The sequence below is a fragment of the Indicator indicator genome, chromosome 20 (assembly GCF_027791375.1).
Source record: "Indicator indicator isolate 239-I01 chromosome 20, UM_Iind_1.1, whole genome shotgun sequence".
Lineage (NCBI taxonomy): Eukaryota > Metazoa > Chordata > Aves > Piciformes > Indicatoridae > Indicator > Indicator indicator.
This window is the reverse complement of record NC_072029.1, coordinates 14829176-14973354: the sequence shown is the minus strand read 5'-3', so window position 1 is coordinate 14973354 and position 144179 is coordinate 14829176. Positions and strand designations below refer to the sequence as shown.

Here is a 144179-nt window from a genome sequence, read left to right as displayed (position 1 = left end):
ACAAGCAGAATGAGTCTCATCCCTGCAAGGGCCATCATGGTGAGCAGCCCTGGGAAGGACCATCAAACTGCTGTGTCAAGCTGTGCAGCTGAATGCAGGAGAGGAGTCTTAGCAGCACTAGTGAGGTGCCACCTAGCAGCTCATGGAAGAGCTAATACTCTTTGAAAAACAGATAAAAGATTCATCGGCACAGATGAAGATATGAGGACTTGGGTTTAGACAGCCTGTAGCTCCTGCCAAAAAAAATTGTGTGGAAGGTAGAAATGAATTTAAAAGATTGAGTGAGGGCCAGCAAGTCAATAAGTGAATAATCCCACCCAGATAGGAAACCAAAGCATAAACAAGAGTCTCCACATGCTGACGAGTTAGCACTGGTTGCACTCTGGAAAGGATCCTAAAATAACAGAGATTCCTGGAGACAGAATAAACACATCTCTCAGTTGTCATCCTGAGCAGAGGGTAATTGCCTAGATGTCTGATTGACTCCCTGCTAGAACTAAATATGTAGTTCTCTGACATGCTGTCACCTCCTTCACTGTACATTTGAGATTTTTCAGTAAAGCACATCAGGAATCAAAGCAAATGTCCACAAGGAACGATGCATCTCAACCTTGAACTTTAATCACTGGCAAAGGGCTGGAAACATATTTAAAAGAAGTGAAGCTACTGCATTCCTGAGAGCAACATTTAATCTCAGAATTCCCCAGGGGGTTGTGCACATGCGATCCAACTACCCCAGCAGAGGAACAGAGAGTTGCAGCCCCTGTCTGAGGGCTGGGGAGCAGGTGAGTGGCTTTCTGAGCTCCTCACTCAGACCACAACATCATCCTCAGTTTTGCATTTGATCCCCATTGCTTTTCCGAGGATTTCCTTTGCAGTTTCTTTCACCACATCTCTTCCCACCATCCCTCTTCTGGAGGAGAGAGAGGAGCAAAGTTCCAGAGTTGGTCTTCTAGTTTAGCAGCATTTTTACCCTGAAGCTGAGTGCTTGACACCTCCTCAAAGCCACCAGAAGGCTCTTGGGCAGCAATTTCTACTGAGCACTGAGCAGTCCTGTACACCCTGATCATGTTTTGCTTCCTTCCCACCTCAGATCCACTCTCACCTTCAGCTACTTTAAACTTTTCTTTACATAAATGTAAGAGAACCTACCCAGAAGCCTTAGCATTGTAACATTAATATGAATTTTCAGTGTCTTGAAGGGGGGTGGATGATTGTCAAAATAATATTGATTTTCAAACTGACTTGGCAAAATCTTAGGCTGGTCTATCTCCTGGGAAGGATGATATTCTGGTTCAGAGTTGAATTCATAGTAGATATACTGTAATATACTATATGCAATGCAGTGTGAGTTCAGAAAGATAACTTTGTTAACTTGATATTATACACCAATGTGCAACAGACTCCTAGAAAGTAATTTACTGTACTCTGTGAGAGCTTAGGAAGTGAATTCAAACCAAAGTGAACCTGGCATATCATAGGTGAAGGGAAAATGTTTAAACAAGTGGACTTTAAAGGGAACTATTAAGGAAGAGTGTCAGTAGACCAAAGTAATTCTAAAAGAGTCCTGGTTTTGCATCCTTGGTCTTTCATATTATGTATTTGAGGGAAAAAAGATCATCAGAAGGAACAGATGTTGGACATGTGATTAATAGTGAGAGGATAAATCATGGATGTGGGGTGATCTGCATCACCCAGTGAGGGCAATGTGGGCAACCAGTGCCGTCAGACACAAAGCAATTCCTCAGCAAACGAGGAACTCTTGGTGAGCTTCCAGGCAGGCCACACTGGGACCAACCAAAAGACAATGTGCAAAACAGCTAATGCAAACCTGGGGAAAATTGGGATGGCAGACTGGAAAAGGGAAGTCACATCACCTCCCACCATGGGTGTGCTATGGTCCTGCTGTGAAACTGCCTACAGGATGGTGGTCCAGCCCTACCATTGGGTAACAGAGCAGAAGAGGGCTCTGAGCAGTTCCACAGAGGCCAGAAATCACAGCATGGGGTACATGGAGGGGCAATTTCTTCCTTCTCTCTCCCCCCCAAAAAAGGACACTTGGAAGCACAAGAGGGCTCAGGCATGTTGTGAAGCAATGGAAATTACACACCTTAAATCCAGGTTGGTGAATCAAGGACAACACCATCTTCTCTGTCTCTCTGTGTTTGAGAAATCACCTTGGAGTGACCTGAATTCCAGGTCAGAGCAAGCTTTTGAGTCTGGTTTACAAACCTGTCCCCTCCCCTCCAGCCATTTTCTAACATGCTGTGAGCACTGCAGATACATACAAACACAAAGCAACTTGTTGAATATACATTCAAAATAGAAGTTTGAGATGTCAGAGAATTTTATCTGAAAAAAAAAACAAAACCGAGCATTTATGCAGAAGAGGATAACTTCAAGTTTATCTACCTATCTATTTGCCTCTGAGCTCTAAGTCGATAGAGAAATCAAGCAGAAGCTAAAGCAGACAGACACATGTAAAATGATTTCTGCAGGCAGAGAACAGGACACCCCTATGAGTACTGCTAAACCACATTTTGGAGAGAAAAGTAGCAATTACTCAGCCTGTGCCTCCTGCCCTCACAGAGCCCTACCTCAGGAGTGAAGCGCTCAGCTGAGACAGTCAAACATGTCCCAGGGGAGTGGGATGGCATGTGTCTCCCCAGCAGCCAGCTCTTCTACCCAGGATGACCTACTCATGTTTCTCTTTTCCTTTACTGTAGGAAGAATATTACAACAACTCAGGGAAAAATGAGGTAGGAAGGCATGCAGCATGGATAGGAGGAATCCAGCCCAAGCAGAAGACCCAGTGCTCCCTTGGTCTGATTCCATACTAGTGATGATCAGAAATAATTCCAGTGATTTAAAACCAGTATAAATAACTCCTAACCTGGGCTCACCACACAGAGAAATCTTTTTTTTAACCAAAATCCTGTTTGTCATCAAGAGTCTTCATTTGCAGACATGCAATGCCAGAAGGCCCTCTCCATTCATTTACATATTAAAACTCAACAGATGAGGAAGGAGAAGCAATTACTGGAGGCAGGAATAGTTATGTTAGATATGTTTATTAATTTTCTTTTTGCTCTCCACTCAATAGAAAAAAACATTGCTTCAGATAACTTTTTAAGCCATGCTTTACACCATCATGCACTAGTATGCAGTACATTGCCTTGAAGTGATTAGGCACAGTCCAAAGAAATGAGATAATGTAATGCAAAGGAAATGTGTGACAACATCTTTTGTTCACAGAGCCAAGAGCTGAGGAACACCTTGAGGCAGTGCTCAAGTGAAGAGTGCTGCTCCCCTGCCCTGGGCAAACAGAAGTTCACCTCTCTTCCAGCAGCAAAGTTGGCCGTTGCTGCATTACCTTCATGATCACTACTGGCATGGTTGCTTTCTCTCACCCAAAGCCCTCTGTGGAATATAGATACTCAAGAAGACAGATACTCATGATGAAATTTTTAACTTCCATTTTCCCTTCAAGAGCCATTTGGATGTATTTTTTCTCTCTCTCACGTTGTTTCATATTAACTGTATTCAACTACAGGGAGTATCAGAAAATATTACCTCAGCTTGAGAAATAGATTTGCTCTCAGGTGACATCTTCCAATACTACTGATTTATACCCTTTTCCTGCATTGATCTGTTGGGAGCTTTCATCAGCTATAACTGACATAAACACTGTATTATTCTGTATTGCATTATACCCTAGAAATCCATTCAAATCCCTTTGCTCCTCAAATTAAAGCAATATGCATTACAGTGTCCTGATTTCCTTCTATTCTTGCATTTGCATTTTTGTATCATGCTCTAGATTACTCATGTATATTTTGGCATAAGCATCTCCCTGTTCATTTAAGAATATTGCCTTTAATCTTTGTTATACCTTGAAGCACTCAAAATCTTGGCCCCCAGAGGACCCGTGGAGACATTTAGTTCCCAGAGTGGCTGAATTTCTGTGGAAGTTATTTAAAGCAAATGTCATGTTGTTCAGAAGCCCAAGCCTTGTTGCAGGGCGATCCCATGGACACCCAGGACACGTCTCTGGTCTCACTGCTCCGCACACAGTGAGGTTTGTCTGCTGCACTGCGGATCTCTGTGCTTTTGGGAAGGGACTTCTCTTCTCCTCCTGCAACAGCAGCATGAGCCATGCTGGGATGCCTGAGCTTCCCAATAGTTTATTCACTCAGTTTGTTTGCCTGCATGCAGTTTTTTGCTGGCAGAAACAAGAGTGGCAGAGTGGTTGTACTTTTGCTGCAAGAGGTCAGATGGATTCAGAACATTGTTTCTACTCCAAGCATCTTCTGACACCAGAATGATTCACTATTGTATGTCTTACAAAACACAATCCTGCAAGAGTACCTAATAATAAGTCTCACAGTTTGGCAGTTTAGGTGGGGTTGGGATTTTTCTTGGAGGCCTACATTACTTACCAGATTTGTCCTGTGTGTAACCTCTCAGATTTGTCCTGTGGTAGGACTCCGTGTAGGTCAGATATTGGAGATGCGTTCAGTCAGCCAGAGCTACATGACATAAATGATAGGGCAGGATCTGCCTTGAACAAGGAGCTTTAAGCTTTCATGGGGTAGTATATAGAGATGTTGGTTCAGAGTTTCTTCCTTTGAAAGATAGTCTAACCTGACATATTCTTTATTCTAGACTTTCCTGGATTACTACAATCCCCAGATGTGGTCTAAAGTAACGTTGGTAGGAAAGACTTTTGTATGTTAGGGACAAATAAGTCTTCCATGGGTGGGAGGGAAGAGAGAAGACCCAAACTTTATTCCAGTTAAGACAGAAACCCTGTTATTGTTCTACTTTTACTTTCAAACATCCACCATAAGGTATCTGAGGTCTGGCTGGGCAATCAGAACAGAAGGTGCACAGACACTAAAAATGTCAGTTTGGCTGGGATCAGGACAGGCTTTTAAGAAATGTCTTGAAAGCTGCAGTCCCTTAGGAAGAGTAGCAGGCAACCTCAATGCCAAGGAAGATCCTGCAGCATGTACAAGCTATGACCCACTGCACTGAACAGATGCAGCATGGCTTTTGGGTCCAGTGTCAGAAAAAAAATGGAAAAATTGATCATGGCTATTGGAAGGGAGGAGCCTTTATATAAAGCAGAGCAGAAGATGAAGATGGTTTGACAAGAAAACCACTGTCACCCAGAGTCACAGGGAAAGTGTGTCTGTAGCTCCCACATCAGAATGGGAAAGCTTTTTCTCCACACATATTTAGGCAATGTCCTTATGCAGAGCCACTTCATCAGTCCAGCATAACTTCAGTCACAGACAGTGACACGAAGCTTTCCTTGGAGGACAGTCCAATGTCATAGATGCATACATGAGGACAGCATCTCCTAAAATCTCCCACAAAATGCCCCTCCCTGTCCTGCTCACATACAGGAGCAAAAGATGTTATTACTGCTAAAAACAAAGAGAATTTCATACCCAGCTGAAGCAGAAGAGACCATTCTCTGCTAACATCCAGTGGGTGAGAAGAGAAAAGGACAGACAAAAAGACAGAGGGGTAACAAACCAGCTATGTTGTGCCTATCAGAGCAAGCAAAATACCATTGCATATTCATTATGATTTATTCAAAAGCTCAGAAAATTCCCTCCAGTAATATAATGGGTAATAATTCAATTTATTTATGTTTTTAAGGCATGAAAACTAGCTTTAATTTCCTTCAACTGTGCCTCTATTATTATTAATCTACTTATCTTCTTAAAAGATCATCTAAACTACACTTCTATAGGGAATGTGATCTTTGACCATGTAGGGCTTTGCAATTATCCAGTTCTGAATGAACTTGTTGTTAAAACATTTTTTAAGTCTAATGAAAACATTAGATCAATTCCTTGCAGTGATAGTTGTCATTAAATCAATAGTGTGTGTAAGTCCATTATACTGATATTTGACATGAACTGCCAAAGGTCTGCTAACAATGAAACCATACTGAAGCCTGTCCTCTGCTATGCATATTTCATATGAGATTAAAATCTGTTAAGTCTACAGTAACTGAAACTTTTCTTCTTTTACTAAAATAAACAGCTATCTGAAATGTTGCTGTAACTCACACTAGGACCACCATGGTCACACAGGATTTGCAGCCAGTCCTTTTATCACACCTTTATCACAGCTGTGCTCTCAAATCAGTTAGAAAAGCTTTTCTTTTTGATTGTTTATCTGTATGGCTTACAAGGCACAGGCAGAGATTTTGTAATGAAGTTCTGCTAAGCACAGAGGACCTGATCCTAGCTCCTCTGAAAGCAATGTCACTGTCACCGACTTTGGTGGAAGGCAGACCCTCCCTTAAGCCCCTGAGAAGGGAAAGGTGCTGCCAGAGCAGCTTGCAAGGGTAAGAAACACAACCAGATCCTTTCCCTTGTGGAGAAGAGCAGTTTCTTTGTATAGACCATTATCATGCAAATAGAAAAATTATTGAAAGACCTCTGCCTCTGTGTTCTTGATACATTTTTCCAACAGCCTGCAAACAGTTTTCATTCCTACTACGGGTGGTTCAGAAAACAGCATCGCTAACAATGCAATCCTGTGAGAGTGTGGTGTCTGATGTGCATAATATATTATGAGAGAAACATAAAACTTGAGAAGATGGCTAGCTGATGGAAAGACTGAAGACCAGAGAAGAACCATTCAGGGTTCCATTTCTTATAACTTAAAAACCGAACATATTTTTTCAGTAGTAGTATGTAACTTCTGCTCGCAGGCAAAGGCACTATGAGCACACAATTGTAAAGGGAGTGATCAATGGCAGACATTGACTATTTTCTGGCTGGAAAGACTACTTTAAACTGAAAATGCAAACTAATTTATCTCAAAGATTTACTATGGGAGTGGGCAGAGGACCGGTGAAACTCTTTAGCAAGCAGTTTTGGGAAATTTCTGCTCCTCAGAAACGTCACGTTTTCACAAACAAGCGAACTAATCGATAGCTGAGACATTCCCCGGGACTTTGGCTTCTGCAAACGTTGCAGTAGAAAATTCCCATCAGCGCAGAAGTGGAGTGAGAACCCAAGCAGAGCGGGGTCCTGCCCTGCTCTGTGCTATGGCTCCCACTAATGGCAGCGAGGGAAAGCTCGGTCACTCCCAACAGAGCAGCGAGAGCAGAAGAAACTCTGCAAAATGTTCTTCACCCTGTTTTTGGTGTTTAGGTGATTAGGTTTTCCTGAACAGTTTCCATGGTCAGAATATGAGTTTAGCAGAAAACAGTCTGAATATTAGTCTTTTTAGATGGATTTTACCTCATCTTCAGACATCTGGAACACGGATTTCTAGAGCTACAATCAGGAGAGCAAGATCCAGAGTGTGATTCCCATTGATGGTTTGACCTATTTCAGGTATGGGATGAATCTTGATATCGATTTTGCTGCTGACTTCTGCCTTGCCTATACACAGAGCTGGGACAACTGGTTCAGAGATGTGGTGGAGATTTCTCCAGTGTGACTGCATGGAGACACTGCACAGAAAACAAAGCAATTGTGCTCAGCTGGTTAGGATGATTCTAGCTGAAATGAGGACATTAAATAGGACTCCCCTTTAGGGAGCCTGAATTTGGGAATCAGTGTTGTGGAATGGAAGTTCTTGTTCTTGGTTGAGAAGAGCATCACCCTCCTTCATGTAGGATCTTCAGATTTTGGTCAAGTTCAGTTCTCAGCTGATAACTGGTAACTGTGGAAGAAAGAAAATATGTTTGGTTTACATTTTGGTTCTGAGTATGATGGAGATTATCAAACCAGCTGAACAATTTTCTGATGGTAACATGGCAGAGATATCTCCCCACAATCAGACACAGAGACCAAGTGCAGGCTGTCCTTGGGTCCCACTTCTAAACCTCAGATACATTTTTACAAAGCCTTTGACTCAAGGAATAAACATGAGAGGATTACAGCTAATCAGATAAGTATTTCTTTACTTAACTGCAACATCAAAAATTAAGCTAGCAGTATGTTCTTAAGAGATAGAGTCTTCAATCTAATTCAAAGATTTTTTTTTGAAAGATCTTTTTCCATTTAATTAAATCATGTTGATTTTATTTGACATTTGATTTCAGGAGAACTGTCAGTGTTTCTCCTTCACTGTCTGTCTTGAACACGTGTAGCATGCCAGAGCTGAAAGGCTACCCAGCTCCTCCTGAGGCTGCTGTATTTTAGTTTCTCTGTGGGTCACACAGATCATCCCAGGCACAGATTGCCTACATTTCCCACCAAAGATCCAGATTTCTATACAGTGCAGCAGAGCACTGTGCAGGTAGCACAATATGCATTTTGCACATGTGTATGTGCAGGGAATGTAAAGCTGCAGACATGAGGTAAGCTTTTCTCTCACCAAGCAACATTAGGCTAGAAGAAGCAACACAGAAAATACCCTACAAACAACAGGGAAGAGGTTTTGGGCAACTTGTCTCCCTGCACTGGTCGATGGTGGTGCAAGACTAGCATCCTATGGATGCAGCCAACACTGGGAGGTTGAAGTGAAGTAATATTGCTCCTTTTAAGCCACCAGTCCATATGGCATTGTATTTTGTAGTTCAGCTCCATGGATGAAGTCTCAGTTTTAGCTTTTAGCCTGGGTCAGTCCTCTAGTTTGACCTCCTGTGTGACTGCAGAATGCATCTGTGCTGGTGGCACCACAGTAGAGGTGGGAAGGGCAGAGCTTCCCCTCTTGATGGCAATGCTCCTTGCAGAACTACAGCAGTGGCCTTTGGGGATCTTCTCTTGAAATTAGACACAAAACTGCAGAGCCCAAGAAGGAACTTATGGAGATTATTCCATATGTTAAAGCAGAGTGTAGGTTCTGAAGATGTACCAAACCACAAAAGAGCTAAACCAGGATGCTGTGCAATACAGAAGTAATTGCACACAAATATATAAAAGTTGTAAATCAGGATCTCAGAAGTCAGAGCCTTAGTGTTGGCTGGGAAAGAGCCTTGTGTCCACTGACTTCCCCTCTCATTTGTTGCTGAAACTGGAAGCTGCCCAGTAAATGAGGCAGGAAATTTGAGGAGGAGGAAGGAGACATGGTGAAGGCAGCTGAATAGTGTCCTGGGGAACTGGCTGCTGTCTCTGTCCCTGCTGAAGAGTTTCTCTGAGATACTGCCAAACCATACATTGAAAGCTTTGTCTTGGTATTTGTGGGGGGTTTGGTTTTTGAAGGCATAAATTAATGCCCTATGTTCTGATTCACAAAACTGCTGAGCACTCTTGACAGAGAAAGAAAACAAGGGCACTGTCCTTCCAGCACATAAAGTACTAGAGAACATGAAGTGTTCAGAAAAATCAGGTCATTAGGCATGCAAATTGGGTCATCAAAATTAGTGGATCTTTTTGACATTAATCTCCCTAGAATTCTTCCTGGGAAAACAGGGAGATCCCATACCCTACAGGAGAGTTGTGAACTAAATTAATTTAATGTTTGTTTCCCCACCAGCTCCCTCTCTATCTGATGCTGATGGTATTTGCATGTCAGGCAGGCTGTTTCCATCTTTTCTTCGCTCACTGCCAGTCACTGTGGACATGGTCAAGGCATGGATTTCTGCTCTATCAATATGGAGCATTCCCAGCTCTGGGCAGTCATGGAAGAGGAGCCCTGTTCTAGCCCCTACAGCCACACAAGGCACCTCTGTTGCTGACGGGTCTGCCTGGGCTGCTGAGCACTATGATTTCCAGCTCCCAAATTCTCAAATTTGGTGATATTTGAGCATTGCTTCACATGTCCAAAGTACTGCTGAAGGCGATGATGACCCCCCACTGCCCAGCCTCAGGGCAGTGCTCCACTACGTAGAGTTTTCCCAACAGCAAAAGCAACTTCTGAACACACTTGTTCCTCAAGGTGGTTCCGCTCTCCTTCCATTTAGACAAGACCAAGTTTGTTATCCCTAAAGCAAAACACTAGAACTTCTACTGCAGATGTTTAAAGTAAGCATTTCTCAGAACAAAGAGCTTATTCAGCTCGAAAAGACTTCGCTACCTATGGAGAAGCACTAATGCCTTAGCTCCCTGCTTCTCCAGTCCCCAGCATCTGGGGGCCGTCTCAGTCACTGCTCAGCCTGCCGCCCCAAATCCTGCTGCCAGTGGAGGCAGCAGGGTGGGACCCCTCAAAACTGCTATGCCTCCATCACCCACGGCTTTGTCAAGGGACTCGGGAGAGAGGTACGGCTGCGTCTGAAGCCCCGGTGTTCATCAGGGAGGACTTATTTCAATATGTTGTTGAACGTATCTGATGTCAGGTTATACGTCTCAGGGGGCTGAGCGTTTCGTGTAGTTTGTTATGCCATCTGTTCAGAAATGCAGCCACTCGTCTCTCCGCTGCACGGCCACAGATGGGGAGTTTTTCCCCCTGTGTGCATTACTGTCAATATATGCCAAAGCCTTCCTCGCTGGAGCCAGGTGGAATCACCACCACGACGAGCGCGCCTGGGAAGAAGGGTGCTGCATGGGTCTTCCTGAGCACCCTGGCTCACAGTGTGCAGGAGAGCTGAACAAACAAAGCCAGCTGCAACAGCGAAGTCAGGTCCTCAAAATACCCCCACCTTGCAGGTCACTGAGCCATGACTCCAGCAACAGAACTCAAGGAGGAAGTTGTGATCTTCGTGCAACGTGGCATGCGGCCCCGGATGCAGCTTTGACCCTCCTGTTGGCTGCTGTGGATGGTGCTTGCCCCAAATCACCATCTGGTGATGGCACCATGAATATCAGATGCAGAAAAAACCTCTGAAGCCTCAACTGTTGCCTCAGATGTTGCAGCTCTCAATGAATGCTTGGTCTGGGCTTAACTAAACACTTTGTCTCCAGCACTGTAAGTGTGAAGGGAACTGTGCTGTGCTGACTGACTGACTCAGTCCTGCAGGGGAAAAAGCAAACATGGAGTGAGAAGCAAGTCCCCCAATGGCTATAAACAGCTATTGACTTAAGCATCAATAATGTTTTTTTTTTTTTACCAGGGGTGATTATCACACCTTATGATATCGAGCTGACACTTTTCCAGTGTGTCTGGGTCCATTCCTGAGCCTGCAGGTAAGAAGTTTTAAAGGGAGCCTTCACAGAAAGGGGACTGTAACTGGATGTTTTATTGAAAACTGAAAGTTTTGCAGAAAGGGCACATGAGCTGGGAGGGCAAGTGTTGTAGCAAGGAGATTTCATTAGGAAAGGAATTTTTACAGAAAGGGGACTGCAAAGCCAGCCTGTTCTGATATTCCTCCACTCACTGGTCTCCCTTGGGCAGGTACTTCGCCCAAGCTGAACAGGAGGTGGTATCAGATCTGTTTCCACTGGAAAGCAAATGGTCACCTTGTTCTCACAGCACTACCCCCTCACATGGGCAGCAGCACCCAGTTGGCATTCTCCAGTGCAGTCAGCACTGTTGTCCTCTCGGAAGACCCAAGTCAGCAGCAGGAGCTGCAAAACAGCTCCCTGGGAATGAAAAAATACCTCTGAGGCTGGTCAGCTTACCAGAAAATGTTTGAAAACTGAACCAAAAATAAAAATGTAAGCTTTTCCAGCAATGTTAGAAGGATTTTCCACAACTGTCCCCTGCTTCCAGGCTCGGGTGATGCTCAGTCCTTCCACAAACCCAGCTCAGACTTGGGATGCTGCCTAGGGAGACAGCATTTTGGAGTATCAGCAGAAGTTTGCACCCATTGCTTCTTAAAAAACCCTGTTTGGCCTCAGAAAATGCACCCCCACAACCAAACCCCTCACTTCTGTAAAGCCCTGTGGGCTCCTGCTCCCCATGCACACTCTGGCTGGGCTCTGTGCACCAGTAGAGGCAGGTGAGGTGGTCCTGCTCCAGACGCGCCACACTGGGGACCAAGGTGGCAGCCCCAGGAAGCTTCAGGGATGGAGGGCAGCCCAGAAGTGCCACAGAGTGGTCCTGAAGCAAAAAACGACCAATACTTGTCCATCCTGGATTTTTAGAGCCAAATACAACGTTTAGTTGATGCTCAGCTTGTGCAGCTGAAGCTAGATGCTCTGAGTAAAGATGCTCTGTGGACTTCAGGTTCCATCCTCTTGCCTCACACTGCAGGACTGGGGCTCAGTTTACCAAATGATGTAATCGAATCAAAAAGTGAAAGCACTTTAACAGAATACTGTGACTAGGGAAAGGATACATTAATTTGCAGATATCTTCTCTAATTCTGCCAGTACTTTACCATATTTTAAGTTTGCTCACACCCATGGGAAAAATTCAAAACCTCATAAAACCCTTTTCAAACAAACAGGTACATTATACTGTGCACATACATCTTTGAGGCGTGTAAAGCCCTCTCCCTCTATCTAAAGCAACTTCCAGCACAGCTCTGTCTGCCGTGAACTCTCAGCAGGGACTGCCCATGTGCATTTATTTTGAGTGCACACATATTGCACCTGCGTCTCTGATGGCATGGCAAGGAGACAGCTGGCAGTATCCCTTGGTTTGCAGATGCTTCAGCCACGGACCAAGTTCATCAACACTTATGTGGATCCCCATGTAGCCAAAATTTTCCTCTGCGTCTCTTACAACTGGGAGGCTGCCAGTGCTACATCTGCCTCTACAAGTTATGAGTCCTGTAACAAATATTTGGACTCCAAAGAAAAAAAAAAAATTAGGGCCCAGGGAGAGGAAGGATTAGGCACAACCCTTAAAAAAAAGTGAAGCCTTTGTGTTTTAATATCCTCGTTCATATCTCAGCCTCCATCAAGCTTTTCACACAGTGCTTTGGGTGGGGGGCAGCCAAGAGTCATGGCACCTCAGAGGGAGCTGCCATTTGAGGGACCATGTCCTGAGACACTGGGAAGGACAGCAACGAAACAGATCTTCTAGAGGAGAAACACTTGCTCCTTTCTGCACCTATATAATTCCCCAGATGGACACCCACTAGGGTTGCCAGATTTAAAATCTGAAAATATGAGATGCAGCAGGCTCAGCAGCTGGAGGAAGCTGTGAGGAACTATTTTTCCATCTTATCACTGAAAAAAAAAAGAAAAAAGAAAAAAAAAGAAACAGAAAGATGGACTACAAATAGAAAAAGTATAGAAAAGTTAAAATTGTGAGGAGATCAGCACAAGAAGTAGAGGAATAGAAGGAAGAGAAAGTTTAGCAGGAAAAAGACACTTTCTTGCAATCCTGAAAATGAGCACATTTGGAGAAGCATAACAATTCTGCTCTTGTTTTAATTGTGAAACCAACAAAAATCCTTGAATGAGCAAAAATGCTGTCCCAAACAAAAACTTCTCCTCATTTTTTCTGGAAAATGACCAGCAATAAAGCAAATTCTGTGGAAACAGCACTCCCCCAGACTCCTGTCAAGAAGGCCAGGAGATTAGCTAAGGCACCAAGGAGCTGACATAGTTAAAACACTGCTGCTGGCAGATACGATCCAGTTTATGACTGAGGTCGTAAAAAACATTCATGAAAGCAAATTCATAAGAAAGATACTCTAATGAAGATGTATAGAAGGGCTGTAATGCCATGTAGCCTCTTGATAGCTAAGGCCCTGATCCTGCAAATTAAGCTAAGTGGCAAAGTTAATCAGATGCATAAGCGTTTGCAACATCAGTGGTTTTTTTTCTTCCCCAAATGAGCTAAATTCAAAAAGCCTTGGTTTAAATTACACAAAGATATTAGCAACATTGGTTCTTTATTAGAAGCAGTTTATTCATTCAGAGTGTACAGTATGGAGCAACACGCCTGGCATGGTTAGTGATGCATGAACCTGAAGGGGAAGAAATCCCTTCGCATTCCCTTCACTGCCAAGTTGCACAACAATTCAGGCTGCAGCCTCAGCAGCCAAATGGGCAATTTTCCAAGCCTAAAAGTCAGCAACGAACCCAAGTGTTAAGGCAGCTTTGTTCTGTCATAAAGCTGACCAGATACCCTTGGAAAGCTCCCTTGGATTATTCTTCTTCCTCCCCATCTTCTCCTTGACAGCCTTTTCTAGAAGAGTAAAACCATGATGCTGCATTTCCCAGCCCTATGCTCCAAAACAAGAGGTGAAAACCTCATGCAGCTTCACATGATCAAAGGCAAGACCTCAAGTTCATGGCAAAGCTATAAATTCCATGGTGAGGAAACCAAAATTAGAGCAGTGCATATAAGAGAGGAGAAGAAGAAAAAAACTCAAGCTTTCCAAGAGCTCATGTCCTATCTCAGATGTAAACTTAAAGCTGTGGCAATGTGTGTTAGCAGCAGGCACAGCAAGGTAACCCGCAGGAGCCATCCTGTTCTTGTCTTCATGGCAGAGAATGAAATACTAGCTCAAAGCAGCAAATCTCACTTATAATTTGCACACCTCAAAGACATCACTAAAATAATCTCTTTTGTATAATGCAAGATGTCTTGTTCAGTGAGACAGAAAAACTGTCAAAAGCTGAAGAGGCAAAGGAGAGCAAGAAGTTCTCTCCGTGAGCAGAGCATCTCTATGATCATCACATAACATGATCAAGGCTGGGAGGCCAGGGGACCTCGCTGTCCGCTCAGCGCACCCAGCAGCACCCCAGCAAGATTATTTGCACTGATCAGTTGACTGGCGACAGTTTCTTACTTCAGTAAATTTTTAGAGAGGATAACAAAGCACCCTGGAAGCATCCATCAGGTACACTCAGGAGGTATCGGTGTGAAGTGATCAGGGACAACTTTCTCTGCAGTGAAACATGGGAGATGTTGTGATGGGATGGTTAAGCCACATTGTAAAGTACATCAATGCTGTAGTAAAGGAGAAAATTGTGTAAAACCTCTTAAAAAGAAATTACTTTACTCAGGGAGAAACAGAACACTAAGAAGAAAGAGGAAGATGAAAAGAATAAATGAACAAATGGCTCTTGCTTCTCTCCACTATTTTTTGAGGGGCTAAGCGACAATTTCTAAACATAATTTTTGATTAATTTTCAAGTTTTTCTCTGTATGTACCCTAACCATTTTTACTGGCTCTGATAAGATTAATTTCTCGTAACAATATTCCAATAACCTACTTGACTAGCACTGCTTATAAAAAATATTTCATTCCCACACCCTGGTTGCACTAAGCTCTTTCATGACCAGTCTGAATGGCCACATTTAGAAACCAAGAACATCTATAAAGATTTCACTGTGCACAAACGGAAATTTCAGGGAACCCCCTCAAATTCAGTGGTCACATGTGGTCATTCATCACTTTTGCAGCAGGAGCAAAGGCTCTAACTCTGTATTTGAACCTTGGTTTCACACCAAGTGAAAGGGAAGCTGGTAATGACATGAGTGAAATGGTATTACACGCCAACGTATCATTTCTAGTCCCTAAACCACAAATATCTGGAAAATATTTTGAGTAAATATAACTGTTCCTGCTCCCTTTTTTAGCTTATGGGTCATTCTTGGAGATAAATATTGTACCAGATGGACTTTTGTTCTGACCTGATACACAACTTCTTATGTGGCTGTAGGATCAAGACCTAGCTTTTCTAAATTTCATACTTTTGGAAGTGTTTCAAAGGGGAAAATAGTAAAGAAAAAGAAATGTCATCAATCTAGTAACTTTTTAAATATTTTGGGGGATGGTTTTGGTTGTTGTTTTGGGTTTTTTTGTTTTTGTTTTGGTTTTGTTGTTGCAATGGGGGGGGGGGAGGGGGTTGTTGTTTGTTTTGTTTTGTTTTTAAACCATTCTTCCTTGCACCATTTGTAATAACCAGACAAGTACTAAATAGCTACAGAGTAGCATGAGGAAAAGCAGATGAAGAAGGGAAGAGAAAACCCCCTAATATTTCTTGTTATTTCCTACAAGGCAAAAAGAGATGAAATGAACATTAAAATTGTCTCGAGAAGCAAAAATAAATGCTAAGAACTAATAGAAAAATTAAACACTCTTTGATTTCAAATCTGCAAGAGAAAATATGCCTTTCATTTTTTTTTCACTTCACTGAAAAATGAATTTAATTAATTCAATTCATTTGTGAAGTAACCTCTTCATTTCAGCCTAACCCCTCCACATCAGAGAGCCGGATGAAGGGGACATGGAGGGAAAAGAAGAGGGGGCTTCCTGGAGTGCTTTGTACTGAGGCTATTTTGGGTTGCATAGCAGCTTGTGGGCAACTGTGGACAGCATCTATAGGCTATAGCAACGCTTGAGGTGATGGCTGGCAACTGTGCCAGCCCTTGGATCTGTCCCGAGGTCCAGAAATGCAAAGACATCTTGAGGCCACTTTCCTTCCTTGTCTTGTATCGAGCCTCCTGGGAGGCACAAGACAAAACTTGGCACTGACCTCCATCAGCCTGAGCTTCCACACCCAAACCTCAGAGATATTTACCCCATATGCATTTGCAGAACTGGACCAATGTGTTTCAGAGATCACTCCTTTCTTACAGTCAGAATGATGTAGTCAGACCCTGCATGCTCATCAACTCTTTGGAATAACTGCTGGAACAAGATCAAATTGGCAGGATCTTTAGTCCACAAAGCCCAGCTTTCAAAACAGAAACATTTGATAACAGTGTTCCCTTAGCTTGCTGCAGAAGATCCCCTTTGCTAAACTCAGGCACTAACCAGCACTGTTGACCCATTCTGTTACCAGGATACTCAGCATGGCCTGAAACCACTTCCAGAAATAATGTTTAATACAACTCCACAGCTGCTGTGCAAATTTAAGGATTGAGCACAAGTTAGTACTTGTGCAATCAGTAACTAAGGCACTTGCTCTTGAGGTGATCCATGTTGACAATGCAAAGATATAAGTGAGCAGGTAGCATTGGTTCATGGTGGCCAGCAAACATGCACTTTGGCATTGCTCCCACTGGAAGGAGAGGAATATTAACTGCCAGTCCCTGGCTTCTGAATAACTAAACACAAAATGCTTATCCGGAAAAAAAAAAATCAACAAAATTAATCTTTCCTTTAAGTGCCTGCCAAAAGGTGCTTCAGCTTTCCCTGAAAATGTCTAGCTGCAGAGAGCACTTGGACACTGCTCTCCCGCAGATTAGCAAGTAGCTCCCTTCAGAAAGCAGCCTTCTCACCACATCTGCAGCCTGACACCTATCAGCTTCATCAGCTGGAATTGAAACCTTCTCCAGACCTGTGGGCCCTGCCTGTGAGCAAGGCAACCTGATCCAAGCTCAGACTGGGCTCGTCAGAGCACAATGCTGATTGATAAGTGTCCTTCCTCCCACTGGCATCTGCAAGCTGGCACCTATGCCTGAAGGAAATAGCACTTGCTGGCATGTCACAGATCTGCTCCTAGGGCTCTCTTCCACTGCCACCACCCTGGGAGTGACACCAGGGACATAAATGAATGAACTGGGGAGTCTCAGCATCACAGCCTCCTGCCTTGCCTGCACAAAGATGCAGACAGGTAGCATCAGCGCGAGGCTGGAATTGGAGTTACCATGGCAAACCACTTGGCATCAAGTGACCTCACTGGAGATTTTTGGGGGTGCAGTAAAGCTGATTGCAATGATAATTTTCTTACAGGACTGAGGTGTTGTGCTTATGTCGGATGCTGAACATCACTGGTTACAGGAATGGTCCCCTCCCCCTCAAGGACTGGGAATTCTGCAATAAGTCATCAGTAAAAATAGGGTTTCATGAATCCCCAGATGGCTGCATCACAGGAGAATCACACACTTAAGGAAAGGTTTAATCTATTTCATTTACTAGACATAATGTAGTAGTCTTGTTCCTTGTACCAAGAACAGTAAGATGCATAAGACATACAAATATGTCAAAGGTCTTTTTACTTGAAAATAAATGACATCTGTGGGGAGGGTACATTAGTGCTCAGAAGGTGAGTCATGCTCCATTTCTACAGGCACACCAAGTTTGGAGAGAAACCCAACCAAATAAAGAAGCTAAAATGATGACAGAGGTATTACCTGAAAGATTTAAACAGCACAGCTTTGTTCATCCCAGACTATTAAAAGTTCAAATGAATATCTCTGCAACTCTGGCATGGTGTTTAAAATACCTGAAACCATTTGGTTTTGCTAGGGAGATGCTGGTGTAGTATCCAAGCAGGTGTGCAATGCTATCTATTCCAGGGGCTGTGGTAATGACTTACAACAGCTTTTGCAAGCACAGTTAATTTCACTTACTGAATTGTGTGTGTTGCACTAACCATAGCATTTATGTAATAAAGTTTAATCTAGCACAGTGACTTCCACTGGGAATATTATGCATTTTGGCTTCTAGAAAATCTTGAGTTCATGCAACTAGGTTGAGATGTCTGTTAACTTTGGGGTTTACATTTCCCACGTTTATATGACTGCTTATTAACAAGGACTATGTATTTAGATCCACACAGCAGACACTTAAAGTACTCTCATGGTGTCTTCAAACATGACTGTTCTATGCCTCTGTATGGCTTGCACATGGACATTTCTAGTCCTCTGGTGTCTCTCAACTCATTTCTTCTTGTTTAAGCAGGTGAGAAAATAGTGGGTTTTGTTGTTTTTCCTAGCAGGTAAAAATCAAGCTTGCTCTATATTATTAAATGAATGTAACTGTCTTGCAGCTGTTGAAAAGAAATTTCAAGGTATTCTGCAGCCTGAGGTTGAAAAATGTTCTTGTCTTGAATATTTTGTCTAAGTTTAGTTTCTTTGTCTAACTAAATCAGTAAACTGATGTGTGATCCAAACATAATGACTGCATTTCAAAACCAGTAAAAACTTCAAAGGAGCGTGTTCATTGCAAGCTACAAAACAGTCCTAGAGTTTTCGCTGAGCTACTCTACATCAGGAAACATATACATATTCATTAGCAGTTTATTTATATTCAAAACACTACAGTTCTGAAAGAGCAAATCACACAGAAGTCTAAAAAGCTGTTGTATTCAGCCAAGATTCTTCTCAGGAAATTATTAGCATTACAGCAGTTGTACTGACTAGACAGGATTATTAATTAAGATATTGGTTTACTCTAGTGTGCACTATACTCAACAGAAGAACTATCAAGTTATTGTGTCTTGTAGAAAAGTTTTCCCTGTGTACCATTTCCTGTGTTTTCCAAAATGAAAACTTGCTCAATATCTTCAGGCTTTCAAATTTCTCAGGGCTATATCCGCTGAAAATTGGCAAAATTCCTACCAACTACAACCTTAGCAGAGTCAATCTAGAAATATATTTGTTACAGATTTAAAAGCATCTTGCTGTCCCCCCAGCAGAAAACCACATAATTTATTTTATGGGGCTTCAAGTCTGGGAACAACTGTCAGCAGTTTGTGTTCTGTGGAACAACGTTCTTCAGGAGATTCATGTTTGATTTGCCACAGAAATGAAATCTAATCTCCTAAAGAGAGGAACAATGAGTCAATAGTCCTGCATAAGGCTGAGATTTAGAGGAGAGGGATTCAATTTTGCCACAAGGTTAAATTTCTTGTGTGATCTTGGACAGCACCCTTGTGAAGATCTACACTGCACTGTCTGGGAAGCAGCCTGACTGTGACAAAATGGTGTATCTGGAGCCTCATGTTCTTGTAGCTGGGCTATTTCTGGGTCCCAAGCCTGGTGGAAATGAGTTCATATTAGCATCTTTACCCCGATATGCATTGTAACTCTGAAAGTATTTCTGTAGTCATGGACCTGAGAAGAATGGAAAATTAGCCTACAATGAGTTTTGTGACACTAGACTTCTAGCAATAGCTGAAGCAACTCAAATATCTCTGTAATAAACCATTAGTCCTCTGGTATCATTTTATCTTCATTTCAAAATAAGCATGATGGTGCTGACTGCTAAGGGGAGGCTAGGCACTCTGTTTTGGGTGTAATGGAGTTCAGTGAGCTGGGCCAAACATCCCCAGGGCCAGAAGGTAATCTCAGATGTCTTCACTGATGCAGGTGTAGTCACTCTCTTCAATCAAGGACTCACTTGCTTTTTAAATAATGATCCTGTGATAAACAGTGTGAAGTTGTACTGACTGAATAAACCACCTGTGAATATATGACAATCTCAACACTTCCACTTAACAGAAGGAAATCTCTATTTTCCCTAAACACAACCTGGAGAAGAGGAAAAAAAAAAAAAAAAGGCAAATTTGATCCAGACATCCAGGCAGTGTCTTCAATTAAACTGTACCTGGGGCTGAACTATAGCAGTTATCTTTATTACCTGATGACCCCTCCCCAGCAGAGAAGAGGAGGCAGGAACAGGAGAGAAGACCCACAGGTGGAAATAAAACAGATTTAATGAAATATCCATATTGATACTAGTGTCAATGCAAGACATAAAAATTTGTATTTAGCCCTGTGAAGGTGCAGCAGTCACACTGAGCAGGAAGGCAGTCCTTGAGAGCAGAAGGAAGAAAAGCAGAGCAAGGAGAAACCCAAGCAGAAAGGTCTAACAGAAGACCTCCTTCTCAGCAAGCTTCCTCCTTTATCTTGTGATACTGATAGTCTGGGATATACCTGTGAGCCAGCTCCTGTCAACTGTCCTGGCTGACTCAGAAATGAAGTCCACGGCTGGCCTGGGATTCTGTCCCAACAAAACCAGGACAGGCAGTAAACAAGATATTTCTTGAGCTACTTTTTTCAGTAGCTGTTCAGAGTGGCACTGCATACCGATTCTTAATGGTCTTCAAACTTTGACCAAAGTAATGTTTTTAAAAGGTCTTTGTAGTTTCCTTATACCTAGAGACTCCTATTGAGAATGGGATGTGTCTTTTTCTAGCTTTTGTGACTGTTCCTACCCTGAAGACCTCACAAAGTAGACATACAAAGCAAGACAACCAATATACTTATAAAACATTTCTGAAGATCATAAAGGAACAGAGTGCTAGTCATGAGGAGTGAAATGACCACTGTCACGACATGCCAGCTCCACACAAAGTTGCACATTTCATGTCCTAAAGTAAGCACAGCCACTTCAGCATTGCATAAAGGTGTTCTTCTAAGTACAGGTTACAGCAACTCTTCTTCTTCCCATCACATACTTGTTGCTATTTAACACCAGCCAGCAACTAAACACCATGCAGCCTCCTTTCAGTAAGGAAACTCCAAGAAATGTTGGCAGGTGTCAAAAGATCTCTTCCCCAGAACACAGCACCAGCACACAGTTGTGACGTGCAACATCACAACATAATATCAGCGATACCTGGCTATGTCCTTTGAGAAAACCACCTGCATTAGATGGCACATTCAGATGTGCACAACTTCAAAAGCAATCATCACGAAAGTGACAGATGTAGAGTCACCCTTTATGGACTGACCATTTCCCACAGAGCTCTTTTACCTGCAGTCAGTGTTTCTTCTTCAATTCCTGTTTAAAGACTAGAGGATTTTCCCCTCATTATTTTCTCATATTATACAAGACATTCTAACAGCTGCTGGAAGCTGAATGCCATGTTAACAATACATAATTTAGTGAATATATGCCATACTGACAGTGAAAGAAGACCTGAGATTGCACAACCATACTGTGTGTTTTTATTATACTGTAAGTACAGTTTCAGACATAATAGGATTTATTCATAGCATATTTACTCCACTGAAGTGAGTATAAATATGTAAATGTCTAAGGCTTAGACTGGGAATTGCCTACTGCTGCTTTCAAGTCATGCAGCACTCTTCGCACTCTAAATGCAGGCTGACAGCAGAAAGGGCAGAACTGTACTTCCAAGGAAAGTATTACAGAAGGATCAAGCTTGCATATCATTACCTTCCCCCTGACTCCTAATACAGAATGACAGTGGACACACAATTGTAGCTTTCACATTGCTTTAATGGGACAACTACACTGAGAGAGCACCCATTGCTGACTGGGGCAGCTCCCACCACAGTGTGATTTGAAGGAAGAGAAATCCCTTCCCATTCAGATATACCAAGCGAAATGAAGTTGTGTTGAAACACATGTAAGCAAAGGGGGTTGAGTTTGTTTGGTTGTGGGAAGAAAAGGACAGCAGAGTGTCTGCTAGCAGCACTCTGGTAAAACCTTTTTCTGAGCGAAGTAAGTGTGAAGTACCTGGTGAAAAAGTTACTCTGCTGAAGGCAGTGGATGCAGCTCTGTTTGCTTCTCTAGAGTATGACCCATCAGAGACCTGTTTCAAAGGCTTGCAGTCACAAGAGGCTACATCAAGGTGTGGGAACTCTACATGGGGTATATTAAGGTGAGGGACTGTGCTTATAGCTTCCTCTGAGGCAGAAAGCTTGATCAGTTTTCAGCTGTAAATAAATAAGTAAGAAGACATAGCAGAGAAATTGCTTATGAAGCAACTACCACAGGGCACTCAGAGCAAGACAGAATAATACCAGCTTCACAGCTGGGATTTCAGGTCTAAGCAAATATCTGAGTAATCATCTTTAGCTGTGTACACATTTTAATTCACACCTTTCCAGTCACTTATTGCATCCCTGCCGGATACTTTTAAAAAAAGTGAATCAATTGTCCATAAGAGGTGTCAGATTATCAACAATGGAAATTAAATCCCCTGGTTACTGAACAAATAGGCTCGGAGCAGCATTACAAACTTCCTCTCACCACTGAGGCAATTTGCCTCTCGTGTAACCTGGAGGGTATCTCTCATTATAATTGCTACTCGGTCCTGGCTTGAATTGCTCCAAGCGCTTCTAATACAATCTGATCCCTTCAGACCCTGCTTTACTGCCCCTGTTCAAGCATGAAGAATTCAAGCTGGAACAGGTGCAGAGTGGGATGATTAATACAATCTGGGGAACAGGGAGCCTTTCACAAGCAGAGCTGCCAATGCTATCAATTTATGTGGTAGACAACTGCTTTGGGCAGTAACCTACTGGATTTCCAGTATCTGGCAGCTTAGGTTCTTGGATGACTGGAAATTCAGGAGAATTTCACAGAGCCCACACAAAGCAACTTGAAGTGGAACAAACAGCAAGACTGATATGTCCCTGGTCTCCAAAGGGGTACAGAGTCAATTCGTGGCTGTCACTTCTGGACCTGCCATGGCAAAAAAAGGTCCAAGGGGAGCTCAGTTTACATAATGTGGTAAATGTTGATTTCTGTCTGGGCTTATATGAGTATGGGAAGGGAAAACACTGGGAAGGAAGAAATGTCACTTATGCTAGAAGATAGTATCAGCACATAAAACCAAACAAGTATGGACTGGCCAGGGACACAATCACACCACAAATCGGCAGATTATTAGCACAAAGACACTGCACTACACCACTGCACTAAGAGAGGGGAGGCATCAGCCTATCCACTTCTGAAAAAAAAGTGAACCTTTATGAAAGGGTTCTATTTAATAAGTGCCTGTAACATTAAGTCTTAAATCTGCTAAATCTGAAGATCCCATTCTGCTTTCAACCACACAGTGGTTGTTATGTGTCTCCCCCACAAAAAAACATACTCTCTCCTTTCTCTGGAATTTATTCTGTGTTCACCTCCAGTGATCATCAGCAGTAATATTATTTTGTGGTTTCCAGTGTGTTCATCTTATTTAAAGTGCCAGTTCTTTGCATTAGCCTTAATTTCTTTATATAAATTTCTGCTTACCTTTATATCACACAGGTTTGGCATCATTTAGCTTAGCTGACAGTACAGTCATTAAAATAATCATTTTAGAATTATCTCTATTCCTTATATTCTTCTATTGTGTAATCCATTTTTTCCCCCTAAACTTTACAACGTAATCACAATTGTAGCCCTCCAAAATCAGCAGTGAATTAATTTCTTTTATGGCCATGGCATCATGGAGTTACTGGAAAATCTCCTGCAGACCGGAGGCTAAATTTTCAGCTAAGAGCTGGTGCATTGTAATTAAAAACTCTGTAAATCCTATTAATTTCACCCACTGAAGGCCACTGGTAACATTCTTTGCTGCTACAACCTCCCTGAATCCCTTTTAGTAAGCCATGAAGAAAAGACAACAACCTAGAACTTAAAAAATAAGGTCTTTTCAATTAACGATTTAAAAACAGGGGAAGGCACCTTATGTACCTTTTTCTTATCTTTCCAGATAAAGACCTCTTGGGTAAGCTTGGTAAATCCTTATCTGCTAGATAAAGGACCACTATGATGGGCCTTATCGCTTAATTAAATCCTAGTACTATGTACAATGAATTCAATAATTTGTTATACAAGATAGCACTTCAAACAGTGGCTGCATTGGATAACGCATCTCTATCGGTTCCCTCTACCACAGCACGCTGTGATGGGTCATGTTCCATAACCTGCTCCTGGGCTGCAAGGAACTCATTACAGAGAAGCTGCCCAGTTTGATGTGGACAGCATGTGAGAAATAAATTTGTTGTATCGATGAGATAAACTAAGGTTCCCGGATGAAACTGATTTGATACATAGGGCCTAATTCTGTCAGTCTTCCTTGTAAGAAAATAAGCTGAATGTGAGGGATTTGTGGATTTTGGCCCAAATAAATTACTGATGCCGCTGATCGCTGCCATGGAAAAATAGTATAACCAAAGTTAATGTTAGAAGATGCTGTGAAACCTGTGGGGCAAATGCAGCTATTGAAAAAAAACCACATGCTAAGGTCTAAATCCTGATTGTCCTTTCACACATTAAGGTTCAAATCACTCATTGCATTTACATCCACACATGTCAGGGTGAGAGAAGAAACTGATCAATAATAGATATAGCAACTATCACCAGATATACTGGACAGGTATTCCTGAATACTAAACCCAGTTAAAATAATTCTCATTTCCAAACAAACATATTTGTATAAAGAAGTCTTATACTTGCAATGCTTCATTTCACTAATTGGCTTATTGGTAATGTGCTAGAGTGATCTGTTCCTGATTTTATTTGGCAAAAACACTTTTGTACATATGGATAATCCATAAAATCAGGTGTATTGTATCCCTGAGTCTCTGAAGGACTTCATTACAGCCTAAACTCACTACCCATTAGGCCCAGCAAATGCAGAAATAGCTTCATCCTGAAACATTCACTGAAGCTCTACAAGTCGGGAGCCTTTTCCTGGTAGATGTGGAAAATTTTAGTCTTGAAGTCTGCTACTGGCTCTAATCTTGCTCACACTACCAAAACAGAGACTCTATGGTTGAGAATTATTTCACTTCTGTCAAGAAAAGTGTCCCACTTCTGAGAGCTGCCATTCAGTCCATCTCACATTAGTAGATGGAGGAGGTTCACACAATAAGTAGATTTTGGTCAGCTAGAACACATTTATCCTTCCCTCAGAAAGAATCCCCACGAGTGTCTGAGTACACAGCCACAGCAGGGCTATGATACAGATAGCTGTCCATGATGGATGGAGCATCAAAATTCTTGGGTCCTCAGTAAGACAAAAAGGTCTAAGTGTGGCTCTTGTTCATCTTGAAGATGCTGATTGCCTTGTGTTATCTTTGCTTATTTATGCCAGATATACCAAATATACTCTCAATGTTAAGCAGGGACAATTGCTGTCCACTGAGATAAACAGGAGCAAACATAAAATGGCTCTAGATTATGTCAACCAAAATGATCTCTGTCAGAGTTGTTCTGTAAATTTAGCATCTTCACACATTTACAGAGTTTGTAATAACCATACTTGAGCTTTCATAAAGCTGAGGGCACAGAAACTGCTTCCAGGAACCACCGTTATTGAGGCCAGGGTAAATACACTCTAAGTTGCTAGAGCTGTGTGCAAGAGTTCTTGGATTTCACAGCTGGGTACTTCTAGCAAATTGTACTCCTTTCTGTGCGTAGTCCCAAAGGATTTCCCCATAAATGCATAGGCCTAGTTCTTGCATGTCTGGCAAACTCTTCTTGTATGCTTGCCAAGTTTTAAAGGGCAAGAAATCAACAGCTGATAATTTATGCCAGGAACCTACAATGATCCAAATTCACCCCTCGTGTAATTCTGGTAAAGCCAGCAGAGTTCCAGGGGAGAAGTTGTTGGCTTAGCAAAGTAAATTTTCACTGACATTTGAGGAATACACAGTATCAATTAAAGCAGAGCTAATTATTGCTACTATTATTTGCATTGCAGTAGTTCCCAGAGGCTTTTAACAGGATTATAGCCTTCTGTTACAAGGAGTTCTTAGGAATGTAAGCTGTGATCTGGAAGTTCAGTACAATAGCTGACATTTGGTACCTGTGCACAATGTCTCTACGTTCAGTGAGGCTCTGTGGGGCACAGAGCTTTGCTCATGGGTATGGGCCACAAGCATCTAGGCCACAGAAGTTGCTTGTGATACTCTGAGGTTTCCCTAGAGCTATCATGTGTTCTTCTGCTCTTCACAGAGTGTAAGGGGCCAGCCTGGCCTGTGTCCAGAGAAAGCAAGCCTTTCCCCAAACTCAGCAGTTAGGTAAAGCAAACAGTGCCACACATTGGCTCTGTGTCAGGAAAACTTGGGAAAACACTTATTCTGATATGTTTATCATGGGGTACCACTCCCTTTACCTAAGAATGGGATATCTCAGACATTCTCTGCTATATGCTGAGTCTTTCTGGAAAGGAAGGACTGCCTTACGTTTGCCAGCTGCACCCTGATTCCCCTGCTGCACCTCACAACAGATGGGCTTCCTGGTGAAACAAAGTAATACTTAGTAAGTCTCCCAGCACTCAAATTAAACAAAACAAACAAACAAACAAAAAACCCACCCCAAAACAAAACCACATAAAGCCCCCATTAAAAATAAAACGTTGCAATAACACTTTGATTCCTTTGGTGTTTCTTGATTTCTTTTCTCTAGTCCAGGACAATACTCAGGCATCTGCATGCTGGTCTCCGTACAGAACCCAAAGCTACAGCCCATACCTCCCTGCAGCAAATTGGAGCTGATTGTAATGTCTACATTTTCCACTGTGCTTCAACAATACATGTGTTCTGTTGAGATTATGATCTTTGATGGGTGACCAGCTTTCTAGGGACACCACACATGATACATTAATAATACATTTGACAGACACATTGATTGTTTAGACCATTTCTCAGTACATAAACTCTCTTATTCCCTACTCCAGCTGCTGTTTCAGGGGTCTTTAGGTCACGTTGGTCTCAAGAAATTACAGCCAACATAAAATGCATCAAGCAGATTGCAGACAACAAGTCAGATAAGCTGCAACAAGTGGATATACAAGTAACAAGAATGGGAAAGAAACAGAAAGATTCCAGAGAACAGGAACACTGCCCTCAGCTTTGAAACTATAGTTAGTCTGGAGGCTATAACACAGTGTTTTCTGTTCAAAGTTTATCACATCAGTGTTTTTTCTATATTTTAATTGTTTTAATCCACATATTGTTTCCTTCCTTAAGTAAGATATTTATTAGTATTTAAAGTCTTTCCCATTTCCTATACTCCTGTTGTCCTTCTGGGAAATAGGCTCAAAGAAAAAATATCTTTCACCTGTGTTTATCTTTTAAGAGATACTGCTGCTACTGCCTATAAGTCATATATAGATCAGGCCTAGTAGCACTTAGAAGAGAGCAAATTTGCTTTTGCATTCCTCATTTGTACATTTTAAATCCAGAATTTCCTCTGAGGTGTGACAGGACATTTTCTGCAACATAGGACGCTGATGAAATAACCCAAGACCTGCTCAGTGTCTGATTTGCAGGAACCTGTCCAAAGACAGGCTTAACTTCAAACAGAAGATGGTGCCTCGGAGTTAGATGTCACTTTGAGAGGTTGATCACAAGAAGGTTAAGAGCTAAATCCATGACTGAACCAGACTGTAACGCTACAAAAACCCAGTCTGGTTTTACCAGACCAGAATGAAAGTTCACAAAGAGGTAACTAAGGTTAAAAAATAATCCAGAAGTACATTTTCTCTAAAGAATTAGGAGACATTTGTTGTGGATAACACTGATCTTAGTACTTATATTAAGTATTCAATGGAATTAAACTTGAGAGTCTGCTTTACTGGATTTCTGACTGATGATTTTTAACAGTTTGAGTACATGTGCAAAAATAAATAATAATTTAAATACCTAAAAAAAAACCCCAATGTTACTGCTCCAAAAACAAACTACTAATTATTTTAGACAAAAACGTTAATACCCAAAATCAGTGTAAATGAAAGTGATGACTACTGCAGTGGAAACAGCTTAGTGTAAAGATGTTAGGATGCAATGAATTTTACCAAAAGGTTTCAAATAATTAGGGAAAAAAAAAGTTTAGCATTATTCTCCCCAGCTCAGAGAGGGAAATGCCGGGCAGTAGACGCAGGGCAAGCTGCCCCAGCAATGCAGCTAGCAAGTGCAGCACCAGGATTACAGGTTTCTTGAGTTCTTGCTCAGTTATTTACTTAATCCCCTTGCAAGACAATGTGTTGCATTCTCAACTGCAGCTGGATTTGCTTTGGAAGGCACATGGGCAAATATATTACCTATGCAGAACTCCCAAAAGTATTTAAATAATTGATGGTTAGTTCACAAAAAATAATTTCATTTAATCAGTTCCAGAGGTAGCAAGTATGTTAATGTCTGTTTACAGAAAGACACAAGCACAGTTCAATTTATAGCATTTTTCTCATTTTATTGAGGAAAACTTGGAGGCTTTGTTACAGAATCCAGAGTAGCTATAGTTCCTTGAATTTGAAAATTCAGAAGCCTGGCTGAAGGTAAGCAGTCACCATACCTGTCTGTCACCATAGTTCAGGTCTCTGTTTCACAGCTGCTGAAGTTCAGACACATGGAAACAGCCACATTTTTGTACCAGAGCTGTGCAAAATGGCTGAAGGGTCTGTATAGTAACAGATTAATAGTGAACTACCCTGTTATTCCTCTTTATTATTGGATTGGTGTGCTAAGCCAACGGTAACTTGATTTGTGTTTGGATTGTCAGTCACGGAAATCGAACCATTAAAATGAGCAAAAATATAGAGTATAAAATACACATAAAAAACACTCTTCTACATATCTGAATGGCACAGAGATGCTCATTGTGAATACTGCTTATGTTTAACACTTCATTTTCCAGGCTCATACAGAAGAGAATAAGAGAATTATGACAAGACAGCTGTGAATTGTAACAGGCTGCTGCTAAGACTGGCTGAGTCTTATCCCACATACTTCTCTTCCACCCAGCCTTTAAAGAATCCAGAATACTCCTAGGAAGTATTCTTCCTAGGCCAGGAAATCCTTTTGTTTTCAAACCAGCTACACAGAGAGATCAATACCCAGGAGTGATGGCTGAAATTTTGGCCACACTGAAAGCATCATGGTTTTTACCATTGGTAGGAGTATTCACTTGACTTACCACCTCCACAGGCAATTAGAACTGGGCTGATGGACTATGTATTATCAGCAAGCATCACCTACCGATGCTCTGTTTCCTAAACTAAAGTCAGATTTTGGCTTGTTGTAGGAGTATGTAACGAATAAATCTCTAACTGTACAGTTGTGAAGAAAACCTAAAAAATGAGACCAAATGCAATGCAGAGATAAGTCTGCAGGGAGCCTTGAACAAAGTGACATGAGAACTTCCCTATTCTCATAGCGAGGCTTTAATCAGATAACGTTGATAATTTAAATACTAACATTGTTAATTATTTCCATGAGGACTTGTCCACCTGGGAAAGTTTTGCAGTTTATTTGAACCAGTCTTGTTATAGCAAGCTCCATTAAACTGTTTTAGATCAATTTGTCTCCTTTATAACCTAGAAGTTTGGTTTATATCGAGGCACAATTTCATACTGAGTTTAACCCAGTCTGTGCAGAATGCCTCAAGTCTTGATTCCATTAAAACTAGAGAAAGGTGGAAACTCAAAAGGGAAACTCACAGATACTTTTCTATGAAATCAGCAATTCAAACTCATTTACTCTGCAGCCACACCGTCACTACGTCCAGAGACAGAGGGTGGGGGTCAGGTGGGTGTACATGTAGCTAAGCAGCCAGGAAGTAAGGGCTTATGTAAAGGGCTAGAAGAAAAAGACTTTTAGCTTGCAAATGGCATTTAGCACGCAGTGACATTGAGTCTATGAAGTATGCAACCAGTGAGTGGAGAAGCACAGCCTCAACAGTCTTATTTTACTCATTAACTCCTCTGCACACTCAAGCCTCAGATGATGGAGCCACATAGACCTAACCTAGCCCAAACCATGCCTCTCAGTGTATTTTAATTCCATTAATTCATGGTGGGGTTTTTAAACACATGGAGCAGCTGAACTTGTGGATCCAAGCTGGACCTACAACCTAATCGATACAGGCTAGTCGTTAGGCGTTTCAGAGGTACTGCAAGCAGCCTCCTACAGTGGCAAGAAACGCATGTAGGCCGCGAAGAATACCATTCCCAGTCCACACTATTTGTCCCACTCAGGTACAGGCACGGCAGCAGACCCAGCCGCATCCACACGCAGTCAGGCCATAGACAGCAACGTCAGTCAGGGCCGGGGTCCTGCTCCCCTGTGATGGAGAGGCTAAACCCAGGCACCACGGCCCACCCGCAGAAATCTTGGACAGGATGCGAATCACTCGAACACAACTCCACACCCGCTCCTCGCCACGCACCCAACGGCAAACAGCACCGCTTTCCCGGCCGCGCGCCCATCTATCCCCGCCCCTCCGGAAGCTATGGCACATACGCAGTCCCGCCCAACGTCGCCGGGAGGAGTCCGGACTGCGCATGCGCCGACGGAATGACGTCACCCGGCGTGTGGCGTGCCTGGGCCCTAGCTGACCAACCAGCGGCGCCGTTGCCCGCCCTCTGTGCGAGGGAGGGCCCGGTCCTCCGCCATCCCATGATGCAGCGCGGGGATAGCGGCGACAGTGACGGTGGTGGCGGCGGCCGCCATGTTGTGGTAGTTTGTTGTTCTCCTGCGGCGAGTACGTGTGGAGGGGCGGCGGGAGGGGGAGCCGCCGCGCGTTGAATCCGAGCCCTTCCCCGTCCCTCCCGCTCTTCATCGCTCCTGAGGGCGGCACGGGGTCGCTGCCGGGGGCTGACCTCGCCTGGGCAAGGCGAAGAGCCATGGCTGCCGCTCTGGGAGGAGGCGCAGGTGTGTGTCGCGGCCCCCAAGGGCTTCTCCTGGAGGCGGGCGGGGGGCTTCGGGGTCTTGCCGTGGGGACGGAGGCCGGTTGTATCTGCAGCGCGGGCCTGGGTGGGGGCAGGGCGGATGCTGGAACTGAGGGGAGCCGTGGGCTGCGGGGCTTTCCTGTAGCGGTGGCGCCGCCGCCCCTCACCCCATTTCCGTCTACGGCCTGGGCGGGGGTGGTGGGACGCGTTGGGCCAGCAGGAGCTCCCGTAACACCGCAAGGTCTCAGGGGTACCTCCCTTGATAACAGGAGCCAGCATCGTGCGGTGACGGGAATGGCCTTTTCTTGACCGGGACAAGGCCAGAAGGGGCTGCAGCTTCATTGCTCACCGCAAGTGTGGGACCTCTGGGTGGGATAGATTAATTTATTTAGAGACATTAATTCCCGTAATTTTTCCACCTATAGTGTGTGACCTGTTTGAATAACTTACCTGTCATCTGGGGAGTAGCTATAATTTATTTTACAGACTGGCCAGAAGCAGATCGTTTCACTTTGAAAATGAAGTCAGTGCTTCACCGCAGCACTCTCAGGCATGGTACTGCTACTCTTGACTAAGGACACTTCTTACCACAGCATTTTAAATGACATCTCAAACCTTTCAGTGGTTCTGATTGGTGTATTAAGAAAATTTTAGAGTAAGAACATTTGGTTGAGTAAGTAAAAGACTTGCAGGAGCCACACTGCGGTGCGTTCAGGAGAGGTACAGTTAAAAGAACATGTCAGTTTCTGGTGCTTGTGGACCTTGCTTTCACTAGGAATAAAAGTTTTGAGAAAGACTGGTCAGAGTTGTCAGTTGACTCACTTATACTAAAGTTTGTGATGATTTTAGTCTGTTTTCTTCTGTTAGGTTTCATGAAGAAGTACGACTTTTATTCATAGCCATTCACCTGAGTAGTCTGACTGTTTGGCATCGGTAGCTTAATTGATAAAAAAATACGTAAACACAGCAAAGAAATTCCTGAATTTAGAAATTGAGCTCGGAAAGAATGCTAGGAAGGACAATCCTGAATATCTTGGATATTGTTTTAATGGTGTTAAATATATTGCAATATTTTAAATTAATTGATTAAAAAATAATAGTTCTAGTTTCTGTGGTTCAGATCAAATAGATGTTTTGTGGAAGTAAACTGTGCACGCATGTTTGGTCTGTAGAATTTTTTTGGTGGTATGAGGACAGAGTAATTTAGAAAAAGTATCACTTCTGAAGAATTCTTTTTTCGTTTAAAACTGCCACAAGTTGAATGAGCATGCTTTCAGGTACTAAGATGTAAGCAGCAGACAGCCTTCAGCTAAGTAGTGAAACTGCAGTTTGAAGCCTTTTTTTTTTTTTTTTTTTTGTGGAGTACCATTTGTATCTCAGTGTGAATTAGGGTCCCTTTGTACGAAGTGGACACAGTTGTTGAGCATTAACTGTGTCCTCATCAATAAATGGTGGCCAATTAAATATGATCTTTGGCCTATATAAGGTGTTTAGATGATCCCTGTGCTGCACTTGCCTCAATGAGGAAACCCAGAGGTGTCACACAGCTTGTATTCATATAACTAGGTGAGGAAAATTCTTGTTTGAAGTTGTTTAATACACTTTTAAAATTCAGTAAAAGAACCTAGAACTTAGAGGAATGTACATTCCTCTAGAGACAGAACATGTGTGCACAAAGTAGTCCCTTGTGGAAGGGACTACTATCCAAAATCAATAGTGTTAACAAGTGGGAAAGAAGCCCAGGACTAAGTGGTTATTTGGTGTAGATGATTTATCAGTTAAAGTTTTAGTAGTAGTAACTAATGTTTTGGATTTAGTTTTTGGATTTTTTTGGGTGGAGGGAAAGACTTTGAAATATTTAGATAACAGCACCCTAGTGTTTTCTTGGGGGAAAAAAAAGGTGAAAAAAGGCTCTAATGATTGGTAAAGTAGTACAAAATAATTACTGGAAAAATAAATGGAGTATTACTTTCATGACATTCGAGAGTAACAGTTGTCAAAGTGAAATAATTTTGGCTCTGAAGATGCAGATTAAAATTTTAAGTCTTCTCTAAGCATTTGTTGCAGGGCTGAAAATGAAATGTGGAATAGCTATGTTGGCTGAACATTTAAATGTATCTGATGGAAGGAAGGTATGAACTTACTGGTAATTTACAGTTTTTTAGGGAAATACTGTCTTGATTTATAAGAATAAAGTATTCATATGTACTTTTGTGACTGGATACTTGTGTTGATGAAGCTAAGCTTTCTAAGGATGAAGGTGCAGAATCTTGGTGACAGGTTTCACAAACACGAAGTGGAAAATTTTCTAGTGATGATCTGTGAGGTCTCTGGGAGTGATTCCACAGCTTTATATTACTTCACAAATTCCATTGTGATGCAGCCTGATTCAGTTTGCTTCTAGTTCTAGTATAACAGTATTGAAATGTAGAAGTTCAAGGTGGCTGTGCTAGTGATGATGAGGGACTGTGAAGCCTCATGGATGCTCATTAGTCTGTTGATATGGTTAAGACAATGGTACTCAAACTTTTGTATAAAGACAAAACCTGAGGATTCATGTTAAATTTTGAGTAAAATCACCTGACTTAAAGGGTAGCTATAAAGAGGACAGAGGCCCTCTCTTCATAAGGAGCCATATGGAGAAGACAAGGGGTGACAGCTACAAGTTGCACCAGGAGAGACTTCACTTAATATAAGAAGGACTTTTTAAAAATTTACACTGAGAACAATCAGTCATTGAAACGTCTTTCTCAGGGGTGTAGTTGAGTCCTCATCACTGAAGGTTTTCAAGATGTGAGTGGACCGGGTACTAGATCCTCATGTAGGTTCCTCTGCCTGTGAAAGGTTGGGCCAGATAGTTTTTTGAGGTTGCTTCCAACCTGGGCTGTTCTATGATTTAGTGAGCATCTGCTTACAGTGTAATGGAACAACCATGTCGTACAGATGATGACATTTTTTTCTAGATGTTTACAATCTAGCTATAAATTGATTGCAGTAGTCTCATTTAGGGAGAGATGGTTACAAGGCTCAGCAACCATTACTAAAACCATTACTGAAACAGAGGAAGGAGCATTTCTTTTCTTGATTGTCTGCCATACTGAAGTAAGGGGAAGCCATTGTAAGTTTTCTTTCTTTCAGACTAATTCATTTTTGATTATCTTCAGTGGCTGAGAAGACTTGGACCCTAAATATCTGTGGGATGCAAATCATGACAGGGGATGGGGCAGAGGAAGAGCTGAAGGGGGACCCATCTATACATGTCTACCCCGTGTTCCTGAAGTCCTGTACCAAAATTAGCTGAATGGCCCTGTGAGCTGTTACTGCTCCAGACTGAACTTCAGCTGTCATCACTTTTAACTAATCTCTGAGGGCTGCTGTTGTGCTCTCAGCAGTGTGTAGTAGAAACCTCTTGTGAAGATGTTGATAGAAATGGAGAAAAAAGCTTATCCAGCTAGTACAGCAAGCACCTGTGTCATGGGTCACTATCCAATTCAAAGATGTAGTAAAAATTCTCCAATTCAATTTGAATTTGTCATGCTTCAGGCTATTCAGCAGCAGCATGCAGGGACTGGGAATGGATTCTGCATTTGTACTTAGATGAAAATGGGTGGAGTGCTGGCTGTATTTTGGTCTTTGTGGGTATTGCATCCTACTTTATTAGGTGGGCTGATGCAACTAGTTGCTAACTTGGAGTTAGATAGGAATATGCACACGCTAGAACTCCTTTAAGTGTCAGAAGCCTATAGACTTCACAATTCATGAAGTACAAATACATGATCATGGGCTATTTTACCAGCTAAGAGCTGGTGCCAAAAAACATTACTACTTGAATGAGCTTGTGGCAGGCAGATTTGCTTTTAAACACAACAATTTTTAATCTATTTATGCTGCTTTGACAAGCTTTCACTGAAAGTCACATTGTTCTGAATGTTCTCTAACTTCAGATCGTCTAAATTAAACATGGCCTTAGTGTCACTTGTTTTTACTAATGCCAAACCATGCTTTATTTCATCACATACTAAACCTCAGATATTGAGTCACATAGAACTTGTTGTCCAGAAGAACATAAGATGGTGTTTGTCACCAGCTTGACCGAAAACCAAGTAATCAATGTGACTGGTCCTGTATCTGCCATATTCTGCTGTAATGTAGCCTAAGTTTTAAATATTAATTTTATTGTCTGGGAAAGATGCTGGAGAGTTTCTGGAGAGTTGCAGTTCCTGATTAGTGCTCGAAGCCATTTGGGAGCTGAGTTAATGTGGATTTCATTTAAAGTCTTGATTTTGTTCATTCTTAAATATTTGTGAGGCAAGGACTATGGCACTTTAAAATGTTTTTTCCAAGGCAAATAAATTTTCAAATCCAAGCAGGCTTTGGAAGTGCTTTTTTGTGGGTTAGTGGTTTTGGGTTTAGATGTACTTTTTATTTAAAAAAAAGTATTATTTCTTTTAAGCAATGGTTAGAACACTTCAATTCCAGGCAGCATATCATAATTACTTCTGTTCTTGCTTATTCCTAGTGACTTGCTTTGCATCATGACAAATGCACTGAAAAAAGTTGGGTTTAAGAAATTAAAAAGAACTAAAATCCTGAGAAATTAATTTTTCTAATTTATTTCTTTGAGGAAGCTAAACTCTGTCCTATAGGAGTAATTTGGAAAGAAAACATGAAATAACACTAGTTGAGAAACATATTATGCAATTGTTACTTAGCCACTGAATAGTTAAGGTTTCTATGAGTAATTGTTTATGAATATAAAGACTACCTTATGTCTCTTCCTGAATGGATCAACTAAACTGTACGTGTTTGAGTGATATGTCTGTGCACGTGTGTTCTCGTACATAACGTGGTGGTTGCATTGAATGTGATTTTTATGATGGGATAGGGAGTTTGATTATCTGTAATAAATGAGCCTGGATTCATAGTGTGCTTCATAACCTGTTAGACATAGACCACAGGCTTAGGAGCTCCAAAGAACCTTGTGTTTTTACTACTAGATACTGTTGTCTGTAAGTTACAGAAAATTTTATTTAGCTGGTGATAATAGTATCATTCTGTCACTACCCTGTATTTTAGACAGGACTGTTCTCATTAAACCTGTTCTTCTTCTATATCATGTAGCAAGAGATACTGAAAGTCAATTCACTATCAGGCAGAAACATAGCTCTGTTTTTAAATTGTATACTGTGCTCCCGAAAATCAAGGCTTGACAATACCCATGTGCTGTGTATGCTTTTGCAATAAAATATGAAGAAAAAATGTTTTTAATCTGAAGGCTGGTGCTTGAAATGCTGTCAAGTTGTACTTGACATGTACTTTAAATGTACCACAGAATGGAATAAAGATGGACTTGTTTTGGTGTTAAAGCATAGGGAACTGGCATTTTTTCATGTCTGAAATGACTAGTTTTTCTCTTTATTTTTCTTTAATTTATATTTTTCTGTACTCTAGAGCAATACAGCTTGGTTACTTTATTAAAAGACCTGTTGGCTAAACAGTGCATCATACTTTTTTTTTTTTAAAAAACATTAAAATATTGGATCATTGTGGCATCTCCATCTTGTTTTGGGTAAGGAGGAATCTTTGATGCTTTTTCAGTGCCTAAAATTAGTGGTGTTTTATGTTCATGATAGTTTGGTATTGAAGCCATCAAAATACAAGATTTTGAGCTGTTAAGATTTATGAGGCAACAGGTGGTTAGAGTTCCAGACTGCATGCAGGTGTATATCTAGGAAGATGAGCAGTGTACTCATGAAACGTTTTTCCTAGTCTAGAAGTCTTGGGTGTCTTATTGCAGTAAAATACTTCACCTTAGCAACAGTTGCTATGTAGGCTACCTTTTTAGGTGATGTTGATACCATTTTAAGACATTAAGAGCTCTGCAGTGTTTCTGCTGATTCACCTCCTACACTTGTGAGACTTGACTGTGTAGCTTAGGACTTCCATTTTACATAGAAAAATGATTAGCAAAGGTTTTATTGAAAGGATGTTCACAGGCTTAGAAACGATCATCAATATAGCCAAAGAGAAAATGAGGCTCATACTTCGTGATTTTTCTAGTGTGGATGATCAGTTCTTATTAAGCAGGAGAAAAAGATTACAGTTCTGGGCAGTTTACAGCTGCTGATGCTATACCAGGCTAAGTATAAAGCAAGTGGGAGCCTTTTAACATGGGGAGCCCAGTGTATTTGGCTGCCTTCGTGCTTATTCTGGTCCACAGCTGGCCAGGCTGGTCGAACAAAATGGCTAGCATTAGTCCCTGTAGCATCCTGCACTTCTCAGTCACTTTGAAAATGGCTGTTTTCTTCAGGCTGCAGTAGGAAGACCCAAGTGGTGCATTATTTCTTTTGTTTTCCTCTGTAACTGGCCTTTCCTGTTTCCTTATTTAATTAGGGCATTTTGGTATTTGATAGGTCTTGTTTGTTTTTTTTCCTTTTAGGGGAAGTTAGAGAGGAGGGGGCTTAGTGTGTTTAGTAATCACCTACCAGGATCTTCCAGTTGCTACACAGATAATGTGCATATCTTGGTGAGCTCTGCTGTGAGAGGCTTGAATTGAAATTAGGAGCTGAATTGAAATTAGTAACCATTGCATTGCATATCTGGGCAACAGTTGCTATGTACAACTGTCTTTCTAGGTAGCAGGGGTACTGCTGGAAGAAAGGCAACCCAAAACCTCTTCCAGCTTCTATAATGGACATTTTCCTGCTTAAAAAGCTCATGTTCATGGGTTCCCCCTGTGGTGGGTTGACCCTGGATAGACACCAGGTGCCTACCAAGGCCCTCTGTCACTCCCTCTTCTTAGCTGAAGCGGGGGGGAAAAAATACAGCAGAAGGTTCATGGGTTGAGATAAGGACAGGAAGATCTACCATCATGGGGAAAACCAGAGTTGACTTGGGACTTGCCACTCTTTTCTTCTTGAGGGGTAGACTCCTCACATGTGTGACAGTTCTCCACAAGCCTATCCAATATGAGTCCTTCCTACGGGCTGTAGTTCTTCACAGACTGCTCCAGTATGGGTGCCTTCCATGGGTCCTTTCACAAATGGACTGTGCCAGTGCTGGTGCCCTAGAGTTACAAGTCCTGCCAACAAACCTGGTTTTACATGGGTTCCTTACTCCGTGGGTCCCCAGGTCCTGCTAGAAGTCTTCTCCAGCGTGGGCTTCCCATGGGATCACAGCCTCCTTTGGGCATCCACTTGCTCCAGTGTGGGGTCCTCCTTAGGCTGCAGACGGATATTTGCATCATCATTAGCCTTCATTGGCTGCAGGGAGACAATCTGTCTTGCCATGAGTTGCAAGGAAATCTCTCTCTCGCACCTGGTGCGCCTCCTATCCCTCCTTCTTTACTGCCCTTGGTGTCTGCAGGGTTGTCTCTTTCACATATTCTCAGTTCTGTCCAGCTGATGTTCTGCAGCTGGTTTCCTCCCCCACCTTCTTAAATAAATTCTTCCAGAGGCATTGCCACTGTTGGTGGTGGGCTTGGCTTGGCCAGTGGCAGGTTCATCTTGGAGTTGGCTGTAATCTGATCTTTTGGACAAGGGGGAAGCTTCTAGCAGCTTCTAAGAAACCACCCTCTACCCTGTGCTACCAAAACCTTGCCACACACAGCCAATACAACTCCCTGCCTTTTTTCCTTCTCACCCCACAGAGCAGTACTGAGAATTATAAAAAGAGAAAAATCTTTGGCTGTTGCTCTCAGTGGTTTTGTGGTCTGCTGATGCTGAGCGTGTTATTCGTTCTGTATAAGTTAATGTTTTACAGGCACTTAGCCGCACTTGACAGAAACAGAATTTCTCAAGGAGAAACATCTGTAAATGTTATGCTGATTGTTGTTTACAAGCAGGCATATCTTACAAAGAAGTTACCGTCTTCCTGTTGGTGGTCATTCTCTTGAGCTTTGTTAGTCAATATGTGGACACTGATAATTTGGCTTGATGCAAAACCAATCACATTACTTAAAAAAAAAAAAAAAGTAGAGGTGGTTACAATCAATCAGTGGATTACTGCAATCCAGCTGTAAGAACAGTGGCAGCGCAGGATATTTGTGGCCTTAAAATGGAAATGCACGAAGATAATCACTGCAGCATGGTTTTGAATGACCATAAGGAGAGCAAGGTGGCATTTTTTGCAGGGCCTCCCAAAACTGGATAATTTAGTCTTCAAGAGGAAGAAAATAAATGATTGGATATTTGTCTGAGTTTCTCTTGTGAATGAAATAGGAATTGGGTAGAAGGAGGTTGCAATATGTAGACATTTGAGCAAAGAAATGTAAGACAACTGTTTCAGTGGTGTTTGCTCTTGTCAATTAGCTTAAATGTAGAAGATTAATTAAAATATGAAAGTATCTGTAGGAAGTAAGGGGCAAACTCAATTAAGAGGAATTGTTTTTACCTACTGTTAAAAACCAAAAGAGTTGCCGCACCTGACTTGCATTGTAACCCATGCTGAGCAGTCTTCTTTTCATAGCTATTTATGATTGATGTTTCTGACTTGAAACTCTTAATTTGGTGACATTGCAAGAACTGAATTTTCTTTTTAGTGTTCTACCTCCTTTTAAACTTCTGTCCGACACTTACACTTGTATTTTGATTATACAGATTAAGAATTGAATAGGTTTGTCCCTGTGTGGGGAATATTCACTAAAGGATCCTGGGTTTTGTTTAAGGAGCTGAGGACAGATTTGGTTTTGAAGGTTCATTAAAAAAGACGAACAAACAGTTGGTTGTTGTACTCGGTCAAAGAGCTGAGTGCTAATAGAACCAGGAGAATGACTGGATGTATGGCATCTTGGTGTTCATTTCAGACTGGAGGGGTCTGCATTGCTTAACCTCCTCTATTTTGCAGACCATGCCATGTGTTGGGCATAAGTTTTGTGTGCCCACTTGTTTGACTCTTAAAAAAGTCATTAAAATGACACAAATTCCAGTTGTGCATTCGCTGTTGGACTGTAACCAAATGATGAAAGAGAAGATCGAGTGATTCTGATGTGTGCTTCCAGTTTACAGAACACAAAACAGACATCTGAACAGAGCAGATGAACTTTGCGTTTCTTTTACAGATAAATGGAAGTATTTTAGGTAGTAAAACAGTCATTTGCAAACTAATAATTTGCAAACTGAGCTACATAATTTGTGATTTGATAGGCTAAAGTAAGGTTACTTGATATGGAGCACCAAAGTTTCATCTTAGAAGACATGTGCATGATGGTTAGGTACACAGCATAAACTGCTTCAATAACTTCTGTTTTCAGTGCCCCAGTTGAGAGAATTGAGAGCACATTACACTCGACTTTCCTCTTCTGTTTTGCATTGTTAGAACTGACCTGCCTTGTGCTGACATTGTGTAAACTTTGTAGAGTAGGGTTATCAGTTGGACTTGGTGATCCCAAGGTTCCTTTCCAACCTGAATATTTTCGTGATCTGTGGCATGAGGTTTACTCTTATTTTCAAAGTACCTTTGGAAGCTTTGTGTGGGTAGATGAGGTTGTGGCCTTCCAGGCAAGCATAGGTACGGCAGACATGGTTCTGCTCACTTTCATTGTACCTAAGCTTCATGAGTTTCTGAAGAGTTGTTGTCTCTGGAGTGACCTTTGTTAGCAACATTTTCCAGTGGCTTACATCTGATGCTTACCTTAATCATGAGAAGATTGAAAGCTTTATAGTACGTGATAGGATTTTATTACCGAATGTATATTTTCCTCATGTTAACATAGAAAGTATAAAAGATATTTTTGCATCTTCTGGAAAACAGCACCAACCCCTAAAAATCCCAAGTGCCTGCTTGCTTCAGAAACCTTTCATTTTGGTAAGAATTATTTAATGTAGTCACTTTCTTCACAGATGATGACTTTGATCAGTTTGACAAGCCTGGAGCAGAAAGGTCTTGGAGAAGAAGAGCTGGGGATGATGACTGGGACAGGTAGGTAGAGTATTTTTCTATGTGCTGAATTGCATTGCTCTGTTTTCTCTCACTGGCACTTTGCATTCCAACAGATAGACTTGGGCACATTCTGATACTAATGAAGATGTTGGTTGTTACCCATGTGTCAGCCAATGCCAGATTGTGCCAAATGTACTTGCCTTAAGGAATATAGAGTGTGCTATGCAGAGATAGGATTTAAAATTGGATAAATATAAAATATTTGTGTTGTGTAATCAACATTGCAGTTAATATACTGGTTTTCATTTTAAGTATTTAGTAGATCTCAATTGTTTATGTAGTTAGATTTTGTTAGTACTTGAATATGGCCAACTTCATTTAAACACACAGTTTAAAAATAAATCTTATCCTCAAAGTTCTACTTCAGCCCACAACAGTTTTACATTGGAAGAGAGCAATGGAGCTTATGCGTGGGCTTCTTTTGAAAAAATATGGCTGTTATAAAGATTTAGAAATATGTATGAAGTTGGTTATTTTGTGGGAGAATAAGAGCATGTTCCTTCACACCAGGACACCCTAGCTGGGAAAGACTTGAATCAAGCTGCTGGCTAGGCTTGTCTGTCTGTTCTTGGAGAAAAATTTACTTCTTTTGGCATGTTTTTTTAATTATTCATTTTCTAGTGATAGAGAAAGCTGTTCAGATTTTGCCAGTAGTTTTCACTATAAAAAGGTGGGGGGGGGAAACATTCTAAATATTTTTTTGTTTTCTCTAGTAATCATCCAAGTGATTGTAGTAAACAAATTTTATGCTAAGTAGTTTTCCACTGAGCTGAGCCTTTGGAGTGAATCAGCTACTCTGCGTTTGTCATCATTCCAGAGGGATTAGTTTGCTCTTTCGTGCTGTTCTGCGGGGTTACATGGGTAGTTCATTGCTCTGGGAGGTGAATAAGGAATTTAGACAACAGCTTCAGCTTCAGTACAAAGTGTTGCACTGTATGGTGGTGAGGGGTGCCTGTTCTCTATCATACCAGCACAGCTCTTTGCGGGTTTAATGATCAAGTGCATTAGGTAACTGATCTGGTTTGAGAACATAATTAAAGTAGCTTGTTCAGGCTGGGTCACTTTACTCTGCTACCTCCAAGCCCCAGTTTGGGGTATTTCAGAAATACAGAAGCAAATATTACAGGCAAAATGCTTTGTATTAAAATATTTCTGAACTTTTGGCCTTTGCTGACTTCGTGGAATGAATAGATGGACTCTTACATGCTGGCTGGTCACATTTGATTTCAGCTGTCCTACTGTTATCACTCAGAAAATTTGGAAGAGTCAAACAGCTGTTGTATTAGAAGTTGTAAGTTTATTGCCAATGGTAAACTCCCTGTAGTAAAGCTGTCTTTATAGGACTTCAGAAAGGTTAGAAAGCATTTTCACAAAGCTGAGACTTTGAAGCACACAAGGATTCAGTTTTAGGGAAAAGTTTTTGGCTTTGTGTTCATCATTATCTGCATGTATTTTAGATGACGAAAATTCATATTGTTTATTATTTAGTGAAATTGTAAGGGAGAGGGGGCTTTAGGTGCAGTGCTGGCGATTCCAGAGTTTCATCTTCTCAGAAAATGTGTAGTTGTTTTTGTTTTTTTTAATTGCTTTTTTTAATCTATTATATCTGATACAATATTATTTGCATGTGGAGAGCTGTTATTAATATTTTTTAATCTTTTTAGATTGCCTAGGTGTTTTTGGAAGTGTTAAATTCTGTGGTTGTCTGAGCAATTACATAGGGAGTACATTAATAGTTTGCTGTCTCGTGTAGTTGAATTTTTTTTTTTTACTACTGGCTTAATTCAATATAGGACATATTCTATTGAAGATGGAAAAAAGGGTGAATGAATGCAAGAGGGGTTGTTTGTGTGTTTGTTTTTCTTAATCCTTCATGCTTTGTTTTGCAACCTAAATTTTCTGTTGTGCTGGTGGTCATACATCTTGATCAACCATCAACTCTTACTGTGTTGCTACTTAACTGTGGAGTTTCATCCCCACGTCATTTAAATAATTTTGAATTTCTGTATTTCGTCCCTTAAAGCCCCTAATATTTGGAATAGAAATGTAACAATGTTACTGGATAATTTTTCCTGTTACATTCTTTTACAAATTATTTTCCTGAAACACTCGTGTCCTTGCTACTGCTCATGTTTAATGAGGCATGCCTATGAAATTGGAGATCTGATATCTTTATCACATTCTGTTCATTTATACATTTATTTCTCTAAGCAGCTCAAAGCTTGAGTCTGGGAAAAACATGCAGTTCGAGTGCTATCCTGTGAGATGACAGGGCTGATTTAGTAACTGACTTTTGCTGAAATTAGCTTGTTCTGACCCTTCTCTGTGATTATTCATTTCTCTGAACTGGCAGAAAACTTTTCTCTTTTGTTGTATGTCTGTATTATTATTTTCTCTTCCTCATTTGCTGAGCTGAATTCATTGAGTGAGGGGAATGTTGAGTATTGGGAGTTCAGGAAGGGGAGGAAATGGGTCTGTTTATTTTAAGAGTGGTGACCTCCAAGATTCTTAGCCCTAATTTCCTAGAATTTTTTGGAAAGACGTCCATGACTTGATGATAGTAAGGGCGAGTTAACTTGGGGACTATCACAGATCCAATTTATTTTATGTAGTTTTGTATCAGATGCAACTATTAATTTTTGTCTGTTTTCTCAGTTTGCTGAAGATCTTTTAGTATCTAGTGCTTTGTTTTGGTTTGTTTTTTATTTACTTAATAGTTAGATCTGGTAATCCTGGTTCCTCTTTTTGGTAACTTCAGATTAGGCTATTTTAAGAGAAGCTTGAATTAGGTTTGCTTTACTGTGTAGGCTTTTCACTTTGCTAACTTCTTGAATAAACATTCACAGGTGGTCTGTCTTCTTGAAATTTATCAACGAAAACATTGAATGACATTGAACATTTCAGTAGATTTTGAAAGGCATTCTCTGAAACACTTTTGTTTCTATTATGAGCTTAGTTTTTGTGCCAGTGCTATTTTTTTTTAAATGTCCGTAAGCCAAAGTGTTAAAAAAAATGCAGGATACCTGTACAGTTAGTTCTGTTGACCAAACGTTTAACGTTTTTTCAAAGAAATCACACTGAGGATGTTTTTAAGCAGTATGTATTATAGACTATAACAAGTATCTCAGTTTAGATAACTAATTAATCTTTTGCTTTCTTTTCCTTTTTGATCTGAATTTCTTACTACCTGAACTTGTTTTTTGTCTTTGAATGCACTCTTGCCATCTTTTGTAATTTCTCTGGTGCAGTTTTATTAAAAGCTGTCAGTGGTGAACCATGGTGCTGGGAAATGTTTTCAGACATTTTTGTGCATTTGTCAGATTACCAGCACCTGAAGAGACCAGTGGCTTTTTGCTACTTCAGTTTTGGCTCTAAACTCTTCTGAAACTCTTTCTTTTACATTGAATTTTCTGTGTCTGAAAAAAGTAGTTTGAATTCTGATCAGTTTGCTCTTTGGAATGTATGATGTGTCTTATGTATCAGTTTTTGCTTAATGTCCCACTGAGCACAAAACAATTGGTATTTGTTAATGTTCAGTCATTCCTGGAACTGTTTGAGATCAGTAACTATAGACAAACAGTGTGTACTGATGCTAACATGCTCTTATCGCTGGCTTGGAATCTCATCTGTTCTCTTCTAGTCTGCAGGATTTTGTTATTCCTCTCTGCATTATCTGTACAGTAACCAGCTCTGAAAGGGATGTATCCATCTGCAAAACCAAAACTCATTAGATTTTTAAGGTGTATAGCTTATGTAGTATTGGTTTCCACTTTCTAAGGTTCAGCTTCTTAAATTTGTTCATGTTTTCCAGTGAACTCGATGATGACTTGCTTGGAGAGGATTTGTTAACTGGCAAAAAGGTAAGAGATGTGTATTAGAGTGACTTGTTACAGCTGTTCAACTTGTGCACGTCAGTCATACGGTGTGGCCTTTTATGTATTGCATGGTCATCTCCCTGAAACCCGACAACCACAGGTACCTGAGGTCTGCCCTCTTGGCCAGAGCACTCTACACCCAGAGCTTGGTTTCCTATCGTGAATTCCCTCCAAGTGTGTTTTTTTAAAATAAATTGTTAGATTTTTTTATTTTCCTTCTGAGATGATATTTTTTTCTCCTAACACATGGGTTCAAAAAGGAGATAGTGCTCAAAATCGCTTTCTCTGTAGCTTATAATGGACATAGTGATTTCAATAAGGTAACCACAACCCCCACCCCCAGTTACACCTCCGGAGGGCTGATGAGCATTCTGGAGAATTAATTTCAACTGCCAGTTTCCTGGCTATTAAAAGTTATTCATCAAAATACAGTATTTACCAGAGAGCAAATTAAACAAAAGAGCAGTGATGTCTGTTAAAGATGTACTCGCTGCACACAATCCACTACTACTTCATCTAACAAGTTGGCAGAAGATGTTCCTTTCCACAGAGAGAGTAGGATATGAGAGCAGCTAATGTTGGAGAACATGAGTTCTCCAGCCTCAATGTCTGCTATGGACTCCTTACTTTCATATCTATATTCAAAATTGGACTCGATGAAAGGAACTAAATGTGTTTGGATTTACCAGATCCCTGGGGGAGAAGGCAGATTCTGTTTAGGAAATCAAACCTTGCTAGTCACCTCATTGTGCACTTTATCTGCTAAATGAATTCATTTAGAAAATAGTTTTTAAAGTTGTAGTCAGAGGTGAATAGGTTTGTTAAGAAACCCAGATGTAGCAAAAGTTGAGTTTTAATTGTTCTTAATCACACTCTGAATGTTGGAAGTTAGTTTATTGAAATTTTTATATAAGTAATTCCTGTTGAATCCAGGAGGTTCATGTGTTTCATGTACTATTTCAGAAATAAAATTCTGGAAGAATAGAGATTGCAGATGTGTGTTATGCAGTTAGCAAAACTGTATAGTTAACTCTGCATATGTCTTTGTAGTTGAGATGTGAGTTGATAAAGCTATTTAGTTGTCTTAAAATTACCTGTGTGACCACTAACCAATACTACATTTCTCCAGTGTATGATATGTTGTGTTTTTTCTGATCTTGTTACAGGGCTCTGAGTAGTATCTCTGGGTATGGATTCGTATAGTGCAGTAATAATAAATTTCTCAAAAAGCTTTCCCTGAGCTATTGAGGCTAAACTTGCTTCTGCTTAATCTCATCCCAGTTCTTTTAGATAAATCTGCCCTTGTGTAACCTTTCTGCCATTATTACTTTAGGGGATGGAAATGTTGCTGAGCAAAATTGCTCTTCCTAGTGGGTAATTACTCTTAAAAATAAATATATAAATGAAACAACTGAAAGTATGACAGTCAAATTAGAAAGAGTTGAGAAAAGACACAGTATTTTCTTTCTTTCATTTTTTTCCCCCCTTCACTTAAACTTATTATGGATTTCTAGTTTTCTTCATATCATTATATCCCTTCCTCCTGTCTCCCAAGAACCTCTGCCCTCCAGAAACTGCAGCAGCGTAGTGGATTTTCTTGGCTTGCGAGTGTATCAAGGTTACCAAAGCTAACCTTTCTTTTTTTCCTGGTATTAAATGAGTTGTCATCTTTGGCTATATTTGGGAATGCACCAGTGAGAAGTGTCGATTGCTGGTCAAATTTGAGTTCTATAAATTGCCGTGAGACTGTTAAGATTTGTCTTGTGTAGCATATATTTTCTTACTAAATTAAGTAATTTCATTGAGGATAGGGTTTTAGTCTGAGATGCATTCTTCGTAAAAAATACCTAGTGTTTGGAAGTTTCAGTAGTTACAGTATCTAGTTAGTTAGTTACAAGTTTATATGTTCATGATTGACTTTTTATAAAACCTAGAATCAGTCTGACTTGTCAGATGAAGAGCTGAATGATGATCTTCTGCAAAGTGACAATGAAGAGGAACAAGATTTTCGGTATTTGTTTTTTTTTTAAATCGTGATTTGGGTAGCTCAAAACTATTAATGACTACTCCTTAATTATAACCAATAACTACTAAACTGAAGTTATTCATAAATACTTAAAATAGTTTTGATTTTTACCTAGCCAGCTACTTAATGATGTGTATATAATGTGTTCATTAACTTTGTTATATTTTTCAGTAAAATGATTTTTTTATTTATTGGAATCTAATAAATGTAACTCAAATCTATTAAAAAAAGCTTGTAAAGAAGAAATGCTGTCATCTTCTGTGCATTCAGAATTATTTATAAATACTTTCAGAATTCTTGTTTTGTGCTTCTTGGTATTCATAGAATCAGAGAATTGTTTCAGTTGGAAAAGACCTCTAAGATCAATTCCAATCGTCATATTGTTCCTTCTCTTGTAAAATCCTTTTCTGCCAGTTTTCTTTTTAAAAATCTCTCTTACCTCCTAAGACTCTGAGGAGGAGAGCTTCATGGTCTGTAAGGCTTGATTTGTAGTTTTAATAGTTGTGTACAATTACTGAGCAGATGATTGTGATGCAGTACAACCACTGCTGCTTTTAATGGCCTGTATGTTTTGCCAGCTTTTCCTGTATTTACTGCATGCTGTGCAGGCATATCATCTGAAAGGCCATGAATGTTATGTATATAACAGAGATTTCCTCTCTGTCCTTGGCTGGAATTCAGATAAAGAGTCCTTTCCCTCTGTTGGATTTATGCAGGTGTGGTAAAATACCTCAGACCATCAATCTCTCCATTTTCTGCTGCTTTTCTCTGTGCGAGAGTGAGGGTTGGACTGTTCCCTTCAAAATGGGGAATCCATTTAAACAGTCTTTGCTTTTTCTTCTCTGTTTGCTCCTTGTAAACCCTGGGCCATGGAGATAGTTATGTGCTTGCAGGAGTGACGAGAAAGTATTAGAAGTGTGGTAATATTGCTCCGTGGAAGCAGGTTTCTGTAGAAAAGTGTTGCATTTTTGTAATTTTATTTCCAGAGGGTGAGAGCCTTGCTCAACTCCTTTTCCCTCTCCCTTCATTTCCATTTAAACTCATTTATGCCTCTCTAGTTGGGAGGATAATGATAATCCTGCATAATGTCTTAATTTTTGTGTTAAATCTTCTCAGTCTTATAGATGTAAATAGCTCAAAGCTGCCTGGATCCTAGTCCTTCAAACTTAGGAGAATAATGAATAATAGAAATATAAAAAAATATTCCTTTAACTTGTACTTGGAGCCATCAAATCATTAAGAGCTTTTCCTTTGTGTTTTTTTTTTAACTAATCTGCAGTTGGTTAGTTGCTCTTTTATGTGGTGATGGCACTAGCAATTGTAAACAGTAAATTTGGTGTTTTGCTTTTCTTCCAGACTGTAAACTTGCCAATTCTTGTATTGGTTCCTTTTTTTTTTTTACAGTCTGTGCTAGTGCTTTAACTGAGAATACCTCTTAGGCATTTAAATGACTGTATAGTTTACATTAAGTAGGATATTAAATCTGCTACAAAAATGTAAGTTTGAATTAAATGTCATCAAGAAGGAACATTATTAATGCATTTAATAAAAAATACTTCACTAGCATATTCTGACATACTGGGAAAACAGATGCAGTTATAATAATTTTGTGGGTTTTTTGTTAGTTTTGGAATTAAAATTGAATCCAGTCTGCTTTGGTTACCAAGCAGGACTTTTGCCAGTTTGACCTGCTAAACCATCTGGTTGGTTTGATTCCCCTGGTCAAATAGCCTGCAGCTGGTGATAAGCTGAAGTACAGTATGCATTATTGCAATATGGCATGAAGTCAAATAGTGTGTGAGGTAGAATTTTGTCCACTAACTTAGACAGTTTGTATTTATTTGCTTTGTTTTGCTGAACCTTTGTGAGCAGTTGACTCTTATGTTTCAACCTCTGAATTTTTTCACCTCCTGTACCTCAGTTCTCAAGGTGTCACAGTTAGCCTCAATGCTACATCTGGCATGCTTACATCATATGATCTCTCTGAGACCGTCAATGATCCATCAATAGAACATGAGTCTGAATATGACCAAGGGGAAGATGAAATTGGTTATGACAAATCTGAAGCACCTGAAGTGTATGCTTCAGAGTATGCAGAGGAAGGACATTATGAAGGCAATGATCCTGAACTGACAGAAGACCAAATAGAATATGGGGAAGAACCTGGAGAAGAAGATGAAGTGCTAGACCTTGAAATCAATGAACCCTTAGATGAATTTCCAGTGAGTTTCTTTCTATTGTATCTTCAAAGATAACATTGCTTCATGTGCATAGGGTTTTAGGCTGATTTGAAATCTGTTTACCTCCCTAGGGAGGAGGGGAAATTAGACCTATTATCACTGTCTGCCAGTTTCTTTATCTAGGCTGTGACAAAGTTTGTGTTGACAGCTTGTTTGGCGGTAGGTAATGCTCCTTTGTCATGCTGGAAGGCAGTTGAGAATCATGACCTTGAGGATTGTATCCTTAAGGAAGAAAACAGCTTTGTGTGGTGGAGATACACTGCCAATTGTTAGAAGTACTTAATGCAAAAGCTTTTATCCAGGCTTTAGACAAGATCTGATAAAGTCCTTCGAAGGTGAAAAGATTATTGACCTGCTAAAGACATCTTTAAGGTGCTAATATCCCAAAGTGATTGATGTCCTGCTCCTTCATCCTTTTTGTAACTGAGAACTGTCTGAACCCGAATAAAGAGATTGGAGGTTAGTTCAGAAAATGTCACCTGCATAATTCAATATAATTTAAGCAGTGTATTAGGGAACATACACTGGCTTTAATTGCTAGTGAATTGATTTAATCTTAATTAGAACTGCATGTGGTCAGTGAGATGTTTCAAAAAAAAATTAAAAACCTTTGCTCTTGTTCTAAACATTGATAATTGTTTAGAATTGAACCCCTTCATACAGAATGCCTTATGAACATTTATATTTTTGATGGGGTAAGATCTGATGTTAATGCATGTGTGTTTTAGATGGGTGGTTCCTTTGTTAAGGAAGTGTTTGCTTCATGAATTTATCATCAGAGCATATTGTAGTCAAGATGTAGATGGGGCAAACAGATCTTTATGATGACGTTGCTGTGAATCTGGATGAAAATTGGTTTGGCTGTGTTTTTGATAATACTGAAATCGTTGTCTAGTTAAAACCCCTGCTAATTATACCATGTATGTTACTTATAATTGATGGTTCTGGTAGATACAGTACTTCTGTTCTAGTTCTGGAAAGAGTTAACAAAGCATACAGACCCCATCTCTTAATGGGTTTGTGATTCTGTAAAGTTGGCCTGTGTCTTTTCATCTTCATTTATTACTGCCTTAGGATGAAGATTACATGCAATCATATAATGAACAAGGAATGGAAGAACAAGAGGAATATACAGCTGATGAGGAGCTGGAAGAATCTCAGACAATTGCAAATGAATCAGAAGAGGTATGTTGTGAGTTTAATGGAAACTCAAAATGACTACTCATTTCAGAATTTAGATTTTATGAAGTTGTTAATATTACTGGGAAAGAACTGGTGCAGCTTTGCAGTTGTTGAATTATTGGTGGCATTGCTCTTTGAATAAGATGAATTGTGATAGCATCTATATTGTCAGATATATCAGATTTCCTCTTCCTCTTGGGAGGAAAATCATAAAAGAAAATTCAAAATGCCTGTATTTTATCTGAGCTTCAACATTAGAAACTACAGGGGCCCTGAAGTTTCAGGAGAATGATGTTAATACTGCATTTAACCATCTGTTAAATCTCTAGTAGCTATGGTGCCTCACTATCCAGCTCTGGGTAATTTGCTGCTGTTGGGAATGTAGATACAATTCTTGGGCATCACACTTTGAGGAGGTTCACGAGCATGGAAGCTTCTGTGTGTTAGAAAGGGAAACATCAGATTATTGTTTTAGATGACTTGTGTTAGGGCTGAAATTTCTGTGGAGTTTTAATTCTTCAGTTAGGAAAAGGAATGAGTTCCTTCATTTGCCAGAAGAAAGCTTATGCCAAAAACTGTCACATACATGTTCACTGGCTATAGCCTGGAACAGTGGTATTGTACTTATTATTAATTTGCAGCAAGTTTTTGATGTGGGATTTTTTTCCTTTCCCCACCAGGAATCTGCTTTAATATTACTTTTATTCCAGTTCTTAATTAAATAGGATTGAATGGATTACCTGCTGAGAAGTGTAGTCAGAGTATGTTCCCTCTTTGGAGCTTTAACTCATCAGGAAATTAATTCCTTGAAGACACAGCAGCATTATTCTATGAAGTTCTAACAAATGGGTGTGCTTGGATACTCCAGTTGTATCAAACTTATTATAATAAAGCAACATTCTTTGGTAGGTGAAGAGAGATTCATTCAAAGGGGCCGCCTGCATTGTTCCGTTTTTGCTGTTGCAAGTTATGACATTTTACACCTTAATGTAGTTAATTTCCCACTTCCTGAGTATTAAATCTGCTGTTTCAAAGAACTGTGAAACACTTTTCATTCCTTCACTAGATTATATACACTTTCCTTCTGGTGCTTTAAAAGCAGGCTGATAGATTTTGCTATTTGCTGCCACAGCCCATAGGAGCCAGGAAGGCACTGCACATCATCGATAGTTGGGATTCACTGTCAGACTTCCTGTTTTAAAGCACAGCTTCATTTTTAGGGTATGGGCTGAGGAGAATCCTATAGTAATCATATTGTCTAAATTTGTCCAATTCAGAATTAAATTCCCTTGATTCCAAATATAACATTAATGCAAGTTTTTAATTGATTTTATTAATACAGCTTTTTAGAGAATTTGTTCATCATGCAGTGAGTGTTTTGGCCATATCTTTATTCAATTAATCTACATTCAGACTTCATTCTGATGGCTTGCAGATTGCCACAAGTTTCTCATTTTCAAAACAGTACCATCTCACAACAGTATGAGGCTAACAATTGTGTTCTCCAAATGAGAGCATCACCAAGAGAGGTAACCTTTGTAGAATATGCAATTGGTTAATTGGTTAGTAGAGTATGCACCTGGTTAGATGTATGTCTCCAGCTCAGAATAGTCCTGTTCTTTGAATGTTGAATTACAGCACTCCTCTTTAAATCTCCTAACACTCACTGCTTGCTGACAAGGACAATTGTTGGCATTCTTCTCTAGAAAATGCAACATAAGAATGGAGCTCTAAGAGATGTGGTACAAATAAACAGCATTTGTATTTCTTCATTAAAATTTGGTATCCAAATAACTGAGACTGACCTAATAAAGTGTTCGGTAGTGTTGTGTTTTAAGTGATTTCCACATTAACACCAAATTAAGCCTCTCATTATTTGCATGAAGAAATTTTGTAAACCAAGAGATGACGACTCCTGGGAGAATTGGAACATAACAGGATAAAGCTGGTGAATATGGGAAGTGAGACACCTGTTAAGAGTGGCACTCAGGTGGGATGAGTGCAGAAGAGACAGGAAAAGTTTGTCCTTGGCCACATCGGTTCAAGACATACTTTTTCTGTTGATGTTTAATTTGAAGCAATGCTTAGAACTTGGATTTTGAATAAATAATGCTCTTTGTGGAGCTTCCTTTGAAAATGTAGCACTGCTTCGTAAAATATTTTTGCTTTCCTAAGATAGAAAGCAAACTCCAATAGCCAGAAGTTGCAGCAGCAAATAAATGTGGTAAACCTGTCAGTTACATCAGTTACCATGTCCTAAATATTTTTAGAGGAATAGTATCATTAATTATTTCTGTTAAATGTTCATAAATATGTAACCTCCTGAAATAAGAATGTCTAATTTCTTTGTTTTATATTAGAACTAATCTGCTGTGAAGCCTTTGATAGGGTGTTTCTCACTGCATAAATTTAAACCATGTTTTGGGTTGTGCTGATGATAAATTGAGAGTATTTTAATTAAAAAAAATTAAGAAGTGCTGCATGCTGCTTTTCTTATGATAGAATGCAGACCTAGGGAAAAAAAAAAAGACCAGTGTGTCTGTCTGTTGAATTGTTCCATCTCTGTTTAGCCTAAACTTAGCATTTTAGTTCTTTTGTTCAAATCTGAAGACACTACCTGTCAGCCTGGAGGAAAATGATGAAAAGAGTGCAAAGAAAAACATTCAAGAAGCGCTTTGGTTTGTTTTTTTATTTTCCCTTTTATTTTTTTTTTCATCTGTGAAGTAGAGGTGCCCTTGGAATTGGTGTAACATCCTCTTACCTGTTCTCTGTGGGAGATCAAGATCCGTTAGGATTGAGCAATTGCTACTGTTTTAACATTAGCCTCTGGTAGAAGCCACCACTGCTTATTGTCTAGCTAGTTGTAAAAGTTCTTCGGTTCACTTTGTTAATGTTTCATGTGGAAGGAATCTTACTTACCCTTCTCACAATTTATCTGTTTTGTACCTCTTAGTATTCTGACATAAAGCTCTCCAGAGCACTTGCCAGTCTCATGTGTAGGAGGATCCTGTGATAAGACCAGTGTTTATTGTGCTGAGTAGTGTTTTCTTCTGCTTTCCTTGGGCTCTGTCAACAGTCCTGCAGCTGTGTGCTAAGCTGTTCCGTGCAGGAGCACTCAACTCTTTCTCTAGAGCAGATTGTAACCCAGTGTGGGGAGGCCTTGTCAGTGGTTGGGACTTAACGGCATAATGGTTTAATGAGGATGGCAGAAAACTCTGATGTTGTGGTACAAGAAAGGTCATTATTTTCCTTTGGAAGGAGGGGTCAGCAGAGCTCTTCGGTAGCTTTGTGCACAGTGCCATAATGTGCATGGTGCTTTGAGGAGAGCTGCTAAGAAGCCTTGTCTGGCTAGTCCATTCATGTGGCCTCAAGCGGCTATTCAAGGGCTGTCCATGTATATGCAGAGGTATTCATGATTAGCAAATGTTAAATAGGATCCTGTAAGTACTAGAATTTGAAACATGGAATCCATTTGTATAGTGTAATTTTGCAAAAGAGCTCATCCGGGTTAGGCTGGAAGTTGAGGGATGATCTAAGTAAGTCTTGCATGCTACAACTGTTGAACAGATTGCAGGGGAAGGGTGTATCCTTGTACAACAGCTCAGATAACCTTCCCTGGAGCTATATGGAGAGAACGTAAGGTTGACTATCAGACATGTTTTTATCTCCATTGCTGCTAATACAAATCCCTCAATACTACATGTAATCAGTCCTGGGTGAGTCAGCATTCTGGAGCACTGCCTTGCCTTGGTGCCTGCTTTTTCATTTAGCTCTTAGGACTTTTTTTTTCTTTAACACTAGTATGGCTGATGTTCATTAACAGATGGCATAAGCATTGTAGTGAAGTGATTTAGACCCAGAAGACTACAGAATTGATGTGACTGAGAATAGAACAGTGCTGGGATAGAAAAGTTTGAGCAATGTTTTTTATTGTTGCACAGGAAAATAGTGGTCTTGTCTGTTACAACTTGCATTTATTTATTTATTGATTTATTTTTAGAATAGATTTTTTTTTTCCAGAACACGTAATTATCAAAAGGCAACAGTTTCCACAGATATTTTGTGTAGCATTTAATTAGAGCATTGCACTTTTTTTCAGGACAATGCAGACTGCTTTAATCATTCTGGTCTTGATTCTGCAGCCTAAACTTCACACAGAGCCTTGCACAACTGAGTTTTGCACTCACAGATGAGATTACATGACTTTCAATAAAAACGGGAATTCCCGTGTAGCTGTTAAGGGGCATGGACATAAAGAGTGGATATGTCTGGGGTTTATGCTCTCTAAAGTAAAGCAGGATGCTCAGTGAAATGAGAGAATGTGTCAGCACTCCAGTTCTGGCTTCCAGATACTGATCCCGAATGGAAAGTTTTTGAAGACAAGCATTGAGACAGTAAAGTTATGGAGTTTATGATATTTAAAAATGGTGGATTTACAAGAGAGATTGCTAGTCCTTTGGAGTCATCTCTCTTGAAAGTAAAACACCCAATCCTGTCTTTCTCCCTTGTTTTTGTTTTTATTATACTACTTGAGCATCTCTTTCCTTGCTAACATCCCTCCTCTGTTCCACAAGTCTCAACTCTCTGTCCTCAGAGGTGCCTTGATTATACATGGATATGTTAATCAGACCAGTTGTGCTCAATTTGGGTTTGCTTTTGAGGTTTGGATTTCCTTCAGCCTTAAAGAATATATTTTCTCCTTTTTTTTTTTTTTGTCTTCCCCTGCTTTTAGCTACATCTTCTGATATGATATAAAGTTGTTATATAAATGTATTTTTTTTTTTAATAGAGGCCTTAAAGGTTTTTGTAAACTTTGGTGGCTGTCTTAGCTGTATCTTAAAGCATTTTTGTGAGATCAGGAAATGGTAGTGCTTGAATATTTGCCTGCAATAGATAAAACACATTCGAGATAAGATGATGATAGAATGAAAATAACTTTATCAGTAGCCCATTAAAGCCCAGTAAATAAATATACAGATAATCTATTCAACAGACCAAATTTGGATTAGCTTTGAACTTAATTTTCTGTGATATGCTGTCTTTTATAATAGGAATTGTCTTGCCAGATCCTGTCTCTGATCTTGCTTCCCATGTTTCTTTTTGGTTTTGGGTAAAGTTGGGCTCCTGGATAAGGAAAATTGCAATGGCTTGCATCATTTTGTCATGAATTCTTTATGGTTTGTGGCTTACTATCTGTTCACCTGACTGACACATTTGCTGTACCTTTTTTCTCTAAGTTGCTGCACTGATATGGTTAATTAGAAGACAAAACTGGTTTATTGCATGTTATATTTCCCTCTTGTTTTTTAACAGTCATCAAAAGTTCTGATGTTTAGAGGCTTTGCAAGGAATTAAAATGCATGTGCTGGCTCTAAGAAATGAGCAAGTAGACTTCCACAAGAAATAACCAAGTACCCAGTAAGCCAATACTTATGGAAAATTGTACTTTATTAAAACTCTTCTAATATTCAGCTCTAGAAAGCAAATATAACTTGTGTAATGTCCTGAACATGAATTTTATTATCCAGCACAGGAAAATGAAATGGATTTTTTTCTTTTCCCTTCTTTTGCTTTTAAGGAGAGGGATCCATTTTCATTTGGGACGTTGTTTCATTTATATAAATGATCTCTGTTATACAGAGAACTGGAAGGTAAATGAGAACAAGGGACTAGCATACAAATTTTAGTATGTTCAGATTTTATCTAATGTTGTTCTCTGTTCCCTTCATCAATTGCTGAATTTAAATTGGGAAATCTTCATGGGGTAAAAAAAACAAAGACAAGTGCAATTTATTCCTAGAGGAATAAAATTGAGATCTAAGGTTTTCTGGGTTTTGTTGTTTTGTGGTTGCTGCTTGTATTCCTTGAATCTGGTAGTATCCTAGGTTTGCATTTTGGTCAATTCAGTGATAAAATGTTTCTCTGTGTGAAAAAGTGGCGGTTCTAACTAAAGTTTCCATATCCCCTTAAATTCTATCAATAGCTGTTACTATGTAATTAATTATATAATTTAAAAACCCATGCTCATAAATGTTCACTGAGTTATGTATGAGAATAATGTACAATGCTAGGAAAATTTATACAAAATTTGAAGAAAGCTTTGTCTTTTGACACTCATGGATCACAAGAATGATTTTTCAGTTTGCTCATCTTCTGTATTTTGTTATTCAGGCAGCTATTGAATCTCTGGAACTTCAAGAAGAAACTAAAGAAGAATCTGACGAAGAGGAGGATGATGATGAAGAGTCTGGACGATTACGTTTCAAAACTGAACGGAAAGAAGGAACCATAATTAGGCTCTCAGATGTGACAAGAGAGAGGAGGAACATTCCAGAAACTTTGGGTGAGGTTTTGTACCAGTGGATTATTTTGAAGAGTTCTAAGAAAATTAAGTAAGAGAGAGTCTTGCCAGAAATTGTAGAAGAGAGTTTAATGGTAAAAGGTAGAACAGTTGCCTTCTTACTTAGACTGGCCTATGTTACCACGTTTTGAAAAGCAGCACAGTTGTTCATATAGACTTTTGTGGTGTCTTTAAAAGCCTTCCTGCTTTCAGTCAGCAGCTATCTGATCTGTGCTTCACCGTGTGTTGTGGTGGAATACATTTTAAGGAATTCCTGCGGACTTCCATCCTTGGAAGATTTTCATTTGATAAAACAAATCTTGTAACTTGTGCTCTGCTGTGAAATACCTGCATGTTTGCAGTACTCCCCCCAGGAACAGAAGTGTGCTGTGAACCTGTTGCATTCCTACTGTTGAATTGTCTTAGACAAATTGTAGCTTGCTCGGGAGTGTGATAGAAAACTATGGAAACCCTTGTTTTCTGAGTTCAGCTTTTCTAACGTGGAGCAATCTGGATCTCTTATCACCTTGGTTCTTCAGAGTCTAGAAAGGTAGATTTTCTTTGCACTTGAGTAGCATAACACAAGTGTGTTTGTTTCTAGGAGCACTGTCCATGAACTTAATGAATTTGCCATTGCTAGTTCAGAAGAAGCAGTAGATTTGCAAGTTTCTTGCAGCTGCTTTTAGTCTAAATAAAATCACACTGGGTCGTCTTCTCTGGAGCCTTTCAAAATCCCTCTTGACACATTCCTGTGTGGCCTGCTCTAGGTTAACCTGCTTTGGTGGCGAGGTTGGACTAGATGATCTCTAGAAGTCTCTTCCTCTTGGGACAACCAAGCCATTTAGGAATTACATTCTTGGAGCACATCCCTAGATTGCCAGAAATTGTCCTCTTGCCTTAAAAGTCTTGCTTTGCAAAGGGTGGGAGTTCTAAGGAGTTGCATAGTCTAATAATTAATTTGGTTGAAAGAAATTTGGGCTTTTACCTTATAAGCCTTAACTCTGTAACAAAGGTGTTGCAGCTAAGAGGATTTGTTCATGAGCAGTAAGGGGTCAGATGGAGAGACCGAACCAGACTTTTCACAATGGTGTTCTTGTAGATTATGTCATGCTGTGACTGAGGTGTCTGTGAATGGTTTTAAATCAAGATCTTTCTCATCTTGTTGTTTGTAGTTAGCAAATAGCTCTTCTTACTTGAAGTTTCAGGCAAAGTGGGTATTCAAGGCCTTTAATCAGCATTGTTTTAGTGTATTTGATTCTGATTAGAATAAAACTGATAGAAACTCTAGAGGCACAGAGTAGTCTGTGTCTATGGTTGTGGGGCAAGGGTTATTTTAGCTGAGGTGCATTGCAAATATGTTTTCAGCCATGAGACCATATTTCTGCATACCACAGGCAGACAATACCTTATTTATACAAAAAGTGCTCGTGGCTTTACCAAACAGAATATTTTCAGAACAAGATGCACTGGAATAGCTAAATCTCTGTACATAATTGCCAGGTAAATGACAGTTGCAAGTATTTTCATCTATCTATGGACTGACCCTAACATAAAGATAAGACCAGCCAATGAGGAGAAACCTGTAGTGGAGCTTGACTGTTAAAGGAACAGTGATTTGGACTGGACTTGCTTTTAAGTGTGATTTTAAGTGATTTGGGATGTGGCTCATCGATGTAAGGAAATGGTGGTGCAAATGTGGGTTAATAAAGAGCTTTTTCTGAAACTGATCTTTGGCAAAATTGCAATCTTAATTTTGTGGAATGGTTCTTGTTAATATGGAATTTACGTGTTAATCTGTTGATTAAAAAACCCCAAACAATTGGCCATGTGAAACAGCAAAAAATACATGCTTGCACAGAAATACCTGCTTGCTTTTGAGATTATAGGGCAAATTTTTACAGATGCTACTGGTTTAAAAATGAAACTTCATTACAGAGCTACATCTCCTTACTTCAAAATCTGAACATAGTTGAGAAAACACTTAAAGAGGAATTAACATTTCAGTTGAAGTTACAAACGTAATTTCCATCCTGTCACATTTTGGTGACCTTTTGTGACAGCTTGTCTTTATTGGAGGAGTGCATTCTTACTTGCTGATTAAAGATGTCATTTGAAACCATTTTATTACCAGCAATAGTGAAATTAATCTTGACACTTAGAGACACTAGAAAAATAATTGCTGATTCACTACATTAACTGTGTGTGAAAGAACTGTACAGTCAAGATGAGAATAGGTGTGTGCTGGTAAAAAATTGATAAAAAAATGTAGAGTATTCTCATGAGTGTGTAATTTTGTTTGGAGCAGCCCATTCTTTCTTCTGAAGTTGTTTCTATTCAGTGACCTTTGATACGTGCTCAAGGGGCTGAGACATTCAGACATGATCTTGCCTTGTAGGAAGCCTAATTCTGTTCCTGGGTTCATTAACAATTGCTTTCCTTGCATGTGGCTTCTAATCTAATCAGAACTAGCTTCTTACCATCTTGAGTGAATATCAGTGGTAGATACTTCTTGCAATGACTGAACTTTGATTTGCTTGCTGATTTTGGGGTTGTAGTATGGAAGATGGCAGAAAAATTGCACTGCTTGCCCTGTTCTTGAGGGGGGAAAAAAAAGAAGACTTTCCAACTAGCAATGTGTGCAGGATGTGGATCCTCTCTGATTAAAGGCAGGAGAGCTGTAACTTTACAGTGTAATGGCAGCATTTTTTCCCTAGTTGTCTCTTTCCTGCTTGCCAACTAAAAGTTTGTGTTAGCCCTTTCACATTTAATGAGCATGTGGAGAAACTGAACTTGCTGCAAGTGTGGACAGGAATGAGACTTGAAATTAGATCTTTGTTTTTCCTGTTATACCAATTTTTTCATCCCTGACAGCTAAGGATGGATAAGGTGGTGTTTTAGTTTCGTGTTTTGATTGCTTTGGACAGGAGTGTGTTTGTCTGTTTTTCCTCAAAAATCCACAATGTGCACATTGAGTACTATACTGAGACTTGAGGAAGTGTCATTCCTTGCCCCTTCCTAAGCATGCTATTAGATGTTCCTGATTGTCTTGGAATCTGCAATGTAGAGAGACAGGTGTTAGGGCAAAGGTAGCATTTTATAAGTTTTTTTGTTGTAGTTGTAAATGAAGGCTTTATGCCACTGAATTGCAGTGTCAGAGGGGAGAGAAAGGAGGTAGAGAAACTTACCACCAATATGGAAAAATGAAATAGGAAGCTGTATGGCAGATCTTGGGCTTTTAGGGTTCTATCGTATTTGCTGTGTTCCTAGACAGTCTCCAAATTCTAAACTTCCCTTTGAAAAATGATAGAGCCCCTACTTTCTGCAGGTGCTGAATACCTCTAAAAATCAAGACACGCAAATTCAGTCTTCACAGTTTAGTCATTAAGGTAGTTTCTGTATCCAGGTAAGAACAACTGCCACAGTGTGAATGCATGGCACTTGCCCATTTCTGCCCTTCTGTCAATCCTCAACTTCATAGACTAGTTGAGGTTACTTATGAAGATGTTTAAGATAGTGGTTTAAGTTTGACTGTTAGAGTCACAAGATATTTAAATAGTTTTCTCATTACTTCAATTCCATGTTCTTGATGAAGGATCTGTAGTGATGTGGAGACATTGCAGTAGTGTCTCAGCTGCCAGATACAAAGCGTTTGTATTCTGATCTTCACGTATTGTGGCCACGGTGTGGAGTTTTAGCATGTCAGAACACTATACTGAAAAGTGGTCCCTGTACCCAATCTCTTTAACATTAAGAGCAAACTTTTTAGCTGGAAAATTCTTGCATAAACAGCCATTTATATGAATTCAAAATATGTTTTTGTCAGGAACGTGTTTCTTGTACAGTAGTTTAATTTGGCCCTGTTAGAAGCAGAAGTCAATTTTAGAGGTAATAAGGGATCTGAGTGGCACATGTCAAAATCTGCAGCTGCATATTTTGGGTTAAGGTTCATCCCCTTTAAGTAACCGAAGCCTGGTGAGTGGTGCTGCTTCTACTGTCACAGTGTGCTTCTTGAAGTTTGTTGTACATTGTCTTTGTATTTCCAAGTAATTTAACTACCTGGGCATGTTACTGCCTGATTTTTCTCTTCATATATTCAATATTAACCCAGGTTTCAAGTACATTTAGCAGTCTTCATTGAGTGCTGTCTCTTCTCTGGTGTTTCCTTGTGGTACGAGTTGGGTGGGTGTTAAAAGTCGCCATGTATTTGACTTAAGCTAAGCGCAGATTTTCAAGGCTGCTTTCTCTTAACTGGAATTATTGTTTGTTTGTAAATTACAGCTGGTTATTAAACCATGTACAATAGAATAATAACCAAGTAGTTGTATACTGAAGAAAAACACTTCCAGTGTCCAGAAAGTCCTTTTTTGGAACAGGCCAATGTACAAAGTCCTTTTTTGGAACAGGCCAATGTACAAAATAGTTTAGCAAATAAAAATCTGTTCATATGGAACACTCAACATATCCTTTAAAGTTTAGTGGAGGTTTCATTGTAGTGCCTGACATGTCTTCAGGTAAGTGAAATGTTGTTTAAAATAACACAAAAGTGAGGAGTCACAGCTTCCTCTTACAGCATAGGGCAAACATCAATACCATTTAAAAACACACAACCAAATCTTTTTGTTCATGTTTATTTACCTGCTGCTTTTTGCATGTGCAACAGATACAAGTATAAGTACGCTTTTTCCTTTTAAAAGATGTCTTCAATGAAATGTTAAAATGCCACCTAAAGGAGATCAAAGTGCCTGCAAATTTTGTTAGTTGCAGGGGTGCTTCTATAGTTACAGCAACATTGTTTCTTGTTTTCCTCTGTGGTATTTTTCATACCTTCATCAGGAAGCTAAAATAATTTTTCCTTGTCTCTCTCTTAACAGAACTTTCTGCCGAAGCGAAGGCAGCATTACTCGAATTTGAAGAGAGGGAAAGGCAGCTTAAACAGGGACGATATGGCTCAAGAAGAGGAGGGCGAAGAGGAGGCTTGGTTATGTGCCATGGAATGGGAGAACAAAGGAGAGACAATGATAGGGGAAGAATGAAGGATCACAGGCCTGCACTGCTGCCAAACCAGCCATCAACAATGGTACCTTTTGATCCTCAGTATTCTTTGAATATGTTTTCAGGGAATTATGAAGAAATGCATTTGAAATCACGAATCTTTACAAAGGTGGAATAGATAGTCCAGCAAAACACTTTTTGGCCTCTTAGGGCAGTGTTAGGCAAGATGGTCTGTGTGTAACGTGGTGATTGTGAAAGTATGTTTAGTGCTGTTATTGGCCTCAACCTGAGGAATCTCAAGTCCTCCAAATGAAAATTGGATTTCGACTCACAATAGGCTTACCTACTGATGTGCCTAAAGAAAGAGGAATAGTTAATTCCTCTGAGAAGTCCTCTACATGCAACATGGAAACATGTTCAGTCCCACATTCTTAATAGTAATTTAGTTTTAAAACTGAGGCTGAAGTTTTTTTTTTGATCAAACTATTATTTTTGCTGATACTTCTAAAATCTATTTGTTTACCAGACTTGCTACTGTGGAGGCAAAGAAAACCCTAGGAAGGCAATCACTACTAGATAAATTACTACTTTGGGGTTTTAGATGAAATTTAATTTTATTAGTTTGTTTTTGTTGATTTTTTTTTTTTTCTTTTACACCCTCTGCTTTGTATCACAAACTAGAAGATGCTACTTTTTCCATCCAAAAAAACACCCCAGCAAGTGTGTGATCAAGAAGTAGCTCACACTTTTATTTTTGTTAACTGTCATAAAATACCCTGGAAGCTGAGACTGTAGAACAAAGCCTGTGTATGTCTTTGCAGGACAAGGTCACCTGTGTTAAACAAAGGGGATTTTTTCCAACAGCAGTAACTCTAGGTGCTGATCACTAGCAGCAGTTGGTGGATATCAGCAGTTGAGAGCCCTGCAGTAGAATATTTTGTGCTTTTAGAACAGTTGAAGGTGGAATGTTTTTTTTCTGTATTGCTACAGTCTTTGCTAGTTATTTTGATCTTAAATGTTGTAAACGTTTTTGTGCTCATTACAACATCATCTTCTTTTGCATACTTTGTTGCTGCTTTGATTTATGTATATGGCTGCTGAAAAAAAGGTCCCTTCTTTATTACTAAAAGATGCCTGTTTGCGACTCTTCCTGCGCTACTGTTTGGAAGTTACTGGACTAGGACTGATACGTAGTATCAGTGAGTTCAGAAGCAGAAGAATGTCTCTGAAGGGAAACATAATATTTTGTAATTTATTTTATAACTGCTTTTGGCTCTTTGCATTTGAATGTATTGAGCAGCAAAGAGACTTTCTTCTATGCTACAGAAAGGTACCTTTGAATGTATCTTCCAAGTAGTTTTTTTCTTCAAGCAGCCTGGATAGGTGGGCTTATCTTAAACTAATTTGTGTTTTGAGTTTTGCTACTGCTAGGTCTGTTTTTTCAGAGACTCTTCTATATGCGAAACAAAAGTTGATTTGTTCTGATACTGGGACTTGGATTTCTAGTGATCGTCACGTTATATCTTATTGTAGTTAGTTTCCAGTGGCATGAAACTAGATGGTTTCAGTGTTAAAAATAAGTGAATTCATGTCTATCTCCTGTGTGCTTGTTCTTTGCCATTGTCTTCTTCACATGAATGTATTCAACTGTTTCTTTGCTTTTCTGTGCTGATGGTTCTTAACAGTTCCAGTTGATAATATGTGGAAAAAAGGTTTTTCATTCGTATTTGGTTTTAATTGTTCTTCATAGGTGTCTTGGTGTTGTGCTAGTTTATGTTAAGATGCTTTAATTTTAAAGCCTGTTGACTTTATTCTTTTGTCTGGCTTTAGACTCATTCACAGAGATTAATTCCAACACACCAGCAACCCGTTAGGAGTCTGTTCCAGCAGCACCAACAGCAGCAGCAACAACAACAACAGCAGCAGCAGCAACAGCAGCAGCAACAACAGCAGCAGCAGCAGCAACAGTTACAATCTCTGCTTCCTTTGCAGCATCAGCATCATTCTTCTCCTCCTCCAGGGCTACATATGCCCCCTCAGATTGAAACGCCTAGAATAATGATGACTCCGCCTCCAGTGACACCTCAGCAACCGAAGAACATACACATAAATCCACATTTTAAGGGGACAGTAGTGACACCTGTACAAGGTGAGTTTTCTGAACACCTTCCCAGTCATGTGAGCATGACTAATCTTATTTGCCAGAGATGAAGCAACTTTTTTGTTGATCTTGTCATGGAAATATGCTTCAGGCTGATTTTTTTTTTTTTTTTTTTTTTTTTTTTCCTTAAGCTTGAAACAAATGTTTTGCCTGAAGTAAGACATAATGTTGTTGGACTCTGGCCAGATGAAATAGTAAAGGCATTTCAAATTCTTTATCGTTTTTGTTATTCTACTGTGAAGCCTGCAAAGAGCATTAAGAATGGAAACTGAAAAGAGAATGTGATTTTAACTGTAGCAAATGTCAATTTTCAAAATTAGGTAGGCACTGCAGCTTATTTCCTGCATCATTCCAGCTTCAGCCAAGTATTCACAGAATGACCACCCACCTATTTCAGTGAGAGTATGATGAGGCACTCCTTGCACTGTAATTGCTATGTAAAAAGCACCAGCAGCTATCCTTATTTGACAAGATACATGCCCTCAGTTCTCCTTTCAGTGTAATGTTTGTGACTGATTTGCAGCGCTACAAATAAATTTTTTTTTTTTGTCCATACCTTAACACAAGCACTCTCTGGGCTGTTCTTTTATGGGCAACTCTCAGCAGAGCCATTAACATTGTCGCTTATTGAGAAAGTATTTAATCCCTAGGAGGATAAAAAGAAAGGCAGTATATAGCTCTGTTTTGTGATTGTTTGTACTAGATAAACTAAAGAAATACACATCTTTACCACTAGGTTTCCTGTATTTCCCCACCCCCCACTTCAAATCGGCAGAACTCCGAGGTAGTGCTGTCTTTGCTTCGTTTATTTGACCAATGAAAAGTAGGAATTTGTCTGGGCGTAGGGTGTTGTCAGATGATGGAGATGCTTTTGGCTTCTCACAGATGGCTTCAGCCTTACTGCTACATCTGTGACACATGGTAAAATGTGGGCATCCCATCAGAATGTGCAGCCCTGGAGTATGAGTGATCGATCCATTTTTCAACAGTGTAAGAACTGTATCTCAGTGAGGAAGATCAGATCTTTGTTGATGGCAGCTCATTCATATGAAACAGCTTTGTGCCATCCATTTTGTTGAAGAAATCCTCAACAAGATGAATAAATATTTTTGCTAGTAGCTGTGCAGCTTCCACTTCGATGCAATCTGTAGAATTTTAATCATCTTGATTGAAAAGCACGTATGGGAACCTGTGACTTCTGCAGTGGCTGAGAGTAGTGGACATCTCAGTCTTCTAGTTTGCAGCAGTACAATTATGTTACATGAAGGTATACACTTGCACACTTAATGAAAATGTGTAAGAAATTAGTAGTCTTCAGGGAGATGAGCATAATTCTAAAATCTTCAGTGGCATTTGCATATTAAGATGAATTTTTAAGCAGTCACTGCAGGCAAATGATAGATGGAGATTCCAGCATAAGGAGAGCTGTTCTAAAGTTCCTTAAAAAGTTCTTCTTAGTTTAGTCCATCTGAAATGGTCCATTTAAAAATTGTTTGCTGTCTTGGGAAAAATCATTATAATTCTTGTAAATAATCAATACAGGAATTGCATCTTTTCAGGTATAGCATTGGAATTTGGTGATCTTAAAACATTGCCTAACAATGTAACTGTATTATTTTTGAAACATACTTTTTAAACGTCTGGAATATTTGACATCAGGAAAATGAATGCTTATTTGAGACTTCTTTGCTGCTTCAGCAAGTGTCCAAGGATTGAAAGGGCACAGAGTTTGAACTAACTGTCTTTCATGAGTATTAAATTCATTTGCTTAAAATAATATATATCTACTGCCAGAGGGAGGATACTGAAATAGGCACAAGTGCCCTGTTCAGTTGACATTTCTCTACATTTCCCACCTTGTACAATTTTTCTTTGTGCCTCTCTGGCCTGATATGCTTGAGCTATTTTAGTCCTAGGTCTATCAAGAGCACCCTGTCAAATTTTTTTGCAGGTGGCTGTGGCCATTTGATATCAACAGATGTTCATTAGAAGCCAAGATGAGACTATTTAATTTTCTCCTGTAACTTGATACAAGGTTTGCATGTGGTCCTTCAGTGCTGAAAGACTGGTGCAGTTAGTTTATCCCATCAGTCCCTGAACTAGTAAAGCACAAGTACTTAACAAAAGTGGATAGAAGCCAGACGTGGACATTAACATGAACTAAAATTAACCCAATAATGCATTAATTCTTCTGCCTCAGTTACTGTGGAAAAAGTAATTTTTAAGGTATCCAAAGTATAATACAGTACTTGTCTACACAGTTGATCTTCAATACTGTGGAAAATGTTTTCCTATAATTTTCAAGAGTGCTAAAACCAAACTGAAGAAAAATAAGCTTACTGAAATTTTTTAGTAAATGAGCAAACACATTCAGTGCTATTTCTCTAAGCCTTTTATTTAATATTGAAACATTTGTACTTTTAACCACTTAGACAACTTGGAGAGGAAATAAAAAGTGTACTGGAAAATGGAAGAGCTGTCACTGCACTTTGTACTTGTGATTGAAACAGAGGGTCAGTCCCCAGGGTGATCCAGATGTAGGTGCTTTGTGCATTATGCCATAATATTGAGTATTTTGGGTAATACTTTTTTGTGACTGGTCTTTTGAAATACAGTTGTATGGACAAGTCACCCAAGTTAATCTCCCTGAAAATACTAGTTCTGGAGGCTATCTTTCTGGAAAGGATCCCCTAATTATTCTTGGTGTCTCTTTATTAAATAGTCTTTCATCTGAGATCAGCAGTTGCATATACCGGTATGGTGGCAAGGCCAGATTAAATAGTTTTTGCTTGCTGTTAATTGCCACTGCCTCATTTTACCCTCCTATGAGCAGTGATTTATACCAGATAGTCTCATGCCCATGCTTGTTGTGGGAGGTTAGTGGTGAGAGTGGGAGAGACCTAGGAAGTCTTGAGGGGTGTGAAGTTGTGAAGGCAGATTAATCATGTATTCTTCTATTTGAAACATAAAATTATTGCTAGAGTCTCTGTCAGCTTTGTCTAAGAGACGTCTTTGGCTGAGTAAGTATTCTAGGTTTCCTTCCTGCAACAAGGATCAATTTAATTCTGGAAAAAGGCAGAATTAAATTATGTAAATTAAATAGGAGAATCCCATTTGCCCTGTTGCACTTTGCAGGGGAGGGAATGGTTGCTTAAAGTTAATTGTAGGAAGTGTGGCATGTGAGGGTAAACATAGATTTTAATCTTGTCTTCTCACTGCAACTGCTTTTGGAAAGAACAGCAACAACTGTTAGGTAAAACAAATGGTGTTAAAAGGTGCTTCTTGTTTCAGTGCCCTTGCTGCCAGTTCCAGCCCAGCCAAGACCTGCTGTAGGACCCCAGAGATTTCCTGTGAGTAGCAGCTGTTTCTTCTTCTCTGATATGGATAAGCATACATTTGCAAGGAAATATTAATATAGCAAATAAAAGCTGTTCTAGTGAAATATAATTTTAAGGATTTGTAAATATTGACAATACACTCTGCAGTTGAAAATGTTTGTTAAAAGCTTAAGGTCAATGGATTTTTGAGAGTAGAATTAATTCTGTTTAACTGTAAAATTGTTGAAACAGTCTCTCCAGTGGGAGAGGCATGAATGCATCTTGTCTTAAGGAATATGGGCTTCATTTTATTACTTGACTTTCTGTATAAATAGAATCCTTATTTTATTTGATATAGTAAAAGGCTATTTTAAATAATCCCTAAGCTTAAAAAGCAGTAATATATATTTATTGTGAAATTCAGCAGTCATTTTTATCATTACCTCAGGCATTTAAATGCCCTTATGTTTTTTATACAAAAAATTGGAATGCCATTGCATGACCTTGCTTTCGCTTGTTTCTAACTTCTAAACAAACAAGATGCTTAGCTATGCTAAGTCACTTGATTTTTTTTTTTTTTTATTAATTCATAATTTTATTAATTCATTCACTGGAGGGAGTGCATGCTTCTAGACCTTTTCTCATCTTTTCCCAATTTGTTGTCCTAAATTGTTAGTTCAAGTGGTTTGCAGAGTATCAAAATAAACAAAAGAAAAAATAATGTATGCACTACCAAATAAAATATTTTCAAATAAAGACCCATATATTATGTTCCACAAATACATAAGGCACACAAAAATAGTCCTCTGTTAATTAACGTGTGCAGTGTTGAAGGAGGAAAGTGGATTTTTGTGAACATCTGTGTAGTATCACACAGTAAATGGCACGCATAGAGATGAGATGTATTTGAAAGAAACAGATTTCAGAAACCTGCTGAGAGTTTCAGTGCTGTGTGCATACCTGGTTGTGTTTGATGTGGGATATTTTCCATATGGGACATCTAGCTGAGGAATTGATATCCATATTCCGTGCAGTAACTGAGGTTCAAAATGGCTGTATTTCTTCTGTGAAACAGGAAAATGTTAAGCAGAAAACCACAGTAGCTTCATTAAGTAAATTAATGTTACATAATCTTCATCATCAACTCTTTAACTGGAGATATTTTTCTGTTGAAAAATATTGCCATTTTTTCCTTAGTATTGTGTGGAGACCTTATAAACATTTTTAAAAGTAATTCTGATTGTTTTTTATGAAGACAAGTAACTTGCATTTGTTTTCTTTGACATTAAGTTTTACCAGTAAATGTAACTTGGGATGGAAAAGAAACAGGAGGACAAGGAATAACTGTAAAGGCATTGTAATTGACACCTTTGAAGTGTGTTTACATCAATGTAGAAAAATTGGAAATTTTTTTTTTTAATTGACTGGTAAATTAGATTTTAATTCTGTTCACTTTGGTTTTGCAAGTTGAGAAGTAGTGTAAACCCAGCTAATACTGCATGCAACATTTTACAAAAAGTGAGTAAAATAGATTAAACATTTTTGGTAGGACGTTTGGTTTTTTTTGCCCGAAGGAAAGTACAAAGTACTTGATGGCTTGCTGCCTTTTTATGTAAGCAATGCACTAGAAAAGAGTGGAATTCTTTTTTTAGTAGGAGGAGGAGGGCTACCCTAACTAAGAGAATCCAGTAGGGTGATTTGTCTTTCTACTTCAGCTAGTAACCTGCTGTATGACCCTCAGAAAGTTACTTAATCTCTCCATGACTCAGTGAGTTATAAAATAGGTATAGCATGGACTTCCCTTATGAAGTACTTTATAAATTTTGCATAGGTTATCAGTCATATTAGGATTAGGAATTAAGTGTCACTGTGTACATACCTCATGTTTGTTTTATTAAATGTAGTGTGTTAGCTCTTGAGTTGAAGACAAATTTACTTTCTGACTAACGTTTCATCTTGCAGAACTACCTTTTTTGCTCTATTATCTGTCAGATGCTGTAGTGCCATTATAATTCACTTGTTTATGTATAACTGTTGACTTACAGCAATATAGCGGTGGTTAGACAACTTTGACACAGCATTTGAAAAAGATCAAAGATGTGTTCCAGACTAGAGTTGATTTATCATTTTCCCCACTGTAGAAAGAATTTCTGGATATGTAATAATGTGATTTTGCTCTTGTTTTTAGGATTGCCTAATCAAAGGGTAATAGTAGCCTCTTTTTCCCTATAACTTTGAAGTTGGTGGTTTATTTTGATTGGATGTAGCAGAGGTGGAAACATTAAAGGTAATGAAAGTTTTGCAAGTGCCCTAACTGAAGGAAAATTAGCCTCAGAGTTTCTACCTTACCTAGGACAGAAACTCTTGAGTGCAGAGAGCCTGTGTGTACTCTGAAGATGGGAAGAGCTTCAATCAGTGCTAATCAATTGCAAGTCATAAATCCACTGGAAACCAGGTGTTATTAATTTAGGGCTAATGAAGTGACTTGTAACCATGTAGCAGTTAATTCTTACACCTTCTGCAGAAGGATGTAATGAAGAGTTGAACAAAGTTGTAATGAGCGTGTTAGCAACTGATGCAATTTCTGCATTACAAGAAATAATGTGGTACTAAGTCAGGGTAACGTTGATTAGAATTGAACCTGTGTGAACTTCAAGTCTAAACTTTAAAATTCCTCGTTGTTTAATTATTTCTTATGTAAAGGTTAATTCCTAAAATATTTAGAGAGGAAGTACTAGAAAGAGCATAATGGAATGTATCTGTGTTCCCCAGTGAGACTTGTTTTAACATTTACAGTAATACTGAATCAAGCAAGGAAGTTGTCTGTCACCTACTCTGTAAGCATTCAGGGTGACTCTGAATGACGTTTGAGAGCTGTATTCAGCTGATTAGGACTGAAGAAATGTTGGATCTGAGGCGTGTTACAGCAGAGAAATGTGGTGAACTTGTGGTAACTGTTCTTGAAAGAAAGGCTTCTATGTTTGTCTCAATTGCACAGTATTCTTCAAGTGACTGCAGCTGATAGTAATCCAATCCAAGCATAGTTGATGACAATATTTTTCCAGGTATTTGAATTAACCTGGAATTGTGCAAATGCCAATGTTGTTCTTAAATTGTTTAAAGAACAGATTAAGCTACCCTCTTTGGCAGCGTCCTTCTGAAGACGTTGCTTTATCACCTGCTTTTGCTTTAAAGTGGTTAAGGCACCTTTTTCTGAGTCACAGTTAGCATTTCACAAATAAGTGTGTCTACTTTGGGAACTGATCCATTTAAAGGAAGGTGGCAGAAGACTTTATTCAAATGCTAGTTGAGTCTTCTGAAATTTTCATGTTTTCTGATCAAATGATTAATTCTTTTAGATGCCCCATTGCAAATACAGAGCCTGTGTTTTCTCTTTCACACAGGAGGCATTCTGACTTCTGTCCCCTAATGCTTTTCTGGGTTAATTACTCTTTCAACTCCTGTCTTCTCTGAAGAAGGATAGGGTCTAAAACAAGGAAAAAAGAAATTAAATGGAAAATGGAAGAGGTGCATTGTGTAGGCTGCTGCTGACTGGCCAGATCATTGGTTAATACTGAACTAGGACCCAAGTTAATGGTCCAGATCTTTTCATCCCTTACGTGAGTCCATGAGCACATTGTATCTGAAATACTAAGATGTTTGTCTGCCTAAAGAAAAATTTATAGACTTTTTGCTTCAAACATAATTTATTTAATTTAATGAACACTGAAGTTACACTTGTATGTGGCACGTGTGCAGTATTTTTTTTAAGGATGTATATCAGTGGAACAAGTGTTGTGGCCACTTCGGGATAGAGTGTGATGAAAGGAAGGTGTTTCCTCTATCAACTTTCTTCAGCCAAAAATTGAGGTATCCATATTATCCAAATTTGGGGCTGGAGCGGAGCACTGGGAGTGAGGAGGAAGTTAACGAGACCTTGCTTGATGCTGCTCAAGGCAGAAGAGATTAACTCCTCGCATCTGAGGCCATTCCCCTTAGGTCTGCCCTTCTCTGAAACTGCCTCAGAGTGAGTGGAGCCTGTTAATGCAGGCCTTTCACCAGGAGAGTTTTCAGGACATTGGGATAAATTCTGATTTTACCTGTTTTAATCTGACACCCTGGGTGTGGTGTGAGCTGGGCAGTTGTCCATCTCCACGTTTTAACTTTGATCAATTTGAATTTCAGTGCTGAAGTTGCAAATGAAGTGACATGAAGCACAAGATTGTAATAGAACTAGTTGTCTGCCTGAGAAATTTACGCTGGGAAGGCCTTCACATTTTTTAATGCACAAAGCTTTTCTGTCTTGAGAGGATACCTTAGTGCACTGAGTGCTGCTTAGATAAATGTTGAATTCAAGCATGAAAAAATTGAATTGTATAACATAAATTATGTGGTTTTCAGTATAAAAATAAGACCTTATAATAGAGCGACTTGTCCTCAGGCTGCTGTGAATATTCCACATCACTTGTCCTTTCAATTCCCAGGAGGCTTTGGCATGATTTGCTTTTGGAACTTACTTTACAATTTCATTTCAAAATCATCCTTATCCTAAAGAACTCTTGCTTTTTAAGTTTTTGTGTTTTGCTGTAAACTGCAAGAACCTTAGTAAACTTTCTTCACATTCTCATTTAGCATCAGGTGTTGTCTTAAATGGATGCTGTGAAAGGCAGCTGATAATTCTGATTTGGGCTTTTTCTCACCACTTCTGAAAACTTGATTTTCAATTCTGCTTTCAGGTATTGATAGTAATTCAGACACTCTTTTTAAACACATCTTTATGGTTTAATCTGAGAGAGGTTTCTAAATGGGTGCCCAGTCATTACTCAAAACAGAGTTCTTCATTTGCGCTTGCTTGAATGAAGCAATATATTAGTGCTATATAAATTACTAATAAAAGGTACCTTAGAATGCAGTTCATTACTTTTTTTTCCCCAGAGTGATCCTTAAGCTGAGTTGGGTCAGCCTGCAACACCGTTTCAGCAAACTTGGCTTCATTTAGTGGATATTACAGTATATCTGGGTCTGTGGCTGTGCCTTTTTGGAAACACTTCTTGCAGTATATAGAAGCAGAATTTTGCAGTGCTTTTGAAAGCAAAACTCCTTGCATAAGTGTTTACTTTTTCTTGTGGGAATTGCAAGTACAGAGTAATTATTTTTTTGTTTTCCATCAGTTCAAACTCAGTTGTGAGTTATGACATGAATAAGGGTTTTAACAACTGTTAAGTAAGGTTGTGGCTGTCTTACTGTCATGGTAAGGACAATGTACAGGACATCCGAGTACAGTCAATCATTTTAAATGGCTATTTAGTAAGTAACAGTATTATAGTACATGTTTTCAGCAGTGTGTATGTAGGAGACATACACACTGAAAATAAAAAGCCACTTGTGAAAATGATCCTCCTACTTCCTCACAATTATTCTCCTTTAGCTATGGCTTTACTATAATGAGTAAGAGTAAATGAAATTTTCACTCTATTACTGTGTAGCAGGGGCAGATCACAGGTAGTGCAGAAAGCATTTTGTTTTCATTTAACAAGATACATGGTATCAGGTGGTGTTGATTGACATTTCTTGGATAGTGCTTTATACAGCATTTCATGCAAATCATGTTTGAATGAGACTGCTGCATCAAATTACATTTCTTTCAGATTATAGTCCTTGCAGATGTAAGACAGAGCTTGTTCAGCAGCTAGCAAAAAGCTTTCGTTTTTAACAGTTACTGTTTTCACAACTTGACTGCAAAGCCCTATAATTACAGCACTTAAGATAGTGAAGGAATGATGGGCACTTTCTCTTATCAGATCTATAAGTAGTAGCAAGCAGATGCAGCATGAGATCCCTCCAGCTGTCAAATATTGTCAGGCTGGCATAGAGGGAATGCAGTTTAAAATGCAGGTGACATAATACCCAACATCCTCCATTTGCTAGTGGGCTTCTGATTAATCACGATTACCATACATTATCATACCATCAAATTTAATCATATCAATGAATTCCCATCTGCAGGAGGAGCAGCAGCGGCTAAACATGATGGTAACAGCTATTAAATAAGAGAGAAATAGATGGTTTCTAAATGCAGTAACCCTTTAACTCATCATGCTAGCTTCAGTGTGCACATGCTCTGCAGATATTAAAATCAGACAGAATACTTGTGCATTTGTATTTCTTATTGTCATTTACCTTCCTGTTAGATGATGGCTATTTAGCACTGCTAAGGAAACCAGAGCTGTAGAGGTATTTTTTCCCCTATGGTATTGATGCTGCATTTTTTTCAGTCTCTCCTCTTTAGTATCTCCTAAATACAGAATGATGTAGTGGTTGACATTGGCGGAAGCCTCTGAAGATTGTGTAGTCCACCCTCTTGCTCAAGCAGGGCTATCTAGAGCTAGTTGCCCAGTACCGTGTCTGAATGGTGCTTGAATTTCTCCAAGTACGGAGACTCCACACACTGGGCAACTTGTGCCAGTGCTCAGTCACCCTGCCAGTAAAGGTTTTTATTTAGCAATGTGTGTGTGTGTGTATAGGTGTGACATTGCTGTTTGTATGAATGAAGTCTGAAGGTTTTTAAGGCTTGTAAACAAAGCTTAATTTTTTTTCTCAAGGCAAAGAGGAAAAAGTACTAAGCATTTAGCTGTGTAGCCATTAATTAGGCACTGTTAGAGGGACTTTGCAAAAAAACTCATAAAGAAATCCAATTAAAATACACAATTGATTTCCTACTACAATGAAGTAAGAGTAATCTAGTGCTTAAACACTGAACAGAGAACTGAAGTGCATTTATTGTAATATTACAGAGTCCTAGATGATATTATAGTTCTTTCAAGGTATCTTCACTGAGCTGTGAAAATGTCCTTTTAAAAGATAATTTAATACAATTATTACCACAGTTGAAAAAAAAAATCTGGTATTTATTTGCCACCTTCAGTTCTTGCTAATTCTTTAGAATGTGAAAGGGAAAAAAGCTTCATTAATTCTCAGACAGTAAGTACTACTACTGTTTACAGTACTACTACATAATTTAGAGGAATATTATGTATTAACTGTAGGGTATCTGAAGAAGGAAAAAATGTTCTGACCCTTATACACAACAAGCGAGTGATACCTGCAGGCACATTGGGAGCTCTGGATATGTAAAGTTCTAGTATCAAGATGTTTGCAAGGTCAGAGATGTGCGAAACATCCTAAAAATGAGATTTCCTTACAGAATTAAAAATCGTGAATCAGGTAATTTAACTACTAAATAGTCAGGTCTGAAATGTGGTTTTTCTCATACAGATGAAAGTCCAGGTTACCAGCAATGCGGATATTTGCCTTCTATAAAGCTATAACTATAAGGTTTTGTGGGACATTTTAGTATTAAAAATCACCTGTAGCTCAGTTGAGGAAAATACCCACTCATTCTCTCTGGGACTCAATCTGTCTGTGATAGTAGGATCTGTGCAGTTCACATGTCTGAACCAGCACTTGCTATCTCCTTGCATTTTCCCCTTAGAGAATAAATTCCAGAAGCTTTGAAAAGACTTATGCATGGGTAGCATACAGTCATCTTGAGTTTTATGATCGCTCTGAAGTTTTAATTTTGTCCTTGATTGAAATGTATTGAAGACATGAATTTTTATATAAGGCCCTCTTACAATACTAGATCCACTGGGAGAGTCCTAGTGCTTGCTAGGTTTTAGTTCACCTTGATGGATTTACATGATTGTCACAGATATCACAGGGACATGCTGTGTCATTTCGACTGTATTTCAGGAAATAGCAAAAATAAGTTTCATTATAGAATTTCAGTGAATCATGAGCTTTCTGTATGGTGTGCACAGTAAATGAGAGTGCTGTGAAACTTGACTGTAAAGAGCTGTGGTTTGCAGGATATGTGCATTTTTGCTTGAAAATTTTTGAACCATATCCAGCATATTTGAAGCAGGGCTTCCTATGCAAGAGGATGAAATATCAGTTGCTTGCACCGGAAGGTGGGCGTTTTAGGAAAGCTTTTCAAAAAGTCTAGTAGCTGCTGAAATAAGAGGATTAACATCTTGTGACAGATGGCTATAGTTTTAATTGTCATAGGTTATAGTGGCCATTATTCTTTGCATTTAAACCGTATAAGAAGAATTAACTGAGTGGCCCTGCTTAACTGTCAGTGGGATTCTCCTAGCTCTTTGCATTTTAAGTGAGATTAATAAATGAAAACATGTTGTAGAGGTAGGTTGTATTTTATTGAAAGATTCATGAAGTTTCAATGACATTGTTAAGGTATTTAATTAGTCTCGATAAAAAAAGTAGAGTGACCCTTTTAGAGAAGCTGATAAGTCATATAATAGCTGTTAGATCCTCTTTATTCCTTGCTTTATAAGATTAACTTTGTGCTAAGCAATTTATGCTAAGTTTTCCCTTTTATTGGTAACCAAAGTTATCAGTGCTTCATGAATAGATTATTGGAGATAACATCATGTAATTAACAAGAGATGCAGAAAAGTAAAAGTACAATTTGTGTTAAGAATTGTATGAGAGAGAATGTTAATTTCTTAACTAGGAAGGATATTTAAGGGGATAAAAGGAAGGTAAAATAGTGCAGTTCTTTGAAAGGATTAAAGTAACCTTATCTCCTGTTCTCTCAGAAGGTGGGATTGCCTGAGTGTGTGAAAGTCATGTTCAATGAGCTATTCACAACTCTAATGAATTGTAGACACAAGTTTGCACTGCCTTTTTTTTTTTTCAGAAGTGATGGGTAAGGTGGAAGTTATGCCTTAGCGATGTTGAGTAATGGAAGTTAGCACAAAAAGGGAAATTGTTCAACCTGCAGGCATGCAGAATTGTGTAAAAAGATCAGTCTGAGGTGCTGTAAATTACAATGCATGGGGAGAAGGAGTGGGTGGCTTTTTTAATTTGTAATCAGAGTAGGCTTCACAAAATTAAAGATTTAAGACAAAGTAGCACCAGTCTGTGGTTATCTCCTCCATTTATGTATTTCCAAAACGTCTCTTTGGACATTCACACAGAATCCTATTTCCAATGTCGTTTCCCTCTATGCCTTAGTCCATGTTTTCAAAAAAAGACATAAGAATTTTCAGAGTATAATCACATGAGGATAAATTAAATGATTAAATGAACTCCTTAAAAACAGGAAAAAGTGCAGACACAAAACTTTTGGTAGCTTAAGAAAAATCTCGACCCTGCTTTCAGTGTTCAGACACTGACATGTTTGGAGAAAATTAATAGTCAGAGCTGTGTGCCCTTGCAGCCCCAAAGCCTTTTTGAGAAGACCATTCAAGTGCTCTCCATCTTTTCAAAAAAAATCACAATTTCTCTGTCAGATCTTTAAAATGCTTAATGCAAGGGGTGCAGGTAGTGGTTTAGAAGGAACTACAGCACTGAAGTGGTTGTCACTTTGTGAAGGGGTGCATGTCAGTTAGTTAAAGACTGCTAGGCCAGACTGATGGTGGTGGGTACCCCTGCTTCAAGTCTTGTGCTGTTTCCTGATCCTGTGCTGCACGTGTGAAACTAACCTCAAATCTAGTAAAAAGTTCTGTTTAAGGGATCTTTCCTTGCAATTCGGTGCATTTCTACTATATAATCAATCGGATAATGACACTACTTGATCACTATTAATGATATTAAATTAATAATTATGATGATACTAAGGGGAGAAGGCTTCTCCAAAAAATTGCTATATACACTCTGCTGGGTCTTCCTCATGGAGACATTTGGTGATTCTTTGGAACTGTTGGTGTGAATGTGATCCAGCCAGTCTTGCTGGGAAGGCACATAAATCTTCTGTCCTTTCCTCCAGTGTCAGAGTCAGCCCTAATGTTGGATAGACAAGTAGAAACTTAAAGCCTTGACTGATCATACAAATTTGCAATTCTTTTTGTTGAGTTGAAATCTGTTAACTGGAAAAACAGGTGTTTTGAAGGCTGTTTGATTTATCAAGTAGGGGAGCTTCTTAAAAGGTATAATGATGAAGTAATAGTAAATTATTTTTTGTAGGGAGTCATAGCTGCTGTGTGTACTGAATACTTGGTTGTAATTTGAAGCTGTCCGGATAGAAAAACCATGAAAAATGGAAGTAACTACTGTACATAGAAAGATTTATTATGCATCTGTGTTACAGTATGTTCATTTTATCAAAATAGACTGTTACGAAAACTGCATTTTGCACCTGCTCTTCATTAATTTTTGAAGTTAAATAGCTCTGCGTGGTCTTTTCTGCAAAATACCAGAGGGCACTGGGGGGTTGTTAGCAGCAAATACTTGCTGAGTGTAGAGTTTTAAGACTAATGGTAAAATAATCCACTCCTCAAATGTAGCTACTGTTGAGCAAAAAATAAAAACAACCAACCACCACCCTCAAAAACTTTAACTAATGGAGAACTGTTATATTACTGTTTACTATTTTTAGGATAAATAGAATCTGGCATAAATAAAAGCTGAAGTTGTAGTATTAGTGTATTCCTATTGCTAACCAAGTGTAAGTAATAAATGTAATAAAAATGTGAAGTATTTCATAATAATAGACAAGCATCTCCTGACTTAAGAAGTATTCATCATAGGGCTATTAGAAGCAAAGCTAGTTTAGGAAAAAAGTGGAGGTCATCTTTTTTCATGGATGTTGGAAGAGCATCAGATTAATTTTTTTTTTTTTAAGAAGCAAATATTGGTAATTCATTTTTCTGCAAATAACAAATATCTTTGCAATTAATTTTGTATGATTTGCCTTTGGTTATCTGCCAAGAAATGTGATCAGCCATATTTTAGTGGTTCTTCAAAATGTTATATACATAAAGTTAAAATCTGTTCAGTGGTCACACAAGTAGGTATTTCCTAGTGATACTCAGTTGTCTGTGTAGTGTGCAGCTTTACTGTGGTATGATTTGTATCAGCTGTAGTTCTATAGTTTTGCCAGTTTTGAAACTTCAAAAAGCCCAATGCTGTGTTCCATTGAGTTGAGTGCTCTGACAGGGAAGGGTCATTGATTCAACACTAATAAATCCTGCCAGTGAGGGACAACTCAGGTTCATTGCAGGATATAAAAAGGGTCTTCATGTTACTTTAAACACAAAATGGAGAAGGAGTGTTGGCTTTAGAACTGAAAAATATTTGTTATCTATAAAAACTTATAAGCCTCAAAATTTAACTGGAATCTTACTTTAAGATTACCATGAGGGATAGGAAAAAGGAGAGGCCAAACTTCAAATGTGTCTTTATCACTATGATTTTGTTGAACCATTTCAGAGTTAGTTTGACACAGTTTCTGTTGTAGGATGTAATTGTTTGAAATACATCACTGATAAAACAAGAGCAGAAACTATTTTCTTGATGTATCTTGCTGGACATTTGTGGAGTTTTGTGGCTGATAGTTTTAAGATAACAGTTGGAGAACTGTCTGTTTATCATAAAATCAGTGAAAGTACTTAGAGGACAGTAAGTATTTGCATCTTAAATTTAAGCCAGATGGACACTTTCGGCACTGAACGGACCTTGACATAAGCATTGTTTATATTTTTAGCAGTAAAATATCCTGCAGGTTATTGGTGTCTGGGTTTTTTGGTTGTTGTTGGGGTGGTGTTTGTTTTTTGTTTTTAAAGAAGCTGTAGTTTCGTGGGTTTAAGTACAATCTTCCTTAAATCTAGCATAACTTTTTATTATTTTTAAAACTTAAATAAGGCTTATTTCATTAAGGCTTAAAATTCCTTATGCTGGAAGTCATCTGGATTTGTACTGGGATTAAGAGCCAGTGGGCAGAGTGGAAAATGTGATGGGGATGAGAGACTATATCTGAAGAGCAGGCAAGAACAGAAGAACAGTAAGGCTATTTGGACAAACAATTACTATGGGGAAGGTGCTTGAGATTGGGTTACAAATTTGGTCATAGAAGCAGAAATGTTTATTTTGTTGCTAGAGCCTATATTCATAAACTAGCACTAAAATGGAAGTTCGGGAGCAAGGAGAGATACTGATAAAGATCTGTTACTTTGACCTCAGCAGAATACCTGTAGTTTGAAATAAGCAGGTAGAGGAGACTGTGGCCACTGCAGTGCCATTTGGTGCTTGGAAGCAAGCCAGGCAATACTGCTGCTGCCAGTTCTTCAGCTTGGTTAGTAATTATGTGATACTTAGGCTTTATTAGCCCAGGTTTTGGTAAGTTTGGTTTTTTGCTGTTTATTTTATAAATAAATCATATGTAGGCATATATTTGGCCTGGTGAAAAATAGAGAACGTTGAAGCTTCCCAGCCAAGCTCTCTGAAAATAGGAAAAAGGCAGATTTTTGAGACCACTTTCATACTGTTCTCATGTGACTACATGCTAGCAGTAAGATGCAAGATAAAAAGCATCTTGTGTGAAACTGCCCTGGTGAACTGATTTCCCCCCCACCTCTGTTGCAGTGACCTTATGCATTATGCACTGATAAAATAATAACTAAATAACTAAATACCAGTTGGCTTGCGTGGTGCCTCCCTTGGGGCTTTGTAGCTTGTGGAAATGCTCTGTATTGCCCAGGATGGATTTAAGAGCAGTGCTTTGAGAAAATAGGCTTTTGTCACCAAAGCTTACAAGATGAGGGTTGCATTTAACTTTAGATTGAAAGTACCTCTGGCAGCTCCTACATGTGGTGATGCTAGAGGTGTTTTGGGAGTGAAGGGTCAGGATCCTCAAGGTTTGTGTTCAGTTGCTGTTTGGCAGGCAGCCAGCACTGTCCAGTTCAACGTGAAAGAAGGGCAATGCAGTTGAACAGCTTTGTTCAACTAAACCTGAACTGATTTTGATGGGAAAATAAATGTCACTTTCTCCATCCCAAATAGCTTCTTCTTCCTCCAACTGCTGTTTTCTGCAGACAGCATGTGAAATGCAAAGGTGTTAGTCTCCTCTGAGGTGGCGAGAGTATTTTGTATTGGTAACTATTCACTTGCAGAAGCCTAGCAGATCTTCCTACAAACAGTATGTATGTTAGGAGGACTGTCATGCTTGAGTGTAATATAATGTCTTTCCACTAAATGAAATACTCACAGGAGACTGGCTGGCTAGGCACACTAGCAATGGGATATAGAACCTTTAATCTCTAGTAATGATAAAGTATTTACAGTTGATGGCTGTATAATGACATAAGTAGTCACAGTCTCGCTTCCAAGTAAGAGATATTAATATCTCATGTATTCCCATTCAGGTGTTTTGAAGAAGGCCACAGATTTAATAGCAGCTCTGATTCTCAGTGCCTTTCATCATCTTGCTTAGGCCTTGCCATTGTGTTGTGCTGGTAGAAGGATGGAAAGCTTCTTTGTCTTCTGGTACTCAGTGCCGAGCAGACTTTAAGTTTCCAGGACAAATACCCATTTCTGTCATGTGAGAAATTATTTTCCGTAGTATTTTTGCAGGACAAATAGGATAGTGTGAGACTGCACATACTGTTGGTGGTGAGGGCAGCTCAACACTGTAACTTAGTTGTTTGGGCCTTTGTTGATAACTACATTTCAGTGTAGCAGAGAGTGTTTGGTCTGAAATCTGTTTGTGAAAAGCTTGTCTTCAGCAATTGCAAGCTTTAAGATGAGCATCAAATACACACACAACTTCTTTTAGAATCTGTATAAAGAGGAGAACAAGGATGTTCATAGATTATTTTCCTTACTTATTTGATTTACATACACAGAAGGAAGTGCTTGAGAATGATCTATGTAAAGCAAAGCTTCTGCTTATCAGAGGTTTCCAACACGTTTTCTCAACTTTTGATATAAAAGAAAAAAATGATAATGTGAATTACTCAATTAGGTGTGTCTTCTGCAAAAAAGGCTTCTGCTTTTGGATTAACATTGTGCTTTCTTCAATATATGAAGGTTCACTTGACATCTTAAAAACACTTACTGGAAGAAAGATAATTTTTGCACTCTTTCATATAATGCTTCAGATGCTAAGTGATGAATAGACAGAAATGCTACTCTCCTGTTAATTCTTTTTGAAAGACAATTTCTTTAATTGTCTGGAAGCCATAAATTGGCCTTTCCCGTCTTTCTCTGAGTAAAGCTGCTTCACTTCTGTAGCTTAACTTGCACTAAATTGATGGTGAAGAGTAGGATGGTTTAAGAAGATAAATGTCAGAAACATCTTCTAAAGTAGACATTCAGATTTTTTTTGGATTAATGGGAAAGAGGTCAATAATTGTGTGGATTTCAATAAGCTTGCAAAGAAATGGCATTCCTGTGGTGCCAGTGATTATTGAAACATAGTGAATTAATTTTAAGATACAGTACTCAGCTTTAATGTATCTTCCGTTGTGAAAGAATGACTCAGTAAAGGCTGCCAGTCTGTACGGATGATAGGAGATAACTCATAAAGCAATTATGTTTTAAAAATAAATTAAAAAAAAAATAGCAGGCAACAGATAAGTTCCTGGACAGGATTTTAAATCTTTGTTCTGCCTCATTAAACAGGGCCCTCCAGACTTCCAGCAGCATACGCCTGGACCAGTCCCTACCAACTTCTCCCAAGCTCCAAGGCTGCCAATCCAGGACCAGTGGAGAGGGCCACCACCGCCACCACCACCACTCCCTCCTCCACCTCCTCAGGAAAGAGATCCTTTCTTCTTAGCAGGTAAGAATTTTCATTTCCACTAAGATTAAAAAAAAAATCCGCTTTTTTTTTGTAATGGAAGCTCCTGTTTGGTGTAGCCAGACTAGTACATGCCAAAAATTCCAGTGGTCCAATAGCTTTTGACTTTTTTTCATGTAATTGTGTGTCTCCATCTCTAACTACTAGCAATCTGATACAAAGCAAAATTAATATTGAAGTGATTTGTTGCAGTAAAGTTGTGATTTGTTACATTTTAGATAGCTGGTACTCTGCCTACGCTTTGGTTTCTACTAGTAACTGTTTCAACAACCAGGACTATGTGTGTGCTGTAAGAAATCTACTAAGGTTAGCTGAAACAACACAGCATTGCAAACAAAATAGATACTGTATGCATGTGTGTGTATATACATGTGTAATACACATATGTGTAATGCTTGTGTTACTGGCAATTTACACACACAAAATAGGTAGAAATTTGATAAATACCTGGTCATAAATGGGATCAACATTATGAGTTCTTGTGTTGTTTAAACTATAAGCCCAGGCATCCTTCACTGATTTCATTAAAGGAGAATTTCTAAAAGGGATTGCTAATTTCAGCAGAGCACCAGTTGTGTTGGTTTTTCCAAGATCAATTCCATTTATACACAAGTGGCAGAAGCAAGAGAAACGTAACCTTGAGGGTAGCTCTTCAGAATGAAAGCATCCCATGCCATTTTGCTTTCTACCAATTTCAGGTTACTTTCCCAATAAAAATAGAGCTTTATGATTGAAAACTGTGTTTGTCCCAGGGACGCTGTCATGTAATCACTTACGATTCCCACAGATCCAAGGTTTCCAGGCCATCCCTTGTTTGAGCAGCGAAGCCCCCCCCCCCCACCACCTCCTCCGCTTCTGAACAGCGCACATCCTGTCCCTGCCCAAAATCCGATGCCATTTGCCCAGCCTGGGCCAGCGTTTCCTCAGCAGGGACAGCAGCCTGTGTTTCCCCGAGAGCGGCCGGTTCGGCCCAACATGCAGCCTCAAGGCCCTGTGGGGATTCTCCACTTCAACCAGCCAGGTGCTGCAAATCCACGGCCCTTCATTCCTCCGAGGCAGCAGTTCCTGCAGGCTCCGGGGCAGCCCTTCCTGACCACACATGCCCAGCCCAATATGCAGGTATGATGCTGTGGCAGAAGGGCCCTGCTGGGACAGTGGCCAGTGTCCCGGTGTTTGTGGGCTTGTAGGGTGATTGAACTAACCCTTGAACTACCACACGTAACTACAGTGGGCTTCTTTGAGATGCTGAGGCATGAGGCAGATGGACCTGTAACACTTGTTATTGCAGTGCCTGGGGAAGTGGCTCATTTTCTCTCCTGGTGCCAGCACTAACGTGTTTCCGGTAGTGAGCCGCAGCCCAGTCCTGGCTCGTAAGGAGCTTCTAGCTCAGCAGAGGCAGGGAGAACGGCCCCGGCTCCCTGCCTCATCCCCAGCTCCCTGCCTGGTCAGCGGCAGGGTGGGAGCGCCCTCTGCCGCTTATCTGTGGAGCCGGGCAGGGAGCTGGCCACCTCCCGCCAACCGGGAGGAAAGCTGATTGGGGAAGCTTAAAGTAGGGAAACAGTTTGGGGATGTGCAGCGCAACGTGGAGGGCTCTGCACGTTCCATGGGCTTTGTGCGGGGTCTTTTGATGGTGCTTGTGTTTTGAATGAGGAAAAATCCTCAAATAACAGTCATTTTAGGGGAAAAACAATACAAAAGCACTAAGCAAACAAAATAGAATAGAGGCAGAGGACAGGATACCATGCATTCATTTTTTTTCTGCTTCAGCTGTTGGCTTACAGAGGTTTAAGTGTAGAACTATCTTGCACAGTCTGTATTAGCCTGATTTTTACTCGGTATTTTTTTTTATTTGGTCCATAGCTGCTTATAAATTCCTTGAGGGCATGAGAGGCTAGAGCTACTTTTCAGCAGTTTATTACCTTGAAACTAAACCTAAATTATCTTTTTCTTCATGTGAAGGGTCCCTTGCATCCTCCGTTACAGCCTCAGCCACAACCTCAGCCTCAGCAGCACCATCACCAGCAGCAGCCACCCCATCACCAGCAGCAGCAGCAACACCATCATCACCTCCAAGGACCACCACAGCCCTTGATGCCCATGAACCAGCCACAGTTCAGGCCTCATATGCAGGCCACACAGCAGCAGCCAAATAACAACAGGATGCAATGTCAGCCACGACAGAGTCCAATGAAGCCAAGGCATGTAAGTACTATGTACATCAGTGTTACCTTGCTTAGTTCTGCATGAGTAACAGGTGTGTAACTCACTACATCAAACTCACTAGTGTGCTTTTTCAGTCCCACTTACACCCTTCCTGCTCTGTCCCCTTCTTTCACCATTTCTTGTTCCTTTTCTGCTTTGATTTTGATAACAATAGCACGTGTATCTTTCCTTTTTTTTTTTTTTCCTCCAATTATCAGTGTTTTTCTTGATCTGGATCCAGTAAGAGATGATGCAGTTGCCCCAAAACTGGCAAACAAGGGTTTTTGAAGGATAGGTCTGCTTAAGAACGTTTTTAAAACTGCTGAAAGGCTGTGATCTTGTGGGAGCCCTGTTCACTGACACTGCCTTTCAATTGAAGGCATCTCTGTACCACTGCTAATAAGCTTTCTGGTTCAGATAGTGCCAGCCACATCCTGTGAGTTTGCTCCTGTGCAGTGCATTCTCTTGCTTGGTAGGTGAGGGAACGCAAGAGTCTGAAGCAGTGCCCAAGAAAACACAACTATAGTTCAGAACAGTTGCTTTAAGTAAGGAAGTAAATCACACAGTGAAGCTAGTTTATGAGGGAAATGTTAAACATGGGAGATTCAGTTTTGCTTTTAATTAAAAAAATAAAGCTGTTGTTAAAATGTTTTCATTGCTGTAATTTTTCATCTCACATTGAAAAGATCATGCCTTTTTGAAAAGCCTTTTTTTCCCCCCAACTTAATCAAATCAAGAAAATGTGAAACAGAATACACTTTAATCTGGTTTGTAGTGGAAGCCTGCAGTTGTTGTCCTTCTGCTTTTCAGAGCACACCGGCACAAAACATTGTCAAGCGTCCCAATCAGCAGCTACAGTCAACTGCTCCACGAAATAGTAACTTGCGAGAGTTGCCAATAGCACCATCACATGCCCTGGAAATGAGCAACAACAGGCGAACCTCTACTCCAGCCGCTCAGGTCAAACCCATTACCAGCACGATGTCTGCCACCAAGCCTGTGGCTGATGCTGGAAGCACACAGGGAAGGCCTGAGATGAAACCTAAAACTGTCACCCCAGTTGGCCAAGCAAAATCAGAAGTAAAATCTGAACCAGAGGTAAGCATTTTTTTCCCCTCTTTTTTTGTTTTTTAGAACACCACCACCACCACCAAAAGCCTGAAGCCCCCAAACAAGAAACCAAGAATTCCCACCTTTAAAAAACTTTCCTAGTCTCACTTGTGAACTGTAAGCACACTTAAGGTATTATTCACCCAGTAGTTTTCAGTACCACTAGAGGCCTCCCTTCTGAGTTGCACTTTTCTTTTTAATATGATAGCAAAAGCAGTCTCCATTGATTGAAAAAAGAAAAATGTCTGGAAGGTTAGCAAGTCTGTGATGAATCTGTTTTACTGGAAGAAGAATAATTTCCACTATGAAAAGGGAGAGGTTGAATAAAAGCCTCTGAAATACACATTATGCCCATTTTTATCTTCCAAGATTATGAGCTTTTTTATTTTTTTAGGCAATCGCATTCTGCATGCATAAAGCATCTTTGTCTTCCATTTCCTGTGATGCTGTGTGGTTCAAAAGGAAAAAAAAAAAGGCTATTTGGGGAGCGTTTTCCTTGTGGTTTTTTTCCTTTTGTCAGTGTCCTAGGTTTTAGAGCACTCACACAGGAGGGTGCAGTTGCATCATCTGTGGAGCTTCTTGCTCTTAAAGAAAATCTCTCTTTTGTGAGACCTTGTGGCATGAGGGAAAACAGGAGATGCTCTTAACATTTTCTGTTTTGGAGAAAAGGATGCCTTTTGCTCTGTTAGTACTCTGCACAATCAAAAATTGAGATGCCAGTGTTTTGAGCTCCACTGGAATACGCAGTGTGAACAGATGACCATTTGCTTGCACAGGTTGTCCTGGAAGCTAGAGGGGATTCCATGATCACTGGTAGTTTGAGAGAGTGAGTAGGGCTGCACTGATGGTGCTATTCATCCTGAACATCAGAAGGTACCAGAGGAACCCGACGGCTAGATGTTCCCTGTATAATTTCTGCGTGTCAAGTTATTCTGAGCAGAATTGTAATTCTTTAGTTTGGTTGACCATGAACCTTGTCTCAAGGACCAGATTTTCTTCAACTGTTGAAAGCTTCAATAATGGTAATACTGCCTTCCCTTTAAGCTGCTCATGATTAGCTTTTCATCATCTTCTTGAATGAGGGATGGTCATAACTAATTTTCACAAATGAGGCACAAAAGAAACCATTAGCTGGTAGTGTTTGACCTCCTGTTCACTTACTTTTCAGTGGGAATATTAAAATCCTTACTTCAGCTTTTCAGCTTTAAAGTTTGGTCATTTTTTAAGAAAGGAAAAAAATAATCCCCTTCTCCTCAATTCAGTCTCTTGGAATAATCTCAGAAAAGAGACTCTTCAAGAAGTCTCTGTCTCTCAGGCCATTAGTAAGGTAAGTTAGGAAGCAAATCTGCTACCAACCTCCCCATCTAAAACACCTTGAAGTTCTTCCATCATTTAGTACTATGAAAATTAAGGTATTAGTTCTGACATTTCTCAATATCCTAATGTCATTTAGGAAATTGAACTAATATTTTTCACTTCTCTCAATCAAAGAATTAAAAAAAAAAATCAAGAAACCAAAAGACAAAACACCAAAGCAGTCATCTTGTCTCCATTTTAAATTTCAAACCTATCCTAACAAACCTGTAGATAAGGCATGGTGTTTTACAAATAAAGCTTTCTTTACATTTCAGTGTCAAAGCTATCACTGAAAGCAGTTTGATACCTGTTTTATGTATGTTTTTGCAAAACAGGATTTAAAAAAGTTACTTTGGAAAGAATTATTTCTACCTGACTTCCCTATTATTAACTGTAGATACACTGGCAAGTACTAGAATAGTCTGTGACCGTGTGCACACAGAACTTTCTGTAAAACTGGACTTGAAATAAAGCCTTGTGCTGCAGTGTGGTGGCAGTTGTCCCTTTTACAGCTGTGCCAGTGTCGTGATCTTGTTTGCTGATGATGCTTATTGACACTTCTACAAACAGGATTGCTGCACTAGTAACGTTAATTTCCAAGCATTCAATGATATTCCTAACTGTCATTGTAATGTAGTACATTTCTCTCCTGGTAAAGGTTTCCAGGCTTTTTATGTGGTTTTCTGTAATTGGCTAAATTTGGCCTATTCTTTTGCTTTCTATGAAGATGAGAAAGAGTTAAGTTCTGTCATCTTTTCTAGCTGTATTGCTCATAACTGAATTGGGCAGGTTATTTTGCAAGTGTCTTCAACTGGAAAATTATTAAGACTTTTCTTTGCATCCTTCTTCCTGAAGAGTGAGTGGCCATATTTATGAATGCTCTGTCATTCAGGAAGCACCAAAAAAATAGTAACAATGGCTATTAAAGGTTTTGCTCACTTTCAAAATAGATGTTTGAAAGGTTTGCAACCTGAGTGACTAGAAGATGAAAAACTGTATTTCTGCTTCTTAAACTTGCATATCCTCAGCCAGAAAACTCATTTGTCAATGAAATTGGATGACTGTGAGCCTAATTCTGCTCATGTTGAGGTCAGTTTAGGATAAGAGCACTTATGCCAATATTAAGAATTTTTTTTAGTTTAAAGTAAGGTGAGAATGTAGAAAGGTGATGTGAATCTCTTTAAAACTGACAGCTCAGAGCAGAAGAGCTGTACTGATGTTACTGCTTACATTGCAGTTAATCTCACTGATGCTGAAAAAAAACCTTCCCATTCTGTTCTCCCAAGAAGGCTCACAATATGGAAAATAGTTACTGTATTTAGTTATTAGACCAAATGTATTGGCATCTTCTTGTCTTTTTGGAAATTAACTACTAGGAAAATTGTATGGGTCCAAATTGGAGTTTTCTCCAGGTTTTGTTATGGTGCCTCCTGTGTTGGAAGATTCGTCTTAGCATGATCTTTTTCCAGTTGGAAGATCACAAGAGGGCAGTGTGCTTCTCAGATTAATTTGTAACCTTGTTCTTAACTCTCTTCCTGTTTCTCCAAGATATTCAGCACCTGTGTTTTGTAGGGTGACTCAGATCTCCCTAGGATTCAGGAGCTGATGTTAGCAGCAGTGTGAAATATGTGATGAATACGTAGGTGCGTTTATTAAAGATATTTTGTGGACTTGAACACAGGCAAATGATGCTATTTGGATCTGATCTTCATCTTTTATGGAGACTTGTCATGCATTTTTGGACAAATTATTTTAGCCTCTTTTTGTTTCTAGTGTTACAACTGGAAAAAAATAAAGAGAAACTTGCTGAAGAGATTTGTGCTCATGCTGCAGATCACACAGTTTTGATTGCTCTGTCCTTACATCTGTTCTACTGAGGGACACAAGTGAGCCTGGTTGCATGATTTTGTTACTTGACAGCAAATCACTATTATGGTATCTGTTTCTTATGACTCTGCATTTCATTCTATAACCTAGTAATAAAGTCTGCAGCTCTCTAAAAAGGTGTGAGGTTTGTATGTCTTGGGGTTTGGTTTGGTTCTTAACGTTCACTACACAAAAAGCAAGCTACTAGGACTTAAATTCATGGTTTAGAGCATATTTTTTCTGTTTCCCTCAGTCAGCAGTACCATTCTAAGTTCTCCTTAGAGAGTGATGTAGAACTTCTGTCTCTCTTTGGTACTTTCCATCAAAGATGCTTTGGACCTTAAGACAGAAGAAAAACTTAGCTCTAAGGCTTGGCCCCTTAAACCATAGTGAAATATGTTGTGCTCAAGAACTGTTCAAAGATGGACAAAAATCTCTGCTTTAAAAATAAATAAACCAAAAAACCCAAAGCAAAAAACCCCACAACCCAAAACAAAACACCAAGCAACAGCAAGAAGCCACAGAAACTATCAAGCCAAAAGTATCCCAAAAAATATAACTCCCAAAACCCAACCAAAAAACTCCCACCACCACAGAGCCAGGGCAATTGATTTGCATCTTTGGCCTTTTTATTCTTATTGTAGAGTTTTCTACAGAAGAAAGTGTTGATGCATCAACAGCTGCTCTATTTTTTTCCTTCTTCACCTACAGATAACGTTGCTTTTAGCAGCAAACCTCCAAGGATAAGTTCTGAACTTGGTGGCAATTTTGAAGGATGTCTACTTTCTCCTAGTTGCTTTTTGGGCAAAATATTTGTGCTTTTATTGTTGTTGTTTTAGGGTTTGGGGCATTGGTTTGTTTGTTTTGGTGTTTGGATTTGCTTTGGTTTGTTCTTTCTTCTTTGTTTTGGCACTTTGAGCCTTGCCTGATTCTGAGACATATCAGGAACTTGAGTTAAAACAAGTTGCACATTTGGGTTCTGTATGTGGGGGGGAAAAAAAAAGACGTTTCTGTTGACAGGAGTTTGCACCCTATTGCTGCAGGGTAAATAAATCTTCATCATGGATTCCCAGGTTGTGAGGAATACGTTAACATTCTTTATACTGAAATTTCCCAATGTGCAAAGTGCTGTTACTTTGAGAGCCAGTTTGAGTAAGGGGGTGATTATTATATCTTGTACTCATTAACGTTTTTAAGTAGTCTCTACAGCTCTCTAACAGTATTTTATATGGTTGAAAAGAAAAAAAGTAATATAATGGAAAAGTTTGTTTCGTATTTTTTAAAAATAGAGATGACTGTATCACCAGAGCAATTTAATTGCTTTTCCAGGGTGAGGAGAACGTGTGTTTCCTTGACTCTTGTCCGTTTGTATACGGCTTTTCATAATAACCCGTTGTGCCAAGGTTTCTAGAAAGGTTTTAGAAAGGCTTTAGAAAGGTTTTCTGATGGTGGTGTAATATTTTCAGAAGGGCCCAGGGCTGGAATATTAAAGGCATTCTCCATATACCATTAATATTCCAACACTGCATTTGGCAACATTTTGATTCTGAAGAGAGTGCATGAGTTCAAGGTCAGAGAGATTGACTTGTGCTGTTCATTATAACCAATTATTGTGTGACAAATGAGTTTGAGATCAGGCTGAAAATTCTGTGAGAAAAATCAATAGTTCTAATCAGGGCCTTTCAGGTCATTTACCACTCTACCTTTTGTTACTTTGTCAGAAAAGAGCAAGATAAAACCTGTGTGACAGTGGGTTGCCTTCGTATTGTTACTTTCTATTTGAAACATATTTTGATATCTTGAGTTACATTAATAGTTTAATTGGTTTTAGAAACTTCTAAATTAATTCCAATTTGTAAAACTTTAGTTATTTATTTATTTTAGTATTCGGATAAGATTTCTCAACTGGTATTGAAGCTTTTCTGTCTGGGAAGTAGTATATCATAAGTCCTAAAACAGATTTGAGTTGTTTGTCTGTAATGAATAGCAAATAAACCTTACCAGCAGATATACTCCACTCATAGCCTTAGTTTGGTATCAAGGAGAATTTAAAAAGCTCTTCAGAGAGCTATGGTTCTACAACATCTGGAACATTATTTAATGTTGTTTTGTGCAAGCTGGGCATTTTTTGAGAATTCTGTAAATTTGTTTGTATTTTCCTTTGTAGTATCCAGATGAAGATGAAGAAACTAGATTGTATCGTTTGAAGATAGAAGAGCAGAAGCGTCTAAGAGAAGAAATTCTGAAACAAAAGGAGCTGAGACGACAGCAGCAGGCTGGTGCTAGAAAGAGAGAACTGCTCGAAAGACTAGCGCAGCAGCAGCAGCAACCTTCTACACAGCAGTCCTACATGCAGCAGGAGGATGACTCCTCTGAGTTCCCCACCAACGGCAGCCCCTATATACCCCACTCTGGCTTACAGACCAGGCAAAATGTGAAAAACAGACTCCTTGTTAAAAAGCAAGATACAGTAGTTCCAAATATCCAACCCAAACCCACTGATTTCCCACAGGCCGGGGCGAATATGCAGTATCAAGGACAGCAGCTGAAGCCAGTGAAGCAGCTGAGGCAGACTAGAACAGTACCTCTGAGTCAGCCTCAGACACCACAGAAAGTCTTACAGACAAAGCCTTCTGCAGCATCGCTGCCCACCACACAGACTGCACGAGTGGCTTCAGTACAAGCAAGGCCCCAGGAGCTGAAGCCTGGCGTGAAAAGGACTGTCATGCAGCGGACAAACAGTAATAGTGGAGATGGGCCCCATGGCGGCAGCAAAGTCAGGGTGATTAAGTTGTCAGGAGGGGTAAGTTTCCAAGGCTCATCTCATGTCTTTGTGTCGTCATGGTTTGTTTTTGTGTGTTTCATTCTGTGTAATCCCAAAATAAAAAATGGGCCTAAACTGATGAGGGAAGTCACAGGTTTAGCAGACCTAATAGTCCATATTTTATATTTTCAATTACTAGCAGTTTTTCAGATATTAATGTTGCCTGTAACCTGACTATCAGGCAGTTATCACTGAACTCACACTGAAATAATATTCCTTTCTTTTAAGCTGTACCTTGAATCTGAAAGACTCCCCAACTGACCTCATTTGCTTAAGGCTAATAGGTCTGGTATTTGGTCAGAGGAGGGGATTTGCTTGGCTGTTTTTTAAGGTTCAGTTAAAAAGGTAGGCTCTGCTTATTTGATAGTTGAAGCCACCTAATTTAGTCGTGTGTAGATGCTGGTGTTAGCGTGGTTTCTATACTCAAGGGAAGATTGTTTTTATTTTCTCGGGAAGTGTGTTGTGAAACTAATTTAAGCGGGGAATGTTTTCTGTTAGAAGCTGAGTTTAAAATGTTACCATTTCACTTCTGCATCTAAATGAGCTTTCCTTATCTTTCGATGAGGGGTCTATTATCTGCAGAGTGTCCCCTGAGCTCTGATGTTGTGGACGACTCACAATGCTGGTCATGATGGCAGTGTGCATATTTTAAGATCTGAGGCTTTGGTTAGAAAGTATCTCGACCAAATTTCTTCCGTCTTAATGAAAAGACAAGTCAATTTGTTAGGGCTCTGAAGAAACTGAGATGAAGGAACATAGCAAGATCATGTTGTCAGTGTGAAATCCATCCTCAAGATTTTATGCTGAGGAGAAAAGAAAGATGTGGTGTGGTTTAATTGCTGTGGTACATTGGAGGTGGACTTTTTTGAAAAATGCCTCTTAAATTATTTGGAGGGTTGATTAAAGAAACTTGCAGAAATGCTGTAATGAAGTGAACAGCGTGTTAACAATGACTAAACAAGGCCTTGGAGGCTAGGCTTTACTCTATAGAAACGGGGAGGAATTCAAAATACCAAAGACTAAACTACTTTATATACATTTTTTTCTACAGCTCATAAAGCTTAAATACACTTAATAGTGAACTGCATAACGACCATGTAGTCTTTCAAAATGCTGACTTTATTGATAATATAGAGCTGACAGTAACCTGATTTACAGGGTTTCTAATTCCCCAGACATGGTAATTTAAGTACAAGAAGTTGAAAGGAATTGATTCTATTTTGCTTAAAAATATGTATATATAAAAATGTCTGCTGGAATCTCAGTGGCCTTCAAGAGGTATGACAGGTTTGTAATTCACAATTAACTGAATAAAGCGATCATGCACAACTTCTTTTATTATGTGGTGAAGCAAAACAATGCCAGTCACCGCTGTGTAGAGATCTTTGTAGCAAGTGGTTATCAGCACCCACAGAAGCATTCACAATGAAATAGTTCTTATCATAATGCTGTGTTTCAGAAAACCAGAAACTACTTGTTTCAGATAAGTCTCATGAGCTTCATTTAATACATCTGTAACCCCTCTTCTATTGTACACAGAAGCAGATTTGCTCTGTCCTTAACTTTCAGATACTGAGGTTTTTGCAAGGAAAAAGTATGTTCTTTACCTGTAGCTTTTAGTACTTTTTTCATACTGCCATGGACATTGTAAATTTTCCTTCCAACTGCAGAAGACAAAAAGCAAACATTGCAATTAGCTGCTTAACACTGATCAATACAGTTGATTAATTTTTAATCAGTTAGACAAGTAGAATTTATGACTTACTTTCTTTGACCTTACAAGGAAAAAGTAAAAATTGAGCAGCAAAAGGACCAGTCTGGTGCACTTCAACAGGATTTTAAAGAAAAATTAAAAGCTACTTGGACTCTGAATACTGTAAAGATAACAGATAACATTTAGTTTCCACTTCCAGTGTTAGTCTTGCCACATGCTTTATTTTTCCAACCTTTGCCTTAGGAAAAGCCATCTCATTTTTTCTAGTTGTTCTCCTTAGCACATGGTAGTGCTTCCTCTAATAGCCTGCCTTTGGCCAAGGGGATGGGGTTTCTCTTATCTATATGCAGGTAAGCAGCCCTGCTGTTCCTCTCAAGTCTAGTCACTTGTACCCATTTTCCTTTCTATAGCTATTCTGTGCAGAGATGTTTTGAATACCCATGTATGAGTGGGATGCCCTGTGATTAGGTACAATGCTCTTAAGTTTTGTTGGCAAAGCTTTGGAAAGTCCCTTTCAGCCTGCCTGCTGTGGTACAGCATGACAGGAGATAGTTAAGAAGCTGATTGAGGCCAGACTCATTCTAACTATCTGGGCCAAATGGAACTAAACCAGGAGCTGATAGCAAAAGACAGGTACAAATTAAGCAGGACCATCTGTAGAACCAGGATTAGATGGTGGTGTGTTGTTGATGGTTTCTTGTTTAACAGTTGAGGAGATGAACTTTCTGTATTGGAGAGATTTGTGGTGCACAAATACTGTTGGAAGAGAATGGTTTCTTCTCTTGAGGGCAATATCTTTCCCAGTCTAAGCTTCTAACTATGTTTGTTTTGTTGCTGGGTACTGCAGTACTACTGAAGATCTCTGACCTCAAGCTAGAAGTATCCCTTGTTACTTGAGAAGGTAAAATGGCCTTTCATCTCTTTCCACTATATTTGCTCTTGAGAGGATTTTCCTTTTTTTTTAAATGGAATTGTAAAAATTGCTAATTAAATTCTAAGAAATACTTAAATTTTTCTACTTTAACTGATGCATAAGATGGCTTCTTATACTTAAAAGGGATGTAGGAAAAGATGTAGCATTTTCTGCATGTCAGACTTAAGTCTGCATATCAAGATGGAAGCGTGTTGGTATTGCCATTAATGATTTTTGTCTGTTAATGTTTTTTTAAACAAATCTCATCGCTACCTCCTCCTCCCTTCCCAGTACTGATATGCTCATCCTGTTTCTAATACTTTCCGTAATTTATGCAGTATAGAATGGCAGTACAGTGACTAGTTCTCCATTTTAATTACTCTTTTAAATGTTATGTTGCTGGTAAATAAGGCAGTGTTGAGCATATGACGGAGAGGAGAGAGGAGTTTTGTGGAGGCCCACGTGAATTTGATGGATCCAGTGTATTTTATGATTTGTATGGCATGTGTTCAGAGCTGTCCTTCCCAGATACAGGAGTTCAGTGTGTCTGCTGAGTATTTATACTAGTGTGTGTTCACTGAGAAAACATCTGAGATTTGCTTGGCTTGGTAAGGAGCCTGAAGTCAGTCCTAAAGATAACTCTTAAGATTGTAGAATATTTGTTGGGAAGAAACACCCTAATAAATCACTTAAAAATGTGATCATAGAGTGATTAATAAATAAGGATGAAAGGACCATAGAAATAATGTATTCTCTCCTGAAGGGAGGATGAACTGTCGCATTCCCCAGAGATTTGTTCAACCCGTTTGAGATCTCATTATTGGACTTGACCATCTATTCTGGTGTCTAATGTGTATATTTAGGAGAATTTTCTTAGTGACTAAGCCACATTTTCTTGCTGTACTTTTGAATCTGACTATTTGTATTATATTTCAAAAGAGATGGGAAAGAATTTATATCCCTCTCTGTGGCTGTCTCTTTCTATAGATCTCCTTACTGTTTCTGAGAACTAATGTCCTTCACTCCCTCTTGGTGAGGCATGTTTTCTAACACCTTGGCTGTTTGTGGTGGTCTTCTCTGGGCTCTCTGTAATCAGTCTGTTGATAAATAATTCTAGTACCATGTGTATTTGAATTCCTTGAGCCAGGATATTAGAAGGGTCTTTAGTCCTGTAAGAACAGGTTTGTGTTAGCTACAACCTTAAATATCTTAAGATAATATGAAATGTGCTGAACATGTTTTTTAATTTAGTTGGAGGTTCAGTGGGAAATGGTGGTATCTTAATCTCTGTATCGTTTAATCATCTTATATTGTTGTTGGGTGATTTCTCTCTAACCAGAAAATGGCCTGCCATGCTCAAAGAGACGTGTGTCTGTCCCAGAGGCCTGAAAATGCTGTTTCTTATGCTGCTCCAAGAACACACCAATCTTTGTCTCTGTGTAAAGCTGCACAATGAGCCTTTTTCATAAATACATACAAACCTCAGTGTTCCCTGTTGGATTAGAAGCGGTATCTTATTAGTGATCATAAGGCCTGAAAACCTGAGATGGTGCTTCATCTGAAAATCTTGAAGAAAGATTTAGCAAGTTCTTTTGTTTGAAAAGCCTGTCACACAAAAATGTCCTTGGATTGTAAAAAGAAAAAGGCTTGGAATCAAGATAGACAACTTTATTCATATTTAGAGTAACTGAGAAGTGTAAGAGCTGAATATGGAGTTCCAAATATGGAAAAAGATACTGACTGAGATGATTATTGTTTGATAATGTAACTATCAACCACCTTTGCTTAATGTTTGTACTTGTTTCTACTTGTGTGTGTATGTTCAAGTTTAATTAAAAATATTTTACTTGAAAGCTCCGTTGCGCCTTTCATCTAAGTATGTTAGGAATTACACACACTAAGGTTTTTGGCATTTGCATGAGAAGTTCTTGAGGAATCCCTTTACCCATCTCTGCAGTACTCCCAGGTGTGAGAAACAGAACAGGAGCTCTTTGCCATATGTGGGTCCTATTACTCTTTAAGAAGTAGGAGAAGGATGTTTTGGTTTATTTGTATCCCACTACTTGAAGGAGCCATGGTTAATGTCTGTATTCTCTCAGCAGTGGACTGCAGAAACCATGGTATCTGAATGCCCAGATATCCTGTTTGTCACTCAGTGTCACTGGCACTCAGTACTAGTAAAAGTGCTGTTGAAAATGGACTGTGCCTGCCACAACCTGCAAGACTTAACTCGAAGTATTTCACAACTGGGCATTAATTTCCTCATTCTATTTCAAAAAAACCCTCACTCAAACCCCTCCTTCTCCCCCATCCCCTCTAACCTCTCTGTGGAAACAAAGCAAAAACAACCCAAACAAAAATACCCACTGACCCAACCAACTCCCCCCAGAAAACCAAACCCCAAACAAAAAAAAAAACAAAAAAAAAAAAACCCAAAAACAACCCAAAACAAAAAAAAGGAAGTCAGGGAGCCCTGCAGCAATCCGGTTATGAAAAAGGCATGGTATTTTCATGACACATTTGAAAATAAGCAATAAAACTTGTCCCCCTAGACCTCCAGTGAGGATGGTCCCTGCAGAGGCAGAATATTTGATGGCTTGGGGATAGTGAGACGGGCTGTGCTGCACTGTTTGGAGCATATTTGGAAAATTAAGTACAAGAGCAAGCATGGACAATCACTTAGCTACTAGGGGGAGTTAAAGTGACAGCTAAACCAGATGTAGATAATATTTTGTATGGGTATGTAATAAAATCCTCAAAAGAGGGAAGAGATGTCTACCTACATTGGATTTAACTTTACTGTGGATAACTTGGAACTAGAGTACAATAAAGTATTTCTTATCGTAGGCTGCAGAACAGGTTTCTCCTTTTCCTCAGGAGACTTTTAAATTGTATTTTGAAGAAGAGTGCTGCTTTCTCTTGAACACCCTGGGAGCCAGTGTTTGGTATTGCTTGTCGCTCTTGTTAAATCTCAAAGGAGAGTTTTTCGGCCATCCTAAGTGTTACAGGGCAAAATTTTTATTGCTATGATGTCGGTGTTACAGAGCATCTAGTAGCTTAGTTTCCTTGATAGGAAATGACTGAAAGGAATTTTAATACCCTTAAGATGCATTGCAGAGAGAAAGGGCTGATTTTTCAAAGGAAGATTAATTGAATGCAGTCGCTTCCCTTGGAGGGGAAAACATGCAGATTTGCCCAACTTAATATTTTTAAGGAGTCATGAACACCTTTGTTAAATGGCATTTCAGGTTTGACCACTTGGAACAGACCTTTAGTTAGAGGTGTGGCTCTGAGTTGGAAGAGGTAATGTGGGTTGGCCACAGCAAGGTTGTACAAGATGTGTAAGGCAACACACCAAAGGGACTCAACTTGCCATTAGTTTTAAGCGCCAAAGAACACGAACTAGAGAAACTAGACATGATACGAGAAGGGCAGCTCCAGTTGTACTGGTTTTTGGTAGTCACTACTGGCTTTGTGTGCCATAGCTGGTATCTGGTTGAGAAGTACTTCATTAGGAGCTTTGGGCCATTGGAAGTTTTGGATTGCTGGGGTTCTTTACCAGGAGAATCCTTTTCTCTTGGTGATTTCTCTGTGTCTAGTCTTTTAAATTCCCTGGACAAGAAATATCTCAGACTGGCAACTGAAAATGGAAGCAGGAGACTGCTGAAAAACATTTTTCTTGACATCTACATACTCTGCAGACAGTTAACATAAAAATGAAGGTACTTCTGAGAGCATTATACACATCCAGTCCAGAACTTTGATTTTGCTATAGTTTTGACACAGAACTTGTTTTTTTCATAGTGAACTGATGGATGGGTGTACTAGAAAGACAATGTAGTTAACAATTCCACATCTGATCAACTGTTTTTCTGTAGCTCTTTGTGAAGCATCAGTATATATCATGGGTAAGGCCAGAATTCTTTAACATGTTTTTGACCAGTCTTTTCATGCCTTAGTTCTCCTCTCGGGCAGATGAGGAGGTACTTAAGGTAAGAATTCTATTGGTACATGGGATTAAATGGAATTAACTGCTTTTTCTGCAAGATATTTTCATCTTGGTGTTCTGACTTTTCATACACCATTAGGCACAGAAGATAGTCATCACATTATGGCTCACTGAAGCAGCTTAGCTGTGTCTTTTTTACACAGGACGGGAAATACTTCTGCGTTTGATTTATTGCTTAGGCTGGGTTCTCTTGCTTGATTTAAGATTCCCCCATGCAAAAGTTTCAGGCTGTGAAAAACAGTCCATAATTCACTGGCCAGCACCAGAAGTGTCTTTTTTTCTGGTGTGAATGGGGAAATTGATCGTCCCACCTTCTTATTTCTATGTGTACTTCAAATCAAAACTAGACCATTAATATTTTAAACCAACTGTTAAGGAAGAGTTGTCTGTTGATAGAGTAGTGGATTCTAGCCTGGCTGGAGAGCAGTTTTAAGTACTGCCATTCTTGAATCAAAAAAAAGAAAAAAAGTTTTTTAAAAAACAGAAGGCCTTTAAACCAAGGTTTTCTAAGTGTTTGGCATTTGAGAGATTCAGAAATAGTGCTTGGTTATGTCACTTGGTTGTGGGGTATTTGGCAGGCAATTAGGCTTCCTATTGCAAGGTCCTCCGTCTGTCAGTTGGCTGTATGAAATTCATAAAGCATCTGGAGCACCAGTTGAAGAGAAATAGCTGATTATTAAGGCTTTACTTCAATATGCTTCTGATAATTGTAGTGAGAAAATACTTGTATGTATTGGATGATAGTCTTGCTTGGTCTACATAGTTTTCGCTTTCCTGTTTTTCTCTCTTTGTTACATGGGGATGACAGTTGTCAGTGTTTATGTCTGTCTTTTTTACTATAGTCAATGTCAGTATCAGCAAAATACAAGTTTACATATTAAATAATTTGTAGTTGATGGAATAGTAACTTACCTTTGTTCTTGAAGTGACGATTCATTTAATAACATAAAGGATAAGGGCTTTGCCCCCCTACCGACTGTGATACTGTACAGGGTACTTGTTTCTGAAAATACTGACTTAAACTGGTAGCAGATGCAGGGTTTCTCCATTCTTAAAGGAAAGAAACTACCAGACATTTATGGTCTGAGATTTCCTTGCAAGATTTAAGCCTTCATCATGCTACAGAGCATTTGAGTTATATCACGTCTAAGAAAAGTTGAAAACATTTTGCTTCTCTGTGTTATTTTTACACAAATCAAGCAGTTCATTTCTTTTAAGTGCTCTATCCAGTGTGTGCATCCCTTTACTAGTGTGGGTGATTTTGAATTAGCTTTATAAAGATTACATGGATAGACACAGCATTGTGGTCGTTAATAGAAACCTGTGCAGCGAGGTCTGCGGGCTGCAAGATCACTAACAGTGCCAATGACAGTGAAGTATGGCCTTATCGAAAGGAGAATTCATAAGAGGCTGCCCTGGGACACTGCACCACTGTCCTTCTGTGTATCCTGACAATGTTATCTGTCCTCTCAGTACGGAGTATCAAATGTCTGTCACGAGTACAGAAATTAATTTAATGTCACCTGAAGACATGCAATTAATCTTTTAGAGGTTTTCATAATACCTTTACAGAAAGAGTTGCCAGTTTGGCGGATTTGGATTTTGGGGTTTAGCGGAAGATAAGGAAAATTAATTTTTCATCAGGGTTAATACAAGCTAGCAGGGCCACAAAGGCTGAGAAAAATGGTTTGGGAATTTGTCAAGTGTTGTCACTCTAGAATAATGCTGCTTAACGTCTGATAGGTGTAATCAAGAGTTGAGATTTCTATAGAGGGGGATTAATCAATTTGCTCACTACAGAATGCGAGTTGGCGATACCATTCCTTCATGGGGTTTAAGAATGAAAATAAGATTTGATCTGTCAAATTGCAAGCAGCTCTGACAGTATCAATAGGCATTTTTATCAGTACATTTAAAAGCGTTTGTTATAAATAAATTTGTCCTGTTAATGTTGGTGGCAAATAAACTTCATCTTCATTGTAGAACTGTCATAATGAGTATGATAGAGTAGAGAGCTTCAGCTTGCTAAATTCAAGCAGTCCCTTATAAAATTCTGCTTTTGGAATTTGTAATCTTGTATTTGACAGAATGGTCCTTAAGTTTCACAAAACACAATGCTGACTACATACATATATATGTGTGTGTAGTGAGTCTCACTATTGAAAACCTGCCTTGATAAGTATCAGGGAATCAGTTCTAAAAGTCATGGCTGTAATTCCTCTTTACTAGTCCAGGTTCAGATCAAACTGTGCTCCCTCTTCCATAGTATAAGTTGGAAACCATTCACCATGTAGATCAAATCCTTTTGCCTTTGATTTTTGTTTAATAACATGCATTACTTGAACTTGTTGTTTTGGCACCACTTAGTCTTGTAGTACATGCAATTGAAGAATTTTCATGCTTGCCCCTGAACAGAACTCCTGCTTCTTTAAAAAAAAATATTTTCACTGCTCCAAAATCAACCTAATAATGGCAGTTTCATTCACAGAACTGTAGAATGGTACAGGTTGGAAGGGACCTCTAGAGATCATCTAGTCCAACCCCCCCAGGTTCACCTAGATCAGGCTGCAAAGAAATGAATCCAGGAGGGGTTTAGAAAGTTTCCAGAGAAGACTCCACAACCTCTTCGGGCAGCCTGTTCTGGTGCTCCATCACCATCAAAGTAAAGAAGTTTTTCCTAATATTTATGTGGAACTTTGTGGCTTATCAAGTTCTCTGTTCAAAAGAACTCTTTCCTGGCTGTATGTTAGGAAGGTAGACCTTTTATAAAACTGAAAAAGTCTGAGCTTGAAGCTCAGAATGATTTATAATACAGAAATTGAGCAGTAACAATAACAGAAAAATATCCTTCCTTTATTGGTTTGCAGAAAAAGAAAGGAAGTTCACTTTTCTGCAGGGGACATTAGAGGAAATTTTCAGTATAAAACCAGCTTTTATCAATTAATCTGAGGTCTTTGTGGTGGATTGAGAAGTATTCTACCTGGTTTCAACATTTTGTGTACCGAGTTTTGTGAGGCGAGCCATGATGATTTACAAAAATACTTTGTATTGCCTTGTATATCTTAAAATGCTATGAAAAAAAAGGATAAAAAGTTATTTTGACAAGAGAACACTTAAATTTTAGTATCTCCTGTTGCTATGTGTTTAAATTTGGGGAGGGCAGTAATTACAAGGTAAGGAAAAAGTAGCAATACAGAAATTGTCTTTAGGAAAAGCAAAAGTTGATTTTAAATGAGCCAGAACTGAGACATCTTAAGTAGAGGAGATGCTAGTAATTTAGCTTCTATGATTTAGATGTCATTTTGGGTCACTTCTGCAACACAGCATCATTTCACTTACCTGCTTCTCTGTAGCTTTGCTGTGTGCTTTGATTTTCCTTCTGGGTGCCAGCTTATTAAGTGCTTCAATGTCATGTTATGGTTAAGATCTTGATGTTTGCCTGTCTCAGAGCCCCAGGACTCTTACTGGAACTGTTAGATGAAACAAACATTTGCCTCTTCCAGTGCTCCAGTAAGGACTTGCACTGACACAGGTTCAGAAAGCTAAAACAACAAATGGGTTTAACTTACTAAAAGCCACAGATACAGCAGTCTGGGGATTGCTGGTAATAAAAGCACTGACTGCAAGTGATGGAGCTTGAGCTAAGAAATCCCAGGCAGCATCCAACCTGTCCCGTGATAAGCTAGGTAGTTATCCCACACTCATGGGTGAAAATCAGGAGTCAAGGTATGTACAGGAACCAGCATACATAGTCATCTTTACAATCATACATCTCATCCTCCAAAAAATGTTAATGTTCCCATGAGTGTGTGACTTTTTAAGTAATGTTCTGAGGTTTTATGGCTTTAAGTCTAGATGTTAAAAGCTCTTTGTGGGTGTTTTGCTTGACTTGTCCATCACTGATATGCCTGCAGAAGCCACTAGTTACCTTGCATAGAAGTGTAAGAGATGATGGTGGTGGTGAGTCTGGTTTGCCAGTAAATGCTTTTACATAGGTTCTTCACTTTGGTTTGGGCAGTGCTGCTTGTTGCACCATCATGTCTTCAACCAGTGAAAAAGGAATTCATGCTAGAATATATCTGTGGCTGTGTTGTTTTGCTTGTTAGGCACAGAGTGACTTAAGAGTTACAGTTGGCTTTCGTGTTTCTAAGAAACAACCTAATTTTGTCTTCAGTTGAAGCCAGGGCTACCTGTAACAGGAAACAATGTGTTGCTGACTTTCTGGGAGCGTGGTTAGTCCATGATCAAGAAGTCATTTGCTCACAGACCTCTCTTTAGAAGTAGTGCTGCAGGGTCATTGCTGCTTCCCCTCTCCAAGTAGATGTTCAGAACAGCAGGTTTTGCTCCAGTTGCCCTTTGTTTCTTCTTGCTATTGCAGGAAGAAGCATCCCTTGCTCCATCCCCTTTTCTTACCCTGTGGACTTGTAAAACAATTTTTTGGTGGATTTTCTCATTTCTAAAATGAATTGTTTCATTTTAAATCCTAGAAATGCTTGTACCTTTTCAGACTTTGGCAGGAGCTAGTAGTGAAGCCCAAAGGAGATATTTGAGACCCCACAGGAAACAAACGCCATCAAAGTTCTCATCAATGTGAACCAGTGTTGTGTGCTTGTGCCTTTGACTCTGTTCTAGTTGTGTGTTTAGCTTACACAGTTTTATTTGGTGATAATTGGGCTCGGTAGTTAAATACTGGGTGACTGTTGGCCATCCTTGCCTTTTATGGGAAATGATTGTTTGCTTTTGAACTTTCAGTAATGAGCATATTTGATGTGTTTTGTACCTGAGGGCTTTACTCAGATGCTCTTCCTATGTGCTGGGATTTCTTCTTTGGTTTGGAAAGAAATGGTTGCAAATATTTATGGTTGCCTTTCACAGCAGGCAGTTAGCAGAGATGAGATTTTAATTTCCAACTATTGTATTTTTATTCCTCCTAGAATTTTGTGATACTTCTAGTTTCGTCGTCTTCCAGCTGCTGTAGGGTGGAATAAAATAGATTATCTGATCAAGGCATAGGGCATGTGGTGATGCTGATACTGGAACTAATACTGAAATAGGGAGAATTTAATGCTGGTTTCCTGGTAAGGATTTGTTTACGTACATACGACTGAATTTTTCAGGAGAGGAGGTGAGCTTTTGTATTTTTGAACAGTAGTTGAAGAGAGACTCTGAAGGGGGAAAGCTTAAATTTCTCACCAGTTACTGCTCTCAAAGGTTTATATACATTTTTTTCTATGAAGCCACAGAGCCATTCAGTTAAGCAGACAAAAAAATTAGCTGATTAGACAAGGAAAAACCAGATGCAGTTTTCTATTATTTTCTGGCTTTGGACACTGCATAGGAAAGCCTTTAAGCAAGAAGGGCTTCAAGATTTTCCCTATGACAAATTGTGCTTTTGAAGTGTAGGTGGTGATGGAGCTGGTTTGTTTGGGATTTAAGTAGCTGAATTCTTGAGAACTTGTTGCCTGAATACACTTGATAATAGAGGATTTGATTGAGGGATGCAGATTGTGAACTAGTGAGCCTAAAATGTGAGACTGTCCTACATACCACCTACACTGGCCTGTTTCTCTTCAGGGTGATAGCAAAGAGACTTAGTAGCCAGTCCTCAGTAGGACCCAGTTTCTTTTGCTTTTGTTTAATCCTGGTTGTGAGATGATTTATCTTCTCAGTCAAGATAATTTACTCTTAGACCATAAACTGTTCCTTCTGCAGCCTTGTCTTTTGTCTATCTATATGAAAGCCATGTGACAGTTAGTATGAAGCTCTCTGGTTTGACTTGTGAGTATTTAAGGAAAAGGGGGGGAAATGTAGGTGAAGATGCTTTCACAATTTATTTTTGTTCCCCATCAGGCATGCCTTCTCTTTGAGTGCTTTTGCAGAGTTACCTGAGGGTGGTTAGGGATTTATACAAAGCCTTTCTCCTGCAAATATAATGCTCATTAGTATTTGAGATCTAAAGTGGGAGTCCACCCAAGGTACAGTTACTGATTTTGAAGCCATGCAGTAATATAATCTGCTTTATAGAGGCAAAAGTACCTGACCTGTTGTCAGACTCTGCTATCCCTTGCTCCATGGGATGTTTTTCAGTGATCTGAACAGCAGGGCACAAATTCAGGAATCACCTGTTTGTAGAACTGTGGAACTGTTTGGGTAGAGGCAGTAAAGGGAATAATTTCTCTCTTAATGCTTTCAGTTTATGATTTTCCTGTGCTTTAATGCACTGAGAGATGTAGTGGAAAGAGATCTATTGGTTAAGAGAAGTGCTCAGATGGTGTTTCATTGTGCTTGTGATTATAAATATCTATTAGTAAGAGTTCTATAAAATGAACAACAAAAAAAAACCACCTTGGGGAAGAACTGTTCTGAATACCAACAGTGTCTGAGGAAGGAGTCTGCTGGTTTGAAAGCTGGCAGAGTAAGTCTATGCTTCAAAGTAAATAGCAGTTGGACTTTTAAAGATGAGCAGTATTTGCCTGATTCTGCCAGCTTACCCAGCTTGTTGCTCCTTTTTTCTGCAATGGGTATGACTCTTTTGTTTTAGTGGGGTTTTTTTTGTTGTTGTTTTTAAAGAGAGCAGTAGAAAAATAGCACACGCTGTAGTTGTGTGTAACCCTGGAAAGAAGAATGATTTGGACAGAGGAGGAGGAGCAAATACATCTTGCTTCTCATTGAACATCATAAATATAATAAAGTCTGAACAAAATAAAGTGTTCTTCAGGTACTGGGGATTTATTTTAGAGTGAAGCACAATTTCCAGGCTGACCCCTTGCACACGCTTGCTGTGGCTGCTGGTTTGCTTTAGCAGGCAAACCACTGGGTGTTCGCTGTCTGCTGAGCGAGCTGGATGTGGCAGGAGACTGCTCAGGGTGAGGGTTTGCAGTGCCTGGACACTGAGCTGCCTGTTGTGTTGTTGATTTCAGCAGGGGGGAGAGGATGCTGGCTTTTTTCACCCAGAGAGCCAGCCCCAGCGGTCTCAACAACCCCCGGAGCCGAAACAGCAGCCAGTGCGGAAGGTCACATTGACAAAGGGAATGCAACAGCAGCAGCACCAACAGCAGGCACAGACCCATTCACCAGCTCCTCAAGGAGTCAAAAACATCCAGGGAATCCATCAACCTAAAAAGGTGATTTTTTAGATGCATATTGCTGCTAGAAGTTTTACTGTCTAGCTGTGTTGCTCTATTAATAACTAGCATTCTGTTTGTCAATTGCTAGCACAGGGCTGCATGACCCAGGAGATGCATAATTGCATATAAAGCTTTTAATCTAGAGAGACATTTTTGTAGCAGCACAGACTGGAGATGCCTGCAGGTTGTTTCATCTGCTGACTTTCTGGCCAGCACAGTGCTCCCTGGGGAAAATGCGTGCGTCCTGAGGTAGCTACTCTAGGAGAAGGTATCCAATGTTCTTTCTGTGTGTAAAACCAAGACTTTCTTCTGAAGGCATGTTCGAGCTTTCATTCTGGCTGTTTCTTGCATATGTAGGAGCATACAGCAACTGTTTCAGGATGCTCTTTGGTCGATCCTCAAAGCTGGTATCGCTCAAAATGCAGTCGGTGATCTCGTAACTTGATTTTTGCTCTGATTATGCACTGGGAGGAGGCAGGGACAGGATTTGGGTGGCATTGATGTGTGCCATCTTTGCATTTGCAAAGTGGCATGCTCCCTCAAAATAGCTATGTTTTGGCTTTAAAGTTCTTTTCTTGGTTTTGGGTTTGAACTGCTGGCCTTAATTATCCTGCTTGATGTAAAGATAAAGTTTCCCTGCTGGTCGCATGGGGTGGGAAAAGTCATTGCCCTCAGGCTTTCCAAGTACATGTGGAGAAATTGTGTTGACTGTTAATGTTAAGTTTAACATTTGTTATTCTATTTTTTTTGTTGTTATTTTTCCTCTCTCCAACTGCTCAACCTTTAATTTACAAGAACTAAATCCACATATTTCATGCTCTGGGGGATAGTGTGGTGCTGAATCCAACCAGATTTGCAGGAAAGGAGTTCTGAAAAACGTTGGTTTAAAGTAATTTAGCGTATGTGAATATTCTATCCTGGTAATACACCAAGAATTGGTAGCCATAGAGACTTGGAGGTGCTTGAAGCAGTTTGCTGGTCTTGTGGGTTAAAAAGAGAAAAAGGAGAGGGATCACTGGTTGACTTTTTTTGGCCAGGCTCAAAATACGGGAGCTGAAGACGTTCTACTAATGTGATCAGTGTTGAAAACCAGGTTATATATTTTCGTCTGAGACACTCCACTGCTTAGTCCATCTGTGCTAAAGCTGAGGCTTGTAGCCTCAGTGCAACACATATAACAATATATAACTTACTATACTTCTAAGAGAGGTTTGTATAAGCAGTGGATGAATATGTTAATAATTGGCCTTTAAAATCAGCAAACAGCAACAAGCTGTTTTAAATCAAGGTGTACTTTAATCAAGTCTTTAACTGAATCACCAACTTCCATGCTGTCTGTCAAATGCAGGGAGCAGAAGCACTAGGTAAGTAAATCAAAATACTGTTACTTTTGTTGTTGGCAGGTCATTATGCACGGCAGAGGCAGAGGAGTAGCAGGCCAGATGGGCCGAGGACGCTTGATGCCAAATAAACAGAACCTGCGAGTGGTGGAGTGCAAACCTCAGCCCTGTATTGTGTCAGTTGAAGGGCTTTCTTCATCAACTACTGATGTCCAACTGAAAAACCTGCTGATGTCAGTGGGACCCATTCAGGTAGGTCAACCTCGGTTTATCATTTTTGTGCCAAAAGGCTTTCATTCCAGAAAGCTCAATTAATTCCCTGACACTAAATACAATGTGTGTTTATTGGTAATTTATGTCTGAAGGCACCCCCTCCCACCCACCCCTACACCTGGTAGCAAAGACAAGCATGTGATGATATTGTGGCATCGGAGGCACGGGAGGATTTTGCTAACTGTCACATTCCTGCTGCAAAGGAGTCTCCTTCATTTTGGAGCTCTGTGCTACCTCTGTTATTTTCCTAGACAATACAAGCCTACCTATTCTGTGAGGCTGTTGAAGCCAAATGATCATAGCAAAGCAAGTGTATTTTTGGTTTCTGTCCTTGTTTTTATTGTTGGCTTGTACCCACCCTTTCTTTTGACATTTACCTTTTGCTGCCATTGCAGTACTGAGGTAAGCGCACTTAATGGACACTACCCAGTTGAGACCTTGTACTGTGTAACACCATCTATTTTTTTCAAAGGAATTACAGTCTCCTTTGAAGGGTTTTTTCTATCCTTTATTTTTTTTACAAGCTTCTTTTTAGGAAGGGCCTGTGAGCAATGTTATGACACACACACAAGTGTATCTACTGTGAAGCTGCTCTTTGTAAACTGCCCTCTGGAACTGATCTATCAGTTAAACTGACTGTAGGAAAACAGGAGGCTTTCAAAGCACAGAAGGGCTTAGGAGGCCCTCTCTGATATGTTGTTAGTACATTTGAAAATATCAGTCAATGAATAGTGAAACACACAGGTAAAAAATTTTCCTTGATTTTTTTTTTCTCTGTTTTTAAGTGCCTTGTAAGACAAGAACTGAAAATGAAATGTTTGAAAATCTGTGTGTCCCTTTTCACAGCAATCACTTTTATAGATGGTGCTAGATTCTCCAAGAATTCAATATCCTGAAGTGTATGAGTTGATTTTCTTGTGGCTTTAAATTAATGTTCTTCTTGATGTTTGTGCAGTGTTGTACAAACTCCCCAGCAACTCAAAGTGGTCAGGAGCCTCTGATAACAAAGGCATACTCAGGTTACTATCATGAGGTTATTTCCTCATTCTTCCTTTAAAATGCATTTCATTTAAGCGCCTTATAGTGAGGAGTGCACAAGGGAGGCAAGCAGTGAATGGAAGGGCTTCTTGCCATGGCTGTGGGAGTTTCATGCATGAAGATAGTATGTGTGAGAGACAAGGAGAGGTCATGGCCATGACCAAAGCAAAGAGATCTCAGGTAGTGCAGAGCTCTCATCTTCTAAGATTGTGTTGCTACAGAAAAGACATGAACATAGGAATGACTGCACTGACACACAGCTTTGAGAGAAGAGGGTGAAATACTTCCCAGTGACCTCTCTGCTCTTTGAGGACAGGAATAGGTTGTGGCCACTGGTCATACCTGGTACAGGACCTCCTCTTAATCTGCACCTTCTGTACTGGTGCATCTGTGCAGCAATTGATCCCACACCAGCTCCTATTTTCAGATACATAGTTTGGCTCTTAGTTTTGTTGCAATGTTATCATCCTGCATGTTTTTTCTCAGGAAGAGGATCTTCTCTGGCATAACAGAAAATTTTAACATATTTAACATATGGAAAAAACATTCTAACATCTGGAAAAAGTCTGTAATGTGTCAGTGGAGTGAATGGGGAGGAAGATACTGCTTTGCTTTTCTGAGTATGAAAGGGTTGGATTTTTATTTTTAACTTTTTCATGTCACTGTTGTTATCAAGGTACAAGTACCTTGCACAAACTCCAGGAAGGGAAGTTGAAAGCTTCCCTCAATTTGTGATGTTCAATGCTCCTGGCTTTGCCATCAGCTTGCACTGGGGTGATGCTCCTGTATCATAGAATCATTCAGGTTGGAAAAGACCTTTAACATTGAGCCCAACTATAACCCAAGCTGGGCACACGTAAGAGAATATGGAGACTTTTACAACTGAAGTTGGAAAACCTGCATTTTTCCCTTCCATACCCTAGAAATGGAGAAAAATCACCTTTTCCCTTACTTGAGCTTTTAAATAGCCTCTATTGCCTAATCACTGAAGACTTTAATTCTCATCCTTGCTTTGTTAAAACTCCCCTGTTATAGTGGAAAAAAAACACCATCAAAATCCTCTGTTCAGTATCTTGAGGAAAAATCTGTGGGGCACTAGGAGCAGCCCCTTAGTTATACCTTCATTTTTCAACTCAAACATGATTAAATTAGCAGGAAAAGTTTCCACATACGGTCTGCTGTCTGACTCCTTCTGGATTGGATAAGAATTCAGACACAAATAATGTATCTGTAGTAAAATCTGAGTACTGAATAGAAAACAATTACATTGTTTAATTAAAATTACACATTCCAAAGTGTTGGAAAGTACAGAAGATTTCTGAGCACACCACCAAAATAGACCTTCCTGGGGACTGATGGAGCAGTGACACACCGTACACATCCATCCAAAAACATTTGCTAAAGATTGCTAAAAAGTTGCAAAGGTCACAAAAAGCCCAGTGTAGTTTTAGGTGCTCTTCCATCCAGGTTTAGTGTTTATCCTGTCTAAAGAGGCTTGTCTTTAGCTAATTATTGCCCCTTTCAGATTTTTTAAAATTATTTTTTAGGATGGTGGCAGGTAGAGGGGGTCACTTGCTGTACCTTCAGATAATTTGATTACTGAGTGATCGCTCTGGGGAAGTGTCCCATCATCTTTACTCATATTTTCGTACATCTAATGATTGCAAACACAAAACATCAGTGCAAAAATCTCAGTATTGCTTTGTGGAGATTTAAGATGGGAAGTCTGATGTTTAAAAAAAAAAAAAAGGGAAAAATACATCCTTGGAAAAACTCCACTGTTGCATCTCAAGAGCTGATGAGAATGTTGCAAACGTATTTTGAGTAGCTTTACAACCAGTAGTTTTGCTCTGATAACAGTTATTTCATCTCTGGTCCCAGAAGGCAAAAACATTTGCGGTGTTGATGTGCTTCTCTCTGCTTTCTTGGAGCGACAGTGCTACCTGGTGGTCAGTTAGGGTAAAGGCAGCTCTCCGCGCTGACACTGTGCACAGTTACTGAATTTAGTTTTAGTTTAAAGGCGTTTCAGTAGAAATGACAAGCACGTGTGGATGAGTGCTCCTGCGGATCAGCAAGGCTGTTCTCCCTGTGACATGGCACTCAGGGCATGCAGGGCTGCCGTGGTGACCTGTGTAGTCTTCCTACCTGTGAAAATGTTTTCAGCTTGTTGCAGAAGCTGTGCAAGGAGACATGCTCAGGCCTGCTCTGTCCTTGAGGATGAGGAAAGAGAGGAGCAGCCCCACCATGTTCGGCCCTGCTATAGAGCAGTACGTGAGCCACAGATGCCTATCTCAATGACACAAGAAGGTCCTTTCTTCTCATCTCATCTTGCATATGGAGATGGAAAGCTGAGCACTTTTAAAAGCAGATAGTAGGAAGTCAAAGGTGGCAGAAAAGCAGGAAGGATGGAAGAGATCAGTTGCAGCAGCTGAGGATGTAATAAATACTTTCTGTCCAGGCCTCTATGCCTTTTGGTAGGAAAAGTGTCACTCCCAGGAAAGATGCTTCAGGTGTCAGGAGACTGTGAGGGTAATAAAAATGTTGTCTGCATGTGTTGTTGGGAAGGAAGAATAAATAGAATCCAATCTTTCTTTTTAGAAAGTGTCTGCCATGCTGCCATGTGACGTGTTGCAGAGCAGGTTGTGTCATACAGTGGAGATGAGGTTGGTTAGGAAAGCTTACAAGTTTTTTTGCATAGACCTTTTCTTAGCGGCTTCATATGGACTGTCACTCCTAATCCCAAACTTGCCAGTGAACTGAGTGTGTGGTCTAACAGGTAGACCAGTTATTTTGTGAAAGAAATTAAGTAAAGGAGGAAATGTTTATCTCACTCCTACCTGCTGAGTTTCCATCTCCTGGTGTTCTGCTATCTCCCTTTTAACTTCTTTCTGTGTAACCTCAGAGTTTTGGTGTCAAAGATGTTTGCTTTCTGCAAGCACTCTCTTGCTTCCTACTTGTGGATATCCTGCTGCTTCTCTCAAGGCTCTTTGGTTTGCAGTGACTCCAAGTGGTTGTGTGTGAATCTGAGCTCTGCCCAACTGAATGTTTCTTATTGACTTAGCAGAATTTTGGCTGCAGGGATTGGGCCATCTGTACGGACTGCACTGAAGGGCTTGTCACCTTGACTCAATGAGTGGTGATCTGGGTTTTCCAGCTGGTACAGCTGCTTAATGCATCAGCTCTAACACATTCAACTGGGTCCCTGACTGCAGTCTCAGAAGTCTCTCCATTCCCAGGACACCAATTAGAAAAAATAAAGAGGTTTCTGAGAAAAGAAATACTGCAAAATTTCAATTGATTTGATGCAAGATGTAAGGTTTTTAAGTGGAACTTTAAAACTACGTTTTGGCTTTTTGTCTCTGCAGAGTTTACAGATGCTTCCTCAACAACGGAAAGCCATAGCAAAATTTAAGGAGCCAGCCCATGCTTTAGCATTTCAACAGAAATTCCACAGGTAAATAATTAAGCTCTGCTGCGGCCTCAGTTCCTTCCCTCCCGTCAAAAGATTAAATCAGTCTCCTCTATGCAATGCTTCTCTTAATCCAGTTGAGCATCTCTATATTAGTGGCCATCATAGAACCTCCTTGTCTGTTCTCAAGCCCTAGAATCAGTTTGAGCAGAAGGTTTAAATTTCTTTTGACTTTTAACAGGCACATGATAGATCTGTCCCACATAAACGTGGCACTGATAGTTGAGTGAAGTCTTCTGAGAGAAACCCTGATGCTGACAGGAGTGTACTGAGGAGCTACGTGAGGCACAGTGGCAAAACCATTGGATTATGAAACCTTTCATCTTAGGCTTGAGTTGCTGTGTTGAACTACGGAAAACAACAAGATGTCCTCCAGAAGAGCTGAACTTGAGAGGATCTGCAGAGGTGGAATTTCTGTTTGGTTTATTCACATTCTGTTGTAACCACATGGAACTACAGATTTATTTTCTTTCCAAATGCTTTCAGTGCATGTAGACACTGTTCTTCAAGATCCTACTGTGCGACCACAGTGACTTGACAAAGAACGTTTACATCGAAAGATTTAAAAACTCTTCATAGCAAAGAATATTTGATAATGGTTGCTCTTATCTTCAGTGCAAGGTATTTGACTGAAAACTCACTTTTCTAAACAAAACCCATTAGTTATTTTGTATATCTGAGAGGACAGAAGGAATTCTTGCATAGATTTCAGTGTGGTCTACTTCTACTGAATAGCAGTACGCTGAGAAGCTTTGGAGGTGACACTGGAAATTTGTAGTTTCAATCTTTGTAAATAAGTCTGTCTTTGCATTTTTCTATTCCAAGACAAGATTCCATCTTCTCCTTCCAACTCCACTTATTCCATAAAACAGTGTGTAGGAAGAACATTACTGTATTTTCCCTTGGCTTTTAAAAGTAAGGGCCTTTGCTCTTCAGTAGCACCGTGGGGTAGTGAACTCTTGAGTTGTAACTAGGTTGTTTTAAATGACATTGCCAGGTACAAGGAAAAAGAAATATTTGGTGGCTCACTTCAAAAATGTGACATAGGAAGAGTGACACATTGCTAATAGTTCTTTTGGGCTAGTGTCTCACCATTGCCTTATGCTTTGATTAGCTTATTTTATTTTGAAATTTATTTTGTAACTAATGCTAAACCATAAAAAACCTGTAACTCAAAGTACTTGGCTTGATGTGTTGTTCCCAATACATACAGGACTGTAAGGACATTATGAATCTACTGGTGAACGTGGCAGTTCCCAAAAATTACCTGCAAATATTAAGGAGCAGCATATATTTCATTCAAAATAATATCCATAATATTTCCTTTTGGTTAGAACCATCTAGATGGTGTTGCCAAAGGAAGATTTTTTTTTTTCCCAGTTACTTCTGAATAAACTTATTAAAATACCATCTTTATATTGGATTCCAGTTTTTATGAATGTTGCCTTGGTTTTTGGACCATAAGCTTCTGCTTCATCCTTTATTTTAGGAAAACTCTTAAGCACTCCACCTACTATTTAAATGGGAGGAGTTAGAGAAACCTTGTAGTGACTGAGAAAGAACATTATTGGTATGTAATGAAACAGCTCCAAATGGGGTCCAAAATAGGCATTCCAAGCATGGAAGGATGAACTAAGGGAGTTCATAGTGCTGTAGATCTGGGGGGGAGGGGATTTTTTTTTTCTTCTTTTTTTAAAGATTTAATGTTAACCAAGTCACAAAGACCTAATTGGCTTTCTTACAGTTCTGGTCCAGATTTTCAGTTAAGTTACTAAAAATAATTATTTAATAATAAATACTGTCCAAAGTTTTCTAGGTAAAATTGCTCTGTATTAACTGAAATAATACAGAATAGTGTGGTACTTTGGAAATACTGTACTGGGGAAAAGCCTGAAAGAATATTCTAAGCCCATTTAGTAATGAGACACAGTAAAATGAGAATTTTTGCATGGAAGTGAGTTTTACAGTGAGCTGTGTAGTTTCCCCTTTTATGCATAACACTTAATGTCAAGCAAAAGTGCTATACAGAAAGTGCTCTTAGTGCCTCAGGGTAGAGCCAAGCCCAGGACAGAATGAGCCACAGGTAGGAAGTGCCTGGTGGGAGTCGACACTGAAGACTCGTGGAGGTGATCTACCCCATGCTGTTTAACTCCTCACACTGTGAGCACTAGGATCCCTATGCTGCCTCCTCAGGTTATGTAACTTTTAAGAAATAAATACTTACCTTTAAAACCATTCACTACACTGTTATTCATCCCAGTGTTAGGGAGTAGCTTCTCTGTAATGAGAAGGGTGAGAAGGCATCCTGGAGTGGAGCGATGATAGTGCGTGTCTGGAAATCTGGGTTAGATGCGAACGCCAGACAGGCCAGCAGCTGAGTTCAGCAGCAGGAACATCTGCAGCTGATCAGCTATCCTGTCAGAAACAAAAGTTATTGGGGTTAGAGGGTTTCTTGGAGCCTAAGAATATGGGTTTGATTCAAAAGTCAAAGTAGTTTGTATAAGCACTCCTGCTTTGGGTTTTGAATCCATCCCAAAGAGGCTGAGGTTCAGCCAACTTAAGTTTTAACAATTTTTATTCAGTTGGATTTTTATTACTTTAAAAAAAAAAAAAAAGAGAGACAAATGGGTTGCTTTGGAATGAAGATACGAAATCACCTCAGGTCTGTTTAAACATAGGAGGCTAAGTCAGCTATGGCACTTTAATGACTAGATGCATCCTCTTTAAGGGTGGTTGCATTAGCTGATTGCTTGTGCATATACAGGGTGTGGGCAGAGCGCTGGTGGTGATTTTAGCTGCTTATTGTAGTACCTGGGTGTCTTACCACATGTAAACACACTAAATGTATGGATGTATGTCTGTATACATTTTATTATACGCATACATGCATACTCACACCCTCTGTTGTCACCATCTCTCTCTAATACCTTAACTCAGTAGCAAAAGTAGCAGTTAGGTGAGTCATTCGTTAAAATGTTTGGTTTGTTCTCAAATTGTAACTTAAAAGTGGATCTCTCGGCAATGATCAGTTTGGGTGATGCAGCTCTTCTAGATCCATTTGTTGTCTCCTCCTAAAAAAAACCCAAAGGAAGCAGAGGTAAAGTTAGATGGACGTGTTCTTGCCACGTTCTCTTTTAGCACGTAGTTAAATCTGAGCATCTTAAGTTAACTTTCTTGGAAGATCTGTTGCAACCATTATCTTGTTCTTTCTTTATCATTCATTCAAAGTACGATGCAGAATTGAAAAAAAAAAAAAAAAGCATTTAATGTAGTATGTAAATATTGATCTTTTAAAATTAAAATGTTACTCAAAGTGCTTACAGTCAACCACCTTTTAGCTATTTGTTAGGGTTTTTTTTTTTTTGTGTTGTCTTATCTGAGTTTAATGGATACAGTTCCATAAATGTTGATGTGTTTTTATGTATATCTTCAAATTTTTATAAAGATGCTAGTAAGTCAATACATATATCCTGATCTGTGTATTATTTGTTCAGTTTTTATTAGCATAATTTTATAATGATTTTAATAGGCAACTCCAGTAGGTAATTATATGAAGCCAACTTTTGGGGGGTTTTTTCAATCATTTTGTTTTCATCTTGCAGCCCTGGAGAATTCATTTTATAACTAATCACACTTTGCCTTGACTAAAAGATTGGATTGGCCATATGATCTGTGGTATTCTTAATAGAATGTTCTACTTTTTTTTTTTTTAATTAAAAAAAAAAAAATCTGTCCTTTAACTTTTGAGAAGCTATACAGAGCACTCAGATCAAGGCATGGGGTTTCTAGGTTTGTTCCATTGTGTTGTACAAGTACAAATCAGATCTGTCATGTAATATTGTTCTCAAAAGTTTGGGGTGTTTCGGTTTTACACCTAATTCAAGTTGGTCATGTAACACATTGTTTCATCACAGTGTTAGCAACTGCTGTGGCACATATACTCTGTATGATAGAACCATGTGCAGCCTTGGGACAGCTCGGTGTCATTAGTGCTAGGCAGGAGGAGGAGGAGAGATCCATAGCATCTTCATAGCAAATGTTTATCTCTGAGTAGTGGTAGGGAACAAATTTAGACACGGTTATGGTTCTTGGCCCACATATATCTCCTGTATGAGTTGGGAAAAGAAGGGTAAATACTGGCACTCCTTCTGTAAAGTATTTTCAGATACTTAGTTTATTCCCCAGTTTAAATCTGAAGATTTACTTCAGATTTCCAAATTTCTGTAAAAAAAGTCCTTCTAGCCTGGCAGAGGGAGCATTTTAGCTCTTTGCTGTTGGGTTTCCACTACAAGGATATAGATGAAAAATTTTTTTTTATATATATATAAAACTATAGGTTGTTTCAGAATAACCTTGAGGGTCTTCATCATTTTTTTTTCTTAACATTATCTATCTAGTTACCTGCAATATGAAAAAACCTTTCACTTGGTGCTGAAATTTTTATATATTTTGAACATAGGATCTTTTACCTGTTTAGCCTGAAATCATGCAGGTTCCCCAGAAGCTGCTCTAAGTGCTTCCTGTCGCTACACACAGTAACTGCGTGTCTGCATGTGTGCATGGGTGCATTGCCCATGCACATGTGGGTAGGGGGTGGGTGGGAGAGGGTGGCCTTTCATTTCTTGGGGGTTTTTTGGCCTGTTTTTTGTTTAACTCAGGGAGCTACCCCAGATTTATTCTCTGGCATAGTACAGTGTTGTTCTTGTCCTTGGCGTGGTGCTGTGTTTATGTGGGTTGTGATACTCAAACCTAGAAATCTGGGCTCATCTGTTCACTGCCAAAAAGGCTTTTTTTTGTTTGTTTTTTGTTGTTATTCAGAGAGACACAAACTTTTTTTTATTATTATTTGTGTGTGTGTGCGTGTGCACTTTTGTTTTAGTTAGCAGCATGTTGGATGAGAATTTGAATGTGAAGGAAACCAATACTGAACAGATTGCACAGTTAGCTATTAGAAAGGTCATTTAGGGTAACATAGTACTTTTTGTTTCAGTGTTACCTTAAATCATACCTTAACCTCGAATTAATTCATAATCATAATACTTGGAAGTATTTTATCTTCAATTAGTATCAGATCCTAAGGATTTTCTGTAAGGGTTTTTTTGTAACCTGATTTTTTAATCATGGAGATGACCTATCCACATGAACACAGTGTCTTGTGTTCAAAAACATGGATTCATATTGGATCCCTACGTATACCAACTTCTGGTATAATATGGTTGGGAAGGATCATTTTGTTCTTTGTAGCGCTGCTTTTTGCAGGGTTGGGTTTGGTTTGGGTTTTGTTTTGGTTTTTTAATTGAAAAACCCCACCTCTGTTTTCTACTTCTGGGCTTACTTTGGTGGAAAGCACAGTCTTTATTGCACTAAGGAAAACCTCAAGGGGAAAGTTAACCTCAATGGGGCTTTTAGGTGTCTGTGTTGCTTTCTCATTTCTTGGTTGGATGCACTGATTTTTCTGACTATCTGGAAGTGGGCTTTATACAGACACTTTTCCAACAGGTGACCTTGCATTTATTGAATGTAACAGCACACTCGGATTAAGCAATTTTTAACATTTAAATAATTCTAAAGAGTATTGCAGATTAAGAATATTTGTTGTAAAAGAACCTTTGTACAGTTAAAACATGGCTGTGTCGCAATGCTATGTGTAGTCACTTGGAAGATCACAATTTAAAACACTTATGTTTGTTCAGTGCTTTGGGATTTTTCTCTGTGTGCATCTAATGCTTTCTAATATGCATTGCTACTCTTGTTTTGTAGTGTCTCTCAGGCTGACTTTGGAACTTTGCAGTTTTAGTTATACAATAACCAAATCAATTTTTTGCAGGGTTTCTCTTGCAGGTGGTGAAACATCTCTCAACAATTTAACTTCTAATTAATACACGTTTTCACTTGCAGATACAGCAAAGGCAAGATACTTCCACTCTTTTATTCACACATGATTTTCCCTACCATTTCATAACGTTTTTGTTGATGCAGAGTGCCCTTAAAATAAGTCAACTTCCTTTTTTTCCTGTGGTACCCTTTGCGTCTACCCTATGCTTTACCTCATTTCCATCTCATTTGCTCCCAGTTTTCCATCCCCACAAGGATATTTGTATCCTTGTTACCTTCCTGCTCTCTTCACTCCCTGTTCCTTTCTCCAGATCTTTTCCTATCTAGGTACATTTCATTCAGTCTTGTCCTCTGCTTTCTCTTCTTGCAGCTCTTTTGAGGATGCCTGAAGCCTAGATCTCCCACCCTGAAAGCATATTGTAATGTACTTCTCTTTTCAGACTGTGGTACATAAAGTTGAGGTTACTTTTACAGGTGCCACACCTTAGGAGATGCTGCCCATCCCAAAGCATTGGAGAGACATCACTTAAAATGCTGTTTTTGCTTTGCAGTTTTACCCATGTTGGAGAATTAAAACATTTTGTGTGCATGTTCTAGCATTTGTGGCAAGCCATATGAAGCAGGATTAACAACTCTTTTATCCTTTTCACTTTTCCAGGAGTTCTGTTCTTGAATTCAGTGATAGTAATAGCACTTTTTTTTTTTTTATTGCCACGTAGAAATATGAACACTGTCGACACAATTCTGCCTCCTATTACTATTACTGAATGTGATCCTTCCTAACCTGTAAAGTCTTAAACACTTGAGATATTTGGGTGTTTTGAGAATCACTCCAAATGTGTTGCTCTGCTCTGGATTACAGAGTTTGTTTATTGGCAGTTCAGGATGTAAATTCGACAGCTGCCTGTATCATACTGACTCCAGTGGGGGTTCGTCTGCCTCATGTTTTCTACAGCATCATCTGCACAAGGTGTTTACTGCTAATTTCATGACTGTAATACTGAACTATACCAAATCCTCAACCTGCCTAAGAGATCTTTCTGTCATACCTATTCAAGCGAATGTAAACATGGAAACACAAAGCTGATCTTGTGTACAAGGTGGTTTTTTTACATGTAATTTCATGCTTGAAATGTCAAAATGTAAATATATTTATTGTACCTAAGATGAGTCAATAAACTTGCTGTTTATCATATTTCATGTGTTGATGCTTGATTTATGACTCGAACTTCAGACTTGCCAGTAAAAGCTTCACAAGTCCATATTCTTCTACCTCTTATGTCATGTGGGGTTCTGTCAGAGCTGTGCAAAGGTGCCCCAGGTGGAAAAAACAAGTGACTGAGGATAGGTGGTGGTGAAAGGAGCTTGTGTTTAAGTAACTGGTTTAAAGGGTCTGGAGGATAAGAAGGATCTCATAACATAGGTATAGGAGGAAAGCTTTCCTGCTTCTTTTCAGCCATACTGACATGTCTGATAAAAGATCTCTACTTTCAAATATCTTAATTTTTGATGTGAAGAAGACCTCTCAGCAAGCTCAGTGTGGTGGCCATCATTATGTTCTGCACACAATAATAACATCAGTGGAGGCTAATTCTGCTGTTATGTTATCAAAAATGGAGCTTAGAATCAGCCACCTGGCACTTCATAGGGTTTTCTAATGATTTGCTAAAATCATTCACAAACTTAAGTGTAAAAAAAACAAAAAACCTATCACCCTGCTGTCACTGGAAGTGGCTACCTCTGAGATCCAGCATGAACTTTCCAGTGAATCATTACTAGCATGTCACATACTTACTGGGGGTAGATCTCAAGAGAACCATCATTACCTGGGGACAGATTAATGGTACTCCAAGTTGGTTGTTCCTGCTTGTACCCCAATAGAGGAACAGCAACACAGTGACCTTAGAAAGCTCGTAGGTGTGAAAATAATGCCTCTGATGCCATGAGTTATATAGTAAGCTATGGTAAGAGTAACCATCTTCACTTGCAGAGATCCAGCTTAGTTTTCAACTTGTAGTTTTGTTTCAAATTAATAGGAGCACACTGTAAATATCCATCCCACTGTGGATCACATCTCCTCTACCACAGAAAACTCCAAGCAAAATTAAACTTCACCTTCAAAATCCAAACCTGATGAGTTATACCTCCTTACTTGTCTGTACCTTCTTTCCCTCTCCCTGCCAGTCTGCATTCCTGGGGCACAAATGTGTGTTTTAGTGAAGTTGATGTCCACTCCTGCAATAGACTGACTGGGTTAACCATCACACAACACAGGGAAAGAACAAATTCTGTCTGGTTAGCGTCAGACACAGGAGTCTACATAGTCTTCAGAAGTTAAAATGTCCTGCTGGTGAACTTCTAATTTTTTAAGACTTAAGGATTCATGCAAGGAAGTGCTTTGAGAGTTAGAAGGCTGACAGCTGCAGAGTAATAGAGGGCATCAGTAGAGCTAAAAATTAGTTACTGAAGAGATGGAAAAGGAGTGACCAAAAGAGGTACAAATAAGCCTTTAAAATCAAATTTTGAGATGCCTAGTGAAGTGCATTAAAAATTGGTCTTGATTGACCTTAATTAATTTGTAATGATTTGGGCAGGAAGAACTGGAGTGTGCTCACCAAGCGTGTTGGGAAACACATGAGGGAGGGCTCAGATGAGGAGGATCAGAGTATCTTAGAGGAATTGGATGAGCTAGAGAATTAGAATAATAGAGGTGAGATTAAATTTAATCTCACAAAGTGCAAGAGTATGCACTCTGCTGTTAATAAATAAGGATTTTTGTTGTAAGCGTGACTGGAATAAGAGAGAGCAGTGAATTAATTGCAGATGGCTGATCTACAAATGTGGTGAACTATGAAAAAAAAAAAAAAAAACAAACAACAAACTGCCTTTTTAGGATGGATGGGTCAAACACTTCCAGAACTGAACTATTAGCATGTGTATGTGTAGTAAGAAGACTTAAAGCTGGACTGCAGAACAGCAGCACTCTCAACCACCCCCATACTGGCCTGTGTAGAAGCACACATACACCAAATATTTATTTTAGGAGCTTTTTTTGAATGGTTCAACTATCAAAAGATTTTTCTTTGCTTTTGCTCTACATGTTCAGCCTTTCAAAGACCAGGGCTTAAGCTACAGTAAACATGCTTAGATGGGTTCAGTGAGAATTGACTGGTCACACAGTGCCACTGCTCCTTGGTTTCAAATGTCAATTCTGGTAACTGCTGAATGTGCATTAAATATTTTCACTCATCCATGTTGTTTTGAAAAGATCCCAGGGGAAGGTGTACCTTCAACTGGTGAAAAATTAAAGATGCCTACTTGGGATAACTTCTGTGGAGATGCACTCATCACTGGGGATGCTTTGGGGAGAACTTGGGAGCTGAGTGTTTCCATTCCTCCTGATTCTAGTCCTGTATTCCACTGATTATTAGCTAATTACCAACCACTTTTCATTAAATTACTGATGAGAGGTTTTGACTTCCACAAGAAGGATTTTAAGACAACAGCAGGAGGATGGACAAAATAGCCCACTGGCTTTTTCCAATCTGATTTTCTTGGGTCACAAACCAATAAGGTTGTGACTTCCAAAACTTGGATATTCCTGGGCAGCATCACACAGTCTTTACTTGCAGCAAGGCTGCAAGAGGGAGAAGGATACTGAACACCTTTTTCCTTCCTGCATCTGTGCGTGAGTCAGGTGCATGCCTTCCACAGCCTCAGTTAACACAGATCTCCCCTGCTGCAGGGCTTGAGGGATGGGGAAATAGCTAAAAGCTTCAAAGAAATATGTCAAAGGCAGCTGTTCCACTTGTTTAGGTAGCAGCAAAAGGTATTCAGGGGGTTGGATGCCTACCTAGCTGCTCTCACAGCCCTCGTTGTAGAGGGTGTTGGGGTCTTCAATCTGTTTGTTCCAAGATGCATCACAGGGAGTTTGGGCACTTTCTGAAATATTAATTATCTATTTAACACTGCAGAGAGTAAAATGGTCCTGGTTCAGGTGCTCTCTGGGTAATACTTATGTCAGTGGTGGCAGGCATCAAATATTTAGCATGCAGGCAAAGTCTAGTTCACTAGCATGGTCTGTTATAACATCTCTGAAATCTAACACTGTCAGGAAATTTGGAAGCAAACCAAATTACAAATAACACTCTGGACACTTGTCACCTGAATCCTTACTCTTTTGTGCCTGGATAGGTCTTCCATAAAATAAAGGGGTTGTCCCTTCCAGTCCTGATGATTCTATGATTTGCTCTGGGGTGGATTTAAGGTTCTCTGCAGATACTCAGTGGCCTTGAGATCTGTCTGTTCTTTGTCTCCTCTTATCATTTGTGCTTTAAAAAATTATTATTATGGTTTTATTAGCTTTGTCATTGAAACTAGAGCTTCTGCAAGCAAGAGATGGAGGCAAGACCTGTGTCCCAGGGGAGTAACTGGGACGTGTTTGGTAGAGCACAGGGTACTGTTTGAGAAGCCCTCCATTGTGAAAGTGTCCTAGTCTGGGGTTTTGTGTGACAAAGCCAGTCCTGGAAGCCAAACCCCATTTGACTAAACAAGTAGATAATTTCTTCTTATACTCTCCATCTTAAAGACTGCCACAAACTTGCCTCTCTACAAAGTGATACCTACAGCTCCTACTGCTTTAAACCTTTCAGTCTGTTTGAAGGTTCTAGTTTATTGGAAAGGGCTTGTTTTTTCAATAAATTCAGGAAAATCCACGGATTGCATTAAAAGAGGGAAGATGTGGTTGTTCACAGGTCTTCCCTGCATTACTGTTAATCAGCTGTATCCAGAGGGAGGATGCATGCTGCCTTTAATGGAGATGAGGAGGAGGAGGGGTGTAATCATCCCTCATCAGTGAGACCCTCAATCACTGCTCTTCAAACAGCTGGGGGTACATAACCTCATCTTCATTTGAAAATTTTATTACCTTTTCTCTTAGCTGCCTCCATTTTATGCCTTTTTTTCTTTCCCCTCATAAATTTTTATGATTTTTTTTTTTAAAGAAGAGTTTATGGGCGAAATGGCAAAGACCGTGTGAAATGTGGAAGAGCTAAAAGGCTATCACGGTGGTAAATGAGGCTAAATGGTTCTCTACCACCAGCTGTTTAGAGTTCAGTGATTGAGTCTAACTGACAAGAAATAATTATCCCCTCACAGAGAGGTGAAATGGGTCCTCACACTGTGAATGCTGCTGATGAAGAGGCTGTCCCAGGAGAAGGCAGGATCCTTTCCAACAGTTTCTGCCCCTACATCGTGGTTGCTTAAATCCTTTGCAAGCGTCTTGCACCAAGGTTTTTCTAGCATAGGGTGATGTCCTTTGGTGACTCAGCACATCTCTCTTGTTTTTTGGGTCCCAGCGAGGTTCAAAACCTTGACACAACATCTTCTTGCAGGGATGAGCCTGGAGACAAAACATTCCCTGCATTATTGATTAAAACAGGCAAGTGTCTCGTAGCCCTTTTTATTTCAAAGCAAGAGCCCTTGTGGTTCTTATTGCAAAGATGTGCCTTGGGTTGGAAAGTGACTTTTTCTTTTCTAATCAATTTCAGGAAACAAATACAATGAGTGCAGTCGTTTGCAGCCTGTTCCAGTGCTTAACAAACCTTTTGGTGAAGAATTTTTTCTTAACATCCAACCTAACTCTCCCCCAGAGCAACTTGCGGTCATTTTCTTTTGTCCTATCTCTTGTTATTTTGGAGGACAGACAAACACCCACCAAGGCCCTGCGTGCTACTGTGTGAGGCTGGGTTTGGGACTGGTGTCAGTAGGTGGTGCTGGGAGGCTGAGCAGGGTGGTAGAGCCGCATCCAGGGCAAGGCAGTGAAGTCCTGAGTGTCAACCTAACCTGGAAAAAGTAATTTGGATGTTAGTGGGAAAGAGCCTACAATGTAATCTCGATCCTGCTGCCTGCTTTCTAAATGAGCTTCATTATACACATAATTAAAGGATAAGATTCGAACGCTATTTAGCAGTGTTTTAGGGGCATTAATTTCAAGACTAAGGGTACCTGGAGATTAAATAAATTAACTTACAACCAAATCAGGTTAATTGTAATTTTCTTTACCTGGAGTGAAGCTGAAAAAAAGGAAAGTTTTGATTCAACAGTAACTGTGGATGTAGTAAAGAAAAGCAGGTTCTTGAAGAGAAGGAAATTTCCTATGAGAAAGGGTGAATTAAGAACCCAAGGGGACATGAGCAGAGCTGGGCAGCAGCGTGGACTCCAGGGGATCCCCTATGGATCCCGTGGGGCCGTGACTCAGCCCCCCTCATTCCTAAGAAGGGAAGGGCCCCAGCCACTCCCTGCACCCCCTTTTCCTTTTGGCTGCCTTTAAATGGCTGCCTGTTGTGTAGTCAGACTGGAAGCTTCCAGTTGCTCCCAGTTCCTCCCAGGCAGGGCTGGAGAGAGCATCAACACCTCAAGCCACTGCCAGGCACAGAGGTCCTTGGAAGGAAGCAGAGCTGGGGAAAAGCAAACACAGAGCCTGGCTCTCTGTGCCCAGATACAGAGTCTGTGCTTGACCTGGAAGCACCCTGCCCAGCAAATCTGACAGCAAATGAAGTGTCAGCACAACATGCAAACTCATCCTAACTAATTCTCGGTTTGCAGGCTCAGCTCTCTCTGTCACCTGCTTCCAAGCTCTGCAGGTCTCACAGCAGGCTGTGGTGTGGGCAGGCAGGGATGCTGCATAGCACAGTGACCTGCTCGGGCCTGAAGGCAACTATCTGGGATGGCGTTTTTGCACTTGAAGGTTTGGACAGGCAAAGGTCCCTTCTTTATACTGGTGAAAAACTGGGCTCTGCTCTGACCAGCACGCTCTATGTTTCTCCATGCAGGAACAGCCCCAAATTCGATCATCTGCCAGGCACTACCCTTCTGTGGTGGGATGATGCTCCTGGATGGGAACAGAGCTAGCCTGTGCCCACAACAGAGAGGTCATTTCCTAACCTGTGTCATGCCAATCCTTTCACTGCAGGCACCGAAAACAGCAGGAGCCATAAGCAAGCCCCTCCATGCACCTTATCTGGACATCCCATCCAGGGCTGTGGCTCTGCACACCCACCCTGCAGCTGAGTCTGGAGCTCTCTCCTGCCAAGCCCCTTCCCTCAGGTTTACTAGTGCTTGAATCTGGTGGGATATCTTCAGTGTGACCAATGCATCTATCTGTTTCTTAACTGCTACTCCCACACCTACAGATTAGGCTTGCCAGTCCTGAAATTCTGTTCTGACGTGGAGCTAAACACTGCTTCAAGTAACAAGGGACTAGCTACAGAGATACCTGTGAAAACTGATGCAGTTCCTGGAGGGACTGATCTATAGCTGAGTGCTGCTTTTTCTGTGACTAGCATGACAGACCATCATAAAGGACAGACAACCTTTCAGTACAGGACCCATCTCTAAACCTTCAACTTTCAGAGTTCACAACCTCCTGGGTTTCTTCCTACATCTGTGTCATTACCAAACTCACTCTACAAAGCAAAACTTCAAAACCTTTTCCTTCCTATGCATATGTGCTGCTTCCCAAAGCTTTTCCCATAACTCTGCTGGAAATACCTCACCTGATACCTACTAGCATCATATTAGCTTTTGGCATGGTCATTGATACATTCACAACATTTATATGGAGATGGCTAATGCCTGTAGGACTCTTTTCTCCTCTTACCTCCCCTTTCTAGCAGGAATAACCGTGGTTGCTTCTGATATGCACAAGGAGCAGTTTTGATTATTCATTTTCACATAATTTTGATTACCTAATCAAGATCATCTTATGCTTCCTGACCAGCACTTTAGTCACCTTTATTGACCACAGCAGCTCTCAGCTTGTCACCTACCACAACATACTCCTACATTTCTGCCAGGAGTATTAGAACAGCTGAGTGAAATGATCAGTGTTTGAGGAAATCCTTTCATCTCTTCCTTCCATTTTCACAGTGAGCCTTTCACAGCCCCTCATTGCCAAGCCTTCAGCTCACACACTGGTTTGTACCTCCTCAGGCTTAGGTAGCATGCCCTAATGTACCATCTTTGCAAATTCTTCTTAGATCAATTGTTCTGTGTAAAAATAAAATAGCTGACTCTATCAAAGAATCATTCTACATTAGCTGTCCCAATCAATGTGGTACTGTATAGCCCATTCTCTGCTTGACTCTCTATCTTTAATCCTTCTTTCATCTAAAACCTGTTCTGTTTTCTTGTGCAGTGTTGGCATCAAGATATTTGCCCTGCACTTGCTCAGCTCCTCTCGTCCTTTGCTCCCACAGATAAGAGTTTCTACCTCTGTACTTGTCCAGTCACCCGCCAATTTGATGGATATGTTTAACATCAGCCTTCCTGGACACATCATCTCACATATTGGTTCCCTTTTGCTCTTGGATGGAGAGCAACAAGGCTTCTTGTTTTAAGGGCATAAAAGAACAGGTTCAATTTCCATTGTGGATGCAGTCCATACATGCCCTTGTTACCATGAACCATTTTTCTGTTCCTTCCACAATCCACAGCAAGGTACTTTTAAAACCATACCTCAGTTATGTTAGACTCCCTCCTCTCCGCGGGGTGAACAAAGTTATTCTTGCACAGCTCCGCCTTTATCTAGATGTTTAAAGAACCTTTCCCTTTTTCCAATGCAAAGCTGAGCTGCTAAACCTGACTTTGGGCAATTTTCCTTGTAAACTTTCAAAAAGATTGGTTTCTTTCCTGCTCTGTGGCTTGCCAGCTTGCCTACGGGATTGTGATCTGCCTGCAATTATGTCAGTGTCTGGTTCTGCATTGTGCAGGAGTGCCTAAAGAGGACTAAAAATGCATTTCCAATGCTTTGTGGTATCAGTTGGCTAAAACACACACACAGCCCAGGAAGACATAGAGAGTGCACCTGATAGTGCCAATACCTCCAAAGGGCTTCATAGTGCTTTTGGGTAGAATATCAGGACATTGTCACTTCAGTTAAAATAAAGTTTTGTTGGCAAACTCTTTTTTTTTTTTTTTTGTTTGGGTTTTCTTTTTTGTTTTCCCTTCAAAATACATTTGTCTGCTTGCTCAGCCCTGCCAAAGCCAGAGAGCCTTGCAGTGTTATCATTTGGTGAATTGCTTCCCTCTGGTATGAGGGAAGTTGTGGAACTGGCTCCATTTGGAAACCCATGTCAGTAGGTGCTGGGCAGATGGAGCAGGAGGGACTTTCTTGCTCTCACTCACTCCCTCCTCCAGTGTTTCTTCAATCCACTCTTGGATGCCAGGGCAGCAAGAACAACACTCCACAGACAGTTGAGAAAGTTCTGCACCACTTATGTCTCCAGGCTGTTGGAGTAGTCTCTGTTTCTGCCCTCCACCATTGCTTTCATTTTCAATAAAACTGATGAGACCTTTTTTTAAGGAACAGATTGTCAAACCTACTTTCCTTAGGAAAGCTTTCCTTCAGGATTAGTGGTGAACCTTTTAGAAACTATGCATCAACATCATGTTTCACCTCCTTCAAACAAGTGCCCATGGAGACCAGGGTGAACTACTCTCCTGTAGACAGACTGAGCTGGGTGGGCTGGTATCCAGCTGGCTGGTTTTCTGCAGCTTCCAGTATCAAAGAATTTAAATGTTCCACTATGCTACTTTTGACTGGTCTCTTGATGCCAACTTCAAACTGTGCAAACTTTACCATGGCATAAAGAAGAGATCCATTTGAAACTCAAGGAACTCAAGTTTAATTTTAATTCCTTTATTTTAATTTGCCTCCAAGTCTTCAAGATTTCGGGTTCACCTTCACATCTTTGCTGCAAATGATGAGGACTGGAAGCTGACTTGAAAAAAAAAAAAAAAAGGCGTAATTTGAAATTCCCATGCAGTCACCCAGCTCACAGAGTCAGAAATTAAAAAATGCCTCCAAGCATGAGGATATTCCAAACAAACAAAAAACAGGTTTAGTAAAAGGACTCTAAAAAGTCCAACTATTATGCACTGTTGTTATCTGAGAAGTTCTGTCATCAAGATGATATTTCAGCAGCTTTAGACAGATGAGATTTCTAAAGGGGATTTCTAATTTGTATTTGTTTTTAATTTGGGGTTTGGATCACAGCAGCAGCAACAATTTGTTTTGTTGTGTATTTATGGCTGCACGTGTTTAAAATGGTAAATCTGCACTGACCTATTAGACCACAAAAGTGAAGCCAGCTTCTGTATTCTCATTCCTTAGTTGGAAAAATAAACCCACAGCATGCATGTATAAAATAAATTCTATTTTTTTACAGCTTTTGGGTTTGGAACTCAAAGGCTGTGCAAGTATTTCAGATTATCACAGCCCTGGCTTTAAAATAAGGAAATTATTCTTTACCAGAAAGTGACTCTTTCAAGATAAAATGCATTTTTCTAGCTGCTGCCTTTCATTAAAATGATATCACTTTATCCAAAATAAAAATAAAATTAATAAGGAACTTAATAAGATGTGCAAGTTTCTTTGGGAAAGAAAAGAACCAGAATACAGAAAGGTGATGGTTTGGTTTAACATCAGTAAAGGCTCCTGGGTCGAAAAGTTAGTTCGGAGTTGGCACCAGATCATCCTGCTTTGAGCACCCTGCTTCTTCTCACCTACCTGTTTTTATTGGCTTTGCTTCTCAGAACATATAAAAATGTTTTCCTTCTGTCTCTAAGTCTTAAAAGCAAACACAGGTCAAGCCATGTTTGACTTAACACAGAAGTGTGGACAGGGCCTTTTACTTGGTCCCCCCGCTTGTGGCTCTGATGAAGACTGAGCCAGGCAGAGCAGAGAGCCTGAGCTGGGTCTCTCTGGTATCTGGATTCATTATTTGATGACAAATTTATCATCTCCCTGGACAAATGTTCATAATTTTACTCACTCAGGTTGCTTCATGCCCCAGGATGGAGGAGGCTGAATCCAAAAGATGTTCTTAGTGGTGGCAGCAGAAACTGTAGGTTGACAATAACAGCCAGACATTCTGGTGTGACCTGGGCAGTCTGGAGGCAAAGAACAGTGATTATGAGGAACACAACCCAGTTTTATGCCATGGACCTCCCAGAGAGGCAAGAGGGTCTTCAGCATCCCTCACAGAGCTGGTGGGGTGGGCAGAGGGCCATGCTAAGCCAGGAAGTTGAACGATGCCAATTTCAAAGCTTCTTACTTCCATCCTTCTGAAACATATCTTAGGAACATCCTAAATAATGCTTGTTGGTAGGAGTGGAAGGTCCTGACAAACCTGGGCAAAAAAAAAAAAAAAAAAAAAAAAATAAAAATGGAGCTTTATTTCAAGTGGGTGATGAAAGTAGCACTGACCACAACAAGGGAGCGTGTTTCATCACAGCGACTGCGGCACAGCCTGCCTGAAAATTACAGGGAATGCTGAAGCAGCCCTGGAAAGGATTCAAACAGCAGTTTGCTCTCAGCGTGACCATTGCTGAGAGCCTGCTACAGATAAAGAGTGAAAGAGGAGGGCAATATAGCAATATATTGTCCTTCTTCCCGTAGATGCCAAACCTCATGGTCTTTACTGGGTGTGGAGATGGGGCAGGAAAGAATCTGAGGCCAGAGATGATCTTAAAAAAACCCATGAAACTAAAGCAGTTAAGAATGTTTTTTTGTTCCGGCAGGAGTAGTGTCCTGCCAGTTTTTCACCCAGCTCTGGTTCAGAAATGGACACATCCAATCTACGGGAGATACATTTTACAAAAATATCTCTGTTCTGAGCTTCAACAGAGCTCAGCATCTCCTTTATGACTGTCCCTACCTCCTGTGCCAAAGGAATCAATGATTTTTTGCTGCCTTTCCCAAAGCTGAAATATCCCTGGGGAATATTAGGCCGGAGCACACAACCATCTCACTGCTGACTGAACTTCTCCTGCATTGCCTCTGAATGATTACATCCCTCTTCTAACCCCCTTTTCTATTGATTTTTATGGTAAACTGACATAATGTGACTGATACATATTTTCAGTTTCCCCCACTGTTGATGAATTGTAACAACCTCTCTCTATATTGTTGTTTTAAACAAACAAACAAACAAACAAACAAAACAAAACAACAAAAACCTGATAGTTTGGGAGGAAAAAAAAGATGACCTTGTAGAGAGAAAAAATCTCTCTCCTGTTGTCCAGCCTGGTTGAATGCAGGGGTGATTATAGCTTAGCATATTGGTTGCACAACTGGTAATAATTTTGTGATTAGCCTGTGACTCTTCCAAAAAAAAAAAAAAAATAAAAAAAGGAACAAACGAGTTAAATCACAAATCTAGCACATTTCCTATCCTGCCTGTTCCCAAAGAACAGCACGTCAGCAGTGCCAGAAGACACATGGATGATAAGTCCCTAATAAATTCATTGTGTTGCTTATTTTTAATGGGCTAATAAAAGCAATCATCTTCTTTTCACAGTGCGTGGCTTGCATGAAAAGAAGCAGCAGAATTCGGGGAAATATTTGATACTTGAGTTGGAGGAATGGTCAGCGTAGCAGTCACTAATTGCTATAATTTATCTTGAATCAGGTATTGATTGCATTTATACCAGAGGAGAGAGCAGCACAGCACCATTGTTCTGTGCTGGTGCTGCCGAGCTGCACGGTTGGTGGGGAATCACTAGAGGTCACTTTGATTCCACCTAAAGGAACAGATCCTGAAAGGTCTGGGGGGTTGTTTTTGCTGCTTTTCCTCGATGATACATTTGTTTGAAAGCAAACTCTTTTTGCACTTGTGTATAGTTCTTGTTTAAAGAATCTCCTTGAACTACATTTTTGCCTGATGTAAAGAGTGAAGCTCTAAAGAAATTTCTAAAGCTGTGCCTGTATTCATCAGGAGGAAATCTGGCCCTGACTTTCTTTTTTAATATGAAACAGCTTCCATTGGATTTGATATTCATCATAACAGATGTCATCATTTAACTCTTGATAAATAGTTCTGTCCTGTCAGGATTCCTATAAATAGGAAAAGAATAGCTCTGATGTATAAATCTGCAAGAAGATATGTTCTATTGTTGCTATTTATTCTCTGGTGCTCAAAGGTGAAATAGTAGTCAGAGATGTTTCATTCTCAGCTTCAGTTGATACCACAGTACAGACACTTCCTCGATGAGAGAAAAAATCCCCTGTACCTTAACTCCTTGTGATCAACCAAAACATCTTCCTGCTGCAAAGAGGAGCTCTAGGGAGAGCCCAGACTTGGCTTCTTTTACATCTATAAAGTGACAATTTCCCTCCTTCGGAACGTATAGCATGAAATCCACCTTTCACTCCATTTTGGACATCTGGGCTCACTTGGCCTCTCTGCTGCCTGATCTTCTGTCGTGGGATCACAAATGTCTGAGTCCCAGGTGAGAAACACATGCTACAGCTCCCTCCAAAAGGATGTTGCTGCTGCCCAGCACCTGCCCACACAGTCCCTAACAGGGCAGGGACTGCGCAGAGACAACCCCTCCTGCCCCAATGAGTGACAGCATCCTGCCCATTGCCAACTGCAGGCAGTTTATTCCTGGTTTGGGAAAAGCAAAGCCCCCTTGCACCCCCAGGATCTTAGCCAGGGAAGTGGAAATCCCCTGGTGGTGCTTAGGTCCTTCTTGCTGTGCGTGCATCAACTTTTGCAAACTGCTGCAGCACCTGCCAGGGCCCACCAGCGATGTCCCACAAAACTGTCCCTTCTCCTCTGCACAGCTGTTGGCTCAACAGCTGCTGGAAGGCATGAGGGGACCAGATGAAGCAGTATGACCCCATACTGTAGTGGGTACCAACTGCATCCCTCCCATGGTGGCATCACCACCTCACTGCCAAGCTGCTCATCATTGCCGAAAGCAAGGCACCAGAGATGATTTAAAATGAAAACACTTCAGAAAGCCTTGTTCCATGCCCTGTGCTTAGTGCAGAGGACAACTGCCTCTGTGCTTGGGAGCCAAGCTTCTCCCAGAGGTGGAAGACAGCCCTGCATATCACAGCATTGGCTGTGCAGAGCTGGGCACTCATTTTCTGTGAATGAGCCCTTTCACATTCTCACACCACCATGAGTTACTCTATGAGTAACATGGGACCAGCAAGCAGGAGAGCTGTAGGCTCTTCTTCTGTGTCTGAGGCCTAGGACAGCTCCTGGAGTCAGAGCTGAGTCACTGGCTGAGCACCTGTGCACAAACCCAGCTGTGTCATGCCCACACCCAGTTGCCTGTGAATTCTCCTGTCCTTTCCATAGGTTGCCCAAAACCTGGGCTTTGGAGGATAGGAGGTTACCAAAATCCCAAAAGCAATCAATCAACATTGTGTGGGTGTCAGGGCAAGCCTCCATCCACACCTCCTTGCCTTAGAGAGTGGATGGTCTTGGTCTTTCTTTTTTCTCTCCTAGAAACCCACCACTTCTTCCCTTTGAGAGTGCACATATTAAGGAACGTTTCTTTCCAGGGACAGCTCTCCATGCACTCTGTGGTGTTCCCTCAGCCCTCTGCAGCTTTTTATCCTCATGGCACTGCACGTTGCCCTCCAGAGCACATTAAGCAATGTGACGAGCACCTCTCCCATGAGTATCTATCTCTTCTCCCTTCCTTCCCTCAGGGGAAAACTGAGTGGGAAAAGTTTTAATTAACTACATAGTACGTGCACAGTGTTTATACCAAAGCAGGCAAGGCTGAACAAGCGTGCCTTACTCTTGGAAAGAAGTGCTGAGGTTTGTGGCTGCTCTGAAGTCCTGAGCTTGCTCCACAGTGGAGGACCAGCCCCAGGGAAGGCTCTGGCTTTGGACTACACTGGTCTTACCCCAACTGGTCTTACCCCAACTGGTCTTACCCCAGCGTTGACACAGAGAGGGCGTGAATATGTCAGTGTCCAGAGGTCTATCACTCTGTAGAGTTATGGAAAGTCTATGTGTGCCCTACACCAAGACCACTGAATGTATCAAGGACACCCTAGATTTAACCCCAGGGAAGCCTCTGCAGAAAACAGAGGGCAGAAGTGACATTTTGGGCAGGATTCAGCTCTGAGTTAGCACACCCTCATTCAGACACAGCATTGCAGGTTTCTATGTGAGCTCTTGATGCCTCAACTCCTTTGTTAATCCATGGAGATCTTGTTCACACAGACCTCTCCAGCCAGCCAGAGGGTGCCTGCTTCAGGGGGAATCAAACGGCCCTCCATGTCCCAGTGACTGCAGTAAGAGACACATGGAAACTATGAGAAGCCAAAATCATGTCTTAGCCTTGAGCTGGCTACTGCCTTGTGGGACCTTCTTGTGGCTTACACATACAGTGCAAAGTTTAACATCATGTGAAAAACCATCTGTCTTCTTTTCCAAAGGTATTTAGAATAGACTTAAAAATCCCCTAGGAAACATTTTATATATAGATGCTTAATACTGGCAGTTGTGAGGGATTTAAAAATTAAATGCGATTTGTTAATGAATATATAAATAAGACATCTTTTGAAAAGGTTGCCATGTAAAAGTTCTGATGATCCTTGCCTTTCACCATGTACACACAGAGATCCCTCAGAGTGACACATAGGCAGTAGATGATATCTGAAGCCCTGTGTTTCTCATCATGCAGACCACACAGACCACAGAAAATTATCCTCAGAGATGTTTTTCTGCACATCTCTGATGAAGGCAGGGAGATAACGAGCTACTTGCTCAAAATCAGAAGAAACCCCATCAAAGGGGCAAGGACCAAACTTGATTCACTCAAAGCACAGCATCGTTCTGACAACTTGTTTGTCTGTAATGAGGGAATTTTTTTACTGCTTTCTCCTTCAGCTGGCATTCCTACAGCTATTTATAGTTTCATTTCATAACCAGTGGTTAATATTTTCAAAGTAGTCTAGCATGTGGTAGTCCACACAGAAGATGTGGCTGACTCTCCCGTGCTGCCTAAAAACCGTTGCCGATGATCTTCCTGCAAGGGACTGCAGGGAGCCGTTGGCAGAGGGCACAGAAGATGCCCTGTTCCCTTGGGAAGGTCTTGGTGACACCACTATTCCCTGCAAGGCTGTGTGTGAGCTTGTCAAGCTGTTGTCTTCTCCTGAAGATGCCTCATATTGGAATTTCATGGATTATTATTTTTCTCCTACTGAATTTAACCCCTCTGTTCAAAATGCAGCTGCATGCTCCTAAATGCCTGAGTTAAACCTTATTGCTAGATCAAAGACTAGTATTTCATGTCTTCTGCTGCACTGCTGTGTAGTGACAAAGTTCCTGGTGACTTAAGTGGGAGGGAGGCTGCATCCTGGGAGACAAAACTTAATTGAGTGTAATACCACAGGGCACGTAAAGTAGGACAACACAGCCTGACCTCATTTTGCCCATACATAACCCTACTGACATCAGTGGGAGCTGCACATATGCAGCCAGGAGATGACATTTGCCCACTCCTGGTTGCTCTAGGAAATTCCTGCTTGCCTGATAAAGTCTATTATTTGATCACGCAATACGAAAGCGAGGGATACACCGAGTAAAGCTGAGCAAACACAGCTCAGCTCCCTGCCTGTTTGAAGTTCTGGAAAGATTCCTTTTGACGCTGGTGGCTGTTGGATTGAGCCCACAGTACACAATGATTCATAATCATTTTCCTCAATGAAAGCAACCAGGTTGGTTTGTTGTTATTTGTGGGATCACATGATTCATTATTTGCAAATATTTGAATGGCAGTTGGACTTTCTGATGCCTGTGAACCCCAGAGCCTCCACTGGTGTTAGCACAGAATGGTTATTCATGCAAACACCGTGCCAGAACAGACTTGTTTGATACTGCACATATATTATGCTCCTGTTTCTAGAAAAACTTTGCAGAGTAGAAAGGGCATCATTTGGCAGAGCCAACAAAGCTTGCACCAAACTGGTAACTGTTCCAAAGGAATTGCTCATGAGCAATCCCTGGATTAATATTTATTTACATTCATGACAGTCTAATAATTAAAAACTGTGCTTACTGCTGTAGAATACAGGATGGGATTGACTTACAGAGAAGAGGCTAGCTGGGTGAGTAATGTTTCAGCTGTCTCTCCTTGGTACAAGCTGCACAAGCAGAGGTAGAGCTCAGCAGACCTCTGAACATCAAAGAGTTTGACCCTGGGATTTCTTAAAACTAATCTTGTTTTAACTCTTAGGTTTCTCTGCCCCTAGAAGAAATTTTAAAATAATTAAAAAAAAAGGGAAATTCTTGGTACACGGACCATGATTATCCAGTATTTAGGCAAAATTCTAGATTATTTAACAATGGCAGTTACTCAGTGGGGTGATGGCTTTCCATCCTTGGAGATGCATGGGACAAGACAAGAGATGACCTCCACAGTAGCCTTCCCTAACACAACCCCATATGGACAAGGGTTGAACACAGGACCACCAGAGACCCCTTCCTGCCTAAACTGCTTGAAAAAACATATTTCAATGCTCCAAATTGGCCAAAGTTTGAACTACATCCTACTTCTAAAATAAACTTTCTCCACCCACTGAAACCCTACAGCAGGCCTGAGTGTGGTGATATGAAAAGGAAGTTGCTGTAATTGCACACAGATTTATCATGTAGTGAATGCCATTAAAAGACTCAAGACTTGGAACAACACAGCATTCCCAAGTGTATTTTTCCTATAAGCACATCTCCTTTTCAAGGGAGGCATCACCGTGTCCCAGAGAGCTGGTCCAGAGAAGCATTGCCCCAGCAGTGGGGTAAGGAAGGTGTCCCTTGTAGTGTCCCTGGGGCCGAGCTGGCTGGGCAAAGCCACACAAAGCACACAGTGCTCCCACAGCATCCTTGCTCCCCTGCCCATGTCCAAGCCCTCCTGCCCTTGGGCAGCAGCCAGATGTGAGTTGTGTGGCCAAAGGACCCTCCACGGTCACGGCACAGGGAGCATCCTTGTCACCCCTTCTCCTCAGTAATAGGAACAGACATTTGTTTACACCAAACTGAGCAAATGTAATATTTATTTCACATTTAGGTCACAGGACATCAAAACAAATATTTTTACCCCAAACAGATTTCCTGACCTTATGGTTTCCCTCCTGGTTTGCAGCAATATTTGTCTGAAGAGCTGTCTTGCTCTCACTTAAAAATGGAAGGAAAAGAAGTTATATGGGATCCTGCACTGGGCTTTAAGCTGACAGCACAACTGCCTGTGCACCCCTATCAGCTCTGGATACTGCTCTTGATTTTATTTGAACCTGGATTATTCATTTCATATTTCCTGGATTTGCTCACTTCTTTTCAGTCCTGAAAACCAAGGTTATTTAAATACATAAGCCAAAACACACCAAATGCAAAGTACGAAAAACTACATTTAACAATCTTGGCATAAACAGTGTCTGTGGGCCCCATCCTGTTCCCATCTAAATCTGAGACAATTCCATCACTTGTAAAGATGCACTTTTTAAAGATGATTTTTTTCCCCCTCTCAGCCTGAGCAGGCAAAGGAACATATTAACACTGCTCCATTGCAAGTTCTGAAATGTTCTGTACATGGAAAATTGACCTTTTTTTCTTTCTTCCTTTCTTTTTTTTCCTTTTGGTTACGTTTGGACTAGTATTAAGGCAGAAACTGCTGAAGAGAGGATTTCAGAAGCTTAGGAAATTCAGTGGTCCCTTACGGCTTGTGGTAATGAGTAAAATAAAATGCTCTCTCTGATTTCCTTCCCACTGTAATTGAAATAGATGTTGTACTGCAGCTGCAAAACTGCTGCCCAATTAACACCTAACTGGGCTGATTTACATCATCTGCTCAGCCTCTGTGTAATGTGAAATGCTCAGGGGGTCCAACATAAACAATATTTGCAGCCTGGTGGGGCATGCTGAGCTCTTAATATGGGCATAATAAGATCATGTATGTAAACATAAATATGCATACATATATATATATATATATATATACACACACACATATATACAGCTAAACAAACTTTTGGATGTGAAGGCACCAAGTGCTGCTGGCTGTGGCATGGCATGCTTATCTGTGACAGCTGTGATGCCTAGCTGTGATCACTGTGGCAACCAGTGACAGAAGGAGAGGGCACAGTCTCAAGCTGCGCCAGGGGAAGTTTAGGCTGGATGTTGGGAAGAAAAACTTCAAAGAAGGAGTGATTGGCCATTGGAATTGACTGCCCAGGGAGGTAGTGGAGTCAATATCCTAGGAACTGTTTAAAATAAGACTGGATGAGGAACTTAGTGTCATGGTTTAGTTGATGCGATGGTGCTGGGTGATGGGTTGGACTTGATGATCTGGAAGGTCTTTTCCAACCTGGTTAATTCTGTGTGATTCTGGCTGTGGAAGACCTGGTTTACTCCAGTTCTTTGCTTGGATTTTAATTGCTCTGTGGATGTGATCTTCTTCCTCTGGTGTATTCAAGTGTCCCTTCAGTTGGCACACCTGGTGTCAGAGCCCTGGGGCACTAACTGAAAAACCAGTAAAATAAACACAGATTAGCCTAGTCTCATTAGGGTCACTTCTCACATTGGCTTGGATGAGAGAGGCTGGGAGGACAGGCTGACCTTCAGGACATCTCTGTCTCCTCTCAGAACCCTGTCAAAGAAGTCGGCTTTGCAGAGCCATGAAGTATTTCACAGGTAAATGGCAGACTGTCTACACAGCTCTGGGTGGAAGAGGGAGGTTGCCACCATCACATGAAGTAACACCAGCACAATTCCTGCTGTGTTTGAAGGGTTCTGTGCCAAATCCCACAGGACTGAGTGCTGGGCTCCTCACAACCCTGCTTCAGTGCCACCAGGGAAAAACCTGCAGAGCTGAGAGTGCACGATAGGAATGTCATCACATAACAGACATTTCAGGAAGTCTCTGTAATTTCTTTAATTATTCAGACAACAGAGCACAAGGATAATAGCTTCAAGTACATTCTTATACATTATTTTAACAGTAATAGATATGTATTTAGTCATAAACTATTCTGTAGCCACCACTATGTGTACATTTTATACAAACTATTGCCATACTTAGACCCTGAAAATGGACGGTGACATCTCCCAGATGTTTTGCACAACGTTCTGACAGTGCATCCTTCATATGAGAGCTGTAGCTACAGGTTGGATCAGGGCATCTAATGAAGCACTTCTAATGCACACCAGGAAGGGATGATCTGGATGTGAGGCACGGGTGGAAGAGATGTAATAAATATAGGGGAAGAGGGAGGCACAGTCGCACGGAACGTGTGTGATGGGGAACACAGCACAGCATTTCTTTGCTTGGTGAAACAGGATAAGACATCATCTTAGCTTCTCTCACACCACAAAGCTCTTAGCTTGTCTCTGGCTTTTGGTGAAGACTAAATGTAGCAATGTCTGAGATGGTCCCTACTGGGGCACGTACTGTACCCTTACACAAGCATGGGCTGTAGTCTAATGGATCTTTTTCACCTCAGATATGACTTAGACCAAAGCCCACCGAGCCCACAGCTTCAAGCTTGATCACTGACATCCCTAAACACCTCCACTGCCGGACTTTAGGAGAAGGTAGGCTCCATCATGGTTGGATTTGAGTGCAGAGGCTTTACAAAATGCCAACCACCATTCAGAGACAGGGTAAGAGAGCTCAGATGCCCAGACACCATCATATGAAGGACAGACTCTTACAGCAGAGACTCATTTGTTCCATGATCACAGTTTTACATGCCTCAAACCAGCCATGTTGGCAGCCCAGACAAACCCCAAAGACACGGAGGCAGCAGAGTCTGAAATGGTGTAGTCAGCAGGTCCCCAGCACCCACCAGGCAGTCCACAGTCCCCCATGATGCCCCACATGGCATGGTTCCTATCCCAATGGTCCACATGGGTACAGTTGCATTGAAGTCTCACCATCCTGGCCATGTCCAAACATTGGAGGGTGGGAGTGGCCCTGGGCTAGAAGCTGAAGGGAAGGAGAGACCACATTAATCTGTTAGGGCATGACAAGGGGTTGCTCATGCCTGGGGCTCAGCCACCAGCTCCTGGCACCACTCTGGAAGCTCCTGGGCTTTCAGCATGGAAGAGCATGTTCTATACTCCCTGGAGGTGGCCCCAGGCAGGGACATCCCAGGAAACCATCTGGAGCTGCTGTCCATCCTGGTGGAGGATGTGGCTATGTCTCTGGAGCAAAAAGCTGCCTGATGGATGAACGTCCTAGACCGGTAAGTAATGGAAACTGAAGAAAAGGTGAGAAGACATTCAAGGAAGGCTCCCTTCCGGCAGGATCCTGTCACAGACGTGCACACACCCACACACAATGTTTTGCAAAATTTTTAAAGGGATCCTGGAAACCCTCCGAGGAGGAGCACGTGGTGCAGCAGAACCTCACTCATCAGCACCTGGGGAGGACAAGCCCCGCAGTGGGGCGTGGGACTGGGACCAGGCAGGGAATGCAGCACTGGTCCCACTGCTTGGCTCCTACAACATATCTCCATTATATTCCTTCATCGACGGCTTGGGACAGACTCTGTTGCAGCACAGCTAAGGAGCACCATGAAGAATAAATGAGTAAATTTTTATCCCTTCTTTTTGTTTTGCAAAGGGTGGTTTTCACTTTTGTTAGTGGCCCCAAGCCCTGCATTGTTACTCAAGGAATATAGCCAGTGATATCTCATGGCCATCTCCTTCTTCCAGCATCAGCCACATGAATCCCAGTTAATTCACCAAAGTCAGTGTCTCTCCTGCAGATTTCCATCTTCGTGGCACCCAAATAAAAGCCAATTAAAATCGCAGAGCTGCAAAAAGGTGAAGACAGCTGCCTGCCTCCAGGTTGAGATGCTTCAAAGGACAAACTTGATTTAATGCCCTCAGAAATCAATTTTAAGAGCCACCTGCAGTCTCTGAACCAAACTGGGAGGTGGACAGAGAGGCAGGGCTGGAGCTGGAAGAGGAGATCATCACTTGAGCACGGATGGGGAGCTGGGGCTCCAGTGAAATGGAAACGGCGTCTCCCAGTCGCTCATGCAAATAAGTGAGGTTCTACTGTTAGTACAAAAGATTCCAGGTTAGGTGAGGATGTGATGGATTCATTCCCTTAATTAAAGTACTAAAATTAAAAATTATAGGCAACACATCTAAATAAAATAATGGGCACTCCTTTAGGGAACATGTTTCTTAAACCAATAAGCAAAAAAAAAAAAAAAAAGGAACCAAAAAGAAAAATTAAAAAAAATGGGATGCACCAGGAACTCTTAGTTATCATATACTAACCAGACTGTGCATGGCACATTTTATTTCTATAAAACTATTACAAAATATTCAAAAATACATTTTAGTAAATTTACAGCAGTTATTTCTCAATTTATTAATGCAAAACATCCTTTTTTTCTCCCCTCTGTACAAACTACCATCTCCATCGTCACAGAATTGCCGCCATGTGCGCTTTTTAAAAAATATTATTTACTAATAAATTTTTTTCTTTTTTTTTTTTTCTTTCTTTTTTTTTCTTCCCTTTTTTTTTTTTTTCTTCTCGGAGTTAAAAATAAGAAAGTTTCTTAACGGCTTCTTGCAAATAAAAAGTTTGTGTAACAGTCTTGACTTCCATGAACGTGGCCAAAGAGTGTTTTGGTTTTTTTTGTTTGTTTTTGTTTTTGTTTTTTTTACAAAGCAAAACATGGAAAACAATACAGAAAGGACGTTACATTGGAAACTATTTAAATTAAAATAATATATTCTCATATTTTACACTATTTCAAAAAACGAAATGTGATTCAGTTAAGTATTGATCTCTCAAAAAAATCTAATTTACAATTCTGTGTATAAAAATATAATTTACGGACCCCCATGAAGTTTGTCTTCTTTTTTTTTTTTTGTCTTTTTTTCTTTTTTTTTTGTGTCTGTGTTTGCTTGCTTGTGTTTTAGGCTTGGTGAAATGAAGGAGCAATGCAATGGAGAGATGGGAACGTACAGAATTTTGCTTTCTGAAAGTCAGGACACACATGACATGTAGAAAAATAGACTCTGCGCAGTTTTGCTTGGCCTCACAAAATAATTTTTTTCCCCTCTGTGAGTACAGTTCACATGATAATAAATTATCAAAGAAACTATTTAAGGCTCTTGAAGGTCCGGTTCATATCATTTAAAACATCTATTCAAAATACCAAAGAAATAAATATCCAGAAGAGGAGGAAAATAAACAACCAACAACAAACAAAACAACAAAACAAAAGAACAAATAAAAATATATATATATTTATAAACTAAACAGAACAGAACTTCCCGGGGTCTTTGTTTCCCTTAAAGTCTACTTTGGACTGTCCTACTTAATTATTATTATTTTATTATTATTATTTTAAAGTCTTAATCCGTGCTCTCTTTTAAAAATATGTAATTTTTTTCCTTTTTTTCTTTTGAGTTTTTCTTTGTTTGTTTTTTTGTTTGTTTGTTTTTCTCCTTTCTTTAAATCCTTTCTCTCCCTCTTTCTGTGTCTCTGTCTCTCCCTCAAAGGCTGGCAGGTGGCCAGGGAGGTGTGGGATGCTTTCAGCTGGATGGCCCCACCATGCCCAGGGGGTGCAAAGAGTCACTATCCAGCACCCAGCTGCCGATGCGGTAGAGGAGGCGAGAGTACCAGTGGATGCCGTGGGTGGTGGGGGCACCCATCAGGGCCCCCCCGCTGGAGGGGCAGAGGGTGGCCAGCAACGCCTGGAGCAGGCGGAAGGGAGCGAACGCCCAGTGTGCCCAGCTGTGCTCCTCGATGACAGCGTAGCAGGAGGCCAGCACCCGGTTGATGAGGATGGTGCCCTGGGCGGTGAGTGGGGCGTAGGCCCCCGAAGCCTCCTCCCGCAGCGAGACGCTGTGCACAGCCGCTGGCAGGAGCTGCTGCCCGCCCTCGCCCAACACGTAGACCCTTTGGCCTGGCCGTACGCGGCTGGCAAAGAGCGCCTGGCTGCTGGGGGTCCCTGGCTGTGACTGGTTGTGCTGGGGAGCCACGAAGAGGAGGTGGGCAGCTGTCAGCAGCAGCTGGGCCCTAGGTTGCTGTGTCTCGATGACGTAGAAGAGCTTGTGGGAGCCATCCTCCCGGTCAAGGAAGGCGAGGAAGTCACTGTAGAGCAGCTTGCCCTCTGTGTCAGCCACCAGCACCCGGTCCCCAGGGCTCAGGTCCTTCACCAGCTTCGTGCCGCCTTGCTCCAGGTGCACTACGGCCGTGCCTGGGAAGCAGCCCCCTGATTTTGCTGCCACTGAGTTTTCTGTGCAAGGAGAGAGGCACAACAGGGTTAGAGAAGGCACCTTCTGGGCCAGGACATTGGGGCATGAGGGGACACATCCCTTTCCCAGCCACCCTGATCCACCTAAGCGGCACAGGTGCAGGATGCAGTCTCTGTCCCCTCTGAAATCGCTCAATCCTTATCTACAAATGTGCCCTATTTGCACTCAGGGAGTCAAGTGAGAGTCCATCCACTTCCTGTCAGATTTGAGCTGGTGCATCTCCCTCTGGGTTAAGAGTTACCAAGGTGGTTTGTCTCATTAAGGAGATGAGCGAAAATATTTGCATTGAGAAAGCTGTTCCAGAACAAATCTCTTCTGGAAGAGCTTCCCACTTGGCTACTGTTTGGCCTGCACTGACACATGATGCCAGATATCTCTCAGGCTTTCAAAGCCAAGCAGTTTTGCTGACATAAGGTTTCCCCTCTAGGCAAGCGTCCATGATTGCAGTACTCGTGGTCTCCACACAGTTCTTACTCAATGAGCCCGTCTATGGCAGCAAACAGAAGAGAGCAGGAAGAGGCTTTGACCCGAGAAGCACAAGAATTTGTGCATCATTCCACCAGAAAGCATCAGCCCAGATTTCCCAAGATGTTCCCCATCACCCTGTACATGACCCCTTGCTGCCCTCAGCACTCACTCCCCTCCCACTGGGGCATGTCACCCCTGCAGCAGCCATGTTTGTCATCCCCAGCACTCTGGTTCACCGTTCTTCCCCCCTGTAAAATCATCTTCTTCACCTCTGCCACACCACTGGTAGGAGGATGCTATTCTCTGAGCCAGGGCTGCATGGTCCTTGGGCAACCCTATGCCTACGCCAGGCCCAAGCACATCTCTCTTTCACCTCCTCCAGCTTATGAAGTTACTCAGAGTTACTAAATGTTGTCTCTAGTCACTGCTGCATTCCAGTGCTACCAAGAGGAATAATCACAGATTTAAAGAAATCACAAACAATGATGGGACTGTAAGTTGTTCTTGCAAAACCCCTTTCTGGAAGCTCAGCCATGAGTAGGTCAGTGGGAGAGGATCTCTGCCTAGTTCCAGCCTGGTCTCTAACTCAACCAAGGAACTCTGCAGCATTCCTAAAAGCTCTGATTTTCTGTGTATTAGGGAGTAGCCCACAGTATGTCACAGTAGCAAGTGTCTTTGCTGCAGCTGTTGACATTCCTCATTCTTCCCTTGCCTTCCCCTGGTTTGCCCCAGTTACTCTCCATGCCAATTTAGAGTCTTGGTGATTTATCTCCTGAAGGTAGTCAGATTTTACATTTTGCCTCTGTGGCTGATACTGAAGCTCTTACAATTTAAATAAATCCTTGGAGTGTCTTCTAATGACTTTCTCAGGAAGGACAGGAAGAGTGAAAATTAGACCATTATTGATTTGCTAACAACTTTATCACTTCTTCAGAAATGAAGCAGCGAGATCTCCAAGGCCTCTTCAGGGAGGACATGGCAACAAACAAGCTATGTGCTTTATGTGGAGCCCTCCACTAGCAAACTACACCTTCCTACAAGCAGGCAGTAAAGGTCTGGCTAGAGCTTTGTTTGCATATTCAGGGACTTGATGAATAGATCTAGTAGTGTAGCAGCTCTACAAACATGCCAGTGAATTGGCAGAGGTGTGAAAATCTGCTTCTTTGAGCAGTGCTTGTTTGGGTTCTCTAATTAAAATCCAATAAGGGATCAGCATTGTCATTCTGATTCATGTAATAAATGCAGACACTCTTGGAAGAGAGGACACTTCCATTTTTTTCCCAGCTTCTTCCCCCCCTTTTCTCCCCCTCCCTATTTGTTCAGGTGCAGAAACCCTATGTGCCAATTCACACACATACTCTCCAAAAAACCCAGGACCTTCCAAGCACTATTTGCACAGCAGAGCCACTTTTCCAAGGCACTCAAGATCTGTATTTGAATTTTAAATGTAGAAGCTTGCTCTAAATACTTGGTGTAGAGCATTATCAATGTCCCTTTTACCACCCCTGCCTCTCCCTCCTCTGTCCTGGTGACAATAATTCAGGCTTTGGGGGAACTCTTCTTTGCATTCCAGTCTCTGGGATCATACTTTTTGCAAACAGAGATCTAGATAAAGAATCTTCCTGCCTGGCATTATGGGGTTTAATCTTCTCATAAGATGCTCTGTCATGAAATGAGGTTTGGACAGTTTGAAATCAGGCTGAGCGGGTGGAATTCAAGCCTGCTCCCTTGCAGCCTGCGTGGTACAGTCACACGACCCTGCCTGACACCCTCTAAATATTGCCCCCAAGTCCGTGTGTGCCGAATCTCAATGAGCAGCTTGGGTCTATTCCTCTGCTATGAAATGCCCATGGGGATGGATTAGGGGGTGTGCTTCAGCTAAGGTCATTGCATACCAGAGACACCTCACGCTATAAAGCACATCTTCACCATTGAAAGGGACCTTTCTTATCACTGCACAACTAACAGCTTTGGAGGGCCTCCTTTTGCCTAGAAGGGACTGGGGAGCTGAACAAAAGCAGTAGCAGGCTCTCAGGACAAAGCCCACATGGGCTGGGAGAGGTTCTACCTCGGCTCAACCCCTGGGGAGCTTTGGGCTGGAGTGGGGGGGGATGAATCCCTCTAGCAGGCAGGCATGGTGAAGCCAGGTCGGTTTCCCTGACGTGGGGCTGCTGATTTTGAAGCAAACGGCTATATTTAAAGAAAGCCCATTATTTTCTTTTGCAATTAAGTGTTTCTTGACACTTACAGAGGACTGTTGGGCTAGAGGATGCTATTAAAAAGCGCTTTAGCTGCCGTGCATCTGGGTGGAGGGAGGTGGCAGGACGGGCTGGCACTTGCCAACTGTTTTGATCCCCCCCCGAAAAGTGTCAAATATTAAGAAAATAAACTCGGAGAGTCGAAGATTTCTTGCGAGCTGTTCCCGGGTTGGGACAGCGTGTGGCGTTGTAAGCACAGGGGAAGGAAAAAATTACATGTATGTGTATGCCTAGCTGGGAATTTCCTAGCGGCTACCGCTGAAGGAGGCAGGGGACTACGTTTCTTATTTATTTTCCTGGCCGTCTCCCACTCGGAGATTAGCGATCGCGAGTAGGGCGTGCAGCCAGGGGAGACGGCCACTAGTGTTTGTGTTGAACATGCTCTTTGGATGGAGAAGGCAGCAAATCCCACGGGGGGAGGAGAAGGGTGTGTGGCTGCTGCGCAAATCACCCAAACAAAAACGCTGTCAAAAAGTGATGCAGCTGGCTGGCCTTTTTTATTACTACTACTGCTACTACTACTATCATCATTATTATTATTGCTATTATTATTATTATTGTTATTGTTATTGTTATTTCCCTTTCTTTTCCCCCTTGCCTTCCTTTCCCTCACCCTTGCGCCGGCAGGCTCACTAAGAGGCGGAGATGGGGTAGGCTGCTCTCTACATCCACGAGGAGCCCTGACGCAGAGAATAGGGCCGATGGACAGCCTGCGAGGATGGGGAGGAGGGAGCCCGGGAGGCACCGGGCAGAG

At 40.3% G+C, this 144179-nt stretch overlaps 2 protein-coding genes across 3 annotated transcripts in view; one reads left to right on the top strand and one right to left on the bottom strand.

Moving 5' to 3' along the window:
• The first annotated feature begins 30735 nt into the window (after window positions 1-30735).
• RBM33 (RNA binding motif protein 33) lies at window positions 30736-112440 on the top strand. Of its 2 annotated transcripts, XM_054390250.1 has the most exons (19): window positions 30736-30844; window positions 38834-38838; window positions 40697-40775; window positions 44608-44656; window positions 46606-46682; window positions 48619-48919; window positions 56291-56462; window positions 61331-61536; window positions 63282-63600; window positions 66904-66962; window positions 81351-81510; window positions 82316-82647; window positions 83488-83730; window positions 84541-84828; window positions 90230-90865; window positions 104446-104646; window positions 106053-106241; window positions 110666-110754; window positions 110951-112440. In XM_054390250.1, exons 1-19 carry the CDS (start codon window positions 30813-30815, stop codon window positions 110997-110999), a joined length of 3486 nt encoding a protein of 1161 aa, XP_054246225.1. In that variant the 5' UTR covers window positions 30736-30812; the 3' UTR covers window positions 111000-112440. The 2 variants fall into 2 exon arrangements, with proteins under 2 accessions (XP_054246225.1, XP_054246226.1); XM_054390251.1 differs by lacking the exons at window positions 30736-30844; window positions 38834-38838; window positions 40697-40775; ... (1 more) ...; window positions 46606-46682; window positions 48619-48919 and adding exons at window positions 49368-49396; window positions 50012-50122.
• Window positions 112441-139973: 27533 nt separating this feature from the next.
• SHH (sonic hedgehog signaling molecule) overlaps window positions 139974-144179 on the bottom strand; it is a 9626-nt gene continuing 5420 nt past the window's right edge. Inside the window, exon 3 of the mRNA XM_054390165.1 lies at window positions 139974-140680. Coding sequence (XP_054246140.1) covers window positions 139974-140680 — 707 coding nt within the window. The remainder of the gene's footprint in view (window positions 140681-144179) is intronic.

Coding starts and splice junctions, on each gene's coding strand:
- RBM33 (XM_054390250.1), top strand. CDS start 30,813: ATGGCTGCCGCTCTGGGAGGAGGCGCAGGTGT. Junction 63,601..66,903: donor AGTAGTGACACCTGTACAAG/GTGAGTTTTCTG, acceptor TTCTTGTTTCAG/TGCCCTTGCTGCCAGTTCCA. Junction 66,963..81,350: donor TAGGACCCCAGAGATTTCCT/GTGAGTAGCAGC, acceptor CTCATTAAACAG/GGCCCTCCAGACTTCCAGCA.